The 144179-nt window shown below is 41.2% G+C and overlaps 1 protein-coding gene across 3 annotated transcripts; it reads left to right on the forward strand.

The window, feature by feature from the left end:
* Positions 1-1128: 1128 nt before the first annotated feature.
* On the forward strand, positions 1129-76071 carry LOC309568222 (serine/threonine-protein kinase SBK1-like). 3 transcript variants are annotated; one of them, XM_082273884.1, is made up of 4 exons: positions 1129-1174; positions 39908-40095; positions 53627-53829; positions 75108-76071. In XM_082273884.1, the coding sequence occupies exons 2-4, from the start codon at positions 39945-39947 to the stop codon at positions 75843-75845; spliced, it is 1092 nt and encodes a 363-aa protein (XP_082130010.1). In that variant the 5' UTR covers positions 1129-1174; positions 39908-39944; the 3' UTR covers positions 75846-76071. The 3 variants fall into 3 exon arrangements, with proteins under 3 accessions (XP_082130010.1, XP_082130009.1, XP_082130011.1); XM_082273883.1 differs by lacking the exon at positions 1129-1174 and adding an exon at positions 35361-35543; XM_082273885.1 differs by lacking the exon at positions 1129-1174 and adding an exon at positions 39768-39828.
* Positions 76072-144179: the final 68108 nt, after the last annotated feature.

Here is a 144179-nt window from a genome sequence, read left to right on the forward strand (position 1 = left end):
GAAATCTATGGTTGCTGGTGGGGGTTTATTGTTGCTGGAGTGGATCTATTGTTACGAGGGGTATTTTGTTGCTCAGAGTCTATTGTTGCAGGGGGAATCTATTGTTGCTGAGGGCGTCTATTGTTGCTGTGGAGGGTATTTTGTTGTTCGGGGTCTATTGTTTCAGCAGGGGACTATTGTTTCTCAGGGATCTATTGTTGCGGGGGTATCTAATGTTCTGTTGTTGTTGAGGGGGTGGGGTGGGGGGTCTATTGTTACTGGCTACATTTTAAACCTTTCTTATTATCACTAACAAATTCCATAAAAATGATTTAGCACTACAAAGATATACTTGGTTCCGTATTCTCTTAAAGGGCAGTACAGGGAGGTGGGTAGGGGTAGAACCAAGGGGTGATGCTCAGAGGTAGGTAGGGGGTGACTCGAAAAGGAGGAGTACCTACACCTATTTTCTGAGAGAAAAAGCACTGGGTATAATTCAGGTGGTGTGTTATTGGCCAGATGACCACGGGAAAACTGAGGGAAAAAAGCCTAAAAAAAGAAAACCAATACAGCTGTTTTTGGTTTTGGGTTTAATGCCGCATTAAACTGGCATGCCCTTGTGCATCACAGGCTGATTGTAAATACTGTAAAAATATGCGATTAGGTAAGGGTGGATGTTCAGTTATATTATCTCTACAAGAAAGCAATCAATGGCCAACATGCAGTTATTTTTCTTTTATGAAATAAATTCTGATTGATTGCTTTGGGCTGCTACACTTTTTATCATTATTAGAATAGCCTGTATGTTCAGGAAGACTAAGCGTAGCAGATACAAGCACTTAATGCTAATAAGCCTTACTAGAATGTGTAAATGACTTTGATGCTAAAGCCTGACACCACATAAAAGTCGTTTTTCTCAAAGTTCCTCCTCCTCCTTGACCAAGCAGAACTGTGGCATTTCATGCCAGGGATTCTCAGAGTTCAAGTGGATTTCCACCTGCCAACTCTTCGGTGGTATTTCTCACTGTATCAGGAATCAACACAGCGACACTTCCAATCCAAACTGTGCTTTGCTCTTTTCTATAACCGGCATTGATTACACAGCAGCCCTGACTAGTAGTGGAAGCTAAAACAGCACTTGTTTGCTTCGTTCTCACTTTTTAACTGAAAAGAGGAAATGCTTCAGCAATTTGTGGTGAGTTTTTCTGACATACAGATATCCTTGGCATGGGACTGTTGGAATCCTGCTAGTTATTGCAGGCGTAATAATATTAATTGGTATGATACGGAAAAAGGATCCAGCAGCGGTTACAGTATAACCCTCCTTGGTTGACAGGCCACATTTTTTTGTCTTGGCTGCAGTTGCATGTTTAAACAAATAGACATTGCTTCATATTAAATAATGAAATATGGTCAAAGACCATAGAAACATAATCTCATGATAATGATCTAGGGGGCTTTCACATGTATTTATATGCATTAATGCACCCTTATATTGCACATTACCACATGCAGCTTCACATGCTTGGGAAAGTTTACCCACCTTTTGTGTATTTTAGGGGAATGTTTTGAAAGCTGTAAATGTGACGTTCCCCAAACATTCGCTACAGGTGTATCTTCCTGGTGCATGTGTTTTAAATGACATATTTAAAATTAATTCACCTGCAGTGAAGGAATGCTTTATAAATATGTCCCGAATGCTGATCATACACTAGCTAAATTATCGTTCGAAAACCTGTCATTTGGTCCGTTCGTACGTTTTTTGTCCAGTTAATGGGCACAAATAGAAAATCAGTTTTAACTTTTCAGAGCTGAAAAATCTAGGGAACAGTTTGGAAAGTTCTGCCGAACGAACGATAAATTGAAAGGTTAATATGTTTCTGGCCCAAACTGTTTGCATTAGGCATATGTGACAAAGCAAATGAAAAACGGATTCATTTATGTCCATTGAACGATTTATCGATCAAAATTCGGTCAATACATGTTGACAAAATCATTTGCTCTTACAGGCGAGTGTTCTTTATTCCAAAACGAGTTTGAACACAATTTTCCAGCTACTGTATGACCAGTATAAGTGTAGGTTCACACTGCGGCCGGTTTGAAATTATGCGAATTTAGCTGAACTCTCACGATTTCAAACCAGCATTATTATTTCGACTTCAGGGGGCGATTTCACAGATATCTGTGCGGGTTCCTGCACAGATGTCTATTGAAATCTCCCCCCGAAGTCGCCAAAAGTAGTGCAGAAACCACTTTTGGGAATAAGTGCGGCGCCGTAGAAGTCGGTTTTGCACGGATTCGGACTGTGCCATTGCCGGCAATTGGCTCCGATTTGACCAATCGCATGTCAAATCGGACCGATGTGAATGTGGAATAATCTACATTTTTGTTCATCTGTTACGTAAAGGTATAAAACTATAGATTTGCTTTAGTGCATATGCTCTGCAAACACACATAATTAATATGATAATTGTAATTTTGTGTGTTTGCTTCTAGGGGCATGATTCACAATCACAAAATATGCACTGGGCTGCAGCACATCATTGTGAACTAACCAAATTATAATAAAAGCAAGTTCTATTTTAATGCCTGTATGGAAAAAGAGAGGTGTTAAGCTGCAGATTTTATATTCCAATTAATTAAAATAGACCTTTCAGAAACTTTATAAGTATGAAAAAATTCTTGACATGCCACAATATACAGCAACTCACGCAGAGGGAACATTAATCTACATTTCAGAACAAAGAGCACACATCTGTGCATGCTACTTGCGCTGAGACTGCTTTACCACTGACAGCTGGGGGTCTAAGACAACTGATCAGAAATTAGTGGGAATTTTTTTTTACAAAAATTCCCACATGCAATGTGCATTACAGTGTGTAAAAAAAAAGAATAAGTGTAAATAAATAAATAAAAAAAATACAATTTTAGTTTATAATAAAAAAAAAAAAACAGGAGCAGGAATTTTTTTAAAGCAGTGTACCAAATGAAACCTTTACATGCTTTATGTGTCATAATGCAGCATTTATTTAGGTAGCAAATTATTCATAGAGTTACCGTCAAGTTAACCAATGCACACTAAATTTGTTCTCAGGATCTAAGATTCATTGAACTCTGATCATGAAATGGGATACAAAGGGGGAGATTTACTAAACCTGCTGCACACAGCATCCGGTGCAGCTGTTCATAGTAACTAATCAGTTTCTAAGTATTGTCAAAGCTTAATTGAACAAGCTGAGGTTAGAAGCTGATTGGTTACTATACACAGCTGCAGCAGATTCTGTTACAGATCTTGCACTCATATGTTTACAATATCGTTGACTTTAATTTATCTACCTTCATCCTTAACATGAGCTCCTCTTAAGAAGAATGTGTAATGGCTTTGCACATAATGTATTTATCGTTATAGTCAGAATTCTTAACCACTTAAGCCCCGGAAGATTTGGCTGCTGAAAGACCAGGGGGTATTTTGCAGTTCGGCACTGCGTGACTTTAACGGACAATTGCGCGGTCGTGCGACGCTGCACCTTATCGAATTTGATGTCCTTTTTTTTCCCACAAACAGAGCTTTTTTTGGTGGTATTTGATCACCTGTGCGATTTTTTGATCGTGCGCTATAAACAAAAAAAAGAGTGTCAATTTTGCAAAAATAACAATATTTTTCACATTTTTTTATATGAAATTCCCCCCAAAAAATGTATATTTATAACATTTTCGGCCAATTTGTTTTATGCTACATATGTTTGGTAAATAGAAAAAACACAAAAAGCGTATTTTGATTGGTTTGCGCAAAAGTTATCGCGTTTACTAACAAAGGGAAAGATTTTTGTCATTTTTGTTGCTTTTTTTTTTAACGCGTAATGGCGGCGATCTGCGATTTTTTTTGCGATACTGCAGAGTGTAAAATATGGTGCAGCTGTGCATGGTAGCCAATAAGCTTCTAACTTCAGTTTGTTCAATTAAGTTTTGACAAAAAAAAAACCTGGAAGCTGATTGGTTTCTCTGCATAACTGCAGCAGATTTTGCACTCTCCAGTTTTAGTAAATCAACCCCAAAGTGACATTCTATTCATTTCCATGCACGGCCACTTAGTTGAGCTAAGTGACCTTGCATAAAAATGCAGGATCGCACAGAGACCTGCTGAGCAGTTCCAAAACATGCAGCTGTTTTGTATTTTTCCGCACCACTCCCTGTGCACACCACCCCAAGGAAGTGCAAATGGGGAACACAGAAAACCATTCCTATGCAGAAAAATGCAGCTCTCTTCACAAGTATGAACCAGCCCATAAATACGATCCAGGAGGAGCTATTGGGACTGACTTACTAAAGGCAAATGGACTGTACACTTTGCAAAGTCAAGTTGCTCCAGAGCTTAGTAAATTAGGTAAAGCGTCACTTTGCAAAGAATACCCAATATCAAGAAAAATTTAAAAAAACAGCATTTTTGCTTGCACATGATTGGATGATGGAAGTCAGCAGAACTTCCCGTCTTTTACCAAGCTCTAGGGCAACTGCACCTGCAAAGTGCACAGTCAATTTGTCTTTTGTAAATCAACCCTTGAGGCTTAATTTTCACACTTTAACCACTTGCCAACCGCCCGCGGCATATATTTTGAGGCAGGATAAGTCGGCTGCGCGAATCGAGTACGGCGGTTCGGGGGAGCGCTCCTAGGCAGCAGGGATGACGATCCACGGGATTACCAACAGGCACCCGTGATCACTCCCCGCTGAGTGAGAAGGACGGTCAGCTGTTGTAAACACAGCAGACCATTGTTCTGTCTGAAATGATCACAGAGCGCCTGTGATCCTTCTATATAGGTAGAAAGCTCTATTTGTATGAAAAAAAGGACATCAATTTTATTTAGGTACAGCATCGAGCGATTGTCCGTTAAAGTGCCAAATCGCAAAAAAATGGCCTGGTCATTAGGGGGCAAATTCTTCCGGTCCAGAAATGATTAAATACTGTGTTTTTGTCAAAGGAAGCCTGCTGTTTAAACAGCAGGGCTCATCCCTTATCTCATGGCTCAGTTACAATCAGACAAATTATGCCTTAAAGCAAGTAACTCTTTAGCTAACCCATAGTGCTACGGGAATCTTTTTGTGGTTTATTAATAAATATTTACTTGTAAAACCAAGTGAGCATTCTATCTAGTAAAATAATAGATAAACAATGGTTTATTGTGTATACATGTAAAAGAAACCTATAGTAAATTGATCTATAACAATTATAGTTACCCTTTAAACTTTAAATGTATTCACAGACTAGCAGTATAAATGTACTGCTGCAGTGGAACAGATAACATGATGATGAGTGAGGGTCTCTGGAATGAAGTCATAAAAGTGACTGCTCTGCATACCTGCCCACCAACATACAGGAAAATATAAACAGTGGAGGGGCATTAAATTACAGTGTGTAGTAGGCTGAAAAGCTGTGTCATGTAGGAAGTGGAACCTTTGCCTTGTATTTATGAAAGTCTATGGGTAAAGCAGAAAGCCTATTTAAGGCACACTTTGCTATTATTTAGCACAGTTGTTTAGAAATAGAATTCTGGCAGGGCACGATTTTTCATGAACCACACAATAATAGGCATTGATAAACTATTTATAGTGCATCCAGAAAGTATTCACAGCGCTTCACTGTTTTCACATGGTACAGCCTTATTCCAAAATGGATTGAATTCATCATTTTTCTCAAAATTCTTCAAACAATACCCCATAATGACAATGTGAATTAAGTTTGTTTGAAATCTTTGCAAACTTATTCAAAATAAAAAACTAAAAAAATCACATGTACATAAGTATTCACAGCCTTTACCCTGACACTCAAATTTGAGCTCCGGTGCATCCTGTTTCCACTGATCATCCTTGAGATGTTTCTACCACTTTATTGGAGTGCACCTGTTGTAAGTTCAGTTGATTGGACATGATTTGGAAAGGCACACACCTGTCTATATAAGGTCCCATAGTTACCAGTGCATGTCAGAGCACAAACCAAGCCATGAAGTCCAAGGAATTGTCTGCAGACCTTAGAGACAGGATTGAATCAAGGCACAGAACTGGGGAAGGGTACAGAAAAAAATCTGCATTATTGAAGGTTCTAATGAGCACAGTGGCCTCCATCATCTGTAAATCAAAGACATTTGCAACCACCACAACTCTTCCTAGAGGGGGTCACCCGGCAAAACTGAGCAATCAGGGGACAAGAGCCTTAGTCAGGGAGGTGATCAAGAACCTGATGGACACTCTGACAGAGCTCCAGGGTTTCTCTGTGGAGAGGAGAGAGCCTTCCAGAAGAACAACCATCTCTGCAGCACTCCACTAATCAGGCCTGTATGGTAGAGTGGCCAGATGGAAGCCACTCCTCAGTAAAAGGCACAGGACTGCCCTTCTGGAGTTTGCCAAAAGGCACCTGAAGGGCTCTCAGACCATGAGAAACAAAATTCTCTGGTCTGATGAAACAAAGATTAAACTCTTTGGCCTAAATGGCAAGTGCCATGTCTGGAGAAAACCAGGCGCCACTCATCACCTGGCCAATACCATCCCTACAGTGAAGCATGGTGGTGGCAGCATCATGCTGTGGGGATGTTTTTCAGTGGCAGTAACTTGGAGACTAATCAGGATTGAGGAAAAGATGAATGCAGCAATGTACATAGACATTCTTGATGAAAACCTGCTCCAGAGCGCTGTGGACCTCAAACTGGGGCAAAGGTTCATCTTCCAACAGGACAATGACCCTAAGCACACAGGCAAGATACCAAAAGAGTGGCTACAGGACAACTCTGTGAATGTCCTTGAGTGGCCCAGCCAGAGCCCAGACTTGAACCCAATTGAACATCTCTGGAGAGATCTGAAAATTGATGTGCACCGCCACTCCCCATATAAACTAATGGAGCTTGAGAGGTCCTGCAAAAAAGAATGGGAGAAACTGCCCAAAAATAGGTGTGCCAAGCTTGTAGAATCATACTAAAAAAGACTTGAGGCTCTAATTGGTGCCAAAGCTGCTTCAACAAAGTATTGAGCAAAGACTGTGAATACTTATGCACATGTGATTTTTTTATTTTTGATAAATTTGCAAAGGATTTTAAACAAACTTATTTGACATTGACATTAGGGAATATTGTTTGTAGAATAGTGAGGAAAATAATGAATTTAATCCATTTTGGAATAAGGCTGTGACATAACAAAATGTGGAAAAAGGGAAGTGCTGTGGATACTTTCTGGATGCAATGTATACACACCTATGAAAAAAATAAAAAAGAGGTATTTTCCACTGGATCAACCACAGTAGTTTGGAAATTACAAATCTGATATTTCCATTGCCTTAACGCACTTTATCACCAAATTCACCACAAGGAAAATTGGTGCAGTCCTGTGACTAAATAAATTGAAGACATACCTATACCTGGGTGAAAGAGGTAACTGTAAAGGGCAAAGGTCCTTTTAGTACACTCTTCCTTTAATTAATGCCCTCACTACCCTGAATGCAGCCCACCTGGTTAAATACTTACGTGACTACTTGATCCAGACATCCTTGCTGTGGAGCTGTTCTAAATATAAAGTTGTCCTTGAAAACTACACTTGATTGTCATAAAAAGGGAATTTCTTCACTGTAAAATGCAAATTTGATTTCACAAAAAGTTAATGATGTATATCAAAAATTTATTAGGCAAAAGACAAAAAGTTTTAAATTACATAATTACATAATTAAAGTGTTAACCCACAACAGTCAAATCAGTTAGTATATTCAGTAAAGCATGCTTGTTATACTCACTGTGGAACCTAAGGGAACCTCTGCATTGTGTAAAAAGGCTATTTGATCCTGTATTCTCTGTTTCACAGTCTCCAAACCATCTGCTTATAGAACAGAGCTTTGGGGGAAAGCTGCACATGCTCAGTTTGTTGTGTATTGTTATTGTTAGAGAGGTTTTTTTTTTTTGGGAGAGTGCATGTGATCAGCACAGGGCCAATCACCACTGTCCAAACAGAGGATCAGGGGTCCTGCAGCCTCATAGGACAATCAGGGGAGAATTAAAACTCTTCCTACAAGCTTTAGCCAGTGCTCTGCTGGACACTGATAGAAGGCACAAGACTGCTACCGTGTTTCTCAAAAATAATTATATTAATTTTGGCTACAAAAGACACACTAGGGCTTATTTTCAAGGGATGTCTTATCTATGTCTCCTGTCTTCTCTCTCCCTCTCAGCTCAGGAGTCATCCTTATAATGACATCTTTTATCACAAAAATAAACCTTAGGTAAAGTCATTGTAAAAATATGTAATCCGTTTTGTAAAAAGATTATATGATGTTCAGTGAGTCTCGTTTTGTAACTTTAACCACCTTGGAGGTAATCCCGAGCGTGACTCGGGTGGATTTTTCATTGCAGGATCGGTAACCCCGAGTCACGCTCAGGGTAGATGTGCAGAGAGCGCAGCGGTGTTCTCTTACCTTCTCCTAGCCGAGAGTCCCGCCGCTCCTCCGTCCTCCGTCGGTGTGATCACTTCCTAGTTCCGTTCCCTGCAGCAGCAATGCTGCATGGGAGCGGAACTAGGGAGGGAAATTCAAGAAAAAAAAAAAAACACATTGCACAAAACACAAAACACATTTTATATTATATATATATATATATATATATATATATATATATATATATATGCACACACACATATATATATATATAAAATTATATTATTGATTCAGTTATAATTCATGCGTTATATATTATATATATATATATATATATATATACACACACACATACATATATCTATATATAATATATAATGCATGAATTATAATCTAATCAATAATATAATTTTATTATATATATTATATATTAAATAATAAAATAATATTATTGATTCAATTATAATTCACGCGTTTGTGTTTCAAATTTATCACATCTGGGATGTCTACTAGACTCTTGTTTTGGTCAGGTTTAAGTCAGTAATTACTAAGAATTGTAGGCCTATAATACATAACGCCAAATTTCCATGAAAACAATTGTACCGCTTTTGGTATGTAATTCCTGACATAATCATACCGCCAGGGAGGTTAAAAGAAGATTATATAATGTCCAGTGTGTCTCCTTTTGTAACTTTATTGTTGAAAATACCATATTTACAGCACCCAGCTGGGTGCTCACATGATCTGTCGGGCTCTTCTTATCCACTCCGGGTACTGCCGAGGGAAGGGTCGAGATCCCCGCTGACGCCAGCCCCACTCCAAGCACTGCATAGGGATGGGCCGCTGACATCAGCCGGGAGGAGAGGAGATCTCTGACAGGTTACGTGAGTACCAAGTTACAAAAGGAGAAACACAGAGCATTATATAATCTTTTTGCAAAATGGATTATATATTTTTACAAGGACTTTACTAGGGCTTATTTTCGGGGTACGGCTTATATTGCAGCCCTCCTGAGAAAATCACATTAGGTCTTATTTTTCGAGGTAGGGCTTACTATCAGGGAAACACAATATATAATGCTGATGAGAAAAGGTATTTAGCAGTTTATATTTACTAAAATAAAGTCCATCCAGTTCAACCAACAAAGATGCATCATTGAGCTTGAGCAGTAGATGTAGTTTGCCCTCATTTTGGCTGAACCTGTAAATAACTCTGGAAATAAGATATTCCTTATATTTAAGCATCTTAGTTAGTTGAACAATCACTATGCATTTTCTCTCTCAGTAAGTCACCACCAGTTTAACCAGGGGAAGCTTTGGGGGTTCCCAACATCACTGTAGGTAGTTTGCCATAGTGCATCCGAGATGTAAATGCTTATCATTTATTGGTAAGATTGAATGTGTCTGAGAGGGACTTAGGGCATACAAAGTGGGTGCCAGTCAGAATTTATGGAGGGGGCAGGACTTTGGGCCCCTGATGAAGGGCAGCAAGCTGGAAAAATAAAACTTGGATTTATGGTAGACGTCAATCTGGCTATCTGCTCTGCAGACAAGCCTGGTGGATAAATAAAGCGTAACTCCACTTTCATGAGAAAAAAAAATAGCAAACAAAAAAAAAACAATATAGGGTATACAATTGCAACACAAATCATATTGTAATTGAATGGTATTAAAAATTACCTTTCTTTTTCAATCTGCAGCTGTTGTATTTTCTGAAATTGCAATGCAATATGGCTACCTGGAGATGTTCTGTACACAGAATGTGTACTGACCACACCCCAGAAACATAATTTCCTGCTTGTGTGATTGGCTCACCAATTTTCCCAGAAGTGTGCCTAAGATACAAGTCTGATTTCTGGCATCCCCTGCAACTAAAATATCATTTCTGGTGAGATACTCTCAATATGAACATGTCTAAAGGGATGCAGGCCCAGCAGATTTCCTCATTAGAGCTCTGCAGCTGATAGATAATTATGTAACCACTCCCATTTGACTCACTCAGCACAGAGGAACAAACAATGATTTCTTCAGAATAACAAAAAGTAGGAATCTGCAACAACTTATTTATTTATTTTTTAAATATTTTTATTATATATAATAACAAAACAACAACACACAACACACGCTGAGCATAGCATACAAATATGAAGGTACATAAAGTTATGTTAGGGCATGACCATACAGTGGGTACGGAAAGCATTCAGACCCCCTTAAATTTTTCACTCTTTGTTATATTGCAGCCATTTGCTAAAATCATTTAGGTTCATTCTTCTTCCTCATGAATGTACACATAGCACCCCATACTGACAGAAAAACACAGAATTGTTAACATTGTTGCAGATTTATTAAAAAAGAAAAACTGAAATATCACATGGTCCTAAGTATTCAGACCCTTTGCTCAGTATTTAGTAGAAGCCCCCTTTTGATCTAATACAGCCAGGAGTCTTTTTGGGAAAGTTGCAACAAGTCTTTCACACCTGGATTTGGGGATCCTCTGCCATTCCTCCTTGCAGATCCTCTCCAGTTCTGTCAGGTTGGATGGTAAACGTTGGTGGACAGCCATTTTTAGGTCTCTCCAGAGATGCTCAATTGGGTTTAAGTCAGGGCTCTGGCTGGGCCATTCAAGAACAGTCACAGAGTGGTTGTGAAGCCACTCCTTCGTTATTTTAGCTGTGTGCTTAGGGTCATTGTCTTGTTGGAAGGTAAACCTTCGGCCCAGAGCACTCTGGAGAAGGTTTTAGTCCAGGATATCCCTGTACTTGGCCGCATTCATCTTTCCCTCGATTGCAACCAGTCGTCCTGTCCCTGCAGCTGAAAAACACCCCCACAGCATGATGCTGCCACCACCATGCTTCACTGTTGGGACTGTATTGGACAGGTGATGAGCAGTGCCTGGTTTTCTCCACACATACCGCTTTGAATTAAGGCCAAAAAGTTCTATTTTGGTCTCATCAGACCAGAGAATCTTATTTCTCACCATCTTGGAGTCCTTCAGGTGTTTTTTAGCAAACTCCATGCGGGCTTTCATGTGTCTTACACTGAGGAGAGGCTTCCGTCGGGCCACTCTGCCATAAAGCCGAGACTGGTGGAGGGCTGCAGTGATGGTTGACTTTCTACAACTTTCTCCCATCTCCTGACTGCATCTCTGGAGCTCAGCCACAGTGATCTTTGGGTTCTTCTTTACCTCTCTCACCAAGGCTCTTCTCCCCCGATAGCTCAGTTTGGCCGGACGGCCAGCTCTAGGAAGGGTTCTGGTCATCCCAAACGTCTTCCATTTGAGGATTATGGAAGCCACTGTGCTCTTAGGAACCTTAAGTGCAGCAGAAATCTTTTTGTAACCTTGGCCAGATCTGTGCCTTGCCATAATTCTGTCTCTGAGCTCTTCAGGCAGTTCCTTTGACCTCGTGATTCTCATTTGCTCTGACATGCATTGTGATCTGGAAGGTCTTATATAGACAGGTGTGTGGCTTTCCTAATCAAGTCCAATCAGTATAATCAAACACAGCTGGACTCAAATGAAGGTGTAGAACCATCTCAAGGATGATCAGAAGAAATGGAAAGCACCTGAGTTAAATATATGAGTGTCACAGCAAAGGGTCTGAATACTTAGGACCATGTGATATTTCAGTTTTTCTTTTTTAATAAATCTGCAACAATGTCAACAATTCTGTGTTTTTCTGTCAGTATGGGGTGCTATGTGTACATATGTATACACATGAGGAAGAAGAATGAACTTAAATGATTTTAGCAAATGGCTGCAATATAACAAAGAGTGAAAAATTTAAGGGGGTCTGAATACTTTCCGTACCCACTGTACATACGTACGACCAGTATGGAAAAAAGTTAACCTGCCAACATCAGTTTACACCGTACAGAATGTATTCCAGTCCAACTAGCATCTCAGTTCATGCCCCAGACATCCACAATGCAGGACAAAAAAGGGGTATTGAGTCGCGCTTCATGAGAGTGGCAACATATCAAACCATCAACAACACTAGAGTAGCGCCAACCAAGAAAATAAATAGAGTTCCTATGGGTTTGTGGGAGTGCTCGAAGCCTTGGAGGGCTCCGTCAACCATTTAGACCAAACCTTTTTTATTTATTTATTTCAGGTACTTATATAGCGCTGTCAATTTACGCAGCGCTTTACATATACATTGTACATTCACATTAGTCCCTGCCCTCAAGGAGCTTACAATCTAAGGTCCCTAACTCACATACATACACAGTAGGGCCATTTTTTTTTATCATATTTGCGGAGGCATCCCCTGTTGGCGTAAGTATCTCTATATAATGGCAGGCTATTATTTATCAATTGTTTCCAGAGTGAAAGTGGTGAGGGCATAGGTTTTTTCCAATGAAGAGCAATAGCCTTTCTAGCATAAAATAACGCAACAGTCGCCAACAAACGCTCTGTCCTTGTGGGCAGAATAGGTTCTGCCAATCCCAGCAAATATATAGACATTGAAATCTGCAAGGGGAAGGAAACAAAGGAGTTCAAAAAGGGCTATCGCCTCCTCCCCAAAATCCCACAACCAGCGGACAAGTCCAAAAGATGTGTGAGAAATCCCCTGGGGTCCCACCACACCTCCAGCACCCAGAAGAGAGCGTGGAGTTCATTTTGTGGAGTCTATATGGTGTGAAATATGCACTGTGCACCACTTTAAAGGAATCTGCAACAAAGTTTGTTAAAATCTGTGTACAGAGATCACCCAGAGGGGAATGTTTTTTTCTCAACAAAAGTGGAGTTACACTTTAAAATATTTAAATGCCCAACCTATAAGAATGTTAGCCAGAAAACCCTGCTTTATATGCCTCCCTCCCCTTCTTTGTTATTAGGGGCTTGCTTTCTCTGATTTCCAAACTAAGCTCTACCAAATGTCACCCCATCTAAAAAGAGGGCATGTTCTTTTGTGCCATATGTTTCTTGCATGTGTATATCACAATGAGAATGCGGATATAAGTCTATGTATGCTTTTGTGTACTGTTTGAGTAAGGACTATTTTCTTCTGAAACGTGTAGCTTTTATAGTTGCTCCAAAAAAGTAAAATTTTTGACAGTATCTATCAAGAGTGTAGATCTACCTGTTTGTGTGGGCAATGGCAATCAAGGGCAATGTAATTGGATAAGTGTGCACGATGTAGCTCAAAAGTCAGGATGCAAAGTCCTCTGAAAAAGTGAAACTAAATCAGAGGCGAACAAAAGAGAGTATTCTGACTAATAAAGGTGCTAACCTAATACCCAGCACTTTTACTTTTGCAATCAATTATTGCCAAAATCTAACATACAGCAGCAAACTCTCTCCCAAATTGCAATTCTAATTAAAGGGAATAATTCACTAAATGCCAAGACTAAAACTGAACCTAGACATTTAAATTGGGATTAGTAAATTCAGCTTATTTTTATCAGCAGACGGATAGTATAAAGGCCATTGCATAAACTGAGTTGATTTTAATTGACCTTTTTATTAAATGCAAAAAGTAACCAGTTAATATAACTAGGCATATAACCGTGTATTCCAAGATATTTTACATTTTATATATTACAGATCTTTAGCATAAGACTGTAATTTGGCCTGTTATTGCCCTAGTGAGCAGGAGTAGTGCTCCTTGGAACCTGGAGGTGCAGTGTTAAATTAGTGACTGCAAATATAACACATACAGTATAAGAAATCAAAGTAAAGAATGTATGCATAGGTTGAACTCTCTAGTCCATCATACAAGAAGGTCAGGAGGACGAGACCTCTGAACTTCTCGCATGAGATAAAGTTACTGTCATTGCACAGTCCCAGAAGAAATTGACGTGCTGTGTACTTGTCACTCTTAAAGCCTTGATACCAACCAATCAGGCAAGGAATTTCTACATATTTGTGACTCAGGCAGGATTTATTGTTTTTGGTGGTATAGTGCTATAATGTCTAGGGCATGATCAGGACAAGACATAGTAATCAAGTACTAAAGGTTCAAGGAAAAGGTGAGACATTATCAGTCATTATTTATTCTTTTTTTGCATTTTGAGCAGGCACCCAGTTTCAATATGATTATGCTTGCAAACTACGCATACAGCACAACTTTAGAAACTGTGCAGTGTTAGTGCATGTCTAGATGTCACTAGAAATTTTAGAAATTAGCTGATGTCTAATCAGTGGATGTTATTAGGAAGATGTGTAATTTTGCATCCAGCATCGTTGCCAAAGCACACAGCAACTAGTTCTTACGAATACTAAATGTTTGTTTTAATTTGACATGTAATAAACATTCACTGCACATCAACCACATTAGACTGGTTTCAAAATATTGAAATAGAACTCATAAGGGACTATTGGAACTGCAAAATTGCAGTAAATATTGACTGGTGATGATTAGTGTTGTAGATGGCCCAAAGAGGTGAGGTTGACAAATGAACATATAGTGTATTGTGTAATTAAGCTACATTTAACCAGAAATAGTTGCATATTTTGTGTTTTTTAAACTCTTATATGTAACATGGTAAAAGTAAAGTATTTGAGAATACATGATTGTGCCTAATGTTGAATTAAAGCTCTGCATGCTGATATAAAATCTTTTATATTTAGATAGTTTTTTTGCTTTTATTTACAATGACTATTTTTCCATTTCCCGGTTGATTGAGACACTGGTGGCCTCACAGCTGCCTCCTGGGAAGTTCCTGCTGCATGTTCTGTTTGGTAGACCCAGAATTCTAGGCAGAGTTTAAGGAAGCAAAGGGAAATACATTTGTCTGTTCTTGGGGAAATTGGCTACCATAGGAAGAATGTAGAGAAAAATTAAAAATAGTGTATGCAAACGATTAACAGCTTGCAATTATTTATAAGTATCTATTCGTAGACTGCAATTACTAAACATTTCTAATGTTCTAGATGCTTTTGTTGTAATTTCTATGGGTGAAGTATCTCTTTAAGAGTGCTCCTAAAGCCCAACTCAAACCAACTGCTCAACAAACCAACAACCAGCCCAACCGCTCAAACCTGCTCAAACCTGCTCAAACCAGCTCAAACCTTACAGCATTTGTAACCCTCACCCACTGTATTCAAAACATAAATAGTTTTGGCTGGGGTTGACCTTTAATCGTCAAACCCTTAAAGGAGATTTTCCATAAAAATCTGTCTCTGTTTTGAACATGGCTTCTCTGTGTACTATCAGGGAAAGAAACCCACATTTTACAGCCAGATTACAAGAAAGAACAAAGCCTTCATCATACTGTTGCTTATTGAACTTATTGGACTAAAGGATGAGCAGTAAAATACATTTGTTTCCTTAAAGAATCATTGTATCTGATGGTCGGAATGATATACTAGTAGCTGTGACGTTTTTAGTTATATACGTCTTCCTTGAGAAAAGGACATCACACATCATGATATTATTTTATTTCTGCTGTTTAAACAGTTATTGGCTGAAAGGTTCCTTCAAATCTACTCGGGCTCTTTATCTTTCACTCCAAACAGAATCAGAATATAGCATAGTTGTGTTGAAGCAAAAGAATGATATACAAATATGATCCTTTGTATGTGTGTCTTACAGCTTTTCTAAGCCCCTATTATTTGGTATAGCCATGATCATAAAGCTGGGAATCTACATTAATTGTGGTTTATGCTGTAAATTATTGATTGTTCTACTAGTGGAATTATCTCTGAGCAAGTATATCAGTCAGCTTCCCTACCACTGCCATCTTCTCTGTTTCTTCTTCTTTGTCACCTTCCTTTTTTGGCATTGACAAAGCCAATGACAAAGCTCCACATTCATCATCTACAAGGCAGTGTCTACAAGCATTATATATATAAAAAAAGCTTTATAGGAGAAAAGAGAATGATTTTTTTGCCAGTAGAGACATAAATAGCAGTTGATTACCTAAAGAAAAATGATATGTTCACATTGCAAGGGAATGTGGCAAAAATTCACTTTCCAAAGAATACCCAATTATATGCAAAGACATGAAAAAACAGTATTTTTTTGCTTTTCTCATGGTTGGATGATGGAAGTCAGCACCTCATTCAGCAGGCTGAAGGGATATTCCCTTGCAAAGTGAAAATTACCTTGCAAATTGAACAGCCTACGTGCCTTTTGTAAATCAACCTCATAATCATCCCCCACCTTAGCTATTCACCTAAAGAAGTCACCTTTCTATGATACTTGATGCATGTGTGTTGGCACTTTGGTTTGCCAGAGACTTTATATGGAAGATTACAGAGCCTTGAAAGGGTGACTATAACTTCACAGGGGCAAGCAAGTGATGGTTTATGTGAGGACAATCTATCCACCAATTGGAATGCACAGATGAGTTTTAGAGTTTTTTTTGGAAACTAGACAGGGTCAACCACCGCCAAGTACAGATGGTGACAAAGGTTGAAACAGGAGTATAGTCAGGAGAAAAGTCAGAGGTCATTGCTAAGGATAAATAGAAGCAACCATAAAAATCAAACAGAGAGCATGGATATATTTAAGAATCTCAGCAAGGTCAGGGCAAACCAGAAAAACAAACTCTACAATGGGCAACTAGGAGCATAAAAGTTCAAAACAAATTAGGAAGTGTGCTGGGACTCATTGACATGCAGGTGATCTTGGTTAAGCTTCTTCATATGAACAGCACAACTGAGGGTATAGAAGGAAAATTAGTACACATATATGGACACCAGAGGGGGAATCTAAAGTGCTGTATAACCAAGCAGGGGGAGATGAAAAGCAGTGAAACTCAGGGAAAAAACAGCACCTTAAGAAACTCATGCTAGGGAAACAGAAGGCCATCTGCTACAAAGAGGAGTTAGGATGATTGCACTAACTTAAACACATTGCTGTTTTCTTCTAATGGCAAACTCTAATCAAAATTGGTGATTAAACCATGAGATACTCACAGGGAACACAACATACCTACTCAAAACTCTTTCAAACATTGTTTTTATCTAGGGATTGCTGTAGTTCAGCAATAATCTTCCCTTCAACCTCCCCCCAGATGTGATAAAAGACAGACATTCTGAAACAATCTCTGTAGGCTTCTTTAAAACCCAGAAAACCTCAAGTAAGAAAAATGCCAGAACGAAGATGTTTCACACAGATATCAATCAAATTCTAAATGTCCCTGAAATTTGAATGGGACTGGTGGCATGGAAAGCAGACATAGGACCCAAACTCCCAGCAGTCCTTTCTGATTTTCCTATTTCCTGATTTTTTCTTTTCTTTTTTTTTTTCTTTTTTTTTTTTTGCTTGTTTGCTTTCTGATTTTGTGTTTTTTATATTCCCACACAGTTTGATACTTTGTATTTATATTGTAAAACAGAATAATCATGACCTGCAATTACTTACACTCTAGGTAATTTCTCGCCTGCTTAAGTTACACAATGGGGTTGATTTGCTAAAGGGAAAAAGACTGTAATTTGCAGCTGCTCTCTGCAAGTGCAGTTGCTCCAGAGCTTAGTAATGAGCAGAAACTCTACTGACTTCCATCATGCAATCATGTGCAAACAAAAATGCATTTTTTTTTAAATTTTCCTTGCACATGATTGCGTACTATTTGCAAAGTGAAGCCTTACCTCATTTACTAAGCTCTGGAGCAACTGCACTTGCAGAGGGCACAGTTTATTTGCCTTTAGAAAATCAACCCCAGTGTGTCTGTATATGCCTGCCCTGCCTTCCTTGCCTTTAAAAGAGGTCGAAACCAAAGCTATTGGGTTGATTTACTAAAGGCAAATAGAATGTGCACTTTGCAAAGTGCAGTTAATCTAGACATTAGTTAGGGTCCTTTCACACGGGCTTTCTGCCTGGCAGACTCCGTTTTGCTCAGCGGGGGGGGGGGGATTGATCCGCCGATCCCCGCTGAGCAGGTGGAAGACAGGTCTGTGTACGCTCACTGTGCAAAGACAGACCTGTCAGATCACTTCTCTCCTCTATGGGAGATCAAAAGAAAACAGACTGCCTGTGCGTTTTCATCCGATCCTATCCAATCCGATCGTCCAGACTGATGGAAAATAGGGTTTCCATCCATCTGGATTTCACGGACAGGATTGGATTGGATAGCAGCAGGTGTCATCAGAGATGTCATTGATGACATCCGCTGCCCCATAGGGGTGCATGGAGCATCCGATCAGGTCCACCTGAAAATCTGACAGGCGGACCTGATCGGAAAGCCAGTGTAAAAGGGGCCTAAATGAGCAAAAGTTCTGCTGACTTCCATCATCCAATCATCTGCAAGCAAAAATGCTGTTTTTTTAAATTTTCCCTGCATGTAATTGGGTATTCTTTGCAAAGAGAAGCTTTACCTCATATTCTAAGCTCTGGAGCAACTGCACTTTGCAAAGTGCACAGTCTATTTGCCTTTGGTAAATCAACCCCCATGTTTTAAGAGTGAGTTTTGGATTCTAGGAACACGTCTTCATTACTGATCTTATCCCTGTGTGAAGGGCTGCTCTAAGTACACTATTCGTTTGGTTTCATGCCAATGTTCTTCAACGCTTAAATTTAATATTTTCTGTAATATAAAAATTTAAAAAAGGAGATAATTTGGCTGTGATATTATAGTTACTGTTTAAAATGCGTGTCAAAATAGTTCATCAAATGTATACATAAGTGTGAAAAAAGGCCTTAGGAAGTGCGACTTTAATCTGTGCAAAGAGCACTCTGGCACTCTGACACACACATTCCTTTGTAATAATTGGAGCAGATCCTTTGTACTGCCATAAATAGACTCCATACTTATTAGACATTTTTTTTTTCTTTGTTGTTAGCTGATGCTGCACAACAGAGTCCAAATACTGTTGTCTAATTTTAGAAATCAAGAAGAATTGATTTGTGAATGACATGCATGAAGGAAAAGATAGTGTGACCGAAGCAGAAGAGAACAAACTGTCTAAATGGCTTACGTATACACTCACACATCATAAATAGACAAAAAAAAGATGAGGCACACAACACAAATTCATTTGTCACAAAGGAATAGGAGAAGGAACATAGAAAAAGAAAGGCTGGTGAAAACCACACAGCTCTAAAGGAAGGTGTTGAGAAGATTTACAATGCTTGAACTAGCTTCAGCTCTGCTATGTAGGGAAGTCAATTAGTGTACAGCATATAGCAAGAAGGTCTCCCTTTCGAGCGATAGATTTAGCTGCCTGGGAGAAGCACTTTTTCATACAATAGCCAAGTCAGCAACACACATGATAATGCTTATATCAGCAAGCCTCACATACAGGGTGCTGCAATTCTTCAGCTAACTTCCATAACTCTCCTCACTTTCAGACACAAGACTTTTAGCAGCAAAGCATCTGAGGAAAACCCTCATAAAAAGGTAAGTCCCTTTCAAAATGTTTTATGTTTCAACACAGGTTGGCTTACTGCCTAGTTGCTTGCTGAATCTATCTTGCATCTATTTAAGTGAACGATAATAGTGGTTAATAGATTTTTAAATAAAATATTTTAAATCTGCAAAATGTGAAATATTTTTGGGTATTTATCAAAATAAATCAGTTTCAAGTGGATCTCCTTAACATCCAATCACAAACAAACTGCCATCGCACAAAGTGAACTAAAGCGGTGGAGGCTTATTTTGAGTCTGTGCGATTGGTTGGCATGGTTTGCAAGCACATCACAAATACCTATACATGATTTACTTATTTTCCCGCACGCCTGCAGTTAAAATTGAATTATTGTTCAGTAACAGTAACATTCATATGAAGAGTGCATATTATTTAATACGTTACTAACAGATATCAGGTACTCTAGCATGTTTATTAACTGTAGTTTTATATTTCTATGGTGGGATTGCAAGCAAAGAAGGCTCAATTTGGCTGTGGGCAGGTGCAAAACTGCTGCTAGCCCTGTCAACATAACATTAATAACTTACATATTTTAGCTGTTTGAAGACCACCCAGCTGTATTGTTCCTTCTATACTGTAAGACCGGGAATGTTGACATTAAACGGCCACTAAATCAAACATACAAGTTATACAACCTCAAAAGCCATTCATTATTGTTACTGAAATGTGTATACATGCATGAAATAGAAAAATATGCTACTGCTTGCAAACTAGGACAATACAGAACTTTATTCATGTTTTTCACATTGCTGTGCTGCTGTGTAAAGAACATTGTATTACCCATGACCTCAGCCAATAACAGACGATTGTGTTGATTTTCATTATGACTACTGTACAGGAACTCAGCTGTGTACAGTGAAGGACTGTTAGGAAGTTAGGAGCCTGTGATGAATATAAAATGTGGGGCCTGAAGTAGGCAAACTCAATTGTGAGTGTAGTAAAATGTAGTTGTACTTTGTGGTGGAACAATTAAAAACTGATAGACTTTTTGACTTTTATATGTTTAGTGACCAACCTCCAAAAAAGTTTAGAAAAAGTCTGTATGGCCAAACAATCACCAACAATTAGCTTTATAAACACCTCTGCAAACAGTAAGATATTGTCTCTCTCCTACAGTAATGTAGTATTGGTAAAAAGTAGACCAACTGGAGGAGCCAAGGCAGAAGCATAATATACAGCACCTAGACATGGTGCCAATTTGGTTCTCACATGGCATGGTTGACTTTGCTGGGCAACTATGAAAAACTACAGCTACTCGGGGTGGTTTTATCAATTTCTGCTTTGCATTTACTAAAGAAAGGATTACAAAACCTCCCCAACAAAAAGAGGGCCTTCAGAGCTTATGGTGCAAGATGATCACCACATTAATCTTGGCCAGACTTGGTGTAGTGCTTGGCAAAGCTGCATAAGGTGATATAACATCCTTAAATGTTATATCTTATTCTCTAGATTGGAATGTAGCACAGTACAGTGGCTGTGCTTTACAGCTGCTCTGATTTCGGTGCAAGAGTATAAATAGACTTTGTTAGCAGACTTTAATTGTAGGTGTGCTACAGAGAAAATCTTTTTCAACCCTTGTTACACATATGGGACAATACCATACTCTGCAGGTGAGTTATCTTGTACTATAACTCATTTTGTTGTGAAGGAGTCTTACTGAAGGTAATTATAACCTAGTACATGATAGATAGATAGATAGATAGATAGATAGATAGATAGATAGATAGATAGATAGATAGATAGATAGATAGATAGATAGATAGATAGATAGATAGATAGATAGATAGATAGATAGATAGATAGATAGATAGATAGATAGATAGATAGATAGATAGATAGATAGATAGATAGATAGATAGATAGATAGATACATAGATACATAGATACATAGATACATAGATACATAGATAGATATTTTGAAGTTGCATTGCAAGCAAATGAAACCCCCATCCGCCTCCTCCCTATAACAGTGCCCAACCTACAATTATCATTCAGACAATGCATTGTTGCCTACCCATTGCCTGTTCCGTATTAAACATATATTATGCCCCATACACACGTGCAGATTATCTGCAGACTTTTGTCTGCAGACTTACCAAAACCATATAATATGAGGTCAAACCTAAACACTTTCAATTTGTATGCAATCCGGCAGGCCCTTGCACTACATAGAAAAGGTAAGTCTGCAGACAAAAGTCTGCAGATAATCTGCACGTGTGTACGGGGCATTAGGTGTATTAGGTGATAACAGGCAAAAGTAGAAAGGTGCAGCAGGATATAATATAGTCAGTTGAATGACAATGTAGCAGCATGGAAGATGAAAGGCACCTTTTCATTGACCTCTATTACCCTTCACCTTCTATCAGCAGTTGAAGGAATTGGCTTCTTGCCTAGTGGTTCTATTGTTCAAGCGGGCATGACTGTCTTCCTTTCAAGCCATGAGCAGTCATATAGGCTACTTTAACCAATATAATTATATAGTGAACAATGTTAAAGCCAGTGCTTGAATGGGCTACACGGGAAATATTTACAAGGACCTTTGATAAAATCCCACAGGAAAGAAATACAGGCACTTCCTTTTTTGACTTCCACCTAAGAATACTAGTTGTCTGTCTGTCCTTGGCTTTAATACTTCACTGACCCTGAACATGCATACATTAGAAGAGTGAACTTTCCTGGTCTGCATACTTATAGATCAGTTTCTCACTAAAAACTGAAGCTGCTTGTTTAGCATTTCTATATCTATCTTTTGTTACAGTTTTTTTTAATGTATAATATATTCAGACACTGACTTTTGAGGTTTTTAGGGTTGATTTACTAAAGGCAAATAGGCTTTTTACTTTGCAGGGGAATATTCACATAGCTTAGCAAATGTGGTGAAAATTCCCTTTGCAAGAAATACCCAATCACATGCAAGGTAGCTAAAAAAAAACATTTTTGCTTGCCCATGATTGGATGCTAAAATTCAGCAGAGCTTGCTTCACTTTGCTCCATAAGCTAAGGGAAAGTTCCCTTGCAAAGAGAAAATTGCCTTGCAAAGTAAACAGCCTTTTTAACCTTTAGTAAACTGACCCCTTTGTGCATTTAGTTACAGATTTATCTTTTTTAAATTTTTGTATTATTACTACAGTAGCATTACAAAAGTTTGAATAATGTGTTGAAGCCCTGGAGAATATTATGTCACAGCTTTCTTTTGCTGTGTGTACCTAAAGACCTTGTCTAGAACAGATAATCCTCCTCTAATACCTGCACTCTCATGCCTTCCTTGTTCAATAAGTCCTGTAAAAATGCTTTTCATAGTGCCCTCATATATGACTGCATTTAAATATCTGTAATTGAAAGTAGGCGGTTTGTGTTCCAAGGTGAAATTATATTTAGTCTTTCAATGAATTGAATAATAATAGCTATATGCCAGCAGATGATTGTAAAATAAAAAAAATTATCGACACACTAGAAAGCGTTTGATTTCCCATGCCCAAGCAGAGCCTGTAGCTCTGTATATATATAAAGATAGCATCTTTCCCCATTCTACTGACCCTTAAAAGTCTCTTATGCTGGCCAACAGTTATCATAAATTGTGCAACACCCTGTGTATAGATATGGTATAAAAAAGTTTAATTGAAGACAATTTCAAGATAATACAACTGTGGATGAGACAATAGCAAGCCTAATGCAAGGACCCCAAATATGCAATATACAACCAAAGGGTGAAGATGACTCACAGAAAAGTTCCTAGTCGACTCACTGTTGAAGACATGGGACCAGCCAGAATGGTGCAGAGGTACAGGTGGCCGGGCTGTACTTCAGGCCATGGAGATGGTAATGGAGAGGTGTCCCAGTGAGTCACGAAGGAGGACTGCCAGGCTCACATGGTGCCAGGGGGAAAAGAGGCAAAGGAGGAATAGATCAGTGGTAGTGTCACCATGGCCGGCCGCTTCAAACTGGAGGACCCCTCAGCGGCGGAAGCACAGCAGGAGGAAAGCCGGACGTGAGGTCAATACTACCAGGAGTAGCCATCCAAAGCAAGGCTTGAGCCGCTGCTGGTGGGTGGCTTGAACCGCTGATGGAATGCAGATTAAGTGCCGGTTCACATTTGTGCGATGTGGGAATGCTGCGAATATACATTGTGTTCCAGCATCGCATCTGCACCTCTGGCGAGTAAGGTGCGATTGCGGTGCGAATTCAGCCATACAAACTGTATGGCTGAATTTGCACCGCACAGAGATCGCATGTCATTTTAGGAGCAGTGCACTCCAAATTACATGCGATCTCTGTGATCGCACAAATGTGAACCAGAACGGAAGGGGGAAGAAGCAGAAGGGGATTGCAGTTGTCATTTGTAGTCCTGACAATGCGTTTCAGGTGGGGCCCTTCTTCAGATCAAGCTAATATATTGTGCTGGACTCTCCTAGATTAGCCTTGTCCATATTGCAGTTGCCTTCAGGAGGCTTACACAATTCCCTAATATAAATTCATACATCCTGGCAACATCCTTGGCTACAGTGGAACCATTATTAATATCTACCTTTAGGAGTTTCTGGCCCCTTTCTGCATTTTTTCACTTTTCCTGTCCCCAAAACTGTACATCTTTTATAGTAAAAAGCAGTGCTTTTTTTCTCAGAAAATAGGTGCAGGAACTAAACCACAACCACACTGTAGATGGCTCCGACTCTCCCACTTGCAGGGAGATTATCCAGTGGGGGTGTCGGCATCCGCACAGCACCTGCATCCCCCTTGTCCCCATCCTGCCCTCAGTAAGAGCTGCTCAGGAGATCGTATCTGTGGGAGCCATTGGGAGACCAGCTGTCACTTGTAAACCCAGAAGCTGGACTGTAAAATGAAAATGTAGTGAAGTAAAAGTGGAAGTAGGAGAAAAATATTCTACTCCAGGAAAGTACAGATACCGCCTTTCGGTACTTAAGTACAGTAGTGAAGTAGTTCTACTTAATTACTATACATCTCTGGCTCTTAGTACACTATTCGTTCGGCTTCATGCCAATGTTCTTCAACGTTTAACATGAATCTAAAGTGCAGTCTATTTGCCTTTAGTAAATCAACCTCAGTGCTTCCTGAGTAAAGACTCAACCTTGTGTCCTCCTTAGCTGAACATTTAAAATGTGTCTTCTCTGCAATAGGATGAACTGGGTTTACCTGCAATGGTCATTGATTCTCAGACATTTCAATTATTGTGCAAGCTTGTCTAAATTACAGATATTGTATGAAGGTCCAGTGTCAGTATGTACTTCAACTTGAAGGTCAACATTACTTGCAGTAATTTATGTTTCATTTTAACACTTACAGCAGTTCATATGTATAGCAAAAATAAGTATTTTCTGAGTGATGCTGGTGGTTCCATTACCACCCCTACAAAGTGATTGCTGCAGCATTAGAAATATTTACTCTGTTTCTGTGCAGACATCTATGTGCAATACTTGTAGTTACTCAGCAATTTTGTCTGGCAGTATTCCTTCAGAACAGACTTGTGACATTGCTCTTGACAATATACTGTATCAAGTTTTCCCCTGTGCAGTTCATTTGCTTCCACAGTAGATAGCAGACGGACTTGATTGTGGTCCTGGTGCCTTTTCCGCATAAACAATGTACATCTAAAGGCTTGACTCACATGTATGTACAGGTCAGCATGTTTGAGTCTCGTGTTAAAGCTTAGAATATTAGATTCAGGCATAAAAGAAAAGATGCTCAGTTCTATTCTATAATGCAAATGATGGTATCTATCCCGAGGTTAATTATACAAAAAAGTATTCATTTTTCCCGAACATATTTTTCTGGTATCGTAAAGTCCTACCCCCCCCCCCCCCCGTATTAATCCCCTTTGGGATTAAAACATTTTTGTATAGATTCAGGCATAATTTACACACACTAGGCTGCAGTAATTTTATATCCTTATGTAATGTTCAGGACTTTGATATCTGTTGTTCACCAGGCTGGTATCACCAGTGTTCAATACATGGCATGATTATTGCCAGATTTTCAATGCTCTTGCATTGATGATTTTAAAATGCTAGAAGAGAACACTGCACTGTGGAGCTAAGAGGAGAAAAACAGCTAATTTTTTTTATTTTCCAAAATTTGTTATTCAAGTTTTTCACAAATAACAGGAATACCACAACAGACAATGAGACATTGTAAGGAGAAGTCATAGCTGGGTGGCAACAGAGGTGAACAATACAATACCAAATATTTGGTATGAGGCAGAGGGGTGTTGTTAACCCACCCCTGACACCCCAACTGGGAGCAAACTGTGTCAGGGAGGGAGATAGCATTGCTCTTCTTTTATATCCAAACATTTTAGTGATTTTTTATAGAGAAGGGTAAGCAAACATGTGGGAGCAAATATATCGACAAATCAGGAAGGGTTGATCCTAGCGGATCAGACAAAACAGAAATAGGGATCATAGGTCGTAGATTAGCATGTATGATATAAACTGTACACTAAATTATAATTTTCAAATGTGATTGGTGAACTGAAACCTAGTATAACATTACCCAGAAGTAGGAGGAGCAATCAATACAAATCAGAAAGGGATTCCTGTCAATCCATGATAGCGGTCAAGACTTAATAAAGGAGATGGGGAAAGGATGTGGGGGGAGAATAAAGAGAGAAAAAGAAGAGGGGGGATGAGGTGGATTGGGAGATTAAGGAGGCATAAGGGAAAATAGGAAACTAAGGGGGGGGGGGGAGAGTATAAAAAGGCAATGGGTAAGAGGGTAAGGGATATCCTACCCTTTTCCTCCGGCTGATCTGGGTTTCAAGGTTAATAGTATGATTGCCCATGATTTGGGAGAATTCCATCGAATTAACAAATTCCAGCCAACAGACCCAGGTTTTCCAGAACTTAGATGGGGTTTCTCTAGCTTGGTGTATAAGGTCCTCTATTTCTGCGACAATCCTAATGCGATTAAACCAGTGGACTACAGTCCGAGGTGAGTGCTTATGCCACAGTGCTAATGCATATTTTAAGAAAAAAAATGTTTGCCTGAAGAAGTTCTACTTTTAGGCTCCTACCTCCCTTAAAGAATGATACTGGTTACCAAGTGTTCCCCAATGGGTGTAACAACGTTCTCCTATATGATATCTAGCTTCCTGCTTGAATGATGGGATAATTTTCTCTACACTGAGCTACAAGTCATTTAGGAGCCTCATTTATGTTGAGACACTCCCTAAAGCCAGTCCGCTTCTAACACTGAAGCTTGTCTCATTGCAACATTGGATTGACTGAGTTGGTTATAATGAAGCATGACTCTCCCTTCAAGAAATCAGTCTGGGAAAAGACATGGCAAACAAACAGCAGTTTCATTATAATGGAGAAAGATTACTCTCATACATGAGCATGAGGTATCTTGCATAGATTGACCCAGGAAAAATTGCCTCACACACAGCGGGGGTGTGATCCATAACTTTTTGACCTACCTCAGTGTAAACTTGAGTGATCAATACCATCTGGTGAGTTCAGTCCCAGAAGGGCACGGGGCACCAATCACAGAGCGAAACGAGATTTGTGTTGGAGTGGCATGGACAATTGCACTTTATTTATTTAAGAAGATTTACAGCACTTTTATGAAATTATGTAGCACTTGTATGAATTCACGATGTATAGATTATATGTTATAAGAGGTAAAGATTGAGGAGGCACAGCTCATATTTATTAACATTTTTTTTAAAACATTGTTTCTTATTTTATAAATAACTGTTTACAAGCACAATTAAAGAGGTCACATGGATTGAAGCATTATCATCTGTATCCTCCAATGCACCTAAGATAAGCAAAACAATAGCATGATGTCACAAGATCAATCTATTGCTGGTCAACTTACTTGATATGGAGGACCTCAAAGTGGCCCCTGACATTGCCAAAGGGCCACACATAGTAATGTAGAGCTACAGAAGGCTGTCAGAGACCTTAGGAGAAAAGGAGAGAGCACACTTTCCCAAGTGTAATTAGTCTCTAATATAGAAAGGTTACAAATATATGCACTCACAATTAAAAATCTTGAACCATGCATATCAAGCAGTAACAAGTCCGCGAAGAGTCCTTCAGTTCTGTTAGCGGTGCGCCATACTCGCCTGCCATCAACTCTGCTGTCTGTCCATAACCCAGGTAGATGGTACACAGGGGAAGCCTGCTACAGCTTGGGGCAACCACTCTCCAGCTGTCAAGCCGCGGCAAGGGCAGAGAGCTCAAACTAATTACACGCCACCTTCCAGAAACAAAAAGGGATCAAATAGGACAGTGGTGGTCTAAGACCTTAGACATGAGATGATCACAGATTTTAGAAATGCTACAGAAGATGGTCTTATATGACCAAACTTGCTAAAGGAGTTTTTTTTAAACTGAAGATATCCTACAGGAGGCCTTCATAGACTAAAGAAATGTTACATGAGATTGCTAAAGACTACAGCCCCTTAAATAAGCAGTGCTTTAACATTTGATTCTCCCACACACCCCTTTTGGAAATTACAAGTGGTGCAGTTGATATTTTTCTCAACAAGACCCATTAAAAAACATAAGGACAGCAGAAAAAAGAGAAAAAGAGAAAAAGTATGATACAGTAGTATAATCAACATAAACCAAACCATTTAAATACTGAAAGCCCGTCTAAATAATATTTTCCTCTACTGATTTGAGTAAGCACCTAAGTAAGGAAAATGCAGACTACTGTCTATAAAGACTCTGAGGGCCGCACAATAAGTGCCAAAGGCATGCAGGTTGGGCACCAATGTATTATACTGTACCCCTTCATGAGACCTAGTCTCAGCTATTTTGTATCCCTACATGTATTTCTGTCAACAGAAAATATATAGGGACTATACAGGGTCCCCATCTTCCCCCTGTAAGTGCACAAACTTCAGCAGCCTAATTTCCATGTAACATTGTGGGCCTAGAAGTCATTACAGCCCCTACGTCTGCCATAAGTACCCTAAACGTAACCAGTAAGCTGCTTTGAAATCAAATGTTTTTTAGTCTTAGTTAGAATATAAATAGTTCAGAATTTTCATTTCTGTTTGTATCATCATTTTGGAAATTTCCCCTCAATTACTCAAAGGAAACAAAAAGATCCTCACCAACAAATCAAACCAGATAAAAGCCTTAACAGGTTCAAATCCTCCTCATCTCTATCCAAAATTAAAAAAACTGATTTGGGATAAAGGTAACTTGTAATCTATTTTTCAACGATGCATGAGCAGTGGGTAGAATGGGGAAACCGAATATGTAAATCATTGCAGTTGTAAATCAATATTTTATTGTCAGCAATAAAGAGAAATGATACAGTTGACACAGGAAAGAAGTTATTAACTTATAATGTTTCATGCGGAGAAATTAAGTAAGCTAATACTACATCTTATAAAACAAAAGCTCTCGGTATAGTAATTGTCCCACGATGCATTATGGAAGATAAGTATTGTTGATAAACATGATATCACAAACTCTTTTTGCGGAAATACTGTGCTATTGTTGGGAATGTTGCCAGCTGGAGTATTCTTTGTGTAGCTGCAGCTGCTACTGCCAAACAGGCATCAGCAGTGAGATTGTGAGGGATTGTCTCATCCCCAAGCCCATCAACTTAGTAAGGACCTATGATTAAGTCAGAGGTGAGAAGGTAAGTATGAGCAACTGTTTATAGAGCGCTGTAGTCATAGCAAATTACTGTCACCATTTTCTGTGCAGAGCGATAATAACGTCCTTTTTATTTAGCACTACTTTTAAGACTACTTTTTACATTTGCAAATGTTTCAAAACACTGAACTTTGCATATTATTGTATGTTTAAAGACTTTATACTCACAAAAATATGGTAGATGCAGCAAGCATAGGTACGTTCAACCTAATTGTTAGAATAGATTGAGATGCTTCTGAGAGCTTTCTGAGTTTTATAACAGATGTTTCTGACTGTCATTTGATCTGTGTCTGAACTTAATTTACCTCCTTCTAGGCTGGGTCAAGCTGATACTAACAGATGCCCCATGTACCCAAGCCCTTAAATATGAAGCTAATTGTTCTTGGTAAATCATTTTCTTTCTTGCTCATTAAGGAACGCAGCATTTAGAGGCAATTGGTTTATACTGCCGCCTACAGGAGGATTTTGGCACTAGCAATAAAAAAACAGTGACTGGTCTGATATAAATCCTTCTACTCCCAGCATGCCTCAGTTTTTGTTAGTGTTCTGGAAGGATGGACATCTTTTCTCAGTGGTGAAAAGCTTGAATGTTAGTTGGCCACAGAGCACTTTCCAGGCCCAGAGTTATGGCCCAGCCTCCAGTGTGACCAAGTTTCTGCAGACTCATTTATGTGTACGCCATGTGGGCTGAGCATCGGGAGGTAATATATTTATATATACAGTAGCTCCCAATACAACCTACATCCTACTCTAAGGCGTTCTATACATCTAAAAAAGAAAGCGTAGGAGCACCACCTAAGCACAGTAGCACTCAAAGTCAGCTTTTTCGCAACAGATATAACACTCACAGGATACAGGCTTTAAAATTCGCTTATCATAGAAGTAGTAGTCACCGCTCATCACCGTCCTGCAGGCACTGCAAGTGATCTGGACCAGTGGAGGTGGTGAAGGAGGATGGAACATCCTGTGTAAACCAGGAAGTCCACGAACCAGCGTGGAATGCACTGACAGCTGTGACTGGAAGAAGAGAGAGGGCCAGGGTGTCATGCTACACATTTGGAGCAACCAGTTCCTTTTACAGGACTGGGCCTGCATTACTGTATGCAGCTATTAATGCAGGGACCCGAGCCGTGGCCGTGGGACTACAAAGGTCAGGGGCTCTAAGGATGTATTAATAAAAAGACAGTAAAATGAGAAACATAATATAGGACACATTCCTCACTATTGGCATTATAAATAAAATAATTTATAATCTTTAGAAAACACAATAACAGAGGTAAGCTTGTTATTAAAATTAATAAAATGGAGATAATGTGATGCATATAGCAATAACAAGAAAGGAAAAAACAACATAAAAATGGCATTGACAGAAAAATAGCCTAGGCTATATACAGCGCTTGCCGCAAAAGAAAACAATTAACTTAATGTATTTGAACAATATTGAAAACGTATCTTTACAGTATAAGTGAAAATACAAATCAATTAAGCATATGAAGATTAATGAAAAGTTCCAAGAAATTGATAAATAGATAAATAAGTCTTTTCCGGTGGTGATCAATATATGTGAATAAAATAAATGTAAAATTCAATAAATAAAGTCTTTTCAGGTGGTGATCAGGTGCAAAGTGCTTCGTGCTCAATAAATAAAAGTTTGTGACTTTCGTGACTTGGATTCCTCTTTTCCTGTGGCTTGTGGTAGAAATAAATGACTTACAAGAATTATTGGGTGCTATGTGCTGTATAGCACTAGGACCTACAGTGCTTGGAGGCCGTTCAGGCCGGATTAGGGATCCCCTTTTTGGATGGTCCTGGTGGGATACAGGTTAGGTTCCTCCTTGCCCGATCTCGATCCTCAGGATATGGGGTTAAAAGAAAGGCTCCAGATAGTGCATTATCGTTTTAAAAGTTTATTCATCAAATATTCATAAAAATCGGAGCGAAAAAAGACTCAAACTCCAAGTTTGCAGGCAAAGAAACCGCTTACAAACACCTCCTAGCAGAGTGGCGAGCGGAGTGTTCTGGCTTGCGTTCCACGTGGTGCGTAGCGTGCTGACGTGCGTTCCACAACCTTGAGACGTTTCATCACTTCCTGAAAGTGACTTTTTGAAAACGTCACAGGAAGTGTGAGAGGTGATCAAATACCACCAAAAGAAAGCTCTATTTGTGGGGAAAAAAGGACATCAATTTTATTTGGGTACAGCGTTGCACGACCGCACAATTGTCAGTTAAAGTACTGCAGTGCTGTATTGCAAAAAATGGCCTAGTCATTAGGGGGTAAAACCTTCCGGTCCAGAAGTGGTTAAGAATTCCATTGACAAAAGTTTCAAAAACGCTTTCCAAATCCTAGTTTTATTTAACAGGCCCTGCATTGCAACCTGTCATGGGTGTAATGTTAGCTTGTCAAAAAACTAGGGAAATAGACTAAATTTATGTTTAAGTATTCAGCTTCTATTCATAGTAAGCCTTTTTTTGTAGAGCGCTTAGAGCTCATGCTCTAGGGGGAAGAGTTTTCAGGATTTCTACTCCATCTTTTCACCATTCCCAAATCAAAAGGGGGGTTCTGCCCCATTTTTGATTTGAAGGCCTTAAATGTTTACATTCAGATTCAACACTTTTTAATGGAATCCCCCAGGTATTTCATTGCCTCCCTTCATCAAGAAGACTTTTCACCCTCAGTAAACATCAAGCAATACTAGGAAGTCTACACTTTGCTTGGTGTGAGGTAAAATGTTATTACCCCAGTATATAGGAAGAATGTTGACCTTTTTTGCAGTCAGGCCTGGATCAATATTTGGCTCTGACATCAAGGAGCAAATCTGGGCTTGTGATCTTATTCAAAAGTCCATTGCTAGCCTCCCATTCTTTGATTAAGACTTTTATGTACAATGTGTCTCTCATGTAGCTCCTCCTGTGCAACCACCTACAACTCTGGAGGATTTGAATTTGATTATGTGGACACTTCAAAGACCACCTTTTGAATCTAGCAGGGACATTCCCCTTTCCACCCTTTCTTTCAAGGTGTCTGGTCTTATACAAAAACAATTTCTGGTCTTATACAAAAATAGGGTGGTGTTGAGGCCCAGAGCCTCCTTCCTTCCCGAGGTAGTTTTGGCTTTTCACCTCAATGAGTACATTGCTCTTCCATGTCTTTGTGTAGCTCCAGTACATCCAGTACATCAGAAAGCTATCTCTCTTCACTGTCTGGATGTAGCTTGTGCTGTGCAGGATTTCTTTACAGCTACTGTTTCCATTAGAAAAACTGTCTCTCTTGTTGTCATCTCTAATTGTCCCTGTAAAGGGGAATCGGCTTCTTGTTCCACTTTTTCTTGGTGCCTCAGACAGATTCAAGCCTATTGTAATAAGGACCAGATTTCTCCCTTTGCCGTTAAAGTTCACTCTACTAGATCTGTGAGTGCCTCTTTTCTGTTCATTTGTTTTATAGTTTTATCAGGGGCTTGTTCAGGCATCATCGGATGACAGCTAAGGGTGTAAGGTCCCTCAGGCAGCTTTTTGAGTTGCAGACAGACCCCAGTTTCGTTGTTATGTTAGCTTATTAGTGTTTATTTACTGTTGCCCACCCCTTTAGAATACCAACAATTCATTTTACTGAGAGCTTTGAGATAGCAGGTATGTATCTGCTTGCTCATTTAAACATGAGCTAATTTCTCAATTAATCTGAAAACAGCTGGAATAAGTAACTGGTATCTCATGTCTAGATACTGCTTATAGTATAATTTCAACCAATTTTCTCTTTTTGTAAAAAAGCAATATACACAGCGCTAGCATGAATAGATAAATTATACACTAGTGTGGCACAAATGAATAATGATGTGACTCAGATATATTATGTGCAAAAATACCAATAAAAAAGTTCAATATTAATGATATTAAAATATAAAAAATAAAAATAAAGAAAAAAGTGTCCAAAAAATAAACGGTGATAAAGTGCTCCAGTGTAGACCAAACACTCGTGCTCCAAGTGGTGGTGACCCCTCCAGGACCCCTGCTCACCAGAAACTGTGGACCCTGCAAAGGGTCTAATGAGCTTATGGACACTTAAAGTGTTTGATCTACACTGGAGCACTTTATCACCGTTTATTTTTTGGACACTTTTTTCTTTATTTTTATTTTTTATATTTTTATATCATTAATATTGGACTTTTTTATTGGTATTTTTGCACATAATATATCTGAGTCACATCATTATTCATTTGTGCCACACTAGTGTATAATTTGTCTATTCATGCTAGCGCTGTGTATATTGCTTTTTTACATCTTATCTGAGTTTTGTACTTGGTGAACAGCAGCTGCAATAATTTTTAATATACCGTTATTGTTATTTATTTACTATTTTAGTTGGAGGGTTTGCGCGGGTCTAGTTTTGTTTTTTCACTCAATTTTCTCTTTTTACCTTTCGATTGCATAAGATAGAATCTCGGTAAGATTTTTTACTGCGTATCCTAAACAAATTTCCATGCACTAGCTGTCCCTGTGCCTCTAACTCTGGGAAAGCAAGTGGGGGGGGGGGGGACTGTTCCTAAAGGGATGTTAACAGTAAACACACGATACAGGTTCTAGCCCTTACTCCACCTTACACAAATATATTTTTATTGTTGTTTCTATACTTGTTGAAGAGATTAGTCCTCGCTATTTCTGTTAGAGAGATTATCCCTCACTTCCTTTTGATGAGAAACCAGAGAGAAGTTTATCTTCCTCATGGTATAAAACATCCAAGGGTACTAATTCCAGGTATGTAACCTTTAAAGACTAGCAAATATGTGTCCCAATTATTGAAGCAGAATGATTTTCGGCCCCAAGAATGTATTTTTTGAAGACAAATTATTTTATCAGCTTGGTCATCTCATTTGAACTAATAATGAAGGGGAGGCAGAATGGAAGATAATCATGGCATGGGGGTAAGGTGGTAAAGCAGGTGGTGACTATAGAAATAGCAGACAGAAACACGGCTTATTGACTGAAGAGGTCATGGAAAAATGGGGCACAGAGGAAGATGATAATGGTAGGAGGTAGAGTGGAGTGGTAGCTGATTATAGAAAATCAGGAGGAAGAGCAGAGCAGGAGCTGATCATGATCCCAGGGAGAAAAACGAGGAGGCAGAGCATGAGCTGATCAATGATCAGGTGAAAAGAAAAGGGGATTTAGTGACAAATAATTGTGGGCAGGGCATAGAGTTTGCTAAGCATGAGATAATTAACTCCCATCAAGAGAATAGCTTTATGGGAAGCTCTATGTTCTGACTCCCCAGTCTAAACATTGAAAGTGTGATCCCTATCTTGACATCATAGAGAAACGACATGGGGAAGTTGAAACCAAACTTGTGCAGATCTTAACAAAATGAGCATCCATATAGGTCTAAAAATCATAATTTGACCAGCTCCCGCAGTATACATGTGATCACATCAGAGGCTAAAGCGTACAGAAGAAGGGTGACGCTAACTATACAAAAGTACTCCCCTAGCTAAGGAGTGAGATAGGAAAAGATTATTAAAAGGCAAAGAAATAGACAATGCAGTTTTACCATAAAACTTAGCATGGTTGGAATGGCAGAAGGAAATCTAATTGTGAATGCAGAAATTAAGAGAACTGCAGCAAATTATAGCGACTTAGGGCCTAGAGGAAGGAACCATAGCATATGGTAGGGACTAGGAACCTAATATTCCTAAAATTGTGGTAAAAGAAGAGTATTTCTTGAGCGTAGGCAGTGGGACAAGTAAGTATAATATTCCTTCTTTACAAGGGAATCTTTTTTCTAGTGTTTAATTTTGTGATAGCATCGCTTTGAGGCTCCAATCAAGTTCTTTGCTGCAGATATTCTGGAAATTGTTTTTTGCAGTTTAACACGTTGGATTGTTTACAATGTTGATACTTTCTGTTCTGCTTACTGTACAGAAAATCCTCTTCATTGAGTCACTACCACCGTCACAAAGCCAAGCCTTGAGATCTGTGCTCTATTTTTATCCATCTTAACCTTTCTGCTGCTTTTGACAGAGCAGACCTGTCTTTTCTGCTTTGTTTCTTACATCAGTTTGAGGATCAAAATTATTGAGTATGTTTGGCTTCCTAAAATGGAAATTAGACATGGTGTGTCCTAGAAACACAATTTCCAGCTATTCCAGTGCTGCTTATGTTGCTTGGAACTTGAGAGATTTTAGGTATCGTTGTAAGTGCTGAAAAGGCTGAAGATGGTAAGTAGTTTTAGGTCACACTATTAATGTGTACTTATTCTGGAGCCCAAAGGGCAATGAACATCTTTAGTTTTTAGTAAACATTTACTGCTTCTGCTTTGATGATGACTTTGTTATATTAAACTAGTATTTTGCTGGATCCAGAATTCTGTTTTGATCTTGATCTTTCTAACTAGCTTTTTTTCCAGCAAAATAATTCATTTTGTCTGTACAATATGTGAAAACACTTCCAAGAGAATTGGATATTACTCATTGCTATATAAATTAATCTAAGATTAGAATCCCCCTCAATGTTGTTATATTATCAGTAATTTCCTGGGCAGTGTGTACTGAAATTATAGCAAAACAATTGCCATAGAAATGTATTTGTCTTTTGTAATTTTTGTTGTATGTGAGGTTGTTATATCTGGCATTTCCCTAGTTTATTTGTATAGCATGTATCTTTAAATTGCACCTGCCACTGAAAGATGCTTATGAAAGCTCTTGATTTCCATCTTCCATCATCCCACTGTGTATATATATATATATATATATATATATATATATATATATATATATATATATATATATATATATATATATATATATATATATTTATATATATATAATATATGTATACATTTATATATATATTATATATGTATATATATATATATATATATATATATGTATATATATGTGTATATATATATATGTGTGTGTGTATATATATATATATATATATATACTGTATATATATATATATATACATAAAAAGTACAGTAAAACTGCAGGAAAGGGCACTGGGGGGCAAGGTAATGTGATTTTATTTTATTTTGAATGGTATCAGTGTGTTTGGTGTGTTTTACATTTGAATTTGCCGCCGGTTCCACCCCCCTGCGAACGTCACGTCGCCGGAGACGGAACCCGGGGCTCGCAGACGATCGGGGAGGAAGCTCCGCCGCCGCATACCGCCCGCATTCTTCGCTGGATCCCGGAGAAAAGGTAAGTAAAACCTCTACCAGGATCCAGCGATCTTCCTAGTGGTACCCCGAGTGTGGCTCGGGGGTTACCGCTTTTGGCTCTAAAATCTAACCCCGAGTCACGCTCGGGAATACCGCTAGGAAGGTTAAAGTCCAATTTCATTGGGTAGGAGATTGTATTCTCCTATTTATAGTCTTTCTCTTCTTTAATATTCAAATTAGGATGTGGATATAGTTGTTGTTCCTAGAACTGATACAACCTTCTTCTATCTCTATAATTGGGCTTTCTTTTGGTGGTAAATGGTAATAGATATCTCTTGATTTTCTTTTTATTATCAAAGGAAAACTGGCCCAAAATAGTAAAATATATATATATATTTTTTAAAGTTTAGCTGTATATTTCTTGCTACTACCATAACCTACCACCAAAGAACAACCCAAATTAAATTCTCCTGCTCCTGACGATCGCAGCTATACCACATATGTGTATGTTAGTTGTTCTATGTACCCGTAGTACAGCCCAAAATCAACAGTGCCCAGTTTGCTTTTTTAACCTACCTAAAAATACACTGACACTATCTGACACTGATGCTAAAAAAAAAACATGACCCTGACCTTTTCCCCTGACCTTACCCCTGGGCTGTTCTTTGACACTGACCTTGACCCAAACACTAACCCTGGCACTGACCTAGATCAAACCTTGGTCTAGGTATTTTTTTTGTGTTTTTTTTATGTTATTATTATTTATTAATTTTTTTTACACACACTTTTTTTTTCTAGAGATGTGATGCATCTCTCTCCTCCATTCACAAAGAAAAAAATAAACGGGTGGGCTTTACAGTGACTGATCACTGTGATAGCCAATCAGAAGCTATCACAGTGATCAGGTCACTTGGATTCTCGAGTTTTGGGTCCCATTCATTAGTACGGGGCCTGGGGCTCTCCATGAGACCCCGGGCTCTGTACAGCGAGCGGCGCGCTCCCAGCACAAAAGGAGGAAACGCAAATATGTGGCCCCAAAGAAAAAAGCCCAGTGCAGTGTGGCCGCATATTTGCATATGGTCAGCATGAAGGGGTTAATAAGTACAAACAAATACCAGTAAGGTTGTACGTTCATGTAGTAAACTGACTATAAAATGCCTCTACTGCATTGAAATCCCAAAGGATCTTATCAGCCCTACCCAGGTTACCTCTGTGAACTACAGAATACCTCCCCACTATATTATGAAGATAAGGAGAGAGTGAGGTGCTCTGTGGTTCCAACAAACTTCCTATCCTACATAAAAAGAAAAGAAAAGCGCCCATGGGACTTTAAATATGGTGGGTACCGTAGGCCATAAATACTGCATTTTATTTTGTCATACAATACATAGTAGACAGGATCGAACAGCAAAAATATAACAAAGTATACATATAGGTCCATAACAGTATAAATTGCATATTGTTACATAAACATCTTGAGGCTCAATGCATTTCCTGAGGTTTGACTCACTTCTTCAAGAGCAGATGCGTATTTAGTCTATAAATATAATACAACATAGTATCAAAATACAATGCAGTAATCACAAAATGTTATTTTAAATGGACCTAAAGGCAGATAAGTACTCAAATCGGCTGAGCTGGGATGAGAGACCCGTGCAACCCCCAGGTAGCGGCTGCAAACACCTGATCCGGGAGTTGAAGGAGTGGAACAAACAGACAGCCTCCAAGGGGGGACATGTGGGAGATAAGTGTGGTATATGGAATGTGGGAAGATATCCCTTGTGCTCCATAGCGGCTTGCTGTAACAAATATATGTGTATATGCGTATATAACAATATGTAAAAATAATGAAATAAGGTCATCAACTATATATCATGTAATGGAGTAAAGGAGGTATCTGTGTAATATACATATAGTAGAACACAAGCAGGAGTATGGAGCAAGAGATAAAAAGATCAAAGATGTATAGTGAAACAGATGGAGACCAGGGAGGTGGAGGAAAAAGGAACAATAAAACCAACAAAGAGTGTGGCAAAAAAGAGTCAAGAAAGTGAGAGATATATAGGGGTAGCAAAGTGTGAAATCCATAGGGAATAAACGAATATACCAGAGTGAGTGGAAGTCTGTCAAGGCATACAAATGTGAAGCCAGTGGTGTGGGATGATTCCCCTAGGTGACTGAGTGAGTCTGCAATTCCTGGTGCAAAAACCTCCCCCATGTACCCCCAAGGAGGTGTGGTGAGCGCTATGCTTAACGCCATGTGGGGCATGAAGGGGTTAATAAGTACAAACAAATACCTGTTGGTACTGCCAGAAATCCAGTAAGGTTGTACGTTGATGTAGTAAACTGACTATAAAATGCCTCTACTGCACTGAAATCCCAAAGGATCTTATCAGCCCTACCCAGGTTACCTCTGTGAACTACTCTATATTATGGAGATAAGGAGAGAGTGAGGTGCTCTGTGGTTCTAACAAACTTCCTATCCTAGGGTGACAACACTTCATTGATTAGGTATGGTAAGTGAGCATAGTCACTCTAGGATGGGAAGTGTGTTGCTGGCAGTCGGACCACCAGGTTAAAATTAAAGGAAAAATCCCCCAAAAAGAGAATTAATGGAAAGCTCCAATATATAACATTTGTTCTTGGGTTTAGGTAAACTTTAATTTAGAATATCTTTTGAATTGTTCTAATTTGCTACCTAATGTATATATACATTTTAGCTTTTAAATAGTATATGTGAAATAACTATAACTATATTAGCTAAAGACTTATTGTCTGATTTACTAAAGGTATATGTGAAATGTTTATTTATTGTTTATATGACATGTATATATATATATATATATATATATATATATATATATATATATATATATTCTTTTTTTTTTTTTTTAAATAGACAAATCATGTAGGGGTGCAACAAAATAGTAGTTATGACCTATACATATAATTTATTGTTCAGAATGCTTTATGGTGATAACATTGATTTAGTTACCATGAGCTTTACTTTTTTTACTTTTTTTGCTGCCTTATTGAAAAAGCCAAAAAGGAAAAGTAAATTCACTAAATGACTTCTTTAAACAATTAATAACTAGATCCTACCAACAAGTTTATTTATTGCATGGTCAAAATACCAAACAGTGTGCAGTAATAAAGGCTTGGCGTAACATATAAACTTATGTCACTAAGCATTAAGAAGATGCCCAAATGCTTGCTCACATGAAATAAAGGACGTGTGACTCACAAACTCTAGTGGAACAGTGCCCCTGGAGAACAAATTGTCACTGTAACAGCTGGACTCAAAAAGAAAATGATCTACCAAATCATCACTGCGTACCAGTGTATTTGACCGCATTTACTATTCATCAGTTCTGTGACACTTTTTTGTCTCTACAATTACAATATTTTTTCATTAAACAGGACTTCTTATCTCTGTATATCATTTAAAATATATGTGATGGATGAAAATGAGCAGATCCTACAGCAAATGATGAATATTACATCAAGGAGACTGCAACATATACAGCTGAAAGAGCGATACCGAATCACAAAAGAGTTGGGCAGTGGCTCTTATGGGCATGTGATACAAGCTGAACATAAACTACAAGGTAAGTCTTGAGAAAGACTGTCATATTGTCATTTTATGCATTTAAAGCAAATTTTGTAAATGTATGTTTTCTTTTTTCTTTAGCAGTAAGCATTTTACAACTGATGTTTTCCTAGATTGAGTGTTTGTGTTAAGGGCTAAACTACATGGGGCAAATAATATCAAAAAATAAGATGTTGGTTACAATTTCTTATATTCAACTTCAGAAAAGTATGAATCTACTAATTATCATAATGCAAGAGGTACATCACTAATTTACATCAAGATACAACTGTAACTTAATACCCCTAAAGTTGGTTAAACTGCATGAAAACCTAATGATGTATGTAATACTTATGTGCAAGAAAAAGGTCAGTGACCCTCCAGTAGGATTTTCCCCCTTAATGACTAGGCCCTATTTTGCGGTTTGGCACTGCGTTATTTTAACTGGCAATTGCGCAGACGTGCAAAGCTGTATCCAAATAAAATTAGTTTTTGTTGTCCTTTTTTCCCCACAAATAGAGCTTTCTTTTGCTGGTATTTGATCACCTGTGCGATTTTTATTTTTTGCGCTATAAACAAAAAAAGAGCAACAATTTTGAAAAAATATATATATATTTTTCACATTCTGCTATATAACATTCTCAAAAAAAAAAAGTAAAAATACAATTTTTTCAACATTTTATGCCAATTTCTTTTCTGCTACATATTTTTGGTAAAAAAAATTGCAATAAGGGTATTTTGATTGGTTTGCACAAAAGTTATCCCGTCTACTAACTACGGGAAAGTCTTATGTCATTTTTATTGTTTTTTTTTTTTTTTTTACTAGTAATGGCGGTGATCTGCGATTTTTTGCTGTACTTCGACATTGCGGCGGACAGATCGGACCCCTAACTGAGACACTTTTGGGGGTACCAGTGACATTACTACAGTAATCAGTGCTAAAAATATGCACTTTTATTCTAATAATGATACTGGCAGGGAAGGGGTTAACCCTATGGGTGATCAATGGGTTAAATGTGAGCCTAGGGGAGTGATTCTAACTGTGGGGGGCGGGGCTTGTGAAATGACCATAGAGACAGGGGATCCTATATAGAAGGATCACATGAGCTCTGTGATCATTTCAGGGAGAAGGACGGTCTTCTGTGTTTACAGCTGACCGTCTTCTCTCAGCGGGGAGCGATCGCGGGTGTCAGGCGGCAAATCAGAGCATCAGCTTCCCCGCTGCCGAGTGGGGGCGGAGTGCACCGCCGGCGGTGCGTGCTTGCCCCCTAGCTTCCCGCGCGTGACCCACGTAGATCTGTTTGAGCAGGAGAGCCACCCTGCCGCAGTAAAAAGGCGGCGGGTGGTCTGGAAGCGGTTAACCACTTCAGCTCCAGAGGTTTACCCCCCCTCCCCTTCCTGACGAGGCCATTTTTTGCGATATGGCACTGCTTTACTATAACTGAAAATTGCATGGTCGAGCAATGCTGTGCCCAAATACCACCTTTTTTTTTGGTGGTATTTGATCACCTCTGCGTTTTTTATTTCTTTGCCCTATAAACAAAAAAAAATGGCAATTAAAAAACAATATATATATATAGATATCTATATCTATATATACATATACTGTATATATATATATATATATATATATATATATATATATATATATATTTACAATTGCTTTTAATATTTTTTACTTTCTGCTATAAAGCATATCCAAAAAAAAAAGTAAAAAATTCAATTTCTGCTACATATTTCTGGTTAAAAATAAATCCCAATAAGCGTACATTGATTGTGACAATGTATCTACCACAATGCAATTTATAAAATATAGTATAAGAAATATAGTAGATAGTGGCGCTATAAATAAGTCACTATGAATGACAAGTGCATAAAGTCCAATAATAAATAAATTAGAAAGTCCTCAAAATAAAAAATAAAAAACGCATATTGATTGGTTGGCGCAAAAGTTATATATTTATGGAATTTTGTTTAATTACTTATTTTTTTTTAGAATTGCTGCGATCAGCGACTTATAGCAGGACTGCGATATTGCAAAAAAAATTGCGACAAATTGGACACTAACTGGCACTTTTGACACTTTTTTGGGGGGACCAGTGACATTTTTACGGTGATCAGTGCTAAAAATATGCTGGGAAGGGTTAACATCAGGGGCAATCAAAGAGTTAACTGTGTGCCTAGCTGGTGTTTTCCTGTAGGGAGGGAGGTGCTTTTCCTAGAGGAAGGCATAGATCTGTGTCCCTGCTTTGCAGTAACACAGGATCCATGCCTTTCTTAGAGGATGGTGATCTGCCTTGTTTACGTAGGCAGACCGCTGTTCTGCCTGTGTAATGAACGATCAGTGAGTGGCGGCGGAACATCGTGTCAGCAGAACCTGCTGATCAGCTCCTGATGTGTAGAATGTTTTTTTCTCAACAAAAGAGTTACACTGTAAGGGACAGTTCACACCACATGCAGTCCAACGCGTTTTTTTTTTCTGCATCAAAAATGCATGGAAAGTAGGTTTTATGGTTTCCAATGGTAAAGTTCACACAAGTGCTTGCTGTTCCAGTGCATTTTAGTTCCAGAAAAAAAAGTAGAACATGCTGCATTTTTCCTGCAATGGACTGTACTGGAACGCTGTAAAATGCACTGAAACACACCTAAACGCAACATAAATGCCCCAAAAATGAACTGGAACACGTGTGCTTATTTAAGGTTGAGAAAAAAGAGGGAGAAAAAATGCACTGGACTGCATCAATAACGTGTCAAAAATGCTCAACGCATCCAAAAAGAAATCTGCAATGCATCCGGACTGCGTTTCTGTGGTGTGAACTGGTGCAATGTCACAGTTTAACAGGGATTTATTTATATATTTATGTTTAATATATATGCTTTTTTTGTGCATGTACAGTATGTGGTTCTTCAGTGGTGATTTGGAGGTGTTTGTACTCTTCCCTTATGCCAAGCAACTACAGTGACGCCTTTAGTACCAGTATACACAGCCTTATACTGTTTTGAGGGCTATCATCCGCTATGCTTGTTTGTGGCTGCAAGCTAGTTGGTTTATGACCTCTTTAGGTCTCTCCCCTGGTGTGCAAGTATGTATGCTGTACCAGGTGGTGCCTGCCTGTAACTATAATTTATATGTTAGGGAGCTGTATGATGACACGCTGACCCAGATAATTACCTGGGGCCCAGTGAGTGAGAGGCGCCTAGACTCCACTTGGTTTCTATTTTTATCATGGAGCTTACATTGGCACAAATTCATCAGCAGGCTGCGCCACCACTTTTCTTTGCACAGCAGGAACAGAATTCATGTTACTGCTACAAAAACCGCTGCATAGAATTCTGACCAGCAGTCCATCTAAAAACCTTTACGGAAACAGAAGTCAGCTCTGCCTTTTTGTTATGTGCTCTACATTGATGGGAAATCCGTGAAGTTCTGTCTGTTGATGCTTGTGCTCATCCGTCATCTAAAAACTGTCATGTGACAATTTGCAGCTGTTCATGAAAAAAGTACTGGTGGAGAAGAGAGAATAGATAGAGGGTCGTCATGACTAAGGGAGGAACAGGTCAGAGAGGGGTTAAAGAACTCTGTAGTGAGTGCGGTAGGGGCTTACCTGATTGGTGGCTGAGGGTCAGATGGGTAGGGTAGAGCCGCAAGGGTGGTCCAGTGCAGGGGTTGATGGGTAGTCATTCTGGAAAGTTCAGGTGATGAGAAGACTTTGCTGCTGTTCCCCTGTGGAGAAAAAAGGAGAAGATGAGTGACCTGGAGGCCCTATTGAATCAGGTCAGGACCGCAACTGCTATTAGGGATCCGCAGTGGCTCCAGCAGCAGCTAATGGGCATGATAGGGGATCAAGGGTTGATCCGTCTTCCTCTGGGTCTCCCTCAACTTCCAGGCGTGCTAGGAGGATTCATCCTTCTGAGTGCCTGAGCCCTTCTCACACCCCCCCTGAGACCAGCGTCCACATGGGAGCCCTATCAGGGATCCTCCAGTTTCACCTGCTGGGCCGCATGCCTCTGGCACTAGCAAGGGGGCTAGGAGGAATCCCCATCACCAGCCGGACCCACGAGAGGAAGGGAAATCATGCATTCTCCCTCCCTTCTTCATTGATCCAGGAGCTGGCGACTGGCCCTTCTGATAAGTAGAGCGGGGGGCCAGCTCGATGTGGGCAGCGTTCTGCAGCAGTGGCTGGATCCCTTTCCCCTCTGAGGCTAGGAGGCATACCTGGAGGTCCAGAGGTCACCAGGAGCAGATGCCGCATGCTTCCCCTCCACTGCAGCCCTTCAGGGATCTGGAGCGGTTGGCTCTCTCCCCTGTGTCAGGGAGAGAGGCTCGACAGGGAAGAGAACAGCTTTAGGTAGCAGAAGAGGTCTGGCGCCCTCTGCTGCCTCTCCAGCATCACTGCAGCCATCCAGGTCTGCAGGAAAAGTGACGGCTACACAGGGGAGTGGCTCCACCCTCTTAAAGGGCCAGAGGCCCCCTTCTACAGTTGCAGGTGCACATGGATCTCGCAGCTCCCGCCTGCTTTCTGAAGCACCTGAGGTGGAAGAAGATACGTTGGGTGCCCTAGAGCTTAGTCGCCGGTGAGCAAGGTGCCTGCCGCAGCACCGCATCAGGAATGGTCCAGAGAATCCGGCGAGGTCTCCAGTGATGACAGCGATGGGCGCCCTTCTCTCAGGAGCTAGCTGGAAGTGTGTCTGGTCACAGGTTGGCGCAAGGGCAGCCTGGCAATTCTCGCTCTTTACCTATCTCTTTAGGGCAGGGTGTGAGGGATTGTGCAGGGGGACAGGATGGGGCCCCTAATGGGGTTATTGTAGGTCTTCCGGTCGGGTCCCCCGAGGGTGTGTTGGGTTTGGCGGAATTTATTGCGGGTTTTCGGGATTTGTTGGCCTGTTGTGCTCCACCTGGGACTTCTGGGCCCACTACGAGACTGACGGGGATGTGGACTTCTGCTGGGGCAACGTCAAGTGGCTTAGGCTGTGATGTTTCTGCCATACCTCATTCTATGTTTCCGGTGGTGGTGGGCGCCCCGGTATAGAATGGCGAGTAGGGAAGGAAGGACGTAGCTGTGAGTACAGAGTCGGCTTCTTCTTCTGCGACAGTTGTGGAGTCTGCATCCCAGACAGGGAAGGCTAGTGGCTCGGAATCGCGCAGGACCAAGGAATCGGGGGATGATGGGGTTCGACTGGCGGATTCAGCGAAATGCGAGGTCTATGTGAGCTTTGAGGGCCCTTTGGGGGTTCATCTTAAGCCAGAAATCAGGGAAAAGATCTGGCGGGGCGACTATGTGGAGATTTTCTCCCTCTTGCCCCTGGAAAAGTTTAACAAAGAAAAGGGAAAGGGGGACGAGAGCAAGAAGCAGGAGGAGAAGCGTCGCTGGCAGCTTATCCCTTGCACTTTTTTTAATTCGCTTCAGGTCTTTGCTATCTTAGCAAGCGTCATTGGTGAAAAAGAGCCGGAGAACTGTTCTCCACTTTTTTGCTATTTGGATGTGATTGGCGAGGCCCATAGGGTCTATGGGGGTTCAGCATGGCTTTGCTATGACGAGCAGTTCCATCAGCGTAAAGCCTTGAGGCCTCAGCTGCATTGGGATCTTGAAGATATTGGGATTTGGTTGAAGCTCATGGCTCAGGCAAGGGCCCTAGGACAGCCCTTTTAAGGGGGGGGGGGCGGCGGTTCAGGTGCCGCTAGAGAGTTGGCCACACATAGAAAAGGATGCTGTTGGCAGTTCAAGAAGGGCTTTTGGCATAGCCTGTCGTTTCCGCCATGAGTGCTCCAGCTGCGGGGCTCCCACAGTTATACCAGATGCTTTAAGAAAAGGAAGCTGCACCCCAGTGAGCCCACTTCAAAAAAGGAGGACCCCAGTAAATCTGTCCACAATGCAAGTAAATATCCCAAGAGGGCAGCGGCAGTTTTTTTTGCCAATGGCTTTACCAATGGCTTTTCGTATTCCATGTTCTTTACCTATGTCATGTTCTTCGGTGCCCAAGAATTTCAAATCCATGTTTCAGTTTCCACAGGTGGTATCTGCTAAATTGACTAAGGAGGTTGAACTGGGCAGGATGGCTGGCCCTTTTGATTGACCACCCATGCCTTTTTTGCATGTTTCGCCATTGTGGGTGGTCCCTAAAAAAGGAACCAAACAAATTTCGGCTGATACATTATTTGTCGTATCCGATGGGAGCTTTGATGAATGATGCAATCGAGCCTGATTTAATGTCCGTGTCATATACCTCTTTTGATACAGCGGTCAGCTGGGTTCAGCGGCATGGCCGGGGGGCATTGGCGAAGATGGATATCAAATCCACTTTTCGTCTGCTGCCAGTATATCCAGAGAGCCAATGGTTGCTGGGTTGTTTTTGGGGTGGGCGGTTTTTTATTGGTTGTTGTCTACCAATGAGCTGCTCCATTTCGTGCTCCTATTCTGAGACTTTTACTACCTTTGGTGAAGGGGTAGTATGGGAGGAATCGCACATATGATCAATTCTGTATTACCATGACAATTTTCTTTGCATTGGCCCCCCGAATTCCACGGTTTGCATGGTCTTGTTGCATACTTTGGAAGGTATCGCGCGGCGATCCGGGATCAATCCTGCGCCTGAGAAGATCGAAGGTCCTTCCATGGAGATTCAATTCCTGGGCATCGTCATTGACACACAAGCGATGGAGTGTCACTTGCCGCTTGACAAATTGGAGGATCTTCGGCTGGTAGCTGGTGCGGCACTGAAAGTGAAGAAAGTCAGGCTAAAACAGTTGAATCATACTTATGGGGCGCATTTTCTGCCATCGCCTCAGTACTGCTACTTCCAGGGTGAAAGAGTTGACAATCTCCCCGATGTTCTAGTGCTCCACGTGGGGGGGGGGGGGATGACATGGGGGTTCTGTCTGATCACAAGGGATCTTGTGAGAGATGTCAAACTTGACGTATAGTGTTTGATGTGTGAATTCCCCGGTGTTGTTATTGTGTGGTTGGACATTGTGGCCCGACAAATTTGGGGTCATGCTTACTCTGTTGAAATTCAAACAGAATTTCTGCATGTTTGTATGTAGGTACATGTATATCTGTATGACCAGTATATATATATATATATCACCACTGACTGATTGGGGTGCAATGCTTACCTATGCTCACAGCCAAATGTGCCTACAATGGGCAAATAGCCATCAGAATTGGACTACAGAGCAATGGAAGAAGGTGTTCTGATACGATGATGAATCATATTTCTTTTTCATCATGTGGACGGCTGGATATGTGTGCATCACTTACCTCAGGAAGAAGGCAAGGCAGTGGAAGCAGGGTTCTGCTACTGATGGTTTGGTGGCAGACACCACAGCATACCTTCACAGGTCTAGTGGAGTCCATGACTCATCGGATCAGAGCTGTTTTGGTAGCAAAAGGGTAGGTACCCACAGTGGCATAGCATGGGGGAAAGCAGCCGGTTCATTTGCCCTGGGTGCAACATTTTGAGGGGCGCAGAAATTTGTTTCTGTTTCCCTGGTCTCAGTGTGTGGGTGACAGCCGACAGTTACTGGTTGTTAAGGAGTGGGCCAGCAAGCTGATGATTTATCAGCTGTCAGTAGGGTTCCCTGCTGACAGCTGAATGTAAAAAAGAAAAAAACATTTCTGGCAATAAACCTCTTTGGGGGTCTGGTATGAATTTTAAGGGAAACCCCACCCAAAAAGTAAAAAAAAAAAGCAGCATGCCCCCCCCAGCATTCATACCAGACCCTTATCTGAGGATGCAGGCTGATAGGCCAGGAAAGTGGGGGGGGGGGGCAGAGTGAGTGACCCCCTTCCAGAATGATACCAGGCCTCATGCCTCAACATGGAGGGGGGTGCTCTGGTGTGCCCCCCTGCCCTAAAGCACCCCGCCATGTTGAGGGTATGTGGCCTGGTATCTTTCTGGAGGGGGAGTGCTTGCTTGCCTCCCCCTTTCTTGACCTGCCAGGCTGTATGCTCAGATAAAGGTCTGGTATGGATTTGGGGGGGGGGGGGCACGCTATTTAAAAAAATTATATATTTTGGTGTGGGGGTGCCCCTCAAAATTTATTCTAGACTTAAGGGTCTGCCATGGATTTAGGGGGAAACCCCACACTGTTTTAAAAAAAAATCTTTGGTGTGGGTTTTTTTTAAAATGATTACCAGACCCCAAAGCGCTTAGTAGGTATTGGGGAGGCCCCCAAGCTGTTTTTTTTTTTTTTTTTTCAGATCAAATTTGTGTTCAGAACTGATCAGATGAGCAATTCACATGCCTTTCAATAGAAGGCAATGAGCCTGAAATTTGCATCTGAACCACACCGCAGTGCTCAGAAAATGCACAGCACTCTTTTTAAGTGCTAATTCATACCGCAAGCATTCCAGTGCTATTTTCTGCATCCAAAACGCATAGAAATTAGGTTAAACGGTTTTCAATGGCATAGTTCACACCACTGCTTGCATTTCCAGTGCCTTCCAGTTTCAGGAAAAAAGTAGAACCTGCTGCATTTTTTCCTGCACAGAACTGAACACGACAAAACACATCAAAAACATACAGTGAAAGAAAAAAAACTGAAAAAGGAAGAAAAAAATCATCTGGAACGCATTCAAAAACGCAACTACTGCAGTCAAAGAGATATCTCAGATTCAACCAATAATAAAAAAAAAAAGACTGCCGGCAGCCAATCTGAGGCTCAGGCTGTGAGTGAAGGAACCCTTTGTGTTTCCATGGCCATGGTTTAATACTGTACTAGTGGAAGGGACTCAGGGAGTGTGAAAAGTCTATGGGTTAGGGGGCATAAATTACTTGCCTTGCCCAGGGTGCTGACAACCCACACTATGCCACTGCCTACACAATATTAGGTGGGTGGTCATGTTATGGTGGGTGGTCATAATGTTATGGCTGACTGATGTATATACATTATTTTCAAAAATCACAGAAATAATTTGTGAATAACGTTTCCACACTCATGTGTTCCAGCTTTGAATGTGTTGCCCTGAAGGTGCCATTCATATGCAGCACATTTGAAAATACATTGAAACACCACTATTGCAGTAAAATGCCTTTCTGCGCATGTTAAGGAGCTTTGAACTGGTCAGCTAGAAAATTTGATCTACCTTGGACTGAGTAGACCATAGATATCTTCTATTATGTCGTATTTGGACCTTCAAGCTTTTAAAGCTTTGAATTTTTTTTTTTGCATTCTGATGACTTTTTTTTTGTAGAGTCTCCCCCTCCCGCCCCCTTTAGGCTACTAGCTTCACATAACACATAAAGCATATGGGTTGGTATTTCCAAGGGTGAAGTACCACAGGTAAAAGTGCCTTCTTCCATGCCAATATCATTGGAAATTTACATATTTGTAATATACACTCACCGGCCACTTTATTAGGTACATCTGTTTAATAGCATGGTAACACAAATTGCTAATCAGCCAATCACATGGCAGCAACTCAATGCATTTAGGCATCTAGATGTGGTAAAGACGACTTGCTGAAATTTAAACTGAGCATCAGAATGGGGAAGAAAGGGAATTTAAGTGACTTTGAACGTGGCACGGTGGTTGATGCCAGACGGGCTGGTCTGAGTATTTCAAAAACTGCTGATCTACTGGGATTTTCACTCATAACCATCTCTGGGGTTTACAGAGAATAGTCCGAAAAAAGAGAAAATATCCAGTGAGTGGAAGTTGTATGGAGGTAAATGCCTTGCTGATGTCAGAGGCCAGAGGAAAATGGGCAGACTGGTTTGAGATGATAGAAAGGCAACAGTAACTCATATAACCACTCCTTACAATCAAGGTATGCAGAATAACATCTCTGAATGCACAACATATCGAACCTTGAAGAAGATGGGGTACAGTAGCAGAAGACCACACCGGGTGTCACTCCTGTCAGCTAAGTACAGGACACCAAGGCTACAATTTGCACAGGCTCACCAAAATTGGACAATAATAGATTGGAAAAACATTGCCTGGTCTGATGAGTCTCAATTTCAGCTGCGACATTCAGATGGTAGGGTCAGAATTTGGTGTAAACAACATGAAAGCATGGATCCATCCTGCCTTGTATCTACGGTTTAGGCTGGTGGTGGTGTAGTGGTGTGGGGGATATTTTCTTGGCACACTTTGGGCCCCTTAGTACCAATTTTATTATTGTTTAAACGCCACGGCCTACCTGAGTATTGTTGCTGACCATGTCCATCCCTTTATGACTACAGTGTACCCATCTTCTGATGGCTCCTTCCAGCAGGATAATGCACCATGTCACAAAGCTCAAATCATCTCACCACTGGTTTCTTCAACATGACAATGAGGTCACTGTACTCCAATGGCCTCCACAGTCACCAGAGCTCAATCCAATAGAGCACCTTTGAGATGTGGTGGAACGGAGATTCTCATCATGGATGTGCAGCCAACAAATCTGCAGCAACTGTGTGATGCTATTATGTCAATATGGACCAAAATCTCTGAGGAATGTTTCCAGCACCTTGTATAATCTATGCCACAAAGAATTAAGGCAGTTCTGAAGGCAAAAGTGGGTCCAACCCCGTACTTGCAAGGTGTACCTAATTAAGTGGCCGGTGAGTGTATCTATTCTATATACTAGTGTAAGTGGTGTTTATCTCAGGTTCATAATACTGTATGTGCAGACCCTTCACTGCCCAGAAGACAAACACTAATTTTGTACTCTTGCAGATTCCGTGTGCTTTAAATTTTCTGTTTTATTGACTGCAAAATAATCCCAGAACTTGTATATTTTTGTGGGGGTTCCCTTTCCAGATGTATGCAGGTTGCAGGCAGTGTGCAATACATATTCAATGACTAACGTTGTACACGCACACCCCCTCCCACCCTTAAAAAAAAAAAAAAAAGGGAAGGAAAAAAACTGCAAGGCAAGGTTATACTGAAAGATACAATAGTTTATTCCTTTCTCTAGAGAGTATAGCGCAGAAATGATCCAGTAATGTCAACCAGTTCAGGCAACATTTTCCTGCTGCTAATTTCTATGAATGATATCATCAATTAACAAGATCATTTGCACCCCCCCCCCCTTCCCCTTAATGAACTAACATTCTGCATTGCATAGTTTTCCAACTACTGATGCAACTCTGTCTGCTCAGAATAGCACACCAGATGCATTCTGGTTGACAGCTAGGCTTTCATTACTGTATTATATACAGTGGTGCCATCTTGTGTTCATCATTAGAACAGCAACAGAAAGTATGTCGCTAACTTTGTAAAAATAATGAAATTGGCCTTTAATTTTATCAATAAATATTAAGCACTACAAAAAAAGAAGCATTTACATTCATATGTTTTTCATCTTGCATAATTTGTACCTTTGTTTCTTGACAAATAATAATTATAACTGAAGTCACCATAACTATGGGTCTTGTTAAACAGTATTGTTAAGTTGTATCTACTAACAATCGTTCAACACAAACCATTTAACCATGGGTCTGATCTACAGAAACTGGAGCAAATGCCGATAACCAACCAAACTGCTCATTTTACACTGCAGTTTGAAAATTGAAATTAAATATCATGCTGATTGCTATGAACTTCAGATATTTTTTCTTGCACCATATAAAATCAAGTTGAACTTGAAAACTCACAACACGCTGCTGCTTTTATATATTTGGAAAATGCACATGTGTATCAAATTGCAAACACTTTTCAATATGTGGTAATTAAGAAGTTTAAGAAAAATTCCAGGCATGGATATTATTACATACTGATATTAGGCCAGCTTGGACCAGTGTAAGTACACTATGCATATTCCATACCTGTGGGATCCCTCTAGAAGCTGCATATAACTTTAATAGGCACCCCTACTACAGTGATCTTTACTAGCTTCTGGGCCCTGCGCCAATCGGCTGCCCTGCTGCAGGGCATATACAGTAAGGAGGTTGCTGAAAAGAAATATTAATGAGAGTGCTTGCTGTAGGTAATCAACCCAGCTGTCATTTGTTGTGGTGGTGGAAAGTCTCTATGGCTCCAGGTATATGCACAGATTTAGCTTTTTTGGTTAAAAATACCAAACATGTTATGCTTGCCTGCTCTGTGCAGTTGGTTTTGCACAGAGCAGCCCAGATCCTCCTCTTGGATCACAGGCACTCATGGGCCCTAACTAATGCAGAGTGCCCCCATAGCAATCAGCTTGCTATGGGGGCACCTAAGCCAAGCCGCTGCTTTGTGTGTCCATTTAGACACGGAGCCGAGGCTTGGCCCTGCCCCTTCCTCTCCTCATTGGCTTATTGACTTTAATTGACAGCCATTGGCGCCCCCTGCTGTGTCTCAGCCAATCAGGAGGGAGAGTCCAGGACAGCTGAGTCTCTTGTGCAACATCACTGGATAGAGATGGGGCACAGTTAAGTATAGGGGGGGGGGGGGGCTGAGGGGGGCTGCTGCACACGTAAGGTTTTTTATCCTAATGCAAAGTATGCATTAAGATAAAAAAATATTTCTGCCTTTAGAACCACATTAACTTTAAAGAAGAATTCTAGGAATGGATATTTCTACATAGTTACATTGGCCTAGTTTGGACCAATGTAACTATGCATATACCATACCACTGGGATCTCCCTGGAAGCTAGAAATCCCTATTGTCCAGCTTCAATGATCTCCACTTGAGCTTTTGTTTCCCATACCAGGTGGTTGCCCTGCTGCATTGTGGGTACAGGAAGTTGGTTGCTCAGCACAGGCGCCATTCAGAGAGTGTTTTGCATTTTCTCAATGAATGCATTGCAAAGCATTCTCTGATTGAATAATTGAATAGGGTGTGGAGGTGGGACAGTGACATAAAGCTCACCACCTCATTGAATCAGAAAATGCTTTGCATTCATAGAGAAAATGCAAATCATTCTCTGAATGGTGCCAATGCCTAGCAGGGACCTCTTATTATTACAAGGCATCAGAGCAGTTGCTCAACACAGGACCTGGAAGCTAGTGGAAAGCTCTGTAGTAGGGGTGATGCCCAGCTTATCAAAGTATTCCACAGGTATAGTATATGCATTGGTCCAAGGTAGACCAAAGTAATTATGTAAAATATCCATACCTGCCTTTCATCTTTAAAGGAGAAGTACAGCCAAAGCTCGTTTGGCTTTGCTTCTCCTGTGGATCAAAGGACTGCAGTTAGTTCTGCGCTCCTGTGACCCATTTTCAGCAGAGAGTGGGCTGAAGCCCCGCTGTCAGCTGAGGTCACAGAGCTGGTCCAGGCTTGGGGAAGATCGTGACCATATGGTTGGGGTCCGCCCATATGCCTGGACCAGCAGCGAGCCACTGAGAACCTGAGCCACCCCCTCCACAGCCCAGCGCTCTAGTGAGCATCGGAGGGGCAGAGCAGACAGCGATGGCTGACAGTCTCCAGCTCTCTGCTCAGGGACCTCTGAGAACCGAGTGATTGGCGGTGTTTGATCGCTCAGTTCTCAGCCTGAGAGCCGGCGGCGGACAGATGCAGCATCAGACCGATGCTGCATCCACCTAGGTAAGTATGATTCTAAAATAAAATAAAAATTCCATACTTCTCTTTTAATTAGTGAGTTATGTTGCATATTTACTTTACTTTTTATGATTTCAGGCAAAGTTATGGCACTAAAGTTAATGAAAAAAGGAAAGACGAAGAAGGATAATTTTCTAATGGAATACTGTGTATCATTGTGCCTTTCCTCACATCCCAATATCATTAGCACATTTTCCGTGGCCTTTGAAACAAACAAGTATTTTTCATTTGCCCAGGAGCTGGCACCTGCAGGAGACCTCTATTCTATCACTGTGGCTAAAGTAAGTAACTTTTTCTGCTGTCAATAAAACTCCATTAGTTCATTGTGGCAATTCTAAATGTACCAATCAACAGACAATTCACTGATTGCAGAGCCAATGTTATCAAGAGGTAAGAAGAACATTTTGTATCAGGGATGCCATCTAGGTGCAGCATATGACAAGATTCTCACTTTCCCTCCTGGTTCACTATTACACAACATCATCCATTAAAGTATAACTAAAGGCAAAAGAAAATCCCAAATTTAGGGTTGTTTCCAGAGAAGTAATAGAGGGGAAATCTTCCAATGAGGACGCTAGTTCTGGTGTTCTGGGGGTCCCCAAGGAATTCCCTTAATTTGCAAGGATTTCCTTCCACTTCCTGTTTGGCTATGGGACAGAAAGTGAAGGGAAATCTCCCCAATGGGACACAGATGGGGAAAAAAACATCTCACATGGGGTTTAACGCTCCCATAATCAATCCAAAAAAATAAAGTTTTGCCTAGAGTTCTACTTTTAGTCTGGTCTTTAAAAAACACCTAACAGGAGATAATAATCAAACCAGAATTCAGCATTACTGAATAATAACCTGTGAAAGGTGAATGGAATCCTGAAAACATCAATCTTGAAAGTGGGAGCTTTACCAGGAAAGTTAGGTGTTTTTATGTATTTATATTTTAATGTATGTATGTAAGTGTGTTTCTAATTATCTTACACTAAGTTATCTTATTGTTAATTGCTAGTACTTAAAGTAGAATTAAAGTGATTATAAAGGCTGAAGGTTTCTTTATATTAATGCATTCTAGGCATTAATATAAAAAACTTTCTACATGCAGTTCCTCCCCAGCCCTCTCTTTATATCTACCTGAGCTTGATCTCGATCCAGTGATGTGCACAAAAGCATTAGCTCCCCCCCTCCTCATTGGCTCAGAGTCAGCAGCGGGAGCCTTTGTCAGTGACAGCCAGTGAGGAGGGAGCAGGGGGTGGGGCAGAGCAGTGATTTGTGTCATTGGACACACAGAGTTGGCTCAGGAGTGAGTGCACACAAGTGCCCCCATAGCAAGTTACTTGCTATGGGGGCACTTGATGGGTGGGGGGGGGGGGGGCAGGTAGGTAAGACATTTTTGTTATTTTTAAAAAAAATAAAACATGATCCTTTATTATCACTTTAAAGGCAACATTTTTTTCATTTTGGATAGAGTATAAGAAGGGTTATATAGCCCATGTCCATTTTTTTTTTCTTATGTCCTCTGTGTCCCATTGTGGTGATACCACTTCACTGCCAGTCCCATAGCTAATGACAAGTTTAAAGACATCCCTCCAACGTAAGAGAAACCCTTGTTGTCACCATGGTAACCAGAACTAGTGTCCCCATTAAAAGATTTCCCAACTGTTTTTGTTCTAGTGACAACCCACATTTTTGAGTTTTCTTTCACTTTCACTTTTAGTGATAAGGTATGCAGGACAAATAGAGAGGGTAAATCTCCAAAATCCCTCTCCACTCTGTCCAAAACTAAAAAAAAAAGCCATTTGTTATATCTTAATATATCCTGTTCTATGTGAAGGTTGAACATGGCAGCCATGTTTGTTCATTACATGCGCAGGCTCTGCTTCCTGCTTAGCAGTACTACACAATGAGGAGATTTATCAAAATTGGAGTAGACAGAATTTGGAGCAGTTGTGCATGGCAACCAATTGGTTTCTAAGGTAAATTTTAAAATTTAAAGGCCACTTCATACTGCCCACACATTAAACTGCAGTGATTTAGTGCCAGTTCACACATATATGCGATGCGGGAACCCTGCAAATTCACTGCGGGTTTCCGCATCACAGTTGACTCGCAGGCAGTTCACACTGCCATATGCGAATCACTGGGGATGTCAATACAAAGTTAATGACAGTTCGCATATCGCACTCCCTAGGAACACATTTAACCCTTTGATCGCCCCTGATGTTAACCCCATTCCCTGCCAGTGTCATTAGTACAGTGACAGTGCATATTTTTTAGCACTGATTACTGTATTAGTGTCACTGGTCCCCAAAAAGTGTCAGTTAGGTGTCCGATTTGTCCAACACAATATCGCAGTCCCACTATAAATCTTTGATCGCCGCCATTACTAGTAAAAAATAAAGAAAAAGAAAATAAATGAATAAAAATCATAAAAATATATCCCATAGTTTGTAGACGCTATAACTTCTATACGCTTATTGGGATTTTTTTTTTGCCAAAGATATGTAGCAGAATTCATATTGGCCAAATTTTATGAAGACATTTGATTTTTAAAAATTTTTTATTGGGTATGTTTTATAGCAAAAAGTAAAAATTATTGTTTTTTTTTTTTCAAAAGTGTTTTTTCTAAAAATAAGGACATCAATTTCTATTTGGGTACAGCATTGCACGACCACACAACTGTCATTTAAAGTAACGCAGTGGCGTATCACAAAAAATGGCCTGGTCATGAAGGGGGGGGGGGGTAATTCCTCCAGAGCTGAAGTGGTTAAATGAACATCCACCAATCAAAAACAAGCAGGGAAAGTCACCACCCTACCCCAAACAAGGTATGATGTTATAAGTCCAGTGCATTTTGGCAGGACTTATGACATCATATCTTGTTTGGGGGTGGGTGGTGACTTTCCCTGCTTGTTTCTGATTGGTGGATGTTTATTTGAATATTTTGCACAATTGTTCTCATTTATCACGCCTGATGAAGGGGTCCTGCACAGCTCTAAAACATTGCACTCTTTTTACTTGTGATGTGATCATGCTTCAAAAAAAAAATCTTTTGGACTTAACTTGAAGATCCGTGATGTGCTGGCAAATATGTACAGTAGATCTGAACAGAAGTCTCTTTACAAAGCAAACTTAACTCAACATCAAGGGCATAAAAGCAGTTTGGAGGTGCCCTTATCTGTCAAAGAGAAGGGGAAAGAAATTGCTGTTGAAGCAAGAAATTAAATGAGGGGTATCTGTTTAATTTTAAAATATTTAATTTGGTATCTAAAGGACTTAATAAAGTGAGAAGAGAAGATTGATGGATAGGAAATGGTGGGATATTGGGAGAAAACAGGAGGAAAAGGCACCTATAAAATGTGCTGTACACCATAGATATTTTTTATTATGAAGAGAAATATGTATGTTTATAGCGCAATTTAAAGTGGAACTAAACTGTATCTGAGCACCACAAACTGAAATACTGTTGAATTCATTTTTAATATTAAAAGCAAACTCAGCCCTCCATCCATGTCTCCAAGCTTTAATTTATTGAGGCATCACTTTGAACCCACCCCCCAGCATTTCTAGCCATGGCCATCTTGAACAATTACAGATGATTAATGAAGCATTCACTTCCGGGAATCCATCTGCACTTAGCTCAGGCATGCAGGCAGGAGGGTGTGCTTAGCTGAGAAAGCATCTTCTCCCTTCTTGAAGACTCCTGGGATGTATGATATTATTTTGGCCTGGGCCAGAAACCAGGAAGTGACTAAAGAAATGTAAAAAGAAAAGTTTAAAACAAGTAAATATAATATACCTTCCTATCTATTTCCTGAGGTGAACAGCATAGGGATAAAAAATAGTAATGTTGACTCAGAGAAGTTCCGCTTTTGGGAAAGAGTCCAATTTGAGCAGCAGTCAGGACTGAAAAAGATAAACTCCCTAGAAATGCACAATTGGTAAAGCAATAAACGTTAGTATTCATTTAGAGCTTTCCCCCTTAATGACCAGGCCATGTTTTGCGATTTGGCACTGCGTTACGACGTCGTGCGATGCTATACTCAAATAAAAGTTATATCTTTTTTTTCTTCACAAATAGAGCTTTCTTTTGGTGGTATTTGATCACCTGTGCTATTTTTATTTTTTGCGCTAGAAAACAAAAAAGAGCGACAATTCTGAAAAAATAAATAATAATTTCACGTTCTGCTATAAAACATTCCCAATAAAATTTTTTTTAAATCAAATGTTTTCATCATTTTAGGCCATTATACACTCTGCTACATATTTCTAGTAAAAATAATCCCAATAAGAGTATATTGATTGTTTTGCACATAAGTTATTGCGTCTACAAACCAGGAGAAAGATTTGTCTTTTTTATTTGTTTATTTATTTTTTACTAGTAATGGCGGTGACCGGCGATTTTTAGCGGGACTGCGACATTGCGGCGGACAGATTGGACACCTAACTGACATTTTTGACACATTTGGGGGGACCAGTAACATTACTACAGTAGTCAGTACTAAAAATATACACTGTTACTGTAATAATGACACTGGCAGGGAAGGGATTAACATCAGGGGCGATCAAAGGGTTATATGTATTCCTAGTGGGTGCTTTCTAACTGTATGGGGGATGTACTTATGGAATTAACACAGGGACCTGTGTTCCTAAATAGGAAGAATACAGGATCCCTGTGTTCATTGCTGATAGAAGAGCAGTCTGCCGTGTTTTCCACGGCAGACCGCCGTTCTGTCTCCACGGGGAGCGATTGCGGCCGCTGGACCCTTAGATTAGCTGTCCCTGTGGTGAATGGGTGCGCACAGTTACATCGTTTCATGGGACAGAGCTGCTGGCAGTAGGCATGTGGTTAAATATGTGTGACAGGAGATAAGTCTTGTCAAAAACAATCAGTGTAGTAAGATCCTCATAGCATGCATGAAGTAAAAATGGAATTGTTCACTCCATCAGCTGGCTTTATCTGGCATCCTGATGTTACATAACAGTTGAATGTTCCATCTATAAGTACAACCTGTTGGAAAGTGTCCAGCACAGTAAATATAAGCAGAGGAGGAATGAGCAAGACCTGTATGAGTCCTGACCTCTGGTCTCCTGATTGGTAGCGGTAGGATGGTTAAAGCCGCTAGTGTTGCAGAGGCTGCTCAAGGTAATGTGAGACAGCTGCCTACAACAACTTACGATATTTTATGATTGTAATGACAATCTTTATCAAGGTTTATCCTTACATAAAATTCAATAAAAACCAAATTAGGAGTGGAGGTTTAGATTATTACATATATTGTTCTATCCCCGCTACACGTTTCCCTGTGTGTAGCCCGAAATGCAGCTAAACCCACCTAATCTGCAATAAGCCAGACTGAGTGTCATTTTTAAGCTTTATTAACAAAACAGGATGGGGTAAAACTATTCAGAAAACAAAAACAGATACATATAATCAGTATATGAAGTATACAGAAATACAATGAATAAGCTAGGCTGTAGATGGCGATAAGTAATTCTTACCAACAATGCTGTGTTTAGGGGATGCAAGCGAATGCAAGTTTTAATCAAACATGTGCTCTGATAGCTGGTTTCTTCTTTCAGTCTCTAAGATGGAGTCAAAGTTCCCAGGATGCACCGGTTTCTCTTCCTTAGACTGAAAAATTATGGGGAATTTTGGTAAAGGTGAACAGTTTCTTGCTTCTGCAAAAACAGTACATTTACCACTGACTCCATCTTGTGGTCAAATCTGATATTGCAGACAAACAAACTCATTAAAATCCTGCTGGAGGCATTACAGATATAGATTACTGATTGGTTCTCTTTAAACATTACAGAAGACCCAGAAAAAGACATACTGTATGTGCTGTATTTAATTTTAAGAATAAGCCTAATGAAAAAGAACAGAGCAGTCCAAAGGGTTAAAGTACTGTATACCTTAACCCAAGCATAAAAATGTAATTTATTACAGCTTATAGGTCCTTAGATGTTGTGACTGCATCAGTTTTCTTTTTTTCAGGTTAAGTACATTTTCTGCAGGTCCAGAAAAATTCTTATTGATCTCACTAGAAATCCAGTATCCTTGTTCCTTCCTGCAATCTTCTGTGAACAACAAAACAACATCCCCCTATTTAATGGAAATGAGGAGAGTGGGAGGTGTATGCACTCCAAATCAGAAGAACAACCTAGGATGACAATGCTGCTCCTCCACAGTAACAGTACAGGGAGTGATTGTTGTCACCCTAGGACAGAAAGTATTTCTGGCAGGATCAGAAGGTCAAAATAAAGGGGAACATGTTTGAAAAACCCAAACTAATGAGCTGCCACATCTAAGTACTGGCAATTTTCAATATATTACATTTTTGTTTTTGGATTTTGGATTTTTGTTTCTATGTTTTTTTGTTTTGTTCAAAAGGGCAGTCTTACCACGCAAGTTTTAAGGTAGTAGTTTGGGTACATCAATTTGACAGTTGGGAAGAAGCAGTCTTATAGCAATGGATTCTTAGGAGTGTCAGGTATGATGTGGTTAGTAGTTTATCAGAGGTTTCCATCACAGTAGCACATTTAGATATGTGACAAGTCTTAAATTTTAATCCATGTGGAGAGCAAAGGCAATGTGCCAAGTTCATCTTTGTGGCAAGGTCTAGAGAAGACTGATAGCTCATAGTAACTCTATGACAGTACAAAAGATTTTCCTAAAAATGATCAAGAGTGGAATGAACGTCAATAATACCCTACCAATTAGGGTAAGCAGTTCCAGCTACATGGAAGCTGAACTTCATGGAAAGAAGCTTGGCTGACATGTATATTTAGTGGAAAGGATAGCTATACACGTGGCACTAATAAAGTGATACTAAACACACGTGGTTTAATTGACGTTGTCCCTTCTAATCCCATATATGGATAATGGCACTGCAATTGTTTCAATTAAAAAAAAAAAATTGAAATCCCTTTTTCCTAATCGATATACAGCTGACACATGATCCAGCTCTTTCCTGGCTTGTCTGCAGGGAAACATAAGTAGGAGGAGCTTCTACTAGTCCTCTGCTGCTGGTTACATGTTAAAAAAGTATCCTTTGGGATAGGGTAAAAATAAATACCTAATATTAATAAACTGTTTTAAATCCTCATACAAATATATATTTGAATATATATTTGAAATCAAATGTTTATTATTTTGGCAATAACATGGTGTGGGTGGATTTCTGTCAGCCGCAGGGTGTCTCCAGTCTGTGTCTTAGAATAACAGGGAGGTGAAGCCTCCATCAATCAATATGTAATATCCCACTCCCATATGTGTTGCCAGCATTGTTGCAGATGTTGAAGAGGTGGGGGGGTCAGCCTGTCAGTGCTCAGACCATATGCCGCACACTGCATCAAATTGGTCTGCATGGCTGTTATCCCAGAAGGAAACCTCTTCTGAAGATAGTTACATAGTTACATAGTAGGTGAGGTTGAATAAAGACAATAGTCCATCAAGTTCAGCCTGTGTTGGTGTGTGTGGACGTATTCATTTCTCATACCCCTGAATGTTTTGATCCTTGAGATGTACGTCCAAGAGACTTTTAAAAGTAGCCATGCTCCCCACAGTTACTACCATTTGTTGCAGGGAATTCCACAGTCTTGTAGCCCTTACAGTAAAGAGCCCCCTGCGTAGCCTGTGGTTAAATCTCTTCTCCTAAAAACGCATTGTATGACCTCGTATCCTCATGTATTCCTTGCGACTGAATAGTTTTTTTTCTATGCTCTGATCACCGTTAAGGTATTTGTAGATCGCTATCATGTCCCCTCTCACGCGTCTCTTCTCCAGGGAGAATAAATCTAGTGTTTCTAAACCCTCTTCATAATTACGGTCTTCTAATCCCCTAATAAGCTTCGTTGCCCTTCTCTGCACTTTCTCAAGCCCCAATACATCCCTCCTGAGGACTGGCGACCAGAACTGGACAGAATACTCCAGATGTGGTCGGACCAGAGTTTTATAAAGTGGTAGGATTATAGTTTTATCTCTGGAATACATCCCTTTCCTTATGCATGCCAAAAAAAGATGATGCACAAGAAAGCCCGCAAACAGTTTGCTGAAGACAAACAGACTAAGGACATTGATTACTAGAACCATGTCCTGTGGTCTGATGAGACCAAGATAAACTTATGTGGCTCAGATAGTGTCAGGCGTGTGTCGCGGCAACCATGTGAGGACTCGGAGTACAAAGACAAGTGTGTCTTGCCTACAGTCCAGCATGTTGGTGGAAGTGTCATTGTCTGGAGCTGTATGAGTGCTGCCGGCACTGGGGAGCTACAGTTCATTGAGGGAACCATGAATGCCAACATGTACTGTGACATACTGAGTGCATCCTCAAACAGAAGGTGGAGGAGCGCAAGGTCTCTAACATCCATCAGCTCCGTGATGAGGAGTGTGTGAGGAATCCAGTGGCAGCCTGTAAAGCTCTGGTGAACTCCATGCCCAAGAGGGTTAAGGCAGTGCTGGAAAATAATGGTGGCCTTGCAAAATATAGTAAACCCCCGCTCTATCGCGGTTCAGTTTTTGCGGTCCCGGTATATTGCGGATTTTTCTGTAATGTTGTTTTACTAATTAAATCATTGAAAATTAATTATTTTTGTGTTTTCCATAGCTCTTCCAGTATCTTTTATGTGTTTAAATTCGTTTCTATTGTCTTAAAAGTGTGTTTTAAGACCTTAAAATGCTTTTAAAAGTACAGCGAGAGTTAAAAAAAAACATGCCTACAGTGTATTTTAATAGGGTTTTTCTATTTCGTGGATTTTCACTTTTCGCGGGTGGGTCTGGAACGTAACCCCCGCGATGGAGGGGGGTTTACTGTATTGACACTTTAAAGCCCAATTTGGACATTTTCACTTAGGGGTGTACTAATTTTTGTTGCCAGTGGTTTAGACATTAATGGCTGTGTGTTGAGTTATTTTGAGGGGACTGCAAATTTTCACTGTTACAAGCTGCACACTCAGTACTTTACATGGTGTGCAGTTGTGTATTTAGGTTTTGTGCTGCCCTAGGCCTAACTAAAGTTGTGCATCCCCTAATTTAAATATGACCCACGCCTTCCTGTAAATGCCACACCCCTTCCTGTTTATGACCGGCCCTGTCATCTGTAAACCACAGACCATAACCACAATCTATCAGTGCCCATCACCGTAGCCTCATCAGTTCCCATAAGTGCAGCCTCATCAGTGCAGCAGATCAGTGGCCATCAGTATAGCCCCATCAGTAGCCACCAGTGGAGCCTATCAGTGCATCATATCAGTGCCCATCATTGCATCATATCAGTGCCCAATCGGTGAAGCCTATTAGCGCCCATCAGTGCAACATATCAGTCCTGCCTTATCAGTGCAGCCCCATCAGTGCAGCCTATCAGTGCCAACTCTTCAGTGGCCATCAGCGCAGCTTTATGTCACTGGATTAGTAAGATTACTCCTTTCTTTTAAGATATTTGGACTTGTGTTTGCTGCCACTGATTATTTTCCTTTTTTGTATAATAAATAGGAAATCCATAGTCATTATACAAATAAGTGAAATAATCAGTGGCAGTAAACACAAGTCCAAATACCTTATAAGAGAGGCGTAATCTTACTAACTCAGTGACATACTGCGAAAAGTCTAATTGTATATGATGCAATTCATTATGCTCGCTCAAGGACAAGGATGTTTAAAGAAATGAAATTATATTATTGACATGATGCCTGCCATACCTGGGGACGGAGGAGGGTAGGTGGAGCATTAGGCTGCAGTGCCACACTTATTAGCATTAGCAGCCATTGGGCCAGTTGTATTAAGTGTGGTCGGCGGCCTGCGGTCTGTCCGAATGTCCTCACCCGCCAGTATTATCATACCGGCAGGTAGCAGCGTGACCGACTGCTTTATGAGGGTGCCAGACTGATTTGCCTCCTGGACTGCCCTCTGGCCCAATTCACCCCATAAGACTGGCACTATACTAAAAGTGTAGCACAAGCCGGCGGGGACCCTTTCGTGCAAGGCCTGGGAGGATGCTGTTTTTTTTTTGCTTTTTTTTTGTGCGGGGTGCAGCTTTCTTGCTGCCCCCCTGCAAAGTGCCGCCCTAGGCCTGGGCCTTGTTGGCCTAGGCCAAGATACAGCATTGATGGTTTGGGTGAATTTCTGTCTTAGCAAAGTGTCATTTCTTCAGTGTTGTCACATGAAAAGATAGAATAAAATATTTACAAAAATGTGAGGGGTGTACTCACTTTTGTGAGATAATGTAACTATTTATGAGTTACTAGTTTGCAAGTCAGTATTATTACATGGGTATCATCTGAATCTGCCTTAATGATTTTCCTGGTTATCAGCACACCCCAAGTTAAATTTATCCCAGGCAGTCTATGAATACTATATTTTGCTTCGTGTGTGCAAAGCTTTGACCACACATTATAGGGTGAGAACTTTATTGCATAGCTTAATCTCCTATCTTTAGTTTATTTGTCATTAGCAGCTGCAGTTTGCTCCAGTTTTATTAGAATAGTTTAATCCCCAGGCAGGCTTTTTGCCCACTAAGTGTGGGATCGGATCATACTGCAAAGATGAACTTGTTTTTAAAATGATTTTGTAAAATCTTTATCTTTCTCAGTTCCTAAGGGTGTTAAAAAATATATGTCTTTTAAAAAAATTCAGATGTTATCCTGTCTGTAAACCATTATAAATCTGCTGGGTTTTGTCAAATATATTGAAATGCTTAAGCCGCAAACAGGCATGGATTAACATAAATAGAATAAGAGGCAGACTTTTACGATGTGATTTGAACTGTGAGATCTACATATATGGAATTTCACACTATTAGGCCTCATGCACACTGGACATTTTTACAGCGGCTGTTTTTGGTGTCAGACATTTTTTTCTACAGCTAGTAAACTCCCCATCATGTTATCCTATGTGTCCATGTACACATAGGCTGTTATCAGCAGTTTTTGGCAGGGGCGTTTTCTGGCTGGAAAAAACCCCCAGAACTAGTGGGTTTTGAGAGGAGTTTTCCAGCTGTAAAAACACTCTAACTCTGATAAAAGCTGAAAAGTGCCAGAAAACACTGAAAAACGTGACTGTTCTGCATTTATCAACGTTTTTGAGCTATAAGCTTTTATGGGAGTATAGTTTTAGTATAGTAAAAAAAAATCTAAAAAATGCTACAGCTGAAAAAAGCTAAAAAATGCTGAAAAACGCTACTACTAGCTGTAGAAGTCTTTCAGCTTTTTTGCATTATTGTTTTTCCAGCGTTTGTTAGCGTTTTTCAACTGTAGCATTTTTTTTTTGTGCCAAATAGCCACGTTTTTTAGCTTTTTTGGCATTTTTCAGCGTTTTTAAGCTTTTATCAGAGTTAGTGCGTTTTTACAGCTGAAAAACGCCTCCTAAAATGCAGAAGAAAAAAAGTCTGATGCCAAAAGCAGCTGTAAAAATGTCCAGTGTGCATGAGGCCTCAAGCACACTGGACATTATCAAAACACCAGTAGTAAGCTGAAGTTTTAGAAGGAGTTTTTCAGCTTTTTTGCAGTAGTGTTTTTCAGTGTTGTTTAGCTTTTTTCAGCTGTAGCATTTTCTAGCTTTTTTTTTTTTAGCAAAACTATACTCCCAAAAATGAAAAATGAAAATGAAGGAAGGAATAGGTGGCACTGCCTGCGAAACAGATTAAAAGTGTATCAAAATAGTAAGTGAAAGCATGTATAAATGCAAACTTCTAATAAACTCTAATGAAAGTGCATGGGGTCTGACGAATGACAATAATAAATAATATAAAATACTATAAACAATTATAAGGCACAAACCCATAAAGTGCTCATGTGTAAAAAGTGCATATATAAACCCAAGGAACAAAAGTGTCAATGTAAAGTGACTAAGTGCCAAATGAGTGACAATAACAAATATACTGAGAAATATGTGTAAAAAATTATTCCACATTAAAAAGTGTGCAAAGAAAAAAATACTTTTTGTCAATAAATATCTTCTATGCAGGATGTGGAAACCTTGCAAGCGGACCTGAACAAAATAACGGGGTGGGCAACTACATGGCAGATGAGGTTTAATGTTGAAAAATGTAAAGTAATGCACTTGGGGGACAGAAACCAGAAAGCAAGCTACTCACTAGGGGGGAAACCTCTGGGTGAGTCTAGGATGGAAAAGGACTTGGGGGTACTGGTAGACAACAGGCTTGGCAGTGGCATGCAATGCCAAGCCGCTGCAAGCAAAGCCAACAGAATACTGGGATGTATAAAAAAGGGGATTCACTCCAGAAATAAAGAGATTATTCTCCCGCTCTACAAGACTCTGGTCCGGCCACATCTGGAGTATGCTGTCCAGTTCTGGGCACCGGTCCTCAGGAAGGATGTGCTGGAACTGGAGAAAGTCCAGAGAAGGGCAACAAAAATAATTAGGGGAATGGAGGACATCAGCTATGAGGAAAGACTACAAGCACTGAACTTATTCTCTCTGGAGAAGAGACGATTGAGGGGGGATATGATATCAATGTAAAAATACTGTACTGGCGACCCTAGCATAAGGAACAAACTATTCAGAGAAAGGAGATACAATAAGACACGTGGCCACTCACTAAAACTAGAGGAAAGGCGGTTTAACCTTAAAGTGCGTAAGGGGTTATTCACTGTAAGAGCGGTAAGGATGTGGAATTCTCTTCCACAAGCAGTCGTATCAGCAGGGAGCATTGATAGTTTCAAAAAACTATTAGATGGGCACCTTAGAGACCACAACATACAGGGGTATACAATGTACGGTTAAAAGCAAACACACACACACATCATAGGTTGAACTGGATGGACTGATGTCTTTTTTCAACCTCACTAACTATGTAAATAAGTCCATAACCTTGAATAAAAATTCCATTAAATGAAAAAATGTATATATAAAAAAACAAAATAACTAAGTGCCAGTGATTTCCAAATTTCAGTGATAAGCTGTGACTGTGAGTAGAAGAACCCCTACAGGGGTAATAAGCATCGGTCACAATCTGTCTCTGGCTTCTCCTATACGTGCCCAGTAGTAAAGACCTCAGATATGAACCACAAGCGCCAATCTTTTAGGTATTCATAACAAACGAGAAACAACAAGCTGGTTAAAACAACGCTAGTTCTGGAACGTCGTGTGTTCCACGGATTGGAAGTGTGCAAAGCGGAACTGACGTAATGAGGCTTTACATGTTTTGTTGATGTGCCATCTTTAGGAGCGGCTGCACTCCTTACAATGTCTGACTTGTCCTCTCCAACCATTTAAACCAGGCATGTCCAACCTGCGGCCCGGAACCACAGGCAATGCGGCCCACTGCGCCCTGACAATTTTTTTCTTTTGCTAGGGATGAAGGAAGTCGGGTCGGGGGCACGACCACAGCGGCTTCCAACTAACTGTAGGCAGAGGCTGCCTCGATGGGGAGGGGGAGGCGAGCATGTGCAGTGTTTCTGACTCCTACCACCATGACCACTTCAAATCACTGAAGTTGTCATGGTGGTTAGAGTGTTCCTTTAATATCTCTCAGAATAAATAAACCTCTGTAAACTGATTCCATTTCATTTGATCATCCTCTAGTTGTGTTAAATTAGTGCGGGGGGCGCGGCGGCGCGGGAAGGGCACGGCGACATTTTATTACTCATATACCTTAACCAGGCTAGCGGTAAACCCGAGCGTGACTCGGGGTAGGAATTTCCTGCTATTATCGGTATCCCCGAGTCACGCTCGGGGTGGATGTGCAGACAGCGCAGCGGAGTGTCTTACCTTTTCCTGGCGATCCAGCGAAGAGCTCTCATTGCTGTGACCGCCAGCCGAGATCTCCGCCGCTCGTCTGTCGGTAGGAGGACTTCCTAGTTCCGTTCCCTGGTGCATGGGAACGGAACTAGGGAGGGAAATTCAAAAAAAAAAAAAAAAAAACGTTGCACAAAACACAAACACATTTTATATTATATATATGCATATATATATATATATATGCATATATATATATATATATGCATATATATATGCATATATATATATATATATATATATATATATATATATATATACATATATATATGCATATATATATGTATATATATATACCTATATACACATATATATATATATATAAAATTATATTATTGATTCGATTATAATTCATGCGTTATATATATATATACACACACACATACATATATATATATATATATATATATATATATATATATATATATATATATAATACACACATATATATATAATATATAACGCATGAATTATAATCTAATCAATAATATAATTTTAAGTTTAAGTCAGTAATTACTAAGAATTGTAGGCCTATAATACATAACGCCAAATTTCCATGAAAAAAATTGTACCGCTTTTGGTACAGAATTCCTGACAGAATCATACCGCCAGGGAGGTTAACTAATAGTATATATTTTATATGCGGCCCGAGAAAATTTCTCTACACTCAATGTGGCCCAGAGAAGCCAAAAGGTTGGACGCCCATGATTTAAACAATAAAATCTAAAATCTAGCACACTTGCTGTTGTTTTATTTATTTATTTATTGATTTTAGAATCTTGATAAAATATACCAGAAAGAGTGAATTTGTTAAGCAGCAGAAATGTAACGGTAAAGGCATATGTGGGCACATGTGTGATTAAGGCAGGTGAGTTAAGTTGTAAAGTGCAAGAAACTACATGTAGGGATACGGGTTACATTTTGTTCAAGCAAAAGAAGTAGACTTTCATTTAGAACTGACATCTCCAAATTTTCTTTTATTGTAAGCACTGCATTAGAGTCATGCTCTTATACCCCAATCAATCAATACTTCTTTCACCAAAGAACAGTCTGTTTATTCCCTGTAAAGCCAATAAGAGGGTCACTGCCTGCCCCCTCAAGAAACATGACCTTAATTTAACTCTTCTTCTGTCCAATGGATTATCTCGAATAAATATTGGGGGGATGCCCTACTGGCTAGCGAACAAAAGCATGCCAAAGTGCTAAAGTCAGAGCCAAGTAGCATTCTCCTACAGGCTTGCAGCCCCATGCACCCTTTTCCTCCCCAGGTCCTTAATGGGTCTACAGTACAAGAGTCAAATGACTATATGATGGGAGGAGGAGAAAAAAGTAATAATAAAATTAGAAAAGCCCCCCCCCCCCCCCCTTGTTAACCATTGCCCCATTATTGAGCCCAAAATGCTGTTACCCAGGACAGTGCACATAGTGGTGTCATTAGGACACAGATTGCCATTTTATTTGCTCATCAGCTTACCTATGTCTCTGGCTCTTCACCACCTCTTCAATTGCCTACTATGCAACCAACTCACCTTTGCTGTGTTCTTTTTCCTTTTATCTCAAAATTTCATCTCCAGCACTGTTTATATTTAAGGGTAATAAGTGAGGCGCTACTACTAATATGCACACAGTCAGAATAATTAAATATAAAGTATAGATAGCAAATGTAGTGCTTGATATTTTTGAACTAAAAAGCGCAATGTGCAAGTGAGAATATTCTCAAGAAGATTGTGCTTAGATATTATAAATATAAATATAAAGTACATTTAGATCTTCCCGAAATAAAGTGCAAAATTTAAATATTCACAAAATATTAGTGCTAGAATATTACAAATATAAAGTGCATAAGTATACAAGTGATCTCAAATTAAAGTGCAACAATTGCTTCATGCACAACCAAGTGCTACTTATGAAAAGTGAATTAGTGCATAATGTCTCTTTAAAAATGATTAGAAATCCAACAAGTGGTAGTTAGTTCATAAGTTTCAACCAAAACATTTTTTTCCAAGTGATAAAAATCACTTATTACTTGGAAAAAAATCGTTTTGGATAGAACTTTTGAACTAACTGCTCTATGGCTGCACTGGGGGGAAACCCCTAAGAGCTTATACTAAAGATTCGGAAGAAGGTAACAATCTGACACAGGAGCAGTTTAGGCACATTATTGTTTGATTTAAATTTGCTGCATGGTAAAGTAATCTGTTGGCTCTCCACTAACACTGCACACTTTCTACCTCTTTATCCATTAAAGTACATACTGTATCTATGGTCTCCCAAATGGCAGTAAAATAGAAGGCTTTTTTAACTCTGGAATTTCAAGAGGCACAAGGGGCCTCATGGAGCATGCATGCACTACAATGGTTGCTGTCAGACTGTACTGTGTGGAGTGGTGTGTGTCAACAGACGATGGCAGAGGCCTGAGAAAACCATATGGTGCACAGATAAGGCATAGAAGTGCAGCATATGAAAATGCACATACAGGGAACATATGTTGATGGGGCTAAACAACTACATTGAGTGAATGTAGGGGAAGAACCTAATGAAATGAAGGAAGGAGAGCAGAAAATCTACTGCAGGTGTATTTTTTTTTGCTGATATGGGACTTTCTTGATTTCTGCTTTAGAATCTGCTTCTCAGTGTGCTGTTTTTTTCTCCATAGCTGAGAACTGAGTGAAGGTGAAGTAGAGGCAGCCAGAAGAATTTATTTTGAAATTTCCATTTTTAAATTGTTTGTGCAATTTTCTAATGGTTACTGGGGTCCAATCGATGGCCTTTTTGTACTGTCCTGATGAGAAAATATAAAGGAGCAGGATGGAACATTTTTTCAGACTAACAAAAATGTAACTTGTGTACAGGCAGTCCCCGAGTTACAACCATCCGACTTACATACGACTCATACTTACAAACGGAGGGAGACTACAGGAAGTGAGAGGAAATCTAGCCCCGGGAAGGGAACTTCCCCCCTGTAAGCAGGACCGGTGCAAGGATTTTTGTCTACTTAGGCGAAGGTGCATTTTGGTGCCCCCCTCCACCAAACATCCTCCTGCCACCCCCTCCCCTTCACAATGCAAACTCCCTATATGGCATACACTTTATTTGCCTGCTGATGTTACATCATCAATGTTTTCATGCATTCAGTCATTAATGTAATGCAGTGTAGATCGCATTGCATTACATTCTTCCCAGCCTTAATGGTTTCCAAGTCAGGAACAAGAAGGGGAAGAGATTGTACATGTGTCCGCTCATCTCCTTCCCCTTAACCCGGCACCACCAGCAATGCTGGTCCCGGATGCCAAAGATGGGCAAGCGGCACTCAGGATACATAGCGGGGGAAGGGGGAACTTTACTGGGGTACAGTGCTGCCAACCTCCCCAAGTGAAAATTACAGAAATGGGCAACCAAAATATTCAAACAACATACATTTTTTACTGTCAAAAATCATGATATTTACTGACTGAGCCACATTTTTTTACGGACATTTCAAAAAAGTACATAAAATGGCAGATTTCAGTGCTAATATCAATATTTAATCTATATATACAAGAGATAGTCAGAGACTGTAGACATGGCACAAGAGATAGTCAGAGACTGTAGACATGGACAAGAGATGGTCAGAGACTGCAGACGTGGCACAAGAGATTGTCAGGGACTGCATACATGGCACAAGAGATGATGAGAGACTGCATACATGGCACAAGGAATGATCAGAGACTGCATACATGGCACAAGAGACGGTCAGAGACTGCATACATGGCACAGGAGATAATCAGAGATTGCATACATGGAACAATAGATCATCAGAGACTGCATACATGGCACAAGGGATGATCAGAGACTGCATACATGGCACAAGAGATGGTCAGAAACTGCATACATGGTACAAGAGATGGTCAGAGACTACATACATGACACAAGAGACTGTCAGAGACAGCATACATAACACAAGAGGCTGTCAGAGACTGCATGCATGGAACAATGGATGATGAGAGACTGCGGGTATGGCACAAGGAATGGTCAGAGACTGCAGGCATGGCACAAGAGATGGTCAGAGACTGCATACATGGCACAAGGGATGATCAGAGCCTGCATATGTGGCACAAGAGATGGTCAGAGACTGCATACATGGCACAGGAGATCATCAGAGATTGCATACATGGAACAATAGATCATCAGAGACTGCATACATGGCACCAGAGATTCTTAGAGGATACGGACATTACACAAGAGATGGTCAGAGACTGCATTCATGGCACAAGAGATGGTCAGAGACTGCATTCATGGCACAAAGGATGATCAGAGACTGCAGACATGGCACAACAGATGGTCAGAGACTGCAGACATGGCACAACAGATGGTCAGAGACTGCATACATGGCACAAGAGATGGTCATAGACTGAATATATGGCACAAGAGATGGTCATAGACTGAATATATGGAACAAGAGATTGTCAGAGACTTTATTCATGGCACAAGAGATTGTCAGAGAATGCATACATGGCACAAGAGACGATCAGAGACTGCATACATGTTACAAGAGATGGTCAGAGACTGCATATATGACACAAGAGATGATCAGAGACTGTATACATGGAACAAGAGATGGTCAGAGACTACATACATGGCACAAGAGTTGGTCAGAGACTGCATACATGGCACAAGAGATCATCAGAGACTGCATACATGGCACAAGAGACAGTCAGAGACTGCTGGCATGGCACAAGAGACAATCAGAGACTGCATACATGGCACATGGGATGATCAGAGACTGCATACATGGTACAAGAGGTGGTCAGAAACTGCATACATGGTACAAGAGATGGTCAGAGACTACATACATGACACAAGAGACTGTCAGAGACAGCATACATGACAGAAGAGGCTGTCAGAGACTGCATGCATGGAACAATGGATGATGAGAGACTGCGGGTATGGCACAAGGAATGGTCAGAGACTGCATACATGGCACAAGGGATGGTCAGAGACTGCGGCATGGCACAAGGGACTTTCAGAGGCTGCAAACATGACACAAGAGGCTGTCAGAGACTGCGGCATGGCACAAGAGACAGTCAGAGACTGCGGGCATGGCAAAAGAGATTGTCAGAATCTGCGGTCATGGCACAAGAGACAATCAGAGACTGCGGGCATGGCACATGAGATGGTCAGAGACTGTGGGCATGGCATAAGGAATAATTAAAGACTGTGGGCATGGCACAAGAGACAATCAGAGATTGCGGGCATGGCACAAGAGACGGTCAGAGACTGCGGGCATGGCACAAGAAATAATCAGAGACTGTGGGCATGGCAGAAGAGACGATCGGAGACTGTGGGCATGGCACAAGAGACGGTTAGAGACTGTGGGCATGGCACAAGGAATAATCAGAGACTGTGGGCATGGCATAAGGAATAATCAAAGACTTTGGGCATGGCACAAGAGACGATCAGAGATTGCGGGCATGGCACAAGAAACGGTCCAAGACTGCGGGCATGGCACAATAAATAATCAGAGACTGTGGGCATGGCAGACGAGACGATCGAAGACTGTGGGCATGGCACAGGAGACGGTCAGAGACTGTGGGCATGGCACAAGGAATAATTAGAGACTGTGGGCACGGCACACGGAATAATTTGCGACTGAGAACATGGCACAAGGAATAATCAGAGACTGAGGGCATGGCACAAGAAATAATCAGGGACTGTGGGGATGGCACAAGGAATAATCAGAGACTGAGGGCATGGCACAAGAAATAATCAGGGACTGTGGACATGGCAGAAGAGATGATCAAAGACTGCGGGCATGGCACAAGAAATGGTCAGAGACTGCGGGCATGGCACAAGGAATAATCAGAGACTGTGGGCATGGCACAAGGAATAATCAGAGACTGTAGGCATGGCAGAAGAGAAGATGGGAGACTGCGGGCATGGCACAAGAAACGGTCAGTGACTGCGGGCATGGCACAAGGAATAATCAGAGACTGTGGGCATGGCACAATGAATAATCAGAGACTGTGGGCATGGCATAAGGAATAATCAAAGACTGTGGGCAGGGCACAAGGAATATTCAGAAACTGTGGGCATGGCACAAGGAATAATCAGAGACTGTGGGCATGGCACAAGGAATAATCAGAAACTGTGGGCAGGGCACAAGGAATAATCAGAAACTGTGGGCAGGGCTGCTACAACAATATTCACAGGCAGATTCTGACACCATAAAGTGAAAAGCAGCTTGCTTGCCCTACCTTCCAGAGGTGGTAAATAGAGATTTTCATCTGTGTTGTGCCACCAATGCCACTAGTTATCCTCCTGGGCTTTCTGCTGGCCTTGGCCCCTCCCCCTGGTCGTACTCAGCTCTAGGCTCCCCCCTGAACTCCCTTTCATCTCACACGCTCTCCAGTTCAGCGGCGATGGTCTCTGTGTGCTGCTGAACTGGAGGCGTTCCTGTCCCTTTCTCTGCTGTCCAGGTGGGAGGAGAGATTTTTTTCTTCAAGATCCAGCAATCCTCGTCTACAAGGCTGAAGGGAGAGAGGGGGCGGAGTCTTTGAGCCTGTCTCTCTGCCATCGCTGCATCTGGCAAGGGGGAGAGGAGTGCAGAAGAAGCGAGCTGGTGAACTTAACGGCGCCTGGCCGGGGATGTGCTGCGCTGCGCCACCTGTCACTATCGGTAAACTAGGTACAGGTGGGAGCAGGGCCGGCCGCCGCCGCTAGGATAAGCACCTTGTGGGAAACCCCTGCTTTGGCGCCCCCCCCTCTCCTGGCGCCCTCAGGCGGCTGCCTTGGCTGCCTTATGGCTGGCGCCGGCCCTGCCTGTACAAGTTATTATGGGAAAAAGGTGTCTCCACTGAAGCTTTATTACCAATCCTCGTTTCCACAACAACAACATTTTCTAAATCCAATTGTCACAGGGACAGAAAGTGGGGTAAAATCTTCTGAACAGGGGCACAGTCTATAAAACAAATGTTACAGGGGTGTTAACCCTTCCCTATGCTATCCAAAAAACTTAAAAATATTTTTTTTGGCTGGAGTTACACTTAAAAAATGTACCTGCTCCAACTTACATACAAATTCAACTGAAGAACAAACCTACAGAACCTTGTTTGTAACCCGGGGACTGCCTGTATGTGGTTTTTAGTCAATAAAAAATCCTACATATTGTACATGTTCTAGGCTTAAAAGAAGCCTGTTTAGTAAGTCTGGAAGTCCATTCAAGTAGCAGGTCTGGAAAAAATTGTAAGGGCTTTAGAATTTAAATGAGTTGTCTCAATTATGGAGAGACCAAGTACTCTGACAAACGACTTTTCAGAATTTTTGTTTGAATATTCTATAAAAAGTCTAATGGTTTATGGTCAGCTAAAGCTGAGAAAATACATTGCTTCATGGTGGTGAAGGGACAGGACAGCGCATGTAAAGTAAAGGAAAGAGAGCCCTGGACATAGGGAGCAGCTATAGAAGAAATTGTGAACATACATTGCCATATAAGAGTAGGCATTGCACATACTATTGATGCCTTAGATACACAGTGAGGTTGCAGATGAGGGACAGGTAATATTCTAAATGAAAAGGTTGCGTTTGTGCACTTGGCATGGACACTTGGACTATAATTCTCCACAGCTGATAAACAGGAATTGTTATACCTCTTTATAATATATGAGAGAATATATGAAAGGAAAGGATGCAATTAACAATAATAATAAAAGTATTTTCTGTAAAGCAAGGAGAAAAGTAACAAATAAAAATTATGCGTTTGATAGGCATGAATATTGCTTTCAAAAAGTTGTTTATTAATATATAACATTTTATTGCACATTTGTATGTTTTTTGTAGGTTGGACTACCTGAGACAATCGTAAAAAGATGTGCCATGCAGTTGGCTGAAGCTCTAGACTTTATGCATAGCAAAGCTCTTGTTCACAGAGATGTAAAGCTAGACAACGTTCTTATTTTTGATAAAGATTGCCACTGTATAAAGCTTGCAGACTTTGGATTAACACGACTTGAAGGTTTTCCGGTGTCTCCAATGAAAGGAATTCTCCCTTATTCACCTCCTGAGCTTTGTAGCTTAGGAGATAACGAATCCCTTGAACTTGACTCCAGTCTTGATGTATGGTCTTTTGGTATCCTTCTGTTTTGCATTTCCACTGGGTACTTTCCTTGGGACACAGCATTAATGAAGGACAAGCAGTATGAAGAGTTTATTAAATGGCAGAGCTCAGAGGATAATAATCAAAATATTCCTTTTCATTGGAAGCAATTTACACGGCAGGCATTACATATGTTCCAGAGACTACTTTCCATTAACGCAAACAGAAGAAGCCCAGCAATTGAGATCCAAAAATATCTAAGTGTCCCATGGAAAATGAACAGTGTGAAAGATAACAGTAACATACAAGGCAATTCAAATAACACAGAACAATGTGCTGATAACATGAACCTCATGCAAGATACAACTAGCACTGACATGTCAACCAAGCATTTTTCCATAGCTTCCGAAGAAAAAGTCTTAGTGATCACCCCTGCTGCAAACATTTGTGAGGACACGGACCAGGATTCCATGACACAGTAGCTAGCATGCTTGTTACACACTGTAATATTCTTAAATGTTTTACTTTTGTGATTACTGTTATATTAGTCACGGAAGTGTGCCTTTTTTTCTAGATAAGAGTTTACTTATATACAAATAAGCCTAATTTATTAGATTCAGATTTTTTTTCTACTTACTGTTATGTTTCCTTTTTATATTTTCTTTCCTGATAATTTGTACTAAGAGAAAAATAAAATAAAGAATCAGCTTTTATTGTTACCCTTTTTCCTTCCCCCACCTACTCCCTGCACGTGGTACAGAATATTCATTAGATATGATATCACAGCCCACAGACCTATTATCCCAAGTATTCATTCAGTTAACACCAAAAACTTATACTGTGAGGAATATTGCCCACTGTGTAGTAAAATGTACTGTTTTCTCTTTTCTTAACCTACATAGAAAAATATTTTCATTTTTTTTTTTTTAACATGTTATTTTTATGTAAAAAAAGAGACCATGATGTAGGATAATATACCAAGGTATATTCTCCACGCCAAAGGGATGCGTGTTAACAATAAATATAATAAATAACAAATATTAAAGTCAATAGTGCAGTAGCAGCTATAGAGAAGTGATTAAATAGAGAAGTGAGTAAATGATAGTAATAGCCTTACTAGTAAGGCTAACTACAACGCTTGCTGAATGTACCCCTAGTGGTAAAATTAAATAGTGCAGTGTGGAATGGTGGTTCAAATAGTAATCAAACTCTTAAGCTTACCAAGGTATATAGATGCAATATGTATCCTGATTGAACTGACACTGATCATAAATATGAATAGTAATACAAAATATAAATTGAACAATGATGAGAATTAAAGATTAAAAATTAAAATTGCATGTGGTATATAAACATTGTACAATTGGGGAATAAAAACTCATAATTTTACTACACCATCTGGAGCATTTGCTTTTTCCCACATATTTTTGGCCCATACCCCAGCATGAGGTGTTTGAAAAGGAGGAACCCTATACCATCCCACTTTCCCCCGGGAGAATTAAGGGGGAACCCCACCCAGGCCCGGGGGGCCGATAAATCGTGAGCGCTCCTAATGCCATAAGGCATATAGGACCCACAGGATCTGGTAAGTTATTTAATTTACCCACACCATGGTGGGAAAATCGATGTCACAAGAAATAATGGATACCCACTTTTGAGCACCTGCACTTTGAATCTACTGGATAAGAACATTTGCACAAGGACTTTTATTATTTGAACTATTTTGGTCACTACAGTCACCTAATTGGACTTGATTTACATTGTACAATGTTTATATACCACATCACTTTTCATTTTTAATCTTTAATTCTCATCATTGTTCAATTTATATTTTGTATTACTATTCATATTTATGATCAGTATCGGTTCAATCAGGATACTTATTGCATCTATATACCTTGGTAAGCTTAAGAGTTTGATTACTATTTGAACCACCATTCCACACTGCCCTATTTAATTTTACCACTAGGGGTACATTCAGAAAGCGCTGTAGTTAGCCTTACTAGTAAGGCTATTACTATCAAAAAAGAGACCAGTTTCATCTAAATTTCACTGAATGAATAAAAGATGTTTCTGAACAATTTATAAAATACTGTTAAATATACATTATTTCTGGTATAATCATGAACCTGAAGGACTGTTGTATGGGCTCCTACAGTAGACTTTGCTAGATGCTTGTAAGAAGTTGCATGATACTGGCCTTCTACAATTAGTCTTTTGGCGGTGATTGTGGGTGGATTGGCAGTAGAGGGAGTCTGGCTCCACCATGAATTCCAGGTGCTATCTTAAGGAACCCTGGGTCTGACTGGACATAAAGCTTCTGCAAAAAATTGATGGCCAATTTGGGTGCGTGTGTTGTCAAAATATCATAATCTGCATATGATGGGGCCCTTAAGTTGGAACTGTAGTTAGGGACAGAGCCCCATTTTGAATGGGGAAAGTCAGGTGCTTTGGATAAACTTGCCTCAAAATCAGGGAACAGGCTGCAGATAGTGAGCTTCTGAGTATAGGCCTCCATGCCCAGTACACTGAGCTGTGCACACGCACTGCTCAGATTACAATTTTGACAATACAGAGATGTCATCCAATGAAAATGGCTGAAGATTAGTACCTGGAAGCCAACCAAGAGGTAAGCAGCCAATAGGGATCTTTGAGACACAGAAGTGCTGGAAACAACGTGAATATAGTTCCTCTTTAACATCTATCTCCTAGTTTGGTTACAACTGAGCATGCTCAATAATAGGATAAGGAGCTTTTATCTTTCTGGTTAATGTACCTATGGGGTGGATTGTTAAATTATGGATTGAATCATGTCTGATAATGAGATCCCAAAGCACTACAATTTCTCTTTACAGATTTATAATTTGTTGGAACAGCAGTATTAGGTTCACAGGGTGTTTGACAAACCCATCCAAAGTTTGAAGTGTTAATTTCCATAATTCATTCACATAAATCATATATAACATGGCACTGTATTTTTTATTTTTATTTTTTATTAAAATCATACCTTATTTGTGCAGCAATTTTACATGGTCACATGATCTTTCCCTGTTCTTTGGCACCTGCAGAGAAAGATCTTTAGAATGGGCTTCTATTTCTCTGCTGATGTTTGCTTTCTACAGTATGAGTCTGTCTGCACAGCCCGATTGGTTACAAAAAAAAATTCAGAAGAGCAATTCAAATTAGATTATAAATATCAAATAACTGTTTTATAGCTGCCAATAAATTTTTATTTAACATCAGATGTGTATTTTTTGTGCATTAATATGTGTGTAGGCAGCTTAAAAGGGAACTAAAATTAAGCATGCTCCATAGAGGACACGAGCTGGTCTACACAATCTCAGCCTGCAATGGGGACACAAAGAACATTGGAGGGACCGCTGAAGGCAGGATCAACCAGATATATTTCACTCTACACAAAACAAAAGCTTTAGTGGCTTTCTGAGTACAAAAACTCTGTTATATACCCTGTAATGATAGTTTTTCATTATGTTTCATTTTTCACAGTCTGGATTTAATTACACTTTAAAACTCATATATAAACCAAAAGTGGTGCACTAATCATAGGGGAAATATGGTCAAAGCTCAATAAATAAATATATAAATATATAAATATGCAAACAGCAAATGATGATGTGCAGACAGTGACAGTAATACTAAAAATCAGTTCATTACATTTTTTTTCTAAAATTCAGTTCATCAGAAAAAATAAATATAATAAAATATAGTGTCAATGAGTTGATCAAAAGAAAGTTCTTTAAAAAATCCCAAATCTTCCACTACTCCGCTCACCTGAAGTCTAAATAAGTGCTAAATTGGTGCTAAATTGATAGAACTAAAATCTTCATCCACTGTTAGTTGATGAATCTCACATCCATGATTCCAAATAGATAAAAGAAAAAAATTAAAATAATAGTGCAATATTGCCACAATAAAAAAAACACTCAAATTGCGTGAATAAAATCCAATTGTGAAAAACGTGTGCACACACAGTGATAGTGCTCAAGTCCGTGTAGAGTGACCATAAGAAAATCACACAAGTCTTCCACCAGTATATAATATGCGTTCACCTGCAGCACATACAAGCTGTGCTTAAATAATGGATGGTGATAGCAGTGTGATGTTTCTCTTCACACAGACCGCTCCTGGGCTCTGCAGCCCACACAGGCTTTGCCTAGATACTAGATGGTGATAGCAGGATAATAATTCTTTTACATCGATAGTTCCAACACGTACATGAAGGCAAAGGGGATAGCCACAATGTAATAAGCAATAAAATATTTTATTTAGATAAAAACAATCCTCACTTACATAACAGTAAGCAGCTGCAGGTAAAACCTTTTGCACAGACAGCTCTTTCCACATCTATACCTGGCCCTGCGCCAGACACTCAGCTGTTAGAAACACAGTGAGTAAGGCACAAGCCATACATCACCAGCTCCTCCTACGCGTTGTGTCACAGACAGGTGACTTCTTCAGGCCCTGTCTGCACATTATCATATGATGTTTGCATATTTATATATTTATTTATTGAGCTTTGACCATATTTACCTTATAATTAGCGCTCCACTTTTGGTTTATATATATATATTTTTAACAAGCACATAAGTACTTGAATTAGTGGAAGCTGCAATTCAGGTCTAGGTACTTCTTGTGGTCCACCATAACAGCGCACCTTTTTTCACTTTTACTATAAAACTAAACCTCTTTAATGCTTAAGGAGGAAAAATCAATTCTGCCCACGTTCAAGGCTAATAAGCAAGTGATTGTCAAAAAAGGACAGTTAGAGTTGGATACTGCCATGGGGGAAATACTGTATAAGTATACCAATGCAAAAATATGTTAAAACATATCATACAACGGGGAAAGGGTCCAATTTTTAATGGGACTTCAAGGGTGGCATGGCAAAAACACCAACCCTTACATGCTTGGAAGAGGCCTTTAGGCCCTATATGGTTTTAAGGAACGAACAGTACTATACCTATGGACAGTGTCAGCAAACACTGTGTTCTGGCATCACATATTTAGCATGGACATTCGATTTTTTAACTGTTAAATATTATTGAATTGGAGCAAAAAATTAGGACCACAACAGATCTAAAAACTACAGGAAAGTTCACAAAAAAAAACAAAGCTAAAGCTTTGAACTTAAACCTAAACTGTGTTTACTATGCTTCAGTTTGTAAATGAAGAAGAAGCCGCTCAGCACAGAGCACTTTCCATTTATTTACTGTTCAGTACAGCTGAGGCTGCAGAAAAAGGGACTAGGGAGTCTCTATCCTCAGTCCCTTTCTCTGTCTCAAAAGTGAGACATCAGGGGTTTGTTTAGACCTCTGACATTTCACCAAAGCCCCCCCCCCAATGCAGCTCCTAAGAAAATGGTGGAAGAAAAATGCAAAAACAATATTGTAAAAAAAAATAAAAAAATACATTTGTCAAAAATAATAAAAAATAAATTAATAAAAAAACATATTTCTGCCACCGTCCACTACCCTACTGACACCAATCTCTGCCCTACTGACATTGTCCCACTGCTTTACTGACACCGTCCTCTGCCCTACTGACAAAGTCCACTGCCCTACTGACACTATCCACTTCTCCAGTGACTGACACAATCCACTGCCTTACTGAAAGCAACCTCTGCCCTACTGACACCGTCCACTGCTCTACTGACACTGTCTACTGCTCTACTAACTGATAACATCCCCTACCTTACTGACACGTCCACTGCTCTACTGACACCATCCACTGCCCTACTGACACTGTCTACTGCTCTACTGACTGATACCACCCCCTGCCTTACTGACATATCCACTGCTCTACTGACACCATCCCCTGCCCTAGTATATTGTAAAGGTGAAGGCGCCTGATTTTGGTATATGGCCCTATATATGTAAGGATACCTGCTGCCCCTTTATTTCAATGGTAATAGTACCAAAAAAATTATAAGTAGGTAAACGATGAAAGTAGGCACTGGTAATGGTGGGCATGTAGGTTTATTTAGGTGAGCGTTATGATTTTGTTATGGATAGTATACAGTACTATCAGGTTTGTCTATCTTATGTGTAGACTTAAATCTGATATAAATTGTAGTAATACTATCCGACAAAGTGAGACCAGTGTATAAATGTGAGTTTAAGCTCAAACTGTATATAATCATTTTTGCATGTGAAATAATATGGTATAAAATTCAAATTAAAACCCAAAGATAAAAATGATAGTAAATGATCTATCTCAATATACAGTATGTGCAAACTTGGTGACTGTTGTGATAGCTAATAATATAATTTGTGACAGTTGTATATAAAATATAATTATTGTGCGGAATAATAATAATAGTATCAATTCAATTAATATATCTGACTGGAAAATCAGTAATTCACAAAATTATTTGTGCAGCTGGTGAAAAAAGTCTGTGCAACAATAATACAAATAAAAATCTTCAGTGTGATTTGTGCTCCAATTTGTGCTCTCGTGCGATAGGCAACCTATGCATCTTACCAGATGGCCTTAGGTCACAAAGACCTAAATCACTTTTGATCCCTTTAAAGGATGGATCGATCCTGCACCGAACTTCTCCACATCAGAAATAAGGCAGGTCTTTCAATGGGGCTGAATGCTGGAATGCACAGGATTCCTTCACCCTCCTTTTCCTTATTCAAAGCCTTAGGATGGGGGTCTCAGGCAGGTGTATATAGAAAAATAGTGGGAAGCCAAAATATAGTATAATACCATTTTTATTGGAATGAAAAATAAAATAAGAAATGGCTGCTTACAATCAGTAGTGCCTTCCTGGCACTAGGTGAATATGCTGTTTGTTATTAGAGGGTCTGTAGTGGTTAGGTAATAACACTCTGTAGCGTGGCAGCAGTCGGCGTGCAAGAAGGGAGGGAGTACCATTGAATGGTATGACCCTAGTGGGAAAGGGGTCCGGTTTCCTAAAGCTGGGTTTTTTTTTCTTTTGGGAGGGGGGAATGAGGGAGGGGAGGGAGGGGAAGGGGAGGGAAGTAAATGGAAACTCTCCTGAAAGGATTTGAAAAAGGAGCTTCGTCTCGGGCCTCGGGGGTATCCCTCCGCTCTCTCCGATAGGAGTTGATTCGAGTTGTCCGGAACCATATAAGATGGGACGGGACCCTCGGATGGGGAGAAAAGGGGAGAGAGGAAGGAAGACCCTAGGGGAAAGAGACGACAATAAAATATTAAGATGATGGAAGTAAAATTGGTCACATATAATGTGAAAGGGATGAACTCACCAGAAAAAAGACATACAATACTTGGAGAACAGACTTAGTATTTCTGCAGGAGACTCATATTACACACGCATCTAATGTAAGATTATACTCTAGAGACCATCCCACTTGGTTCTATGCAGATTGCACAACAAATAAAACAAAAGGGGTAGCTATAGGGGTGGCCAAAGGAGTGAGATTCTCTCTCGAAGAGAGGTTGACGGACCCAGAAGGTTCCTCTTTTTGAGAGGGAAACTAGCAGACAGAGAAGTAACATTGGCAAATGTGTATTGCCCCAATAAAGACCCCGCAAAATATTTAGGAAATATACTTGGGAAGTTAATGAAGTTTAAAAAGGGAAGCGTGATATTGGCAGGGGACCTCAACTTTGGCCTTGAACCAGATATAGATAGTACCTCGCAGAGGCCTGGAAGTAGAATGTCACATCTCGAGATGATAAAGAAAAAATTGTATCAATGTCGACTATTAGATATATGGAGGGTGTTAAATCCCAAAGAACGGGATTATACGTTCTACTCCCAGGTACATGGAACATACTCCAGGATTGACTATCTAATGATAGAACATAGACTGGTTGAGACAGTTCTAGAGGCAAGGGTTGGGGTCAAGACCTGGTCGGACCACTCACTGGTGGTAATGAGGTTGAATATCGCAGGGAGACAAATCAATAAAAATACATGGAGAATTAATGAAGAGTTGATAAAAGATAAAGTCTGGGCGGCAGAAATAAAAAAAGAACTGGAGCTATTCTTCCAACTGAATGAAACAGAGGAAATATCAGAAAACATCTTATGGGAATCACATAAAGCATACATACGGGGTATCTTAATATCTAAAGGGGCACAAAGAAAAAGGATAGAGAGGCAAAAAAAGAAGGATTAATAAGAGAGATTTATGAATTAGAACAAAAACATAAAAAAGTACAAGATGAAAAGATACATCATCAATTGGTAATTAAAAGAGATCAACTAAAATAATTATTAGAGCAGGAAACCAGACAAGCGTTCAACAGAGTTGCCAAAGAAAGATACTTATGGAGTAATAAAATTGGGAAAAAAATTGGCAGGGATGGTTAAAAAAAAGAAAGCAATTAATCATATAGAAAAATAAGAGGGGAGGAAGGAGAGTTAAAGTACTCAACACCGGAGATCGCAAAAGCGTTTAAAAAATATGGGAGACTATATGATGTTAATGGGGAAGAGGGACAGAGTCAACAGATAAATAGAACAGAAAGGATTCAGGAGTATTTAGAGAATGCAGGGTTGCCTAAACTACAAGAAGAGAAATTAAAATAGATGGAAATCCCCATAACGGGAGAGGAGAGAGCCTTAAAAACAACGGCGTCGGGAAAAAGCGCCGGCCCAGACGGGTTTACAATTAGCTATTATAAAAGGTTTAAAAACTTGTTGATCCCTAGATTTAAAAGGTATGTAAATGGGCTAGGTAGTCAGTATAAGATGAGTCGAGAAGCCTTGGGGGCCTCGATTACAGTCATACTGAAAGAAAAAAAGGATCCAAAAGTTTGTCCAAGTTATAGACCTATTTACCTATTGAATGCGGACACAAAGCTTTTTTCGAAAATCCTGGCCACAAGAATGAAAAACTTAATGACAGAGTGGGTTCACAGGGACCAAGTGGGATTTGTCCCAGGAAGACAGGGTAAAGATAATAGTATAAGAACAATTCTATTATTACAACAAATGGCTAAAAGTGGAAACCCAGGAATGATACTGTCAATAGATGCGGAAAAAGCATTTGACAGGGTCAACTGGGAATTTATGATTAAGACCCTCGAAGAATTAGGGCTGGAGCAAAAGATGATGGCTTGGATTAAAACATTATATGAAGGCCCCTCTGCAAAAGTAAGAATAAATGGAACCCTCTCAGAATCATTTGAAATGTTCAATGGAACAAGGCAGGGATGCCCACTCTCGCCGCTGTTGTTTGTGCTCTCTCTAGAACCCCTCTTGGCGACAATAAGGAAGAACCCAGATGTGACAGGAGTAGTGGTTGGAGGGACGGAACATAAGGTAGCCACATATGCGGACGATGTTTTACTATACGTTTCCAGACCTAGATTAACCCTTCCTAACCTGATGACTGCACTCAAAAGTTATGGAGACCTGTCTAATTTAAAAATGAATCCATCAAAATCTGAAATATTAAAGATTAATCTCTCATTTCAAGAAGAAGAAGCCTTAAAACAAAAATTCCCCTTTGTATGGAGGAAATCGGACTTAAATTATTTAGGAATTAAGCTGACCCCCTTCTCCTGAAAATTTATATAATGTAAATTATATCCCACTATTAAACGAAATAAAAGCAGAAATCAATAAATTAACATCTAGGGTCCTATCATGGATTGGAAGGATAAATATCATTAAGATGACTATCCTCCCAAAAGTGATGTATAAATACCAAATGTTACCAATACCAATACCTCGGGTATATTTTAAGACTCTAAAAACCCTAATGACAGGATTTATATGGGAAAAAAAAGCCTAGGATACAATATGAAGTACTAACTAGAAGTAAGATGAGGGATGGCCTAGCAGTCCCGGACTTTAAAAAATATTATTTTGCGTCAATATTATCATGAGTGATGGAATGGGGGAAAATAAAAACTGAAAAAAGTTGGGTAAATATTGAGAACACTTTGAGTTATACACAATTAGGAAAAATTACATGGATCCCACCACAATATAGAAAATTAAAGAATAAAATACACATTATAACACGACAAGCACTTAGAATTTGGGATTTAATTTGTAGAAAAGGAAAAATGGAATATAATTCCCCACTGATTCCTTTAAAAGACACTCTATTTTTTCCACCAGGTATAGAGAACATTCAAGGACATTTTGGAAAAGGGGGGAAATACACACTTTTGCAGAATTAAAAAAGAGGTTTGGGAAAATAGAAGAGTGGCGATACAGCCAACTGAAACATTTTGTAAAGACATTACCACAACCACTAAGGTCAGAAAAAGAGCTCTCACCATTTGAGCAAATATGTGCAGTAGAGGGACACAAGAATAAAATTTCAAATATATATAAAATATTATCGAAGGAGACAGAACAGACAACGCCACCCTTCATCGGCAGATGGGAAAAAGAATTAGGGTCAGGCGGAATAGATTTTCATTTAGAAAAAAGTATGAAATTGATTCATAGTTCCGCAATAGATACTAATACAGCTGAAATGAACTATAAATGTATCTTTAGGTGGTATAACACCCCAGATAAATTAGGTCAATATCAGATGGGGAATTCAAAAAAGTGCTGGAGGGGGTGTGAAGTAGAGGGCACTATGGCACATCTCTGGTGGGACTGTACGAAAATTAAGATATATTGGAAGGAGTTAGCCATATCGATAAAAAAGATCACAAATTTAGACATCCCAGATGATCCGTGGTTTTGTCTGTTTCACGGGATAAAAGGCTCGGTTAAAAAATATAAAAGCTCCCTGATTCCACATCTAATGAACGCGGCTAAAAGTTTGATACCCCTAAACTGGCAGAAAGAACATCCCCCAAAAATAGAGACTATTAAAAATATGGAATGTCTGTGTATTGAGGGTGAGGAGGACAGGAACAAATTGGAATCCCTATGGGAATTCTGGAATGAGTTCATAACAACTAGAGAATATACTAAAAGGAATGAAGGAGAAAAAGAAAATTAAGAAACTAAGAAATTAAGGGATAAAGAGAGGGGGAAGGGAAGTATGGGAGGTTGGAGGGAGGGGAGGAAATTAATTTTTTGTAAATTAGCTGCACCTCTCTCTTTTTTATATATTATTAGATTGTGTATTGTTAGACTGAGGTATTTATTGGAATTTGTAATAAATTAAAAGATTAATAAATAAACAATTAAAAAAAAAAGAAACAGAGTTTCATATACAGCCCTTGTAGCGTGGCAGCGGTCGGCATGCCTTCCAGACAGGGCGGAAGTGACGTCGCTGGCTCTCGGTTTTTACGGGTTTACTGTAGACCACAGTAGACCACAGACAGTGGTGACATCTCAGACAACTCCAAGTCAGAATGAAAAGGTCTAGGCACACCACCAATAGAACAATTTACTGAAAATGGAATAAGTTTTTCCAAACAATAAAGAGTACAGATAAGCACTGGGGGGCACTTTTATACTTTTCAACTTGGCAAACTTGCCAAACATGACAAAAGTGTGCAGGTGTTCACTAAACTGCGAACAGGCTGGGTTCATAAAAAAAACCCTGTTCAACCCAAACACAAAGCTCACCCCCTACTAATAGTGTTGAGCGAACACGGACTGTATTATTCGTGTTCGTACCGAATAATTGGATTTTTTGTACCCGAACACGGACACGGACACTTTACTGTATGTTCGGGTAAAAATCCGTGTTCGGTCGTTTTATTTCCGGGTTTTGCATGCTTTGGCGCTCTTTTCATGGCGGGCTTTCAACAGCCAATCAACAATCGTTTAACTGGTGTGCCTTAAGCCATCCCAGCCATGCCTGCAAATGTCTCAGTAGCTGTGATTGGCCATCTGAAGCATGTGACCAAGTCTTTATAAGTTCCAGGCAGCCGCAGCGTCTTCATTCTGCTGCTTAGATCAGGGACAGAGCACACATCAACGTGCTGGCTGCTGATTAGGGAAAGACAGGCAGGAAAAAACCATTTGTGTCCGGATAGAATTGAGGGACAGGTCGGAGTGTTTAGGCAGGGCGAGTTGTAGGCATTTTAGGGATAGAGTCTGCTGAATTATAGGGTCAGTGTCTTCTACAAAGTACAATCGATATTGCTGTGTGGGGGGTGGGGTGACTCTGCACTCAATCCTGATCTACGATCTCTTCTCAATCCTGTTAGGGAGAGGCTGCTGCTGCTGAATTTTAGGGAAACTGTGTTCTACAAACTACAATCGATATTGCTGTGTGGTGTGGGATAGGAGATAGGCAGGTGTCAGTGATCCACATCCATTTTTCTGTGTGTGAGCTGCAGTGAACACAATCTTTTTGGGGTGCAGTGAACAACGTCCTTTTTGGGGTGCAGTGAACAAAATATTTTTGGGGTGCAGTGAACAAAATCCTTTTTGGGGTGCAGTGAACAACATCCTTTTTGGGGTGCAGTGAACACAATCTTTTTGGGGTGCAGTGAACAAAATCCTTTGTGGGGTGCAGTGAACACAATCTTTGTGGGGTGCAGTGAACACAATCTTTTTGGGGTGCAGTGAACAACATCCTTTTTGGGGTGCAGTGAACAAAATCCTTTTTGGGGTGCAGTGAACACAATCTTTTTGGGGTGCAGTGAACAAAATCCTTTGTGGGGTGCAGTGAACACAATCTTTGTGGGGTGCAGTGAACACAATCTTTTTGGGGTGCAGTGAACAAAATCCTTTTTGGGGTGCAGTGAACAACATCCTTTTTGGGGTGCAGTGAACAAAATCCTTTTTGGGGTGCAGTGAACAACATCCTTTTTGGGGTGCAGTGAACAAAATCCTTTTAGGGTGCAGTGAACACAATCTTTGTGGGGTACAGTGAACAGAATCTTTGTGGGGTGCAGTGAACACAATCTTTGGGGGGTACAGTGAACACAATCTTTTTGGGGTGCAGTGAACAAAATCCTTTGTGGGGTGCAGTGAACACAATCTTTGTGGGGTGCAGTGAACACAATCTTTTTGGGGTGCAGTGAACAAAATCCTTTGTGGGGTGCAGTGAACACAATCTTTTTGGGGTGCAGTGAACAAAATCCTTTTTGGGGTGCAGTGAACACAATCTTTGTGGGGTGCAGTGAACACAATCTTTTTGGGGTGGAGTGAACAAAATCCTTTTTGGGGTGCAGTGAACACAATCTTTTTGGGGTGCAGTGAACAAAATCCTTTGTGCGGTGCAGTGAACACAATCTTTGTGGAGTGCAGTGAACACAATCTTTTTGGGGTGCAGTGAACAAAATCCTTTTTGGGGTGCAGTGAACAACATCCTTTTTGGGGTGCAGTGAACAAAATCCTTTTTGGGGTGCAGTGAACACAATCTTTTTGGGGTGCAGTGAACAAAATCCTTTGTGGGGTGCAGTGAACACAATCTTTGTGGGGTACAGTGAACAGAATCTTTGTGGGGTGCAGTGAACACAATCTTTGGGGGGTACAGTGAACACAATCTTTTTGGGGTGCAGTGAACAAAATCCTTTGTGGGGTGCAGTGAACACAATCTTTGGGGGGTACAGTGAACACAATCTTTTTGGGGTGCAGTGAACAAAATCCTTTGTGGGGTGCAGTGAACACAATCTTTGTGGGGTGCAGTGAACACAATCTTTTTGGGGTGCAGTGAACAAAATCCTTTTTGGGGTGCAGTGAACAACATCCTTTTTGGGGTGCAGTGAACACAATCTTTTTGGGGTGCAGTGAACAAAATCCTTTGTGGGGTGCAGTGAACACAATCTTTGTGGGGTACAGTGAACAGAATCTTTGTGGGGTGCAGTGAACACAATCTTTGGGGGGTACAGTGAACACAATCTTTTTGGGGTGCAGTGAACAAAATCCTTTGTGGGGTGCAGTGAACACAATCTTTGGGGGTACAGTGAACACAATCTTTTTGGGGTGCAGTGAACAAAATCCTTTGTGGGGTGCAGTGAACACAATCTTTGTGGGGTGCAGTGAACACAATCTTTTTGCGGTGCAGTGAACAAAATCCTTTTTGGGGTGCAGTGAACACAATCTTTTTGGGGTGCAGTGAACAAAATCCTTTGTGGGGTGCAGTGAACACATTCTTTGTGGGGTACAGGGAACAGAATCTTTGTGGGGTGCAGTGAACACAATCTTTGGGGGGTACAGTGAACACAATCTTTTTGGGGTGCAGTGAACAAAATCCTTTTAGGGTGCAGTGAACACAATCTTTGTGGGGTGCAGTGAACAAAATCCTTTTTGAGGTGCAGTGAACACAATCTTTGTGGGGTGCAGTGAACACAATCTTTGTGGGGTACAGTGAACACAATCTCATACTTCTGAACATTTGAGGGTGCTGCCTGTTCCATACTCCTCCTCCTACTGCTCAACCATCCTTTTAGGGGTACAAACAATAGTAATTGGGGCCTAGTGTGGTGGTGTACGTGTGAGATACATACACTTTCTTTTTGATCATATTTTCTATTCCGCTATTCAATTAAATCCTTTGGGGATCAATTAAATTACGTGATAGTCTGTGTCGGTACGTGTGAGATCCACCTTTCCAAGTTTTTGGGGTTCATCTCATACTTCTGAAGATTTGAGGGTGCTGCCTGTTCCATACTCCTCCTCCTACTGCTCAACCATCCTTTTTGGGGTACAAACAATAGTAATTGGGGCCTAGTGTGGTGGTGTACGTGTGAGATACATACACTTTCTTTTTGATCATATTTTCTATTCCGCTATTCAATTAAATCCTTTGGGGATCAATTAAATTGCGTGATAGTCTGTGTCGGTACGTGTGAGATCCACCTTTCCAAGTTTTTGGGGTTCATCTCATACTTCTGAAGATTTGAGGGTGCTGCCTGTTCCATACTCCTCCTCCTACTGCTCAACCATCCTTTTAGGGGTACAAACAATAGTAATTGGGGCCTAGTGTGGTGGTGTACGTGTGAGATACATACACTTTCTTTTTGATCATATTTTCTATTCCGCTATTCAATTAAAACCTTTGGGGATCAATTAAATTGCGTGATAGTCTGTGTCGGTACGTGTGAGATCCACCTTTCCAATTTTTTGGGGTTCATCTCATACTTCTGAAGATTTGAGGGTGCTGCCTGTTCCATACTCCTCCTCCTACTGCTCAACCATCCTTTTAGGGGTACAAACAATAGTAATTGGGGCCTAGTGTGGTGGTGTACGTGCGAGATACATACACTTTTTTTGATCATATTTCCTATTCCGCTATTCAATAAAAACCTTTGAGGATCAATTGAATTGCGGGATAGTCTGTGTCGGTACGTGTGAGATCCACCTTTCCAAGTTTTTGAGGTTCATCTCATACTTCTGAAGATTTGAGGGTGCTGTCTGTTCCATACTCCTCCTACTCCTCATCCATCCTTTTAGGGGTAGAAACAATAGTAATTGGGGCCTAGTGTGGTTTTGTACGTGCGGGATACATACACTTTTTTGGATCATATTTCCTATTCCGCTATTCAATAAAAACCTTTCTAGGGCAAGATCTTAAATTACAGAAATATGAGGAGACCGTCAAATAAGGGCCGTGGCCTGGGTCGTGGTGCTGCTGGTAGAGCTCCTGTTGCAAGGAGAGGACGTGGTCGATCTGTGCCAGCTACACGCACAAGTGAAACACCTTCCTCAAGTGTGAGTAGGCGACAGAACCTGCATCAGTATTTGGTAGGGCATCATACGCCCCTAGAAGTGATGAGGCCAGAACAAGTGGAGGCGATAGTAGATTGGTTTGCTGCTGACAGTGCCTCCAGTTCCTTCACATTGTCTCCCACCCAGTCTACTGCAGAAAGGTCACAGTTGGCACCTGCAGCCGATGTCCAACCGTCTTTCACCTCACCCCCTTGCAAATCAGGCAAGCAGTCTGAGCCCCAAGCCATACAGCAGTCTCTTCTTCTTTTTGATGACTCTGTCAGCAGGGTTTCCCAGGGCCATCCACCTAGCCCTGCCCCAGAAGTGGAAGAGATTGAGTGCAGCGATGCCCAACCACTTATTTCTCAAGATGAGTACATGCAAGGATCATCGCAGCACGTCTCCGATGATGACGAAACGCAGGTGCCAACTGCTGCGGTGTTCAGCATTGTGGAGACCGACAAGGAGGGCAGGGGTGAAGACTGGGTGGAAGATGATGTGGAGGACGATGAGGTCCTCGACCCCACATGGAATGAACGTCATGCAGGTGACCTGAGTAGTTTGGAGGAAGAGGCGGTGGTCGCACAGAGCCACCAGCACAGCAGAAGAGGGAGCAGGGTGCAGAAGCGGGGCGGCCGTGCCCTAGACACTACGCCCGCTACTGCCCAACGCAGCAAGGGAACGAGCGCACCAAAGTCAGCTCAAAGGAGTTCTCTAGCGTGGAAGTTCTTTAGAAAATGTGCTGATGACAGGACACGAGTGGTTTGCACCCTGTGCAATCAGAGCTTGAAGCGAGGCATAAACCTTCTCAACCTGAGCACAACCTGCATGATCAGGCATCTAAGTGCAAAGCACGAGCTGCAGTGGAGTACACACCTTCAAAACCAAGAAACGTCTCTGGCTCATCCTGCTTCCTCTTCTGCTGCAGTCTCGGCCGCTCCAGCCACATCTGTAGTGATACCGGCACCTGCCACCCCGCAAACAGACGATCTGTCAGCAACACCACCACCTGGGTCACCAACAACCATCTCCACAATGTCCCGTGGAAGCGTTCAGCTTTCCATCTCCCAAACACTTGAGAGGAAGAGGTAGTACCCCCCTACCCACCCGCGATCCCTGGCCCTGAATGCCAGCATTTCAAAATTATTGGCCTTTGAAATGCTGTCATTCCGTCTGGTGGAGACGCACAGTTTTAAAAACCTTATGTCGGTAGCTGTCCCACAGTACGTCGTGCCCAGCCACCACTACTTTTCCAGGCAAGCCATCCCTTCCCTGCACAACCAAGTGGGGGAAAAAATCAGGTGTGCACTGCGCAACGCCATCTGTGCCAAGGTCCACCTAACTACCGATACGTGGACCAGTAAGCACGGTCAGGGGCGTTATATCTCCCTAACGGCACACTGGGTAAATGCAGTGGCGGATGGGCCTGAGGCGGATAGCAATTTGGCGCATGTCCTTCCACCACCGAGGATTGCAGGGCGCTTCAGTTTGCCTCCTGTTCCTAACTCCTCCTACTCCGCTTCCTCATCCTCTACCGCCTCCTCATCCGGACAGCGTAACACCTTCACCACCAACTTCAGCAGGGCCAGGGGTAAACGACAGCAGGCAGTTTTACAACTTGCCTGTTTGGGGGACAAACCACACACCGCGCAGGAGTTGTGGAGGAGCATGGAACAGCAGACAAATGAGTGGTTGCTGCCAGCGAGCCTCAAGCCCGGCCTGGTGGTGTGCGATAACGGGCGAAATCTCATAGCAGCTCTGGGCCTAGCCGGTTTGACGCACATCCCTTGCCTGGCGCATGTGCTGAATTTGGTGGTGCAGAGGTTCCTTAAAAACTACCCCGATATGTCAGAGCTGCTGCAGAAAGTGCGGGCCGTTTGTGCGCACTTTCGGCGTTCTCACCCTGCTGCTGCTCGCCTGGCAGCGCTGCAGCGTAACTTCGGCCTTCCCGCTCACCGCCTCATATGTGACATGCCCACAAGGTGGAACTCCACCTTGCACATGCTGGAAAGACTGTGCGAGCAGCAGCAGGCCATAGTGGAGTTTCAGCTGCAGCACGCACGCGTGAGTCGCTCTGCGGAACAGCACCACTTCACCACCAATAACTGGGCCTCCATGCGAGACCTGTGTGCCTTGTTGCGCTGTTTTGAGTACTCCACCAACATGGCCAGTGGCAATGACGCCGTTCTCAGCTTAACTATCCCACTTCTATGCCTCCTTGAAAAAACAATTCGGGCGATGATGGAAGAGGATGTGGCACAGGATGAGGAGGAGGAGGAGGATGAAGAGGTAACATTTCCAAGGCTTTCAGGGCAGTCATTCGCAAGGAGCTCCGAGGGTGGGTTCCTGCACACACAAACGCCAGGGACACAATTGTCCAGCAGGGGCACAGTTCTGGAGGATGAGGAGGAGGAGGAGCTGGAGGAGGAGATGGAACCATGTTCACAGCAGGGTGGCACCCAGGCCAGCTCATGGCCATCACTGGTGCGTGGCTGTGGGGATACAGAGGACACGGACAATACACCTCCCACAGAGGACAGCCTTTCGTTGCCTCTGGGCAGCCTGGCACACATGAGCGATTACATGCTGCAGTGTCTCCACAACGACCGCCGAGTTGCCCACATTCTAACTTGTGCTGATTACTGGGTGGCCACGCTGCTGGATCCCCGTTACAAGGACAACGTACCGTCCTTAATTCACTCACTGGAGCGCGATCGCAAGATGCGCGAGTACAAGCGCACGCTGGTAGACGCCATGCTGCTGGCATTCCCATCTGACAGCGGGGCCGCAGTGGAAGCACAAGGCAGAGGAGGAGGAGGAGGAGGAGGAGGTCGCCAACGCAACCAGGGCACCGCCAGCACCTCAGAAGGCAGGGTTAGCATGGCCGAAATGTGGAAAAGCTTTGTCAGCACGCCACAACAAACAGCAGCACCAGCAGCTCAGATGGAACGTCTTAGCAGGAGGCAGCATTTTACCAACATGGTGGAGCAGTATGTGTGCACACGCCTACATGTAGTGAATGAGGGGTCTGCCCCCTTCAACTTCTGGGTCTCCAAATTGGGCACATGGCCTGAGCTTGCCCTTTATGCCTTGGAGGTGCTGGCGTGCCCTGCAGCCAGTGTATTATCTGAACGGGTATTTAGCACGGCTGGGGGCGTTATAACAGACAAGCGCAGCCGCCTGTCCAGAGACAATGTGGACAAGCTCACGTTCATTAAAATGAACCAGGCATGGATCCCACGGGACTTTTCCGTACCTTATGCAGAATAGCAATGGATACCGACCTTACCCACGCATTGTTCCATTTTTGCTCTTTCTCACTCTTTTGGGGTGTACCCTCATTTAAAATTTGTGAAAAGAAGCAGTGTTGGCTACCTCGTCCTCCTCCTCAGGGCCAGATTAACGTAGGGGCTATTGGAGCTGCAGCTCCAGGCCCCTACCTTTTATATAGGCCCCGGGTTGGCCATATTCACTGTTACCGCTCTTCTGTCACTTGTAAACACAGAAGTCTGGCTTCTATGCTCGCTTCCCCAGGCAGCACCCTCAGAACCTCCCCACACAGCGCGAAGGCCGGACAAGGAGGGACAGTTGCCGATGCATGGATGTGTTTATAGGCTTCAGAGACAGCATCCCATGTTGAATTAGGCATGCATGGCTGCACCCTTCCTCCTCTGGGTGCATGGCAAGGCACGGCCCTTAAGGCCCTTCAAAATCCTCAGCACCAAGCCCATGATGCTCTTAATCCGGCCCTGGTCCTCCTCCACCGCCGCTTCCACCTACACCGCCCATAGGTGTGCGCAGCCTATTGCATTAAGGTGTGCACCCCAAAGTTGAAATACACATGCATGTGTTTGCCAGCAGGGAGAGTAATGTATCGGGGCCATGTACCTGTAGGCAAAGAGAAATAGAGCAGAGCAGGTCCGAGGGAGATCTTTCCCATCTCCTCACTGGCAATGCTATGTGCCCTAGGTGATTAGGGTGTGCCCAGGCACACCCGGCACACCCTGTGCGCATGCCTATGTCTCCGCCACATCCACCACCACCTCAACCTCCCTCCTACTCCATATGGGCCTCGTCCTTCAGAGATGAAGAAGAACATTGTTTTATTTTTCTGTTTTTTTTTGTTGTTTTAAGTTATTTCCCTATCCACATTTGTTTGCAGAACACTTGCCATGCTCTTAATTACGTTTTGCTGCCATTTGCAGCACTCTAGCCCTTTCCTTTGGTGTTTTAGAGCCATTTTAGTGCCTTAAAGTTCGGGTCCCCATTGACTTCAATGGGGTTCGGTATCCGGGAAAAGTTCGGTAAAAGTCCGGGACACGGACCCGGACTTTTTTTTAAAGTTCGGCCGAACCCGTCGAACACGGACATCTAGGTGTCCGCTCAACCCTACCTACTAATAATCACAGTATAATGTATAAAAATGTTTGTGGCACCTACTGTGTGTATAAATAAACTGAATGCTAAAATCTCCATCCCATCCTTATATAAATCCTATCTTTTTTTGGAGTTCTTTGGCTTTAAAATATAAAATACAATTTTCCAGGTATGTAGGCTAGATAGTCAGGGAAACAATGACATAAACCAGGCTGCATGCATTCAACATTGCGTGGGTTCTTTGGAAAAGGGGGCTTCAAAGCCTACTTTGATCCTAGTGCTGAAGGGACAAGAGTCTCATACCATATTCTGTCCCCCTAAAGAGATGTGAAGGTCTTCGGGAGTGGGACTTATCAGAATTTAAATGTCCTCATTTGGAACAAGGGAACCCCCAGTTTTTTCCCTTCTCCAGGAGAATGAAAACAAGGTACATACTGTATATCCCCTTGTTACTCATTCACTAAAAATGTGAAAATGTGAATAAAAATACCCACTTTCTTAGAGTCCTTTATTTAAAAAAATATTGTGTTTTGCCTTCCCCATTCTGGGAGCAACCAACTTTCACATACCTGATTTCACGGCGTGACCCCCCGAAGTACTTTATCTACATATCCATCCTTTCCTAAATAGACGCTTCTTTCTTGCTAGTTTATGGGGTGTCACTTTTTGGTGCAACAACTTTGTCTACGATATCTGTTTACTGATTATGTTCTCTAACTTTCTTGTTACAGCACCGTGGCCCCTCTCTTCTGTACTATTTAAACCTTTTGGTTCTGTATCTTCCAAAACTCGATAAAATCTACCTAAAAAAAAAAAATATTAATATACCCCATTGTAAATCCAATACCAATCATGTTGTCCAATAATGTACACTTACCGGTCACTTTATTAGGTTCACCTTGCTAGTACTGGGTTGGACACCCTTTTGCCTTCAGAACTGCCTTAATTCTTCGTGGCTTAGATTCAACAAAGTGCTGGAAACATTCATTAGAGGTTTTGGTCCATATTGACATTATAGCATCACGCAGTTGCTGCAGATTAGTCGGCTGCAAATCCATGATGTGAATCTCCCTCACACCACATCCCAAAGATGCTCCCACAACAATACTCAGGTAGGCTGTGATGTTTAAAAGATGCTCAATTTGTACCAAGGGTCCCAAAGTGGCAAGAAAATATCCCCCACACCATTACATCACCACCACCAGCCTAAACCATTGATACAAGGCAGGATGGATCCATGCTTTCATGTTGTTTACGCCAAAATCTGACCCTACCATCTGAATGTTGCAGCTGAAATCAAAACTCATCAGACCAGGCAATGTTTCTTCCAATCTTCTGTGTTCCAATTTTGGGTGAGCCTGTGCGAATTGTAGCCTCAGTTTCCTGTTCTTAGCTGACAGGTGTGGTACCCGGTGTAGTCTCCTGCTGCTGTAGCTCATCTGCTAAAAGATTCGATGTGTTGTACGTTCAGAGATGGTATTCTGCATACCTTGGTTGTAACGAGTGGTTATTTGAGTTACTGTTGCCTTTCTATCATCTCGAACCAGTCTGGCCATTCTCCTCTGACATCAACAAGGCATTTTTGTCCACACAACTGCTGCTCACTGGATATTTTCTCTTTTTCCAGACCATTCTCTGTAAAACCTAGATATTGTTGTGTGTGAAAATCCCAGTAGATCAGCAGTTTTTGAAATTCTGAGACTAGCTGTCTGGCATCAACAACCATGCCACGTTCAAAGTCACCTAAATTCCCTTTCTTCCCCATTCTGATGCTCGGTTTGAACTTCAGCAAGTTGTCTTTACCACATCTAGATGCCTAAATGCATTGAGTTGCTGCTATGTGATTGGCTGATTAGTAATTTGTGTTAACAAGCAATTGAACAAGTGTACCTAATAAAGTGGCCGGTGAGTGTAGATTCAAGTCATTCATGATGACCTGCCAACTGATGAAGTTGACCTGCTAACATGACAACCCATTGCCCCACGATGTTCAACTGACACCTACTCCCATCACAAATGACAGATCCCTGGACCGTTGCTTTATGCCAGTCGTCTGACAATGTTGAAACTGACAAAACAAACAATTGCCTAACAATGCTCCCCTGTTGCTACTTTCAAATAAAAGTTTCCTGGCCAGCTTCGCTATGTACTGTAAACTAATGAGCCGGGGATCCTAAGTGACATCATTGAGATATGGTCATGTTCACAACATTTACATATTTGCAGTTTTGTCTATAATTTTAATCAATTATTTTTATTTGTTTGTTTTTCTCACAAAGCCATTCTGCCCTAGTTAAGCAAACATGGCAGGCACAGATGACATGGATGTAACTAAAATACATATTTGGTCATATTTCCAAAATTATAGGCAGGACAGCCGGCTTCTGCTCTCACAAACATGAATATATATGGAATGATATGGTTCTATATCAGTAACAAGGTTATTCTACTCAAACCATGTGGGAATTTAATATAAATAGGACTTATGTGGATTGTAAATCAAAAAGTCTTCTGTACAGCCTTCTTTGTTGTGGTGATCACATGGAGGCCAAGCAGATTAAAGTTCATTACATTTTCTGATTGGCAGGACAGACATTACTTCTTAGCCTGACAAAAATAAAGATTATGATGAGAATGCTCCAAATGACTTTGCTTAACCACTTGCTGACCGCGCTATAGCTGAATGACCACTGCAGCGTGGCCGGCCAGTTCTGGGAGGGTTTCATATGAAGTTCTCCCGTGGTCACACCCGCCAGGCACCCGTTGCGGTACACTGCGTGATTACTGTGTCCTCCAGACACAGCTTATCACAGATCAAAGTAAAGACCCAATCAGCTGCTTTTTACCACGTGATCAGCTGTGTCCAATCACAACTGATCACAATGTAAACACAAGCTGGTTATCAGCATTCCTTTCCTCACGCTGACAGCATGAGGAGAGGAGTGCCGGTAACCAGCTTGTGTAAAAGGGACATCTACACTGATATTCAGGGCACTCATTATCAGTGTCCTGATTATCAGTGCGGTCCCAACAGTGCCCACCAGTGCTGCCAATCAGTGCCCACCAGTGCCTCACCATCAGTATCACCTGTTAGTGCTGCCTATCAGTACCCATTAGAGCTGCCTACCATTGCCTATAAGTGCCCATCAGTACTGCCTATCAGTGTCCTTCAGTGCGCCTATCAGTGGCCTTTAGTGCTGCCTATCTGTGCCAACCAACGCCACCTATCAGTGTCCATCAGTGCCACCTATCAGTGCAGCCTCAATAGTGCCTCCTCATCAGTACCCATCAGTGCCACCTATCAGTGTAGCCTCAATAGTGCCTTCTCATCAGTACCTATCAGTGCTGTCTCATCAGTGCCCATCAATGTAGCCTATTAGTGCCCCTCAGTGCCACCTCATCAGTGCCCATCAGATTTAAATGTAACCAAGATGGCCCAATGTAAGTTAAAAAAAAAAAATCATAATTGAAGTTCAGCTTTAAACAATTAAATGCTTCTGGCGTAATCACCCTTCTTGCTGTGGAAAAGGAAAGAAAAAGTAATTTTTGTGAAGTTTTTTACACAGTTATATCATTTTCTGTCTTGTACTGTTAAAGGAGTTGTAAAGTCAGAAGGTTTTATATATCTTAATGCATTCTATGCATTAGGATAACAAGCCTTCTGTGTGTAGCAGCCCCCCCCCCCCAGAACCTCCTAATACTTACCTGAGACTCATCTCCATCCAGCGATGTCCATGAGTCCCCAGGACTCTCTCTCCTGATTGGCTGAGACACAGCCATGGCGTCATTGGCTCCAGCGGCTGTCAATCAAAGTCAGTTAGCCAACCAGGAGAGAGAGGGGATGGGGCCAAATGGCAACTCTGTGTCTGGATGGACACACAGAGCTGCAGCTCGGCTCAGGGGCCCCCATAGCAAGCTGGTTGCTGTGGGGGCACTCATCAGGAGGGAGGGGCCAGGAGCAGCGAAGAGGGACCCAAGAAGAGGAGGATCAAGGCTGCTCTGTGCAAAACCAACTGCACAGAGGAGGTAAGTATAACATGTTTGTTTGTTTTTTTTTTTTAAATGAGACTTTACAATCACTTTAAGGGCTCTTTCACACGGGCGGTTCGATCAGATCCGCCTGTCAGTTTTTTAGGTGGATCTGATTGAATGCCCCATTCATGAAGCAGCGGATGTCAGCGGTGACATGTCCGCTAACACCCGCTGCCATCCGCATCCGATCCTGTCCGTGAAATCCGGATGGATGGAAACCCTATTTTCCATCCGTCCTGGGGATCAGATCGGATGGGATCGGATGAGAGCGGACAGGCGGTCCACTCTCATCCGATTCCCCATAGAGAGCAGCGGGGGCTGTGACACCTCCCTCTCCGCACTGCAAGCGGAGACAGAGCTGTCATCCGCCGGCTCAGCGGGGATCGCGGATCGATCCCCGCTGAGCAGCACGGATCCGCCTACGGAGGCGGACCATGTGAAAGAGCCCTAAGTCATACTGACTATTTTCATTTACTCATTAGTAATGACAAAGAGTTTTGGAAAAAAATATAAAAACATATTTAGATACTGCAGAGGATATAGCAGTGTGATACTGACCAGCAGTTAGTATTAATCAAACATAACAGGCCTAACTTTTGTTTTACAGTATCCGTGGGGACATGGGGTATGGTGAATGTGAGTAATGTAATGTGAGGTAGTTTAGGTGCTTAGGGGTTCTATCACTTCTTTCTTCAAACAATGCAAAAAAATAAAAAGACTGTGTAGCAATAACTGCCTGATGTACTCTAATCACCCCAAGTTTAACCACTTGATCTCTGGAAGATCTACCCCCTTCATGACCAAGCCATTTTTTGCAACGCTGCATTACTTTAACTGACAATTGCGAGGTCATGCGACACTGTATCACAAACAAAATTTTATGTCCTTTATATCCCCCTACAAATAGAGCTTTTTTTTTTTTTTGTGGTATTTGATCACCTTTGCGTTTTCTATTTTTTTGTCACAAAAAAAGGCTGGCAATTTTGAAAAAAAAAAAAATAATAATTTTCACTTTCTGCTATACAACTTATCCAATAAATAAAATGGAACAAAAATCTAATTTCTTGATAAAATTTAGGCCAATATGTATTGTGCTACATGTTTTTGGTAACCCCCCCCCCCCCCCCCCGTTAAGTGTATATTGATTGGTTTGCGCAAAAATGATAGCACTCGCAAACTACGGGACATATAATGACATTTTTATTTATTTTTTTATTTTTTTTACTAGTAATGGCAGTGATCAGCAACTTATAGCAGGACTGCGATATTGTCACTTGGACACTTACTGACACTTTTGATACTTTTTGGGAACCAGTGACACTAATACAGTGATTAGTGCTAGAAATATGCACTGTGCAAATGACACTGGCTGGGAAGGGGTTATAGATCTAGGGCGATCAAAGGGTTAAATGTGTGCCCAGCCAGTGTTTTGTTGTACTGTGTTAGGTGCTTTTACTAGGGGAAGTAATGGATTTTATTCCCTGCTTCGCAGGGAAAGAAAGTCTATTACTTCCCCACTGGCAGGACATGTCTCTGCCTTGTTTACATAGGCAAAGTCCTGTCCTGTGTAAATTCATGTTGCAGGAATCCATTGGCTGGCACCCAGTGATTGACATCTGATGTGTTCAATCACAGAATGGCCAGGCCCCTGGCACGCACCCCCTACCCTGAAGCGTCAGATCATGTACTCGGTACATGATCTGGGGCAGCTGAGCAGCCATATATATATATATAAAAACATTATATATACCTTTTTTTCCCTTTTTTATTTTTTAATACGTGATCACATTCCCTCTGGTCTCAGCTGCATAAGAGCTGGGGGAGGAGAAGCAGCAGCACACTGCAGAACACTCCCAGTAAAAGGCTGTGCAGGGGGGCATGTCAGGACAAGTCTGATCATTGGAGGAGATCACACTGAGTTCCCAGCATAGCTAGAGAATTGACCACAGTGTGTTCTCCTGCTTAGTGTGGTCAGTTTTTAACAGGAAAGCAAGGGGACTGGCAGGAACACCAGGGATTTTACAAAATAAATAAAGGAAGCAATACAAAGAGAACAGGTGAGTTTTTCATACAAGTATAAACACTTTAACCACTTAACTGCACTTCAGCTTCTACAGCACATCTGTGCTTTTTCCTTATGCTATTATGTGCCTTCCTTTTGTGATAATATAGCTATTCCCATTAAATGTCACCACATTTCCTTGTTTGGTGAGCTTTTTCAAAAACAATGTATTACTTTCAAGAGTTGGTGCATACTGTACATTACGATAGGTATATTTCTGTTGACTGTGATAAAGGGCAGGATAGATAACCTTACCCTATTCCTTTTGAGACTATATAGCATTCTGTCCCATAACTGCTGTAAATATATCTACCTTGCTTATTGATCACATACCTTGTAGCCCCAGAGTCTATGCACCCTGCACCAAGTTGAAAATGATGAATGGTGAGGTGCTCCCTTTGAAGTGAAAGGCACACCCAGTATCTAAACATCTTTTATTCTTTTGTAACACCTTTGGCTTTTTGTTCTTTAACTTGTCTCTTTTGCTGATTCATTTTAGACTTCTAATTTGCCTTTAAGTGATCTTTCTTTTTGCTCACAAAACATTTATGTATTTCATGCCATATTTTACTATGAATTCAGTTGTTGTTTCTTAGTGCAGATTCTGCCCTAGGATTATTTCCACTTTTGGCACTTTCTGTTTTTCACTTATATTCATCCATAAGCATACCTTTAGCTTATTCTAGAGTAAGCTCATCATCAAGTGTTCAGCATCAAGTGTTGTAAGTGTCTCATAGCTGTTTGAGAGACCACTGAGTAGTAGTGCTGTTACATGAAAGTATTTTATTTCTCCTCCTATAGCTTGCAGGATTTCCACCATTTCTTTTAATATTTTTTTAATTGATTTTTATTCGTTTCAATGCAGATTACAAGAAAAAGAAAAAAAAAGAATTCTTGTACAAGGTTCTGGATATAAACATGAATGCACATACAAAATACAAGGCATATTACGAGTTGTTAGTGTATCAAAAACATCCTCTAAGTTAGTTTGTAGTGATAAAGGAAACAAAGTCCACCAGAATTGCTGAAATGTCTCCACCCTGAGTCAGGGAAAATACAAGGCTGAAGACATGACTGACAACCTTATTGTCTAACGTAAAACATTTTAATGATTCAGTACCCTGTACTTATAGGGTGGAATGCAAGGTAACCAAACAAAAAATATGGAACACTTCCCGAATTTGCATGCACTCCTTGCGCAGGGGCCATGCTAATCTTCCTTGTATCGTTCCAATTTTAGTATATGTGCTGCCAAAGCAAACACAGGATTTCCACCATTTCTAAAGTACATCTTATATAGTCTTACTTATCTTGGCCTTTTATTAGCTTAGTCTGCTATAGCTTTGTAAATAAGTACAGTTCATTGCCAGGATTTGCTCTCTCGTGTACTATATTTTGCAGTTTTACTCTTGCACTTGTGCACAATTTGCTTATCATCAGTAATATAGTACTTAAAACTTTTTGATCTTTCTCTGTCCATTCATCTGTATGTGAATAAGGTCCAGTCTCTTGTATACATTTCCATGTAATTTTTCTTATTAACTGTATTTTCATTTTAAATTTCCACTGTTAGTAGGTATTAATGTCATTCTGATTTGCCAGATTAGCAATTCGATTAATAACTGAACATTTTGATAAAACACTATTGTTTGGTGTTGAGGCCAAACAATTCAGTTTTACTCTCACCTGACTCATTTTGATCTCAACACCAAATGATATGGCTGGTGGAAATCCAAAACAGCTCACCATTCAAATAACACCATTCCTACAGTAAAGCATGAAGGTGATAATATCCTTTTATGGGGTGTTTCTCTGCAGCAGGGACTGGAACACTTGTCAGGATAGAAAAAAAAATAGATGGGGCAAAATACTCTCAATATTTTGAGGAATATCTGCTGCCCTCTGCCAGAAAGTTGTCAAGGGGAAGAATGGTTTACCTTCCAAAATGACAATGACCCAAAGCACAAAGCAAAAATGACCACACAGTGGTTTGAAGGTGAAAAAGGTGAATGTCCTTGCATTCCTTAGTCAGAGCCCAGACTTAAACTCCATTGAAAATCTGTGGAATGACTTGAAGACCGCAGTCCACAAATGGTCACCATCAAATGTAACTGAACTTGAGCAGTTCTGCAAAGAAGAGTTGGCAAATATTGCAAAGTCTAGATGTGCAAAGTTATTAGAGACATATTCCAATAGACTAAAGGCTGTAATTAAAGCAACAGGTGTTTCAACAAAATGCTAACATAAGGGTGGTGATCCTTTTTTCCAACTCAGTGATTCTGTTTTTTTTTTTTTTTTTTCTTTCAGACATGCTAGTGTTATATATTTCACTTGGATGTTATAAGTTGCACTAAGTAAATACAGCCAGATAAAACAAAATCTGTGTCTGTCTTAATTTCAGGCTGCAAAGCAACAAAATGTGATTATTTTAACCACTTGCCAACCACCCGCCGCAGTTTTACTGCAGCAGGCTGGCTCGCCTGCGCAAGGTGACGTAGCTCTAGGTCGTTCGCGCGCGTGGCGTTGGGGGGCGAGCGGGCATGCCGATCCTCGGAACTGGCAGCCATGATTGCCGCCGGGCTCCCGCGATCGCTCCCCGCTGAGACAGAAGGACGGTCAGCTGTTGCAAACACAACTAGATTAAATCGCAGATTGCCACCATCAATAGTAAAATAAATATATAAATAAATAAAAATACATAAATCTTACCCCTAGTTTGTAGGCCAAAAATATGTAGCAGAATACAAATTGGCCTAAACAGATGAACAATTTAGGTTTTTTAAATTTTTTTTTGGGAATGTTATATAGCAGAATGTGAAAAAAAAATATTTTTTTTTTTTCAGAATTGTTGTTTTTTTGTTTATAGTGCAAAAACTAAAAATCGCAGAGGTGATAAAATACCACCAAAAGAAAGCTCTAGTTGTGGGAAAAAAAGGACATCAATTTTATTTAGGTACAGCATTGCATGACCACGCAATTTTTTGTTAAATTACCGCAGTGCCGAATCACAAAAAATGGCCTGGTCATTAACCGGTTGCCGACCGCCGCACGACTATATACTGCGGCGGTCAGCCCCGGCCAGGCAGAGTGACGTATCGGTACGTCACTCGCCTGTCACTGACTTGCGAGCCTATCGCGGGCGGGCGCGCGCCCGCCGAGGCGCGCGCCCGCCGCGGCTCGTTCACAGGCAAGTCAGTGCGTGTGACCGGCGGACTCGATGTCCGCCAGTCACACTGCGATCGCTCCTGTGAAGGGAGAAAGACAGAGCAGCTTGTGTAAACAAGCTGCCTGTCAGTTCTCCCTGTGTAAAAGTAAAGATCTGACCGTTCTACTATGTAGAACGGTTGATCTTTGCTTTTGCACCAATAGCAATGTCCCTACACAGTAGAAAGCACCCCCCTAGGACACACTTAACCCCTCCCTGTCCAATAAAGTTAACCCCTTCCCTGCCAGTGTCATTTTTGCAGTAACAGTGCATATGTATAGCACTGATTACTGCAGTAATGTCACTGGTAACCCCAAAAGTGTCAAAAATGTCAGTCAAGGGTCCGATCTGTCCGCCGCAATGTCGCAGTACCGAAAAAAAAATCGCAGATCGCCGCCATTACGCGTTAAAAAAAAAAACACCAAAAATGACAAAAATCTTTCTCTTTGTTAGTAAACGCGATAACTTTTGCGCAAACCAATCAAAATACGCTTTTTGCGATTTTTTTTACCAAACATAGGTAGCATAAAACAAATTGGCCGAAAAATGTTAAAAAATTTTGATTTTTACTTTTTTTTTTGGGGAATTTCATATAAAAAAATGTGAAAAATATTGTTATTTTTGCAAAATTTACGCTCTTTTTTTGTTTATAGCGCGTGATCAAAAAATCGCACAGGTGATCAAATACCGCCAAAAGAAAGCTCTGTTTGTGGGAAAAAAAGGACGTCAAATTCGTTTAGGTACAGCGTCGCACGACCGCGCAATTGTCCGTTAAAGTCACGCAGTAAAAAATCGCAAAAAAACCCCTGGTCCTTTAGCAGCCAAATCCTCCGGGGCTTAAGTGGTTAAGGGGACAAATCTTTTCAGTCCAGAACTGGTTAAAGGGGGGTGATTATTTTATTTACGCACTGTAGCTGCATAAATTCCAGTACATATACTAAGGTTTGTAGATGCTATAACTTTCATACAAAACAGTTAAGCTACATTTATTTTTTACCAAAGACATGTAGCAGAATACATGTTAGCCCAGATTTATGAAGACATTTGATTGTTTGATTTTTTTTTTTTTTTATTGGATATGTTTTATAACAGAAAGTAGAAAATATTGTTTTGTTTTTCAAAGTTTTCAGTTTTTTTATTTAATTTAAAAAAAAAAACTGTGATGATCAAATAGCACCAAAAGAAAGTTCTATTTGTCTAAAAAATGATGATATACACTTATTTGCAATCAATGTTGCAAGACTGTAGAAATGCCAGTTAATTAAGTGCAGTGCTGCATAGCAAAAAATGCTGTGGTCATGAAAAGGGTAAAACCTTCCGGAGTTCAAGTGGTAAAACATTTATTTCCTTGTTTTTGGGATCACATAGATTAAAAATAGGGACTAGAAGAGGTGCCTTGGCTTTGTGATAAATGCAGCACAAAACTCTGTAATCTAAATACTTGAAACAGTTTATAATTAGATTCCCTGTGTTGTCCAGCTGGAAGGAGTAACAGCATTCATCCAAAATGAATGCTAGTTCAATTTAGCTTGAACGTTATATACCTGCCACTTTGTTAGGTACACCTTTCCAGTACCGGGTTGGACCCCTTTTTCCTTCAGAACTGCCTTAATTCTTCATGGCATAGATTTAACAAATGTAGCACCCTACAGGTAGGTGCTAGGTAATAGCATAGTGGGCCTTGTCTGCCTAACAGCAGGGCCATGTTTCTTTTTGTCAGGTAGGTTGTCATGACTCCCAAGTGTGTCTTCTGAGGAGGGGAGTCTCCCCACTGGCTCTAAAGGAGGCTCCTGATAGGGCAGTGGAGGAAACCCAATCAGAGATACATTCAGGCTTGCATCTACCCCAGGAGGCAGAGAGGATATAAGCCTGAAGGGGCGCATGGCTCGGCGTCTTTGGCGGGAGCAGAGTCCCAGGAGGGAGAGAACGGCTGTCTCTCCTCCTGTCTGAGGAAGAGGATGTCTTGGGGTGTCGCCTGAGGATTCAGAGAGAGTGCTGAGTTGAGCTGAGGGGATCTGGTGTGCCGAGAACCAGCAGAGAGTGAGAGGGGTCCAGTCCCAGGAAAGCCTACACAGGTTGTGAGTACTGAGGATTGCCCCTGGGGGTCTGCCTGAAGTGTTAGAAGAGACCACTCCGGAGGAGGTTCTGGGATCCAGTGTCAGCTAGCTGTAAAGGGGGTACATAGGTTGAGGACCCTGAAGTAGCAAAGTAGCAAAGGGGGTACATAGTCAGTGGACCCTGAAGAGCTAAAAGTGTAAAGGGGGTGCCTGCAGATTGGGCCCTGAATTGTACAGAGCATCAGTTGAGAGTTGCAGCCACACGGGAATTCTCAGCAAGCTCCCTCTAGCCGGTGTCGTGCTAGAGGGGGTAGTCAGTGACTTTGCAGTGCAGCAGTGTCAGCAGTTCTATGCTCCATAATCCTGAGTCTTCTGGACCTAGAGTCGAGAATTCAGCACTCCTGTCAAGTTACAGTGTGTTCTAAGCGTCAGTGTGCATTGGCTAGCGTCAGCTGGTGTCAAGGAAGCGTTGACAGACATTTTTCTGGATAAATCCCTAAGTTGTACATAGTTGAGCCTAAAGGAGTATCCCACTCATTCCCTTCTCCCATACTCTTATCTACAATAAACAAAACACAAACAAAGATGCCAGAGTTGTCAATGTCTCAGTCCTCACACCCAGGATCACAGCTCACATGGGCTGGAGAGGTAACCGGTAAAAATGGCAGACCCACCTTGCTACACAAAGTATTGGGAAACATTCACAAACAAGGAAACATTTCTCAGACATTTTGGTCCATATTGAAATGATAGCATCACGCAGTTGCTGCAGATCTGCACATCCATGATGAGAATATCCCATTCCACCACATCCCAAAGGTGCTCTACTGGATTAAAATCTGGTGACTGTGGAGGCCATTGAAGTAGTGAAATCATTGTCATATTCAAGAAACCAGTGGTGAGATGATTTGAGCTTTGTGACATGGTGCATTATCCTGCTGGAAGGAGCCATCAGAAGAAGGGTACACTGTAGTCATAAAGGGATGGACATGTTCAGCAACAATATTCAAGTGGACTGTGGCGTTAAAACTATGCTCAATTGGTACTAAGGGGCCCAAAGTGTGCTATGAAAATATCCTCCACACCATTACACCATCACCATCCTGAACCGTTGATACAAGGGTTCATGGATCCATGCTTTCATGTTGTTTACGCCAAATTCTGACCCTACCATCTGAATGTTGCAGACTCATATAACCAGGCAACATTTTTCCAATCTTCTATTGTGCAACTTTGGAGAGCCTGTGCTAATTGTAGCATTAGTTTCCTGTTCTTAGCTGACAAGAGTGGCTTCGAGGTTCAATATGTTTACCAGAGATGGTATTCTGCATACTTTGGTTGTAAGGAGTAGTTATTTGAGTACCGTTGACTTTTTATCATCTCTAACCAGTCTGCTCATTCTCCACTGACCTCTGACATAAACAAGGCATTTTTCATCCACACAACTGCCGCTCCCTGGATAGTTTCTCTTTTTCGGACCATTCTCTGTAAACCCTAGAGATAGTTGTGTGTGAAAATCCCAGTATCTCAGCAGTTTTGAAATACTCAGACCAGCATGTCTGGCACCAACAATCATGCCACATTCAAAGTCACTTAAATCCCCTTTCTTCCCCATTCTGATGCTCAGTTTGTTATCATTTTTGTAATCTGCTGTATCTAATATCTAGCTATCTTTCTCTCTTTCAGCAAATCTCTATAAATAATATTGCCTTCCTGTACCTTTTTTTTTGGCATTCTGGTGCTTTTTCTATTTTCATTATTTTTGCTACCTACTGGTCTTATATACTGCATACAAATAACTCTTCTACTCTTTCTCTCCCTGTTCCCATATCCTCACCCCCTCCCTCTTTTATTCCCTGTCTTTCTCTTCCTATCCTACAGCATTGGCCCCTCTAGCCCCCTTTTATTTCCCCTGTTTGGGACAGTTCAGTACACGGGACATATGCTTACATTGGTTTTATGTATGGCCTGCAGTGTTTTGCTCATTTTTGCTTTGCTTTCTTTATGGTTTGACATGTCAAAACATTTCCCTGTTGACTTATGATATCTTGACTTCTTCATTGAGAGGCTATTTGGTTAACATTTTATGGCTTTAATACTTGGGCCATTCATTTTTTGAACTTCCTTTTCCAAGCTACGGCCCTGTCAACTATGTGATACTGCGTGAACAATATTTACATACGTAATGGTTTAGCTTCCAATTCTGCATTCTAAACTTCCATTAAAGTATATTGAACAAGAAAAAAAATGTCCAATGTTATCAAGACCAAAGTCTTTTGGAGCTTTTTTTATCTCTGTTTGGTATAGATATTGACACTTTTCTAGAGCAGACAGCTTTTTAACCTGTTCTTTTCATTCAGATGGTGAAAAGGTCAGCACAGTGATGTCCAATAGACATGTGCACTACCAAAAACATTTTTTTAGCTTCATTCGTTTTCTTTTTTGGTTTATGTACAAAAAGAATTCCCCTTAATGGTATGGGACTATAAATGCCGCTGAACACTGTGTACTATATAAAAAATAATCTTTATTAATACAAAGGGACAAATGATGAAAACACAATATTGTGAAAAACACAAATACACATACAGGGCATTAAAATTGCATGCATTTGACAGACCGAATACCGAACCAAGATGTGGACACTCAGGTACATAGGGCAATCATGGAACCGGAACCGACCCTACGCGTTTCGGGCGTGGAAGCCCTTCCTCAGGGGTCACCCAAAATTACCAGATAGAGCACCTAGTGTATCTAGAAAAGTAAAGCGATTTAATAATTTGTAAAGCAAATATCTATGTAGCTGCATATCGCCTAGTGTATCTAGGAAAACAAGAATGCTTCGATATACTTTCAAACAGACATTTGTACAATTATATATTCACAAGCCGACAGTTGTATACTCTGTCTTCTAGTATAAGCTCTATGTAAATCAACCTACCCTTTGTGTCCAACCAATGGATTGGATCGGTCTGTCGAATAAAAACGGTATTGCTACCGTGTGGAGGGATGCCCAAGTTTTCCCAAAGCCCGTGCAGGGCAGAGAACTCCGTGAGAATATCGAGAGTATAGTAGCAGTAGCTGCCCGGAGGGACCAACAGGGCACCACGATGACCAGTCAGTAGTGGCTCAACATGGACCGCTCACATGTAGAAGGGTATAATTATTTGTGATACCTAATGCAACAAATATGAAAGTACAAAACACCAATGTTGGAATAGCCAGGGATAATAATTCCCTGTGAATTTGTCTTTGACCCCTATTGTACTTCTACTCCTATGCACTTTCCTTGCACTTTATTTTTTGTTTGCACTATTATGTGTTGTGCATGGATTTCTTGGTTTCTCTGCATGAACCTGGGATTTTGACTTCACCACACCTCCTTCCTTTTTTCTCATTTGCACTTTTGCAATTTATTGGGGTTTTAATAGCCTCTATACCCCCCTTAATATCTTTCAGACCACCTTCACAATGTTGACTACGCCAACATAAGATCTATATCATATCTACTTCATTTGACCCTTTGTTGGTCACATTCACTTCATATACTCAAGGTAAATGTCTTCATGGTCTTTAAAGGGGTCAAAGACAAATTCACAGGGAATTATTATCCCTGGCTATTCCAACATTGGTGTTTTGTACTTTCATATTTGTTGCATTAGGTATCACAAATAATTATACCCTTCTACATGTGAGCGGTCCATGTTGAGCCACTACTGACTGGTCATCGTGGTGCCCTGTTGGTCCCTCCGGGCAGCTACTGCTACTATACTCTCGATATTCTCACGGAGTTCTCTGCCCTGCACGGGCTTTGGGAAAACTTGGGCATCCCTCCACACGGTAGCAATACCATTTTTATTCGACAGACCGATCCAATCCATTGGTTGGACACAAAGGGTAGGTTGATTTACATAGAGCTTATACTAGAAGACAGAGTATACAACTGTCGGCTTGTGAATATATAATTGTACAAATGTCTGTTTGAAAGTATATCGAAGCATTCTTGTTTTCCTAGATACACTAGGCGATATGCAGCTACATAGATATTTGCTTTACAAATTATTAAATCGCTTTACTTTTCTAGATACACTAGGTGCTCTATCTGGTAACTTTGGGTGACCCCTGAGGAAGGGCTTTCACGCCCGAAACGCGTAGGGTCGGTTCCGGTTCCATGATTGCCCTATGTACCTGAGTGTCCACATCTTGGTTCGGTATTCGGTCTGTCAAATGCATGCAATTTTAATGCCCTGTATGTGTATTTGTGTTTTTCACAATATTGTGTTTTCATCATTTGTCCCTTTGTATTAATAAAGATTATTTTTTATATAGTACACAGTGTTCAGCGGCATTTATAGTCCCATACCATTAAGGGGAATTCTTTTTGTACATATTGATCAGGGATGATGGCCGCTGTCACTGGGCACCGAGCATGAGAATACTTTCTATCCTTCTTTTTTGGTTTATCGGATCATTCGTTATGATCGGAATTCGTTACTTTGGATCATTCGTAACTTCAGATGCATTCGTATTTGTTCCATTTCTTTCGTTTAGATGCGGCATTCGTTACTTTGGATAATTCGTAACTTCAGATGCATTCGTATTCGTTACGTTCCATTCATTTAGATACAGGATTCGTTACTTTGGGCTCGGACCCTTCGTTCATTCGGACATTGGTGGTTGTATTCATAATCATTCGTAACCTTCGTTAGTTTGGATATTTTTGTTTTCTGTTTTGGTGCTCGGTAATTCGGGGCAGTGGGGCGTCAAACCAATGCGCACCCCCACCCGGCCGGCCGGCCAGTCAGTCAGTCAGTCAGTCAGTTGGCAGGCGACACGTCCCCCCCCCCCCCCGAACAGTCTGCCTCCTTACCTCCTCTTTCCTACTGTCCGAGCCAGGGAGTGCTGGATGGCTAAGCCGCTGTCCTTCTCCTCCAGCCGCGTCTCTTCTGCCTTTACCTGGCCACTGGCCAGTAAGATCACTTCTCCTTTTGGCCAATCAGGAAAGGGGTCTCAAAACCCTCTTCCTGATTGGCTGGGAGGAGAGTTAGTGTGACAATAGTGAATATTCATTCGCTATTGTCACACAACTGGGTGGGCTCAGGGCGCAGTGCTCTGCACCCCAAGCCCACCCTTTTTTGAAGCCTATTAGAGCCTCTGGCTCTAATCACGTGCTTCAAAAAAAAAAAAAAAACATTTTCCTATTGCCGGCAATGGTATCGTATTGCTGGATCTTTAAATGTCATTTCATTCATTTTATTTCTTTAGAACTGTAATTTTTGCTGCAGCATGTTCTTTACATGCTACAGATGCGCCACTTTACAGGCAGACTAAGGGGACCCCCAGGCACTATATTTAAAGGAATTTTTCATTTTTATTGTTGCAATTTAAGCATCATTTAAATCTCCATTATGTAGCACTGCCCCTTTGAGGGCAGCTGGATTTCACTCTTTCGGGTCCCCCTGGGTTACCGTTAGCAATACTGGCATTTCACAATTTAACACTTTACTTCTTGATCAATGATCAATCCAGAGGTAGGTAGTTGTTTTTGGTGTTTTATTTTAATTAGAGATGGGAGAAGGAAATAGTAGGATACTCCAAATTAACTATTCACAAGATGGAGGACTTCTAATTCTTAGGTGAATTTGGGGCTAAGTCTCTATCCAGATGATTTTATGAACTAAATTCTCTCCAGGACACTTTTCTAGCATCCTCTTTCTCGACCACTGACACCTGTCCACTGACTATCCTACTCTGGGGTGGCTCCCCTCAGGTCAGCCCCCTTGACGCGATCCGCTGTACTCACGATACTGTTTTTCTAGGGTCTCCAGTGTCTCTCCCTCAGTCAGCTTTCCTGGACCTCTAGGTTCAGCTCCGTTCCTCTGGCCCTCAGGACGACCTCTTGATGCCCTCTGCCACTGCTACAGAGGAGGAGGCAGCTGCCACCCTCCCTCCGGGACTCTGCTCACCAGCCAAAGTCCCCGCAGCACATGAGCTCCTGGCTTTTATACAGTATCCCAGAATGCATTGAGACAGCCAGTCTCTGCCAAACACCAGGACTGTATCAAAGCCTATGTACCCATTGGTCAGGTTTCCTCCCACTGTCCAACATGCCTCTCTATTGGGCCAGTGTGAAACACTCTCTAGACCCAATGAATCACATACTGGGCACACTGAGCAGACCTAACTCACAGATCCTGCTCTCTGGTTGTCAGAAAGCAATATAGATTTGCCTGCTGCTCCTCTGATAGGCAGACAGAGACAAAAACTATACTCTCTCACTAGCACCTATCTAGGAGGGGGCTACATGAAAAAACAATCTTTTAAAAAAAAATGTTTGCTTTGATACATGCCCCCCAGGCCATTACCTGGATCCCTATACCCTTTTTTGGCTAGTTACTTGCATTTACGCCTTCAAAATGGGGACTTTTGATTTTTCAACTTCAGGTTTCCATAGACTTTATTAGGGTTTGCCGTTCAGGTCAGGACTTTTTCTCTGTTCGGGAGTTCTGGTGCGAACCCAACAAGGGAGTGTTCGGCCCATCTCTAATTAGGAGTATACCAAAAGTAACTGAAATACAATGTGGAAATAAAATAATATAATTTATCATTTTGACTATAGGCAAGCCAAGTTTTAATTGAGAAGTTTTTTTTTTTACCTATTTAACGAAGTATGTTACAAAACACAAAACACTCATATTTTAACTAATCGACCAATATTGTTTTTTTTATTGCCGATACCGATAATTTGGATGATATTTTCGTACATTAAAAAAAAAAACATTTTATTCATTGTTTTTTTTTTTTTTTTTTACAAGTACTCTGGAGGCTGTGGAGGCATCTGGGGGTCTAAAAGACCCCAAACCCCTCCTCTGCACTTAAAAGCATTTAAAACGCCAAGTTTGGCTGTTTTGAATGCTGTCATTTTTTTAATTTGGTGCCGAGTACCGGAAGTGATGTCATGACATCACTTCCGGGTTTTTACATGGAGACCCGATCAGAGCTGAATGCGGCTTTGATGGGGTCTTCTCTTCGGCGGCCGTGCAGGATGGTTGGGACAGGAGACCTGAGCGAGCAGCGGAAGGTCCCCCCTCCTGCTCCTTGTAATGACAGCCGAGCGGCTTCTCAGCCGCATCGGTTGTCATTACAAGACAGCCAGCCGTCGGCTATGGACGCCGGTACCGGGGTGATGCCTCTAGCTGTAGCCATCACTCCGGTACAAGCACTTTCCCGAAATATCAGCAATATTGGTAACCTCAGGGGCCAATTCCGATATATCGGGGAAAGGGCAGATCGGGCCTCGATATATCGGCTTTGCCGATAATCGGTCGACCTCTAATTTTAATCAACCACATTCATAACACCAAAGGACAGCTACACACTCTTTCAACGCCAGCAAAAAAGTTTTGATAGGAGAGGTCAGACTGAACTTACCAGAAGAGCTGTTTCTTGTTAGAAAGGGAATCCCATTCTTTTTTTATATCACGTAGAATTTATCAGTATTGATGGATTTTGTTTTCTTTAGCATGGCAACAATTAGCAGCCATCTCAGGATTTATTAAACAAAAAGAATTAATTTAAAGGCAAAATGATTTCTTCAGCAGTAATGAGGAATTTTATGTTCCACGGCCTTGGTCCAGATGGTACATAGTAAAACATACAGGCACACTAGTAAGATGGAATTACGTGAAGTGAAAACAAGTGTATTCAGGGGGCGTAGGGAGCTGTATGTCTTTCAAGAGGTCAGAGCACAGCTGAGACATAGAACAGGTGGTAGAATTGGTTTGTAAATCTTCAGTGTGTAATCTATTCAGAAGAAGGAAGCAGTAAGTAGAGTAAAAAAGAAACAAGATATTATGCAAATATAAAGAGAAGATACAGGACTTGTATCCCTGCCACCTTGTACCTGTAATCAGTTTGCTCCCTTCCCTTTAGCACACATTTAGATATTAACTATTGATGATCAAACCTACCCAGGTTGCATTTGTAGGGGTCTGGCAATCCTGTTTGATATTTGGAGACCTAAACTTAGCAGTGAATTTCAGTAAACGCTAGTGGTAGGAGAGAACAAATCTCGTTAGTCAATTTTGTCCATTTTTAAAGGGATTGTAAAGGAAAAATTCTATGCATTAAGATAAAACACCTTCTGTGTGCAGCAGCCCCCCTTAGCCCCTTTAATACTTAGCTGAGCCCATCTCTATCCAGCAATGTTGCAGGAGTGTTTTAGCTGCCTGGGACTCCCCTCCGCATTGGTTGAGGCAGCAGCACGGTGCGATTGACTCCCGCTGCTGTCAATCAAAATCAGTCAGCCAATCAGGAAAGAGAGGGGATGAGGCCGGGTCGTGGCTCTGTGTCTGAATGAACACAGGGAGCTGTGACTCGGCTTAGGTGCCCCATAGCAAGCTGCTTGCTGTGGGGGCAATCAACAGGAGGGAGGAGCAGGATCACAGAAGAAGGACCCGAGAAGAGGAGGTTCTGGTCCGTATCCATGGCTCTCACCCCTGTCACAGTAACTAAGGACCTGTCATATGCTCTTATCAAAAGAGACTGTGCCCCTTATTGCTTTCAAATCTAGTTATGAGGTTCATCTTGCACCCCCCCTCCTTCCCTGCTCCCACGCTGTTACCAATCTGACAAAAGCTACGAAGATGACAGCTGTTTCATAAGAGTAGCTTAAGTCTACTCTGAGTTGCTGTTATGCATCAGCTGTCTCCTTCCTAGCGTTTGTCGATCAGCCGTCTCCTTCCTAGCTGTTGTCGGATCAGCCGTCTTCTTCCTAGCTGTTGTCAGATCAGCCATCTCCTTCCTTGCTGTTGTCGGATCAGCCATGACAGGAGGGGGACAAGAAGTTAAGTGTCTGCAGATGGTAAAGCAGTGTAAAAAATGGCCAAAAGCAAAACATTTTTAAAAATGGAGACTATGACAAAATTTACCAGATACCAAAAGCACATGTAGGTTATTACCTTTAAGTATTAAAGCGGAGTTCCGGCCTCAGGGGTGAAATTTTGATAAAAATACCCCCGGGACAGTCAGGGATAGTACATTCCATAATGATAGCCTCTGAACTGTCCCGGGTCGCACTTACCTTTTAGAAGAAATACTTACCTTGAAAATTTATTCTCCAGCGCTGCCATCTCAGGTGTAGACAGCTGAAGCCAGCGCGTCCTCTTTTGCGTCCTTTTCCATGTCCTCTTCATCCCAGAATGCCCTGCATCGGCCCCGCTCGTTACTTCCGGGGCAGGCGCGTCATCCCTGCACAGCTTCTGGGCATGCCCAGAAGCTGTTTAGCAGGGAATGACGCGCCTGCACCGGAACTGACGAGCGGGTCCGGTGCAGGCGCATTGACACCTGGGAGCGGTGACGTTCAGCTCCCAGGAGTCATCGCAAACAGGAAGAGATGGCGTTGGCCGCGGCTGCGGCCGCAGAGGGCAGAAGTAGAAGGAAGGTAAGTATACTTTCTTCTATAACAAGGTAAGTAAAGAAAAAAAAAATTCGGGAGCATCCATTTGTTTTTCAGGGCAATCTCAGCAAGCGGATGGGCCAAAGTTGTTTTTGAGCCCGGAACTCCGCTTTAAGACTGTTAAATTCAAAAAATGCTGGAACTCGCGCTTGGCTTCCAATGGTGAGACTGCTGTGCAAAGAAGGTAGTTGAATACTACACTACAAAACTCTGCGGAACAAATAATTTTGTGCACTACCCCAACCAATGTGAACTAGGATAGTAAAAAATCCCCTAGGATCATAAATACCAAATCAGGCATGCATGAAAACCTTGATACTAAATAGTAAAAAAAATTCCTGCAATAAAGTGAAAAAAAATTTTTTTTTCCACAAAGTAAATTTTTCCTATAAAGTGCAAAGGTCAAAAAACAAAAACATATATGACTTATAATAAATTGACACGTACAAGCAAAAATTGCCTAAAAAAATCGTGACTAAGGATGATCGAACGGTTCGGGTCGACTATCAGTTCGGCCCGAACATTGGGTGTTCGAGGTTCGGCCGAATTTAGAACTTTTTGCCCAAAAAGTTCAGAATTCGGCAACCAGAACCGACCAAAATGCAATGCTTCAGGAAATGGGCTTTAAAAGCCCGTGATTGGACCAGAACCATTAGTAAAAGCCAATTGAGGGGGCAGAAGAATGCTAGGAATGTGATTGGAGTGACTAGGGGGTCCATAGTCCAATCATTAGTGAATACAGTATGTAAGATAGCCCCCGCCATATTCCTAGCATTGTTATACAGGACATGGAAGAGAATGGAAGCAGTTCTGTTAATTTTACTTTAAAAGTGTCATTTAGCATTTATTAGTGTGAGGAAAGGGGATATCTAGTGTAGTTAGAGTGCTCCTTTACACTTTAGTTAGCTTTAATTTATTCAGTTTCTGTAGGGAAAGTGTGAAGTGTCAGGGTGACCGTAATGTAGTGTAGGGTGAACTGACAGTGACTGCTATGGCAGGGTGACCAAACCCTTCCATAGCAGGGTGACCGCTATAGAGAAAAGCTAGTTTCTCTTGTGTCACCTTCGCTTCAGGGATATGGCTTCGCCGCCGCCAGAATTTTTGGCTGCAGGCGTTGCTAGTGCTTTTTTGAGCACATGTTTGGAGTCAGAAATGACATCTGAACATGTGTATAGGGGGTATATATACACACCAATGTCTGTATATTTACACCTGCACATATACAGGTGTGAAAGGAGCAGAAAAAACTACTTGCGCTAATGAAATAATTAACACCAATATATTTCTGCTCCTATCACACCTATATATGTCTAGGTGTGTATATACATATAACTATGTGTGTATATACACCACTATACACAAGTTCAGATGTTTTGCCTGCCTCCAAAGAACCCAAAAAAATTCCCAAAAAAACGCTAGCGTCAAAAGAAAAAACGCCCAGGTGTGTTGTTGCAGGCATTTTTTTGGGGGGTTTTTGGAGGCAGGCAAAACATCTGAAATTTTGTATAGTGTACCTGTGAAGTTTCAGCTCTGTAGCATGTCCAGAACCAGAAAAAAAGATAATTTTTCAGTAGAGCAGGGATTGTGGGACCCTCCTTTTACACCTATATGATCTTTTTTTATGGTTTTGGACATGCTACAGAGCTGAAACTTCACAGGTACACATTTTAGACCCCCCAGACACAAAATCACACAAAAAAAGTTCTTAAAAATTGTCATTTTTGATAGATTTTTGATAGAGAGCCAATTATTGAAAAAATTTAAAAAAATTTAAAAATTAAAAAAAAAAAAAAATTTCTTTGGATTTAGTGTCTGGGGGGGGGGGGGGTCTAAAAAGTGTACCTGTGAAGTTTCAGCTCTGTAGCATGTCCAGAACCATAAAAAAAAGATTGTTTGTATTAGAACACTTTCAGCACAGGAGGTTGGCTTCTCGCTTTTCACACCTTGCCGGTTTAATAGCAGGCGTTTTTTGGGGCATTTTTTGGGCTTCTTTTGAGGCAGGAAAAACATCTGAACTTGTGTATAGTGGTACTATACACAAGTTCAGATGTTTTGCCTGCCTCCAAAACCCCCAAAAAAATGCCTGCAACAACACACCTGGGCGTTTTTTTTTTGGCGCTAGCGTTTTTTTGGGCATTTTTTTGGGTTCTTTGGAGGCAGGCAAAACATCTGAACTTGTGTATAGTGGTATATATACCACTATACACAAGTTCAGATGTTTTGCCTGCCTCCAAAGAACCCAAAAAAATGCCCAAAAAAACGCTAGCGTCAAAAAAAAACGCCCAGGTGTATTGTTGCAGGCATTTTCTGGGGGTTTTTGGAGGCAGGCAAAACATCTGAACTTGTGTACACACACATACTTATATGTATTTTACACTTAGACATATATAGGTGTTATAGGAGCATAACCATATTAGTGTAAATGATTTCATTAGCGCAAGCATATATTTCTGCTACTATCACACCTATATATGTCTAGGTATGTATATACATATAAGTATGTGTGTATATATACCACTATACACAAGTTCAGATGTTTTGCCTGCCTCCAAAGAACCCAAAAAAATGCCCAAAAAAACGCTAGCATCAAAAAAAAACGCCCAGGTGTGTTGTTGCAGGCATTTTTTGGGGGTTTTTGGAGACAGGCTAAACATCTGAACTTGTGTATAGTGGTATATACCACTATACACAAGTTCAGATGTTTTTCCTGACTCCAAAGAACCCAAAAAATGCCCAAATAAACGCTTGCTACTAAACCGGCAAGGTGTAACAGGGGCAAAGCCAACTACCTGTGTTCTAAGTGACAAAATACAAACAATCTTTTTTATGGTTCTGGACATGCTACAGAGCTGAAACTTCACAGGTACACTTTTTAGACACCCCAGACACTAAATCCAAAGAATTTTTTTTTTTTTAATTTGTTTTTTTTTTTTTTTTTTCAATAATTGGCTCTCTATCAAAAAAATATCAAAAATGACAATTTTTAAGAACTTTTTTGTGTGATTTTGTGTCTGGGGGGTCTAAAAAGTGTACCTGTGAAGTTTCATTTCTGTAGCATGTCCAGAACCATAAAAAAAAAGATCATTTGTATTAGTGAAATTATAGATCTGTAATAGGGCTTCGCTCCTTTCACACCTTGCCGGTTTAGTAGCAGGCATTTTTTTGGGCATTTTTTGGGGTTCTTTGGAGGCAGGCAAAACATCTGAACTTGTGTATAGTGGTATATATACCTGTATACACAAGTTCAGATGTTTTTCCTGCCTCAAAAAAACCCCAAAAAACGCCTGCTATTAAACCGGCAAGGTGTGAAAAGCGAGAAGCCAACTACCTGTGTTCTAACTTCTAAGTGACAAAATACAAACGATCTTTTTTTTTTATGGTTCTGGACATGCTACAGAGCTGAAACTTCACAGGTACACTTTTTAGACCCCCCAAAATCTCTTTTTTTATTTATTTTTTTTATTTTTTCAATAATTGTCTTTTTTTTCAAAAATGACAATTTTTAAGAACTTTTTTTGTGTGATTAATAGTCCCTGGGGTCTTACCAGCGTTGGCGATGGCTGCGAGCGTTGCACACAATGTAAATAGTCCCTGGGGCATGACCCAGAACCCTAGGCACTTTTTAGGGGCATGTATTGGGTTTTATGGCTTTAACCTCCCCCCATCTGCGCTACAGCCTATATACGGCTGCAGCGCGGACTTTTAAACGGCCTTCCAGTAACACGCCCTCCGCGCGCTCCCGCGAGCGCGCATCGGGCAGAAGCTGTGTTGGCCATGTCCCTTGGACACAGCCAATCACAGATCGTGACGAATGGCCAATCACAGCGGCCATTCGTCACGATCGAGGCATCCAATGAGAGATGATCTCATATGTAAACATATGAGATCATCTGTCATTGCCTCGGTAGTAACAGACTCCCCGCGCGCTCCTGCGAGCGCGCACCGGGGATAATCTGTGTTGGCCGTGTCCCTTGGACACAGCCAATCACAGATCGTGGCGTATGGCCAATCGCAGCGGCCATTCATCACTCGATCGAGGCATCCAATGAGGGATGATCTCAAATGTAAACATATGAGATCATCTCTCATTGCCAGCTCTCCCTCCTCACACACACAGACTGCAGTGTGAGGAGAGGAGAGATCGTGAGTGTAAAACAGTGCCCACCAGTGATCACCAGTGCCCACCAGTGTGCCCATCAGTGTGCCCAGTGATCATCAGTGTGCCCAGTGCTCATCAGTGTGCCCAGTGCCCACCAGTGCCCACCAGTGCCCACCAGTGTGCCCACCAGTGCCCACCAGTGTGCCCACCAGTGTGCCCAGTGCATATCAGTGTGCCCAGTGCTCATCAGTGTGCCCAGTGCTCATCAGTGTGCCCAGTGCCCTCCAGTGCCCACCAGTCCCCACCAGTGTGCCCATCAGTGCCTGCCCAGTGCTCATCAGTGCCCGCCCAGTGCTCATCAGTGTGCCCAGTGCTCAGTGTGCCCACAGCGCTCATCAGTGTGCTCATCAGTGCTCATAAGTGTGCTCATCAGTGTGCCCACAGAGCCCATCAGTGTGCCAATCACAGTGCCCATCAGTGAGCCAGTCTCACCGTGCCCATCAGTCTCACCATGCCCATCAGTCTCACCGTGCCCATCAGTGTCACCAACGATGACAAAAATGTTTTTCTCAGCCGAGGAGGCCTTCAATATCATCAGTGGGGACATGGACATCAACAGGGAGCTTTCTGCTTCGGAATCTTCTTCGGAGTCAGAGTCTGACTCCGAAGTAAATTACGAGCCGGTCATTAGCAGCGGGACGCAGACCGACTCCGACGAGGAAGAATACTGCCCGCCTGCCAAACGAAGACGTTCTGGTGAGGAGGAGGCAGTGCCATCCACCAGCTCCGCAGTGCCATCCACCAGCTCCGCAGTGCCATCCACCAGCACCACAGTGCCTCGGCAAGAAAGACCAAGCTCAAGTGGGGTGTCACCTCGCCCCCAAAGGGTTAGGACCAACGCCAGCCTTCCCTATGCCCTTCAGAACCCCCTGTGGCTTCCTCCCAACTCAGGAGAAGCCATCATCCCCCCTTTCACTGCCCAGCCAGGAGTCCAGGTCCACACGGAGAACTTTGCCCCAATAGACTACTTCCGTTTAATTTTTACGGAAGACCTGCTGACGTCCATTGTGGCCCAGTGCAACCTGTATGCACAACAATTTAACCAGAGTAACCCCACGTCATTTTATTCCCGTCCCTTTGAGTGGAGAGACCTAACGGTGGAGGAGTTCAAGATCTTTTTAGGCCTCACCTTCAACATGGGACTCAATAAAAAAAATGAATTGCAAGCATATTGGTCAACCAAACCCATATGCCCATATACTCTGCAGTAATGCCCAGGGCCAGGTATTTGATGATCATGAGGTTCCTCCATTTTAATGACAATACCCAGTGCCCTCCCCGAAATTCCCCAGCATTTGACAAGCTATTCAAAATTCGGCCACTTCTAAATTATTTTTCGGAAATATTCCCTCAATTATTTACCCCAGACCAACATGTATGTGTGGATGAGTCCCTGGTTAAATTTAAAGGCAGGCTGGGCATCAAACAATTCATTCCCAGCAAACGGGCCCGCTATGGGGTGAAGCTTTACAAACGATGTGACCGAGCCACAGGGTACACATATGCCTTCAGGGTGTACGAAGGGAAGGACACCCAGCTGCATCCCCCTGAATGTCCGGGCTACTTGGGATCAAGCGGGAAAGTTTTTTGGGACCTCATTTACCCTCTCCTTGAAAAAGGCTACCACCTGTACGTAGATAATTTCTACACCAGTTTGCCCCTGTTCCGAAACCTTCACAGAAAGAAGACTCCTGCATGTGGCACGGTCCGAAAAAAACGGAAAGGCTTTCCTCAAAGGCTCGTAAACACCAAGCTGAGAAGAGGGGAGACGGCGAGTCTGAGAAATGAGGAAGTTCTGGCTGTGAAGTGGAGGGACAGAAGAGACGTGTACATGTTGTCTTCAATCCACAATGACAACTATGTGGAATCCCGAAGAAGGAATGGCCCAATCCGAAAGCCAACATGTGTACATGAGTACAACTTATTCATGGGGGGAGTGGATTTCAACGACCAAATGATGGAACCCTATCTACCCACAAGACGTACATATCATTGGTACAAAAAAGTAGCAATTTATATTTTTCATTTGGCCACATACAATTCCTACATATTATACCGCAAGTCCACCGAAAGCCCCCAACCCTTCCTTTATTACCTGGAGGAAATCTTCACAACCCTCATATTTCCAAATGGCCCACCAGAAAACATTCGATCTGACGTAATAAGCAGACTGTCTGAACGCCATTTTCCCAGTAAAATCCCTCCCACACAAAGAGACCAAAAACGGCAGAAAAAATGTAGGGTGTGTACCAAGGCAGGAATTCGAAAAGACACCCGCTATTATTGTCCCCAGTGTCCTTCCCAACCAGGTCTCTGTGTAGACGACTGTTTTCGCCGTTACCATACTTGTCTAAATTATTAGTATGGTAAACGTAGTCCTCCGCCTTCACCCCTTATGCCACTGTATGCTCCTGAAATGACCCTGGCCTGTTATTCAACGACGCCTTTGCCTGCTGATTTTGTACCTATGTCTGCCTCCTCCGGAACTGACCCTGGTCTGTTTTTTGACCATGCTTCTGCCTGCTGATTCTGTTCATACCTCTGCCTGATCTGGAACTGACCCTGGACTGTTATTTGACCACGCCTTTGCCTGCTGATTTTGTACCTACCTCTGCCTGCTCTGGAACTGACCCTGGACTGTTTGACCACGATTTTTGCCTGCCTCTTGAAGTAGTGGGATTCATACCACAGGGGTCTCGCATATGTGAGGGGACCAGAATTGTTTTTCTGGATGAAGAAAACAATTTTTTTTGTTTTTCTTCTTCTCAGAATAGGGTCTGGATCCCGGAGGCTTCAAAGCGATTTGGGTGGGAGAAGCCTCTACCCCTGTCCCCATTCTATCCCGACAGAGGCCCTACTTCTGCCTGCAGGACTACCATCATGCCTCTGCCTGCCGCATGCACTGACACTGGACTGGTATCCTTGCCTGGAGAATTGCATGCACTGTTGCTGACCAGGTCCCTGCCTGCTGCCTGGACTCATCTCCTGTGGACAACTGCGCTTCTAAAACTACAGATAAGCTTTTGTTTACCCTTTGCTCAGCAGAATGTATTTTGGGGTGTAATTCATGGTAATTCATGGTATGTGCATGCTATGTGTCTTTGCATGTTGGGCCTCTGTATGTGACCTGACTGCGTAAAAGTCTCACACATGTGGTATCGCCATACTCAGAAGGAGTAGCAGAATGTATTTTGGGGTGTCATTTTTGCTATGTACATGCTATGTGTTGGAAATATCTTATAAATGGACAACTTTGTGTAAAAAAAATGCGTTTTCATTTTTTTTCCACATTTTCCGAAAAGATTCTGGAAAAAAATGACATGTTCAAAAGACTCATTATGCCTCATAGATTATACGTTGGGGTGTTTGCTTTCCAAAATGGGGTCATTTAGTGGGCTTTTTCATTGTGCTGGTGCTCCAGGGCCTTCAAAAGTGTAATAGGTGGTTGAGAAATGAAAAGTGTATTTTATGCTCTGAGAACGCCTGGAGGTGCTACTTCAATGTTGGACCTCTGTATGTGGCCTGGCTGTAAAAAAGTCTCACACATGTGGTATCGCCATACTCAGGAGGAGTAGCAGAATGTATTTTGGGGGGTCATTTTTGCTATGTACATGCTATGTGTTGGAAATATCTTATAAATGGACAACTTTGTGTAAAAAAAATGCGTTTTCATTTTTTTTCCACATTTTCCGAAAGATTCTGGAAAAAAATGACATGTTCAAAAGACTCATTATGCCTCATAGATTATACGTTGGGGTGTTTGCTTTCCAAAATGGGGTCATTTAGTGTGCTTTTTCATTGTGCTGGTGCTCCAGGGCCTTCAAAAGTGTAATAGGTGGTTGAGAAATGAAAAGTGTATTTTATGCTCCGAGAACGCCTGGAGGTGCTACTTCAATGTTGGACCTCTGTATGCGGCCTGGCTGTAAATAAGTCTCACACGTGTGGTATCGCCATACTCAGGAGGAGTAGCAGAATGTATTTTGGGGGTCATTTTTGCTATGTACATGCTATGTGTTGGAAATATCTTATAAATGGACAACTTTGTGTAAAAAAAATGCGTTTTCATTTTTTTTCCACATTTTCCGAAAGATTCTGGAAAAAAATGACATGTTCAAAAGACTCATTATTCCTCATAGATTATACGTTGGGGTGTTTGCTTTCCAAAATGGAGTCATTTAGTGGGCTTTTTCATTGTGCTGGTGCTCCAGGGCCTTCAAAAGTGAAATAGGTGGTTGAGAAATGAAAAGTGTATTTTATGCTCCGAGAACACCTGGAGGTGCTACTTCAATGTTGGACCTCTGTATGTGGCCTGGCTGTAAAAAAGTCTCACACATGTGGTATCGCCATAATCAGGAGGAGTAGAAGAATGTATTTTGGGGGGTCATTTTTGCTATGTACATGCTACGTGTTGGAAATATCTTATAAATGGACAACTTTGTGTAAAAAAAATGCGTTTTCATTTTTTTTCCACATTTTCCGAAAGATTCTGGAAAAAAATGACATGTTCAAAAGACTCATTATGCCTCATAGATTATACGTTGGGGTGTTTGCTTTCCAAAATGGGGTCATTTAGTGGGCTTTTTCATTGTGCTGGTGCTCCAGGGCCTTCAAAAGTGTAATAGGTGGTTGAGAAATGAAAAGTGTATTTTATGCTCTGAGAACGCCTGGAGGTGCTACTTCAATGTTGGACCTCTGTATGTGGCCGGGCTGTAAAAAAGTCTCACACATGTGGTATCGCCATACTCAGGAGGAGTAGCAGAATGTATTTTGGGGGGTCATTTTTGCTATGTACATGCTATGTGTTGGAAATATCTTATAAATGGACAACTTTGTGTAAAAAAAATGCGTTTTCATTTTTTTTCCACATTTTCCGAAAGATTCTGGAAAAAAATGACATGTTCAAAAGACTCATTATGCCTCATAGATTATACGTTGGGGTGTTTGCTTTCCAAAATGGGGTCATTTAGTGTGCTTTTTCATTGTGCTGGTGCTCCAGGGCCTTCAAAAGTGTAATAGGTGGTTGAGAAATGAAAAGTGTATTTTATGCTCCGAGAACGCCTGGAGGTGCTACTTCAATGTTGGACCTCTGTATGCGGCCTGGCTGTAAATAAGTCTCACACGTGTGGTATCGCCATACTCAGGAGGAGTAGCAGAATGTATTTTGGGGGTCATTTTTGCTATGTACATGCTATGTGTTGGAAATATCTTATAAATGGACAACTTTGTGTAAAAAAAATGAGTTTTCATTTTTTTTCCACATTTTCCGAAAGATTCTGGAAAAAAATGACATGTTCAAAAGACTCATTATGCCTCATAGATTATACGTTGGGGTGTTTGCTTTCCAAAATGGAGTCATTTAGTGGGCTTTTTCATTGTGCTGGTGCTCCAGGGCCTTCAAAAGTGAAATAGGTGGTTGAGAAATGAAAAGTGTATTTTATGCTCCGAGAACGCCTGGAGGTGCTACTTCAATGTTGGACCTCTGTATGTGGCCTGGCTGTAAAAAAGTCTCACACATGTGGTATCGCCATAATCAGGAGGAGTAGAAGAATGTATTTTGGGGGGTCATTTTTGCTATGTACATGCTACGTGTTGGAAATATCTTATAAATGGACAACTTTGTGTAAAAAAAATGCGTTTTCATTTTTTTTCCACATTTTCCGAAAGATTCTGGAAAAAAATGACATGTTCAAAAGACTCATTATGCCTCATAGATTATACGTTGGGGTGTTTGCTTTCCAAAATGGGGTCATTTAGTGGGCTTTTTCATTGTGCTGGTGCTCCAGGGCCTTCAAAAGTGTAATAGGTGGTTGAGAAATGAAAAGTGTATTTTATGCTCCGAGAACACCTGGAGGTGCTACTTCAATGTTGGACCTCTGTATGTGGCCTGGCTGTAAAAAAGTCTCACACATGTGGTATCGCCATAATCAGGAGGAGTAGAAGAATGTATTTTGGGGGGTCATTTTTGCTATGTACATGCTACGTGTTGGAAATATCTTATAAATGGAAAACTTTGTGTAAAAAAAATGCGTTTTCATTTTTTTCCACATTTTCCGAAAGATTCTGGAAAAAAATGACATGTTCAAAAGACTCATTATGCCTCATAGATTATACGTTGGGGTGTTTGCTTTCCAAAATGGGGTCATTTAGTGGGCTTTTTCATTGTGCTGGTGCTCCAGGGCCTTCAAAAGTGAAATAGGTGGTTGAGAAATGAAAAGTGTATTTTATGCTCCGAGAACGCCTGGAGGTGCTACTTCAATGTTGGACCTCTGTATGTGGCCTGGCTGTAAAAAAGTCTCACACATGTGGTATCGCCATAATCAGGAGGAGTAGAAGAATGTATTTTGGGGGGTCATTTTTGCTATGTACATGCTACGTGTTGGAAATATCTTATAAATGGAAAACTTTGTGTAAAAAAAATGCGTTTTCATTTTTTTCCACATTTTCCGAAAGATTCTGGAAAAAAATGACATGTTTAAAAGACTCATTATGCCTCATAGATTATACGTTGGGGTGTTTGCTTTCCAAAATGGGGTCATTTAGTGGGCTTTTTCATTGTGCTGGTGCTCCAGGGCCTTCAAAAGTGTAATAGGTGGTTGAGAAATGAAAAGTGTATTTTATGCTCCGAGAACGCCTGGAGGTGCTACTTCAATGTTGGACCTCTGTATGCGGCCTGGCTGTAAATAAGTCTCACACGTGTGGTATCGCCATACTCAGGAGGAGTAGCAGAATGTATTTTGGGGGTAATTTTTGCTATGTACATGCTATGTGTTGGAAATATCTTATAAATGGACAACTTTGTGTAAAAAAAATGCGTTTTCATTTTTTTTCCACATTTTCCGAAAGATTCTGGAAAAAAATGACATGTTCAAAAGACTCATTATGCCTCATAGATTATACGTTGGGGTGTTTGCTTTCCAAAATGGAGTCATTTAGTGGGCTTTTTCATTGTGCTGGTGCTCCAGGGCCTTCAAAAGTGAAATAGGTGGTTGAGAAATGAAAAGTGTATTTTATGCTCCGAGAACGCCTGGAGGTGCTACTTCAATGTTGGACCTCTGTATGTGGCCTGGCTGTAAAAAAGTCTCACACATGTGGTATCGCCATAATCAGGAGGAGTAGAAGAATGTATTTTGGGGGGTCATTTTTGCTATGTACATGCTACGTGTTGGAAATATCTTATAAATGGAAAACTTTGTGTAAAAAAAATGCGTTTTCATTTTTTTTCCACATTTTCCGAAAGATTCTGGAAAAAAATGACATGTTCAAAAGACTCATTATGCCTCATAGATTATACGTTGGGATGTTTGCTTTCCAAAATGGGGTCATTTAGTGGGCTTTTTCATTGTGCTGGTGCTCCAGGGCCTTCGAAAGTGTAATAGGTGGTTGAGAAATGAAAAGTGTATTTTATGCTCCGAGAACGCCTGGAGGTGCTACTTCAATGTTGGACCTCTGTATGTGGCCTGGCTGTAAAAAAGTCTCACACATGTGGTATCGCCATAATCAGGAGGAGTAGAAGAATGTATTTTGGGGGGTCATTTTTGCTATGTACATGCTACGTGTTGGAAATATCTTATAAATGGACAACTTTGTGTAAAAAAAATGCGTTTTCATTTTTTTTCCACATTTTCCGAAAGATTCTGGAAAAAAATGACATGTTTAAAAGACTCATTATGCCTCATAGATTATACGTTGGGGTGTTTGCTTTCCAAAATGGGGTCATTTAGTGGGCTTTTTCATTGTGCTGGTGCTCCAGGGCCTTCAAAAGTGAAATAGGTGGTTGAGAAATGAAAAGTGTATTTTATGCTCCGAGAACGCCTGGAGGTGCTACTTCAATGTTGGACCTCTGTATGTGGCCTGGCTGTAAAAAAGTCTCACACATGTGGTATCGCCATAATCAGGAGGAGTAGAAGAATGTATTTTGGGGGGTCATTTTTGCTATGTACATGCTACGTGTTGGAAATATCTTATAAATGGAAAACTTTGTGTAAAAAAAATGCGTTTTCATTTTTTTCCACATTTTCCGAAAGATTCTGGAAAAAAATGACATGTTCAAAAGACTCATTATGCCTCATAGATTATACGTTGGGGTGTTTGCTTTCCAAAATGGGGTCATTTAGTGGGCTTTTTCATTGTGCTGGTGCTCCAGGGCCTTCAAAAGTGTAATAGGTGGTTGAGAAATGAAAAGTGTATTTTATGCTCCGAGAACACCTGGAGGTGCTACTTCAATGTTGGACCTCTGTATGTGGCCTGGCTGTAAAAAAGTCTCACACATGTGGTATCGCCATACTCCATGTGTTTTGGGGTGTAGTTGTAAGTATGCATATGCCATGTGAGAGAAATAACCTGTTGAATATGACAATTTTGTAAAAAAAAAAAAAAATTAATTTTGCAAAGAATTGTGGGAAAAAATGACAACTTCAAAAAACTCACCATGCCTCTTATTAAATACCTTGGAATGTCTACTTTCCAAAAAGGGGTCATTTGGGGGTCATTTGTACTTTCCTGGCTTGTTAGGGTCTCAAGAAATGAGATAGGCTGTCAGTACATTAGGCTTGATCAATTTTCAATGATTAGCACCATAACTTGTAGACTCTCTAACTTTCACGCAGACCAAATAACATACACTTATTTGGGTTATTTTTACCAAAGATATGTAGAAGTATAAATTTTGGCCAAAATGTATGAAGAAAAATTACTAATTTGCAAAATTTTATAACAGAAACTAAAAAAAAAACGTTTTTTTTTAAATTTGCGGTCTTTTTTCATTTATAGCGCACAAAATAAAAAGCCCAGTGGTGAATAAATACCATCAAAAGAAAGCTCTATTTCTATGAAAAAAAGGACGAAAAATTTATATGGGTTGAGTGTTGCATGACCGCGCAATTGTCATTCAAAGTGTGAGAGCACTGAAAGCTAAAAATTGGTCTGGATGGGAAGGGGGTTTAAGTGCACAGTAGGCAAGTGGTTAAAATGGTGTTTTTTGATTACCGAAGTTCGGGTCCATTGATTTCAATGGGGTTCTTAAATCCGGGCCGAACTTTCGGGTAGTTTGGATGTTCTGGCTGAACCAAACTTTTCAAAAGTTCGATCATCCCTAATCGTGACTATATAATTTATGTGCAGAAATTAATTTGCAACTATAAAAAAAAAAAAAGAAAAACAAATATTAAAATTTTCATAAAATGCATAAACTTCATAAAAAAATGGCTGTCCATTAAATGTCCAACTTAGTGCAAAAGACAAAGTTATCTGGTGCTATACCCTGAGAAGGGTCTCTATAGTGGACACCAATTCACTTCCACCCTTGTGCTCGTGCAGACAACCATGCTGCTTACCAGAACATATGATCCGACAAGAAGATCTATGGCACTTGGAAAAATCCTCTATAGGAAGCCTTGGTCTGCTCACAAGTGGTTTCCTAAATATCCTAATAATTCCTAGCTCCAGCAGAATGAGTGAATGTTTAAGGAAGGGATCCTCAAACGATGGCCCCCCAGCTGTTGCGGAACTACACATCCCACGAGGCATTATAAAACTCTGAGATTCGCAGACATGACTAGGTATGATGGGAATTGTAGTTCCTAAACAACTGGATGGCCATAGTTTGAAGACCCCTGGTTTAAGACATATTAACATCCCACAGAAATGGCCATTCCACCACTCGGTCGGACCGGGCGTGCTGACATCCCAACCGCTAGCTCCAACTGATGCGTTTTCCCTCAAGGGCATCATCTGGGATTGGAGCCTCCAACTTGGTTGTCTGCATTAGCACAAGGTTGCAAGTGAAGGTTGTCTACTATAAAGACTTCTCAGGGGATAGCACCAGAGCACTTTTCTTTGCACTAATTTGGACATTTGTTGCACTGTCATTTTTTTTAAATAAAATTATTTTATTTTTTTTATATTTGTTTTTCATTTTTTATTTTATACTTGCAAATTAATTTGTGCACATGAGATATATGGTCACAACTGAATTAAGCAATTGTTGCTTGTACATGTCATTTTATTATAAGTCATATATGACTTTGTTTATTGCACTTTATAAAAAATATTCACTTTGTGAAAAAAATAGTTTGCACTTTATTGCAGGAATCTTTGCACTATTGAGTATCAAGGGTTTTATTTACAGTATGCCTGATTTGGTATTCATGACCATAGGGGAATTTTTTATTATCCTAATGCACATTGGTTGGGATAGGGCACAATATTATTTGTTCCATTAAGACTGTCAAGGCAAAGAGGATATAGTTCAGCTGTGTAAAAATTTGCCAGTGGCAGGGCAGGTTTACGAGCAAGAGTACGCTATTACGCTATTTTGTACTAAAGACACAGGACACAGGCAGGTGTTTTTTTAAAAGAGGCATGAAGCATGATGTTTTTCTTGAAGACCCAACTACTTTGGGGAGCCCTTCTCTTATTACTTCTGTAGTTCCAGTGCCCTATGTCCTTGAAGGGCTATGGATACCTCTAGCTGTTCACCTGTGTTACCGGAGCTGCCCTTGACTTGGCTAAGAGGGATGATGTCTGAAAGGATAATTGCATGTAGCTGTGTTTTTGCTGTTTTTCAGGTTTCTGGGTTACTGCCTTTGTATCACAGAGACATTGTTGGCAAGAGTCCATGTTTAGAGCGCTTTCAGAATCTGTTTTGTATTGTTCTGCAGTACAGTACATACTTGCTCTTTGCCATTCTGACACTGGGGACGATTTACTAAAACTGGAGAGTGCAAAATCTGGTGCAGCCAATCAGCTTCTAACTTCAAGTTGTTCAATTAAAGGGATTGTAAAGGCAGAAGGTTTTTCTTATTTTAATGCATTCTATGCATTAAGATAAAATATCTTCTGTGTGCAGCAGCCCCCCTAATACTCACCTGAGCCCCATCTCAGTCCAGCGATGTGCACGAGTGCTTTGGCCATCAGGGACTCTCCCACCTGATTGGATGAGACACAGCAGCGGTGCCGTTGGCTCCCGCTACTGTCAATCAGAAATGTGCTTTAGCGATTCGGGACTCTCCCTTCTGATTGGCTGAGACACAGCAGCGATGCCATTGGCTCACGATACTGTCAATCAAAGTCAGTTAGCCAATCAGGATAGAGAGGTGGCAGGGTGGAACCGCTGAATAAAGAAACATAGCTATGACTCGGCTTGGGTGCCCCCATAGCAAGCTGCTAGCTGTGGGGGGACTCGACAGGAGGGAGGGGCCAGGGGCCCAGGAGAGCCGAAGAGGGACCCGAGAATCGGAGGATCAGGGCCACTCTGTGCAAAACCAACTGCACAAAGCAGGTAAGTATAGCATGTTTGGTATTTTTAAAGAAAAAAAAAGTGAGACTTTACAATCACTTAAAGCTTTGACAAAAAACTGGAAGCTGATTGGTTTCTATACAGAGCTACACCAGATTTTGCACTTTCCAGTTTTAGTGAATCAACCCCTCTGTTTTAATTATCGATTCTACTTTGCACCTATTTAGTAAACTGAATAATACAGTTACTCTCTGTCTAATTATTCAGTTGAGATTATACAGGTACATCCTTTTTCTCTATGAGGATAGAGGGATGCGATGAATGCGAGTGAATATATTGTCAGGTGGTTTGGGTACACTGTTTTTACACCTATTTACTTGCACTTACTTTTTTCTTTTCAAATAATTGCTGTGGTGTGCAAAGAAAGGCAGATTCAAGATCATATAGACAGCAATAAGTGAACTGAAATGGTGAGATAACGTACAAAATGAAGGCATATCTTAGATCACATAAATTCGTAGTTGTAGACTTCTGTAAGAGCCATTGTTTGTCTGCACTTAAAGTGGATCTGAACTTAAAACATGAGGATATTCTATGAAATAGGGAACATACTTAAATGTTATTTATTTTTTTTTTTTTTTTAACAGAGATTCTTTTTTTTTTTTTTTTTTTTATTGAGAGAGTAATAACATTTACATGTACATAACATAAAGAGTACATTGTGTATCGTAACAGCACATGGCTGAAGAGTTGTAGAACATAAACACCTATTGGGAGCATCACCAAAAAATAATGAAGCTGAAATGTTAATTTAATTGTACCTAACGAGTACTCTAAAAATCGTTTGTATGGAAATCTATCTGAGAAAAAAAAACCTTGTATGTGAGTTTATATCTGTAGTGTGACATTGAAGAATCTTTAATGTCACACTACAGATATATACTCACATACCAGGTTTTTCAATGAAGATACTATAGCCTCTGACTGCCAGTCTGGTTTGGTAATGTCACTACTATGCTGCTAACTGTTCTGAACATTTTTTTTTACTTTCTGCTATAAAACATTCCCAAAAAAAAAAAAAAATCTAATTTTTTCATCAATTTAGGCCAATATGTATTCTGCCACATATTTTTGGTAAAAAAAATACCAATAAGTGTATATTGATTGGTTTGCGCAAAAGTTATCGCATCTACAAACCAGGGGATAGATTTATGTCATTTTTATTTTTTTTCTACTAGTAGTGGCGGCTATCAGTGATTTTTAGCAGGACTGCAACATTGCGGTTGACAGTTCTGACACCTAACTGACACTTTTTGGGGGGACCAGTGACACTAAAACAGTAATCACTACTAAAAATATACACTGTTACTGTACTAATGACACTGGCAGGGAAGAGGTTAACATCAGGGGCGATCAAAGGGTTAACTGTGTCCCTAGGGGGTGCTTTCTAATAGTGTGGGGGATGGACTCACTGGATGAACACAGAGACCTGTGTTCCTAAATAGGAGGAGCACAGGATCCCTGTGTTCATCTGTGACAGAACAGAGGTATGCTTTGTTTGCATCGGCAAACCGCCATTCTGTCTCCATGGAGGAAGATCGCGGGTTCCCTGCAGACACCGTGTCCGCCTGACCCACTGATTGGCTCCCCCTCTAGCCAATCTGTGCATGTGCATGCCTCCGGCAGCATGCGTGTGCCCCCACTATCTGTTACACAAAGCGATGTACAGGTATGTTGTTTTGCGTAATAGAGCCAACCTGCCGCAGTAAAAGTACGGCGGCTGGTCAGCAAGTGGTTAACAGAATTGCTGGCAGCTGGCTAGCTCAATATGCCACATTTTATTTAAAAAACCAAAAAATTGAAACTTTTCAATTTGACCGATTCAAAATTTACTGACTGAAACGTTTGGAATCGAAAAAAAAAGGTAAATTCGAAGAAAATTGGAAAAAGACATAAAACGAATTCCGAATATGAATTCCAAATACGAATTTTCGAATACGAATTAAATGGATCAACCGAATTGAACTAAACTAATATAACTAGAATTAGGAATCTAAACGAAATGAAAATTATTATTTTTTTTCATGTGCATGTCTAGTCACTGTACAGATATTCGCAGTTTGAGCCCAAGCGAGCTCATCTATATCTGTATGCAGGTCATAGGCATGCACAGGGGGTGTGTCAGGTGTGTCTGGGCACACCCTAAACACTCTGTGTGGTGCCGATTTCCACTACTGCCTTGACTTCCCCCTGTATTGCACCCCTGCAGTGCTGCTGGCTTCCCTCCTCTCCTCTCCCCCGAGGATGTTTCAGGATGGACAGCAGGGGAAGGGGCTAGTTAATATATAATTTACAATCCCCTTCCTTTTCAAAATTAACATGTATTCATTCATATAGGCTGCGCACAACTGTGACGCAGACAGAGTTGTAAGTAACTGCTTTTAAGTAAACGGTGTTACTTAACACAGTTACTTTTCAGGGTAACGAGTAATCTATCAGATTACTCGTCCTTTCCCTGTAACGCCGTTGCCGCTACTTTCGGCTGCGTTACTGCAATTACATCTACCGCCACTAGGTGGCAGTAGATGTAATTGTATTCCCCCTCTCCTCTATGACCGCTGTCCGCGGTACTGGAGTGGAGAGAGAAGAGGAGGAGACTCAGGAGTGAGTCACGATCGTCTCGTCGGGGACAGTCAGTCACAGGCTCACAGCAGGACAGCAACAGGCAGCGCACCACAGATGGCAGGGCGGCGGATCGGCGACCCGACCAGGCAGCCAAGCGGCTTGTGTTGCTGGCTGCATTGCAATTTGCCATATATCTATATATCTTTGCCCCAATAAGTGCCACTGCCAGCCTGGCTGTTACTGTTAATAACACCACCACAGGGCAGCAAGAAGTCCACCACCGACTCCACCAACGCACACACCAGAAGAGGAGAGAGGCTGAGGCACAGACAGGCAGGCCTGAGGCATGGAGGAGGACGGAGCCAGAGGCCCAGAGGGACCCGGACATCAACAGTGTGCCTGCCAGCCCAGGCCACACCACCAGCACAGCAGGTACCAAAAAAAAAAAGTCACAGTCAGGACCCCCACCAGCCACAGCCACCCACCCACCACCAGGCAGTGTGCCCCCGACACCATACCAGCAGCCAGCAGATACCAAAAAAAAATTAAGTCAGGTCAGGAGGACTCAGACCCCCACAACCAGTGTGCCACGTCACCACCATTGTGCCACGCCACCACCAGTGTGCCACGTCACCACCAGTGTGCCACGTCACCACCATTGTGCAACGCCACCACCAGTGTGCCACATCACCACCAGTGTGCCACGTCACCACCATTGTGCCACATCACCACCAGTGTGCCACGTCACCACCATTGTGCCACGCCACCACCAGTGTGTCACGTCACCACCATTGTGCCACGCCACCACCATTGTGCCACGCCACCACCACCAGTGTGCCACACCGCCACCACCACCAGTGTTCCACACCACCACCACCAGTGTGCCACACCGCCACACATGTACATAACATAAAGAGTACATTGTGTATCGTAACAGCACATGGCTGAAGAGTTGTAGAACATAAACACCTATTGGGAGCATCACCAAAAAATAATGAAGCTGAAATGTTAATTTAATTGTACCTAACGAGTACTCTAAAAATCGTTTATATGGAAATCTATCTGAGAAAAAAAAACCTTGTATGTGAGTTTATATCTGTAGTGTGACATTGAAGAATCTTTAATGTCACACTACAGATATATACTCACATACCAGGTTTTTCAATGAAGATACTACAGCCTCTGACTGCCAGTCTGGTTTGGTAATGTCACTACTATGCTGCTAACTGTTCTGAACATTTTTTTTTACTTTCTGCTATAAAACATTCCCAAAAAAAAATCAAATTTTTTCATCAATTTAGGCCAATATGTATTCTGCCACATATTTTTGGTAAAAAAAATACCAATAAGTGTATATTGATTGGTTTGCGCACAAGTTATCGCATCTACAAACCAGGGGATAGATTTATGTCATTTTTATTTTTTTTCTACTAGTAGTGGCGGCTATCAGTGATTTTTAGCAGGAGTGCAACATTGCGGTGGACAGTTCTGACACCTAACTGACACTTTTTGGGGGGACCAGTGACACTAAAACAGTAATCAGTGCTAAAAATATACACTGTTACTGTACTAATGACACTGGCAGGGAAGAGGTTAACATCAGGGGCGATCAAAGGGTTAACTGTGTCCCTAGGGGGTGCTTTCTAATAGTGTGGGGGATGGACTCACTGGATGAACACAGAGACCTGTGTTCCTAAATAGGAGGAGCACAGGATCCCTGTGTTCATCTGTGACAGAACAGAGGTATGCTTTGTTTGCATCGGCAAACCGCCATTCTGTCTCCATGGAGGAAGATCGCGGGTTCCCTGCAGACACCGTGTCCGCCTGACCCACTGATTGGCTCCCCCTCTAGCCAATCTGTGCATGTGCATGCCTCCGGCAGCATGCGTGTGACCCCACTATCTGTTACACAAAGCGATGTACAGGTATGTTGTTTCGCGTAATAGAGCCAACCTGCTGCAGTAAAAGTACGGCGGCTGGTCAGCAAGTGGTTAACAGAATTGCTGGCAGCTGGCTAGCTCAATATGCCACATTTTATTTAAAAAAAAAAAATTTAAACTTTTCGATTCGACCGATTCAAAATTTACTGACTGAAACGTTTCGAATCGAAAAAAAAAGGTAAATTCGAAGAAAATTGGAAAAAGACATAAAACGAATTCCGAATATGAATTCCAAATACGAATTTTCGAATACGAATTAAATGGATCAACCGAATCTAAACGAAATGAAAATTATTATTTTTTTCATGCGCATGTCTAGTCACTGTACAGATATTCGCAGTTTGAGCCCAAGTGAGCTCATCTATATCTGTATGCAGGTCATAGGCATGCACAGGGGGTGTGTCAGGTGTGTCTGGGCACACCCTAAACACTCTGTGTGGTGCCGATTTCCACTACTGCCTTGACTTCCCCCTGTATTGCACCCCTGCAGTGCTGCTGGCTTCCCTCCTCTCCTCTTCCCCGAGGATGTTTCAGGATGGACAGCGGGGGAAGGGGCTAGTTAATATATAATTTACAATCCCCTTCCTTTTCAAAATTAACATGTATTCATTCATATAGGCTGCGCACAACTGTGACGCAGACAGAGTTGTAAGTAACTGCGTTTAAGTAAACGGTGTTACTTAACGCAGTTACTTTTCAGGGTAACGAGTAATCTATCAGATTACTCGTCCTTTCCCTGTAACGCCGTTGCCGCTACTTTCGGCTGCAGTGTGTAATGTTCTGGTACCCCTGGTACCCTTATTTCCACATTTCTCTCTTAATATTGCGTCCCATCTTGCTATCCAAATGGAACGCATACACCTTTAAGGGCAATGACGTCATCGCCGGGCGCCGATATGAGCGGCTATTTCAATCGCCGGCTTTCTCTCACTCATTGCTCGTTCAAACCGCATGTTGCCTTGTCTTGTCCAATGCTGCCGGAGCTTCAAGCTATTCCCCTTGCCTGAACAAGACCGGAACCTCGCTACCGATCCAGTATCTCGCTACCGGATTACTCCATTACTCTTGGACCTTGCTACTACTAACCCATCTAGTGATAAGTACCCCGCAGGGGATTCCTTCCTCAACCTAACTTTCACTATCTACTACTGCATACTAAAGAGACTATTACTATCTAAGCTATTTCTATCATCTGCATAGATTGCTAGCTCTTGGGACTACCATCACCTATCATTGCACTAGGTTACTCTCTCTTGCATACTTCATCTGCTGTCCCCTACCACCTGCTACTATACATGATTGCTAAAACCTATCTGCATACTATCATCACCTACCACTCTCCTGAATACTACTACTAAGTGCTCACCATTCTATTGCCTGTCTCTCACCTCTATTCTATCTTATACATTCTATCACTCCAGGAACATCATATTGAGTGTATGTATATTTGCATGATGTGAAAAAGTAAAGTGCGCTGGTCTGTGATATGCTGCTACCAGATGAAAAAATATGTGATAAAATAATTGATGGTGCGCTATATCAAAAATTATAAAGTGTGTATTCCAATCAATACAAACACAATTCCAAATATAAACAAAATATATATACAGAAATAGTGAAGAAAAGTCCCACGACACGACTGTGTCAATAGTGAGACCACCAACAGTGATGGTGACAAGTGAAAGTGTCTGCTGTACAATACAAATCAAAATGTAAATAAACGGTGTATAAGTCCCAACACAATTATATCAATGGTGAAACCACCAACAATGGTGAGGTGCTGACAGGTGATGGTTAATTCGCTTTGTGAATTGAAGTTCCCTCCACCTGCTGGAAAGCCTCCTTACCGGACGGAATAGGGTAAGTGCTTTTCTCTAGTGAAAATGAACAATCCTGGTGCCCAAACTGAACAAAGTTCTCCCTGCCGTGCATTCACAAGGGCCCGTCAGGCCTCTTACAAGATCAAATGGGTATATCAAGCACTGCACACTGCCCTCAGGTTCAACCGATATTGGTAGCCACAATGGATGTAGAAGTCCTATGTCACTCCACTGTTCACATTCGGGTAGATTTCTGTGTTCAGATAGTACTCATGGCCACTTGTTATGGGTGATTATGAGGATCATTTCGCTCCAGCATTAACATGTAAAAGAATAACTGCCCATGGTGCATTACCCTTGATATTGCTTTATTGAATAAAAATTGCACTTACATGTATGCGGAATAGACTTCACATAAAGATAAAAAGCGTTGAGGGATTCCTAAATGCCTGGGTCCGGCTGCAGCTCGGATCCTAAGCGACGTGGTGACGGCACGCCTCCTGCCTGACGCGTTTCCGCCGATTGGCTATCTTCAGAGAAAGGAGGTTCTCGCGCGCCGTCACTTCCGTCCTTTTATTCTAAAGGGAGCCGCGTCACTTCCGGTGTCTGCAGAGGAGGCGCCGGAAGTCTCTTACGGGTTCCTCGGCTTCAAATTATTAAATATACCCTAATATCCATAACAGTAATCTAATCTGGAGGTGGTTTAGTGATATTGGAAACGGAAAGGTTCCTCTTTACTACTTTGAGTACATTGCAAGTGACTGTATATCCCCTCATTCTCGATCTCTCTACTGCTAAAATTCAACTATTTAATGTTGGATGTACTTTGAACTCTCAATAAGGAGTATATTTTTTCCACATTTATAATTGGGATAAAATCTTACATAGATATCTCTATTTAAATGTCAACCTTGACACCGGAAGTGAAGGGTCCGATATTCCTATAACTAGGGGTATGTTGACATATAGATGTATATTTAAAATCTAAAGCTAAAATACAGCGTAATACCTTTTAAAATATATAAATGAATAAAACACCTCTATATAAAAAATACATTCTATAAAATAATAAAAGATTTTATCATACCAGATCTCTATATGTGGTCTGGATGTATGTATGTATAAAAAGTAGCATGCTGGAAGGTATAATTTTAATACTAGCTATGTATTAACTGTTGTTAATATGAGAGTTGATATCCCAGTCTATGTTATGACCTCTAGGTCTATAACATTTTAGCTCATAAATCCAAAAGGTCTCACGTCTCGAAATTGACCTTTGTAGGTTACTACCTCTCCAATGTGGTACGTGTTTTTCAATGACCGTGATTTTGAGTTTTTTTGGATCTTTGTTGTGGCAAGTAGCATAATGCTGGGAGACACTATGTCCTGGGAATCCATTGTGGATATTTGTTAAGTGTTCTCCAACACGAATGCCTGCTGTCCTAATAGTCCTACCTACGTACTGTAGGTTACATTCGCATTGTAGTAGGTATATTACACCTTTGGTATCACATGTTATGAACTCTCTGATGGGATATTCTTTCCCTGTAGTGGTGGAAGTGAATTTGTTGGTTCTCAGTGTAATTGCCTCTGTACATATCCGGCACCTTTTGCAGGGATAAAAGCCCTTCATGTTTGGGAATATCTCCATCTTGATGGGTCTTTCGACTGGGTTTCTGGCTATTAATTCCTTCAGGTTCGTCGCCTTCCTGAAGATTATTTTGGGTTGGGTCGGTAAGACTTGCCCTAAGATTTTGTCCTCTTGTAGGACACCCCAGTACTTCCTAAAAATATAATTGAGCCACTTGTAATTGCTGGAGAACTTAGTGGTGAATGCGTATTCAAAGTGAGGAGAAGTTGAAGTATTTTTACATTTTGGTTCCACTAAGTTCTTTTGCTCCATGGGCATGACATTTTCAATCTCTTTGTCCAGCTCCGAGGTGTCATACCCTTTTTCCACGAACCTCTGCTTCAGGGTCCCTACTTGTTGTTGGAAATCTTCTTGTGTAGTACAGTTCCTGCGGATCCTTCTAAATTGACTTCTAGGTACTGAGCCAAGCCATTTGGGATGATGACAACTGTCGATAGCTATGAAACCGTTTCTATCAGTTGGTTTGAAGAAAGACTTGGTTGCAAAGCCCGAGTTTTTACGATAGATCACCAAATCAAGAAAGTTGATGGAGGTATTGCTGTATTGGTAGGTGAATCTAATACCCCAGTTGTTACAATTGAGGTTATCCATGAAATTTTTCAACGATATTTCATCTCCTTGCCATATCAGCAGTGTATCATCAATATACCTCCTCCAAATGACCAGTTCTTTCACACGATTGGTGAAAATGTTCCGGTCCTCCCAGAGAGCCATGAACAGGTTGGCTAAGCTGGGGGCAAATTTTGCCCCCATAGCCACACCTGTTCGCTGGCGATAAAAATTCTGGTTATAGTAAAAATAATTGTGATTCATCCCAAAGGTTAGAAGGTCCAAAATAAATTGTTTTTGTTTGAGCGGAATATCATGGTTCGCATCCAGGAATACGCTGACTGCTTCGTACCCCATCTCATGTGGTATGATGGTGTACAACGAGGTGACGTCCGCTGTAACTAGTAGTACGTCACCTTGAATCTCAACCTCTGTGATATCCTTAATGCATTGTGATGTGTCCTTAAGGAAAGCAGGTGTTTCCTGTACTAGAGGTTGTAAGAAATAGTCAACGTATTTTCCTATCCTCGAGGTTATTGATTCGATTCCGCTGACTATAGGCCTCCCGGGTGGATTATTCAGACATTTGTGAATTTTCGGGAGGTAGTATATAGTCGGGATTCTCGGTGAGACAGGGACTAGAAATTCTTTTTCTTTCTCATTTAAAATTCCCATATCAAAACCTTTATGGATAAGTTTTTCCAGCTTCTTTTTATATAAGGAGGTGGGATCACTTCTTAGGACTTCGTATGTGGTCTGGTCTCCCACCAATCTATCCATTTCTTGGATGTAGTCATCCTTATTTAATAATACGATCCCTCCACCCTTGTCAGCTGGTCTAATCACTAGGTTCTTCTTCTCACATAGGGATTTAATACCCTTTTGTAAATCTCCTTGAGGTTTGAATTCCAGCTCTTTTTCTTCTAGTTCTTTAAGAACCAGATCCCTAAATATTGTAACATGATGGCTTGGGACTCCTGGAGGATTAAACAATGAGGCATTCTTCAAACCTGATGGAATTACAGTTGAGGTTTGATAGGAAACATAGTTCCTCTCTCCTGCTTTTGACAAAAAATGTCTCTTTATGTTGAGTTTCCTCACATATTTGTGGATGTCCACAAATGTCTCAAACTTATTTAGGGGTTTCTTCGGGGCATATTTTAGCCCTTTGCTCAATGTATGTTTCTCAGAGTCGGAGAGATCTATCTTACTTAGATTGAAAATCCCTTGGATTTCGTGACTCGTCCTTCTTTTCTTTGAGCCTCCTCTGCATCCTCTATTTATTTTCTTCTTTTTTTGCCTTTCTTTGGGCCCTGCCCTAAAAAATTCTTCTTGTTGTTTTTCATGGGTGTTTTATTCTGTGGAGGTTCAAACACCTCTTCCCTTTCTTCATATCCACTGTGTCGTAAGGGTTCGAATCTATTTTGGGTATATTGGGGATAAACTCTAGGGGTATGGGGAGAGTCATTGTAATTCCCCATATAGTCCATAGACATCCTTCTCGGTGATCGAGATCTTGATCTTCTTTTTTGTCTCTCCCTTGAATTCGTTCGTTGTTCATGTTTACTCCTAAAGGAGTCATGTCTGGGAGGTCTCGTTCTTTCTTTCTTGTAATTATTAGGATTGTCTCCCCCATTTTGCTGTCTCGTATTCTGGCTTGAGTTGTTCTCTCTCAAAGGCTTGAACTTATCAGTTCCTCTATACCCTAAATGTTCCGCATCTTTTTTAGGGGGTTCTTTTATTTTCACCTCTTTCTTGGGTACATCCTTCGGTGCTCTATAACCAAACGGTTCCAAAGTTTGCTGGGAGGTCCCTTCTCCTGGTGAATTTTGGGTTTCCATATTTTCTTCTTCTTCCACTATAAGGTTAAGTTGCCACTTAAATACCTTTGAGGTCCGGTAATCATCCAGGTCTCTGAGATACTTTTTCCTTTTCTTAGTTTTTTGTTCTTCATCTTCCATAGCTAGTATTTCTCTCAGTTCTTGGTTGTATACCTTATATGCTTCTTCTTGCATGGATGGTACCAACTTCTCCTTAATTTCTAATATTTCCTTATTTAATTTTAGGACTTTCTTTCTCTTCCTATCAATAAGGAAATTAAGTAAGCCCATGCCGGCTCCATTGAAAAAATGAAACCATTCCTTGAGATCTGGATCCCCTTGGTCTGGGTATAAATTCCACCTCAGACTCCTGGGGACCATTTTCTCCTGGACATATTTCTCAAGAAACGCTATGTCCCAAGACGCATGTAATTCAGAGATCATTACGTTTTTTAGTCTCATGAAGACTCCTCTTAAATCTGTGGTCTCATGAGTGGTTTTAGTGAAGATGTCTTCTACTAAAAGTTTCCGTGTGCTGTAATATTCAAAAATATCCATATTGACCTGCTGCTACTTGAAAGTGTGTGTATAAATGATGTGAAAAAGTAAAGTGCGCTGGTCTGTGATATGCTGCTACCAGATGAAAAAATATGTGATAAAATAATTGATGGTGCGCTATATCAAAAATTATAAAGTGTGTATTCCAATCAATACAAACACAATTCCAAATATAAACAAAATATATATACAGAAATAGTGAAGAAAAGTCCCACGACACGACTGTGTCAATAGTGAGACCACCAACAGTGATGGTGACAAGTGAAAGTGTCTGCTGTACAATACAAATCAAAATGTAAATAAACGGTGTATAAGTCCCAACACAATTATATCAATGGTGAAACCACCAACAATGGTGAGGTGCTGACAGGTGATGGTTAATTCGCTTTGTGAATTGAAGTTCCCTCCACCTGCTGGAAAGCCTCCTTACCGGACGGAATAGGGTAAGTGCTTTTCTCTAGTGAAAATGAACAATCCTGGTGCCCAAACTGAACAAAGTGCTCCCCGCCGTGCATTCACAAGGGCCCGTCAGGCCTCTTACCAGATCAAATGGGTATATCAAGCACTGCACACTGCCCTCAGGTTCAACCGATATTGGTAGCCACAATGGATGTAGAAGTCCTATGTCACTCCACTGTTCACATTCGGGTAGATTTCTGTGTTCAGATAGTACTCATGGCCACTTGTTATGGGTGATTATGAGGATCATTTCGCTCCAGCATTAACATGTAAAAGAATAACTGCCCATGGTGCATTACCCTTGATATTGCTTTATTGAATAAAAATTGCACTTACATGTATGCGGAATAGACTTCACATAAAGATAAAAAGCGTTGAGGGATTCCTAAATGCCTGGGTCCGGCTGCAGCTCGGATCCTAAGCGACGTGGTGACGGCACGCCTCCTGCCTGACGCGTTTCCGCCGATTGGCTATCTTCAGAGAAAGGAGGTTCTCGCGTGCCGTCACTTCCGTCCTTTTATTCTAAAGGGAGCCGCGTCACTTCCGGTGTCTGCATAGGAGGCGCCGGAAGTCTCTTACGGGTTCCTCGGCTTCAAATTATTAAATATACCCTAATATCCATAACAGTAATCTAATCTGGAGGTGGTTTAGTGATATTGGAAACGGAAAGGTTCCTCTTTACTACTTTGAGTACATCGCAAGTGACTGTATATCCCCTCATTCTCGATCTCTCTACTGCTAAAATTCAACTATTTAATGTTGGATGTACTTTGAACTCTCAATAAGGAGTATATTCTTTCCACATTTATAATTGGGATAAAATCTTACATAGATATCTCTATTTAAATTTCAACCTTGACACCGGAAGTGAAGGGTCCGATATTCCTATAACTAGGGGTATGTTGACATATAGATGTATATTTAAAATCTAAAGCTAAAATACAGCGTAATACCTTTTAAAATATATAAATGAACATTAAATAGTTGAATTTTAGCAGTAAGAGACTTCCGGCGCCTCCTCTGCAGACACCGGAAGTGACGCGGCTCCCTTTAGAATAAAAGGACGGAAGTGACGGCGCGCGAGAACCTCCTTTCTCTGAAGATAGCCAATCGGCGGAAACGCGTCAGGCAGGAGGCGTGCCGTCACCACGTCGCTTAGGATCCGAGCTGCAGCCGGACCCAGGCATTTAGGAATCCCTCAACGCTTTTTATCTTTATGTGAAGTCTATTCCGCATACATGTAAGTGCAATTTTTATTCAATAAA

Source organism: Pelophylax lessonae (genome assembly GCF_965119305.1).
Source record: "Pelophylax lessonae genome assembly, chromosome: 12".
NCBI classification, from domain to species: domain Eukaryota; kingdom Metazoa; phylum Chordata; class Amphibia; order Anura; family Ranidae; genus Pelophylax; species Pelophylax lessonae.

What these genes read in the sequence shown, in the direction of transcription:
- LOC309568222 (XM_082273884.1), top strand. Translation starts at nt 39,945, where the DNA reads ATGGATGAAAATGAGCAGATCCTACAGCAAATGATGAATATTACATCA. An exon ending in AGCTGAACATAAACTACAAG is followed by an intron (nt 40,096 to 53,626) that starts GTAAGTCTTGAG and finishes TTATGATTTCAG; the next exon opens with GCAAAGTTATGGCACTAAAG. An exon ending in ATTCTATCACTGTGGCTAAA is followed by an intron (nt 53,830 to 75,107) that starts GTAAGTAACTTT and finishes TGTTTTTTGTAG; the next exon opens with GTTGGACTACCTGAGACAAT.